The sequence below is a fragment of the Triturus cristatus genome, chromosome 5_2, assembly GCF_964204655.1.
Source record: "Triturus cristatus chromosome 5_2, aTriCri1.1, whole genome shotgun sequence".
In the NCBI taxonomy this organism is placed as follows: Eukaryota; Metazoa; Chordata; class Amphibia; order Caudata; family Salamandridae; genus Triturus; species Triturus cristatus.
The window spans coordinates 267,001,400-267,145,578 of record NC_140588.1 but is presented as its reverse complement, the minus strand read 5'-3'; the positions used below and the strand labels follow the sequence as shown (position 1 = coordinate 267,145,578).

General features: G+C 43.0%; 1 protein-coding gene across 1 annotated transcript; it reads right to left on the bottom strand.

The window, feature by feature from the left end:
• Positions 1-41,615: 41,615 nt before the first annotated feature.
• LOC146822856 (uncharacterized) lies at positions 41,616-132,411 on the bottom strand. The gene is made up of 5 exons (XM_085607028.1): positions 132,065-132,411; positions 86,442-86,621; positions 78,332-78,443; positions 62,268-62,404; positions 41,616-42,402 (listed from the first exon to the last, which is right to left on the bottom strand). Exons 1-5 carry the CDS (start codon positions 132,257-132,259, stop codon positions 42,055-42,057), a joined length of 972 nt encoding a protein of 323 aa, XP_085463154.1. The 5' UTR covers positions 132,260-132,411; the 3' UTR covers positions 41,616-42,054.
• Positions 132,412-144,179: the final 11,768 nt, after the last annotated feature.

Sequence of the window (144,179 nt, the reverse complement as noted above, 5' to 3'; positions counted from 1 at the left end):
GTCAGAGTCAGTTACCACCAGTACCAGTCAGCAAAATGTTGTGGGCACAGGATGACATTGCGACAAGGCCTCTTTCTGCACCTCTGTTGGTTCTTTGTGCATATCCCTTGCTTCTTTCTGCACCTTTCTTCGTCTTTCTGGACTTCTGTTGCCTCCTTCTGCATTTCTCTTGCTTCTTTCTGCGCTTTTCTTCCTCTTCCTGCACATGTCCTACCCCTGTAGGCATAGTTAGAAATTAGCATTAAAAAAACTTTGAAATTTACTGTAAAAAACCATAGGTTTCAGGGATGTTATAGTTAGGAATTAGCATTTAAAAAACCTTTGAAATTCACTGAAACACCATAGGTTTTAGGGACGTTATAGTTAGAAATTAGCATTTAAAAAACCTTTGAAACTCACTGAAAAAAACAATAGGTTTCGGGGATGTTAGGGTTAGAAATTAGAATTTAAAAAACCTTAGCAATTCACTGAAAAAACCATAGGTTTCAGGGACGTTATAGTTAGAAATTAGCATTTAAAAAACCATAGAAATTCTACTGAAAAAAACCACAGGTTTCAGGGACATTATAGTTAGTTGAACATTTCATTCGAACAAAACCAGAGAAATTTGGCCAGTATAGTTAGTTGAGCTAACTATAACTCCCGCTCCCACAATGCACTGCTCATGACGTCACATATCATATCATTCATGACATGGTCAGTGACATCACTGATGACATCACTGATGACATCACAAATGATATCACTGATGACATCACTGATGACGTCATCCATGTGATAATCTGATGCACCTCCTCAAATCCTAATATAACCTTTGATACACCCAATCTAAAATACAGACTACCATTTTCGAAACCATAGACACCAATACCAGTTACTACATACCCAGTCATTTATTCCTTGGTCTACACACAGGTCCACTCATTCACCCATACAGTCACTCATACATGCAGTCACTTATCAATACAGCACTATCATTTGCACTCATACACCTATACACACAGTCACACATTGCCACTCATCCAGAGTTACTTACACACCTAGTCAATCATGCAAAGAATCATTCACACTCCCATTTACTCACATATACAGTTATACACACACCACCTCACTTATTCATACAGATACTAACTCATACTTACTCCATATACAATCACTGATACAAGCACCCACTCATCCATACAGCCACTCTCACAATCACTCACTATCACATATAGTGATTTATAGACCCCAACACTCACATATACTGCCTTCCACATATGAAATACCCGTTTCAGGCTCTGCCCTTGTCCACTGGCTTGGCACGAAAACAATAGCACAAGTATCGCATTTGTGATTGGTTTATAAAGTCCAGCCCCAATGGGTGTGTGCGGGCTAAGCATCTTGGTCTTAGTAGTTTTAAGCCACTGCAGGTCCGTGCCTGTTAGGCGCAAGAGGAACGATGTGCCACTTGGGGTGAGACATGAACTGAGCAGGGTTTCAACATCAACTAGAAACAGTTATATCCACTTGGATTTTTATACAGTGTAAAGGGGATAATATGACGGCACCCGCAAGGATTAATATCTTTGGCTAAAAACTACTAAGACCAAGATGCTTAGCCCGCACACGCCCATTAGGGCTGGACTTTATAAACCAATCACAAATGCAATACTTGTGCTGTTGTTTTCCCACCAAACCAGTGAACAAGGGCAGAGCCTGAAACGAATATGGTACAAATTGGCAATTCATATTATGCTGTGAGGATGATGTTTCGAACCTTGCCGTCTGCCTTAATAAAAGGACAAATTCACGTTGTGTGCGGCTCCTTCGCTTTTCGAGCACCTTAATATGAAATATATATCACAACACTCTTCGTCGTACTTCGCCGATCCTCTTCCTGACGTCGCCAGTGCCAGCAGCGATGACGACAACCACGTTACTTATTTCCAAAATGCGTTACGCTTCCGGGACTCCGAAAAGATAACAGGCGACACACCAAAGGATAGCATAATCATACTTTATTGTGCCCACAACAACGCATTTCGGCGATGCCTTTTTCAACTTGAGAAGTTCAGAAAGAGGCAAGAGAATTGCAGAAAGAAGCAAGAGCAGTGCAGAAAGAACCAACAGAGGTACAAAAAGAGGCAAGAGGGTTGCAGAAAGAGATAGGAGAGGTGCACAAAGAGTCAAGAGGGGTACAGAAAGAGGTAGGAGGAAGGAAGAAAAGTGGAGAAAGAGGCAAGAGAATTGCTGAAAGTGGCAAGTCAAGCGCAGAAAGAAGCAAGAGCAGTGCTGAAAGAACCAACAAAGGTGCTGAAAGAGGCGAAAGGGTGCAGAAAGAGCAAGAAAAGTACAGAAAGAGGCAACAGAGGTACATAAAGAGGCAAGAGGTGTGCAAAAACAGGCAGTAAAGGTACAGAAACAGGGAACAGGGGTGCAGAAAGAGGCAAGAGAGGTACAGAAAGAAAATCATGGGTGCAGAAAGAGGCAGGAGATCTGCAGAAAAAAGCAATAGAGGTGATGAAAGAGGCAAGTGAGGTACAGAAAAAACCAAGAGAGGTGCACAAAGAAGCAATAGAAGTGCAGAAAGAAGCAACAGAGGTGCAGAAAGAGGCAAGAGGGTAGCAGAAAGAGGAGAGAGAAGTGCAGAAAGAAGCAAAGGAGAAGCGCAAAGAGGCAAGAGGGATGCAGAAAGAACCAAGAGAAGTGCAGAAAGAAGCAACAGAGGTGCAGAAGAAGGCATGAGGGGTACAGAAAGAAGAATGAGAAGTGCAGAAAGAAGCAACAGAGGTGCTGAAAGAGGCACGAAGGGTCCAGAAAGAGGCAAGAGAAGTACAGAAAGAAGCAACGGAGGTGCAAAAAGAGGCCAGAGGGGTGCAGAACAAGGTAGGAAGGGTGTAAACATAGGCAGGAGAGGTACAGAAAGAGGCAGGAGGGGTGCAGAAAGAAGGAAGAGAAGTGCAGAAAGAAGTAACAGGTGCTGAAAGAGGCGCAAAAAGTGCAGAAAGAGGCAGAGAAGTGCAGAAAGAGGCAACAGAGGTATAGAGAAGGCAAGAGAGGTTCAGAAATAGGCAGGAAAGGTTCAGAAAGAGGGAACAGGGGTACAGATAGAGGCAAGAGAGGTGCAAAAAGAAGAAAGAGGAGTGCAGAAAGAGGCAAGAGTTCTGTAGAAAAAAGCCACAGAGGTGCTGAAAGAGGCAAGTGAGGTGCAGAAAGGGGCAAGAGATCTGCAGAAAAAAGCAACAGAGGTGCTGAAAGAGGCAAGTGAGGTGCAAAAAAAGCAAGAGAGGTGCAGAAAAAAGCAACAGAGGTGTTCGAAGAGGCACAAAGGGTGCAGAAAGAGGCAATAGAAGTGCAGAAAGAAGCAACAGAGGTGCAGAAAGAGGTAAAAGGGGTGCAGAAAGAGGCAAGAAAAGTGCAGAAAGAGGCAACAGAGGTACAGAAAAAGGCAAGAGGGGTACAGAAACAGGCAGGAAAGATGCAGAAAGAGGGAACAGGGGTGCCAAAGATGGAACAGAGGGGCAGAAAGAAGGAAACAGAGGAGCAGAAAGAGAAAAGAGGGGTGCTGAAAGAGGCAAGTGATATGCAGAAAGAAGGAAGATAAGTGCAGAAAGAAGTGACAGAGGTGCAGAAAGAGGCAAAAAGGGTGCAGAAAGACATAAGACGGGTACAGAAAAAGGCAAGGGAGGTGCAGAAAGAGGGAAGAAGGGTGCAGAAAGAGGCAAGAGGGGTACAGAAAGAAGCAAATGAGGTGCAGAAAGATGCAACATATGAGCAGATAGAGGGAAGAGACATGCAGAACGTAGAAGAGATTTGCAGAAAGAGGCAAGAGAAGTGCAGAAAAAGAAAGAAATGTGCCAAAAGAAGCAACCAACAGAAATGAAGAAAGAGGCATGAGAAGCGCAGAAGGAAGCAAGGGTGGCTTGCACACCATTAGTACCGGTTTAACACCCACATTTAGCAATAACTAAAACGTGACAATTCTAGGTTTGAAAAGGGCCTTCCACCACGCTGTAACACTTGTCGCTGTTTTTTTGGTAAAGTTTGAGCCGTTCGAGCTAGAGACAAGGCTTTTTTTGTTCAAATCTGCAGATTACAATGCCAATAGCTCTAGCTCTCGCAAATGCAAAACCTATAACATTGAAAACACTTCTTTAACTAGTAGTCGCGTTTGCAGAGGGGTGGAGAAAGGGTGCTGGGCCTCCAACCAGTGCTCAGGAATCCCGCTGTGTAGGATTTACAGGAGGTACCAGAAGGGCTTCTTGACCCCCAAAGTTCCTTAGAAGTAAATTGGACTTAATCCCCTATCCCGTAGTCTGCCAGGAGGCGTGTTTGCAGAGTGGTGGAGAAAGACGTTTTAGCAATCTCACTGTGTGGGACTTACTGGAGTTAAGAAGAGAGTAGTTGGCCCCCAAGGACATCCTTGGGGGCCAACTACCCCTACTATTACCTCAAGTAAGTCCTACACAGCAGGATTGCTAAATTCTCTAATCAGGCCATGCCCACCACTCTGCAAACGCGCTCCCTCGTGCACTCTTGGATGGTGATTGAAGTCCTCTTCACTGCTGGGGGTCCTTTAGGGGCAAACTAGCCCACCTCTTACCTCCAGTAAGCCCCACTTAGTGGGATTGCTGAGAGGTGCTAACATGCAGCTCCCCTTGCCCAAAATCAATCTGCTTTACTTCGCAGAAGCGATAGAAGGTTTCCTGCTCTCGCTTCAATGATGCCAAGCAGAGTTTGCTATGGCAGGGCAGGAGCCGTGCTCCCGCCCTGTCATAGCAAACAGCAATGTCCCAGGGGTGGGCACCAAGGAGGGCTCCAGGAGAGGGGCAGCGCAGCCCCTCTCCCATCATTTCAAAGCCCCTGGGGTGGTGGTGGTCCCAGGGTCCTAAGGGTCTGCAACAGGCCCCCGCATTTAAATGAGTGTATGCCCCGCGGAGGTGGTGGTCCCTGGGGCTGTGGGGGGCTGCATGCCCCCTGCATTTAGTGTCAAAGCCCTGAGGAGGTGGCGGTCCCTGGGGCAGCATGGGGGAGGTAGGAGCCCCCCGCGCATTTAATTTATAAAAATAAGCCCCAGGGAGGTGGAGGTCCACGGGGCTGCGGGGGGGCTGTGTGCCCCATGTAAATCATGAATGAAGGCCGGGGGAGGTAGTGGTCCCCAGGGCTGTGGGGGCCCCCGCAGTCCCCCTCTACATAATTGGGTATTGCCCCCAGAACATGGCTTTTTATTTTCTCAGCCAGATTTGCACACCCAGCGCGAATTTGTCCGATTTTAAAAAAAACAAAATATGCTTTTTTTGGCCCTGGGGGTCCTTGTGGGACCCCCTGACAGTCCTAGGGGGTCAGGGTGTTTCTACCCTGCCCCCTTTTCTTTTTTTAATCTTTGTTTTTACCTTTTTATTGTGACTCGGTTACCGAGTCACAAGATGGCTGCCAACACATTCTGGTTTTGAGTATTCACAGCCAGAGTGAAGCTCATGCCCGGGAGGGTTCGCAAACACTCCTTAGAGCTCAGATATCGATATTTTTTTTTTAAAATTTCTCAGCAACTACTGAATGGATTTGCACCATTTAAAACAAAAGCACGCTTTCTAGACCAAGGCGTACCTTTTTGCTAAATTTGGTGTAATTCTGTTCAGCAGTTCGGGCCATAGCTTTGCCTAAAGTTTCCTATGTAAATTAACATGGAGCAAACGTGTTTTGAGACTCCCTCTTTTCTTGGCCCCCACTTGATGAGTCTCCCCAAAACTTTAAAGACAGGAGCTGACCGGAGCGCCTCATTAGTTTTGAAAATTTATATATATTCACTGAAAAAACCATAGGTTTCGGGGGCGTTATAGTTAGCTGGACTTTTCACTCGTACAAAACCATTGAAATTCCCCCGTTATAGTTAGTTCAGCTAACTATAACTCGCGCGCCCACAATGCACTGCTGATGACATCACATATTACATCACTCATGACATGGTCAGTGACATCACTCATGACATCACTGATGACATCTCAAATGACATCATCCAGTGAATGTGTGTTTTTCTGAAAATTACATGTTTTATATATGTATATCTCATGGTCGATGGAAGAATAAATGGGTATATAAGTGTCTAAATGGATGATTTGTTTTTGAAAAATTGATTGTATAACTGACTGATTAAGTGTATCTTAGTGAATACATGGCTTAGTGAGTAATGTTTAAATGTGTAAATATCTGTATCAGTCTCTCACTTTGTGTATAAGTGGCTGCATGGGTTGGTGAGTAGCTACATGAGTGTCTATATAGGTTATTAGTTGGTTTTTTGAGTATCAGTATGAGTGTCTGAGTGTCTGTATGGTTCGGTGGGGGGTATTACGTAGTGCATAGGTGCATGAATGAGTGACTCACTGTTTGTATGTGTTGAAGACAGCATGTGTGCAGGACTGTATGGGTGGATGAGTGTGTGCATGGGTGTGTTAGTGAGTGATAGACTGTCTCAATAGTGTCTTTATGAGTAACTACATATGTTTTAAACTAGTATATGTGACTATTGGTGTATATAAGTGAGTATATGTGAGAGTGAGAGATTGAAAGAGTTCCTGTATGAATAAGTATGTGTTTCTATAAGTGATTGTTTAAAAGATTAAGTATGTGTAAGTTTCTGTAGAAGTAAGTGTGGTGGTGTGTGTATAACTGTATATGCAAGTAAATGGATGTTTGATTCTTTATTAGCATGAGTGACTATGTGTGTGAGTAACTCTATGGATGAGTGGCGTTGTGTAACAGGATGTATAGGTGTATGAGTACATATGATGAATGAGTACATGTATGAGTGACTGTATAGGACTGTTGGTGAATGAGTGGATGTGTATGTGGATCTTATAATTACTGCATAGGTTGTTGTAACTGGTATTGGTATGTCCATTGTTTTGAACATTGTAGTTTCTATTTTTGAATGTGTGCATCAAAGGTTATATTAGGGGAAGAGGAGGTCTGCCACTCTATCACAAGGATGATGTCATCAGTGATGTCATTAGTGATGTCATTTGAGATGTCATCAGTGATGTCATGAGTGATGTCACTGACCATGTCATGAGTGATGTAATATGTGACGTCATCAGCAGTGCATTGCGGGCGCGTGAGTTATAGTTAGCTGAACTAACTATAACGGGGGAATTTCAATGGTTTTGTACGAGTGAAAAGTCCAGCTAACTATAATGCCCCTGAAACCTATGGTTTTTTCAGTGAATTTCTAAGGTTTTTTAAATGCTAATTCCTAACTATAACGTGCCTGAAACCTATGTTTTTTTCAGTGAATTTCAAAGGTTTTTTAAATTCTAATTTCTAACTATGCCTACAGAGATAGGACATGTGAAGAAAGAAGAAAAAACGCGCAGAAAGAAAAAAAAGAAATGCAGAAAGAAGCAACAGAAGTCCTCAAAGACGAAGAAAAGTGCAGGAAGAAGGATAACGTGCAGAAAGAACAAACAGAAGAGCAGAAAGAAGCCTTGCTGCAAAATCATCCTGTACCCTCAACTTTTTCAGACGGATACTGGTGGTAACTGAGTCTGACTAACCAGTCCTAGAGCCAGTGCTATGTTAAAAGACACTCAGAATACAGTGAAAACACCTACATACACTAGGGAACACTATGCATTGGGGTCCCCCTGTGATCAGCATGACCTCCTCTGTAAGCCCCTAGTATATAAAAGGGCAGGGGATTAAAACTACCTCTTAAAACGCACCACAGGGCGTGTTTGCACACGTCACCTCAGGCCCCATCCCCTCACTTCCCCACCGTGTAAACACACCTCGTGGCCTTTTTAAGTTGGGAGATTAAGTCCCCTTGAATCCTGAGGGTCCCTAGGGTCCAACTAGACCACTAGGTACCTCCAGTAAGCACCACAGAGCTGCGTTGCAGAGAGATGTAAAAAGGGGCACGGCCTAGACCACCTCTCTGCAACGCACCGGAGTGGTGCTTACTGGAAGCACCTGGTGGGCTAGTTAGCCCCCAGGGGCCCTCAGGATTGAAGGGGAATTATTTCCCCAATTTAAAACGTGCCACAGGGCTTATTTGCACACGTTAACTCAGGCCCCGTCCCCTCCCTTCACCACTGTGTAAACACGCCCTGTGGCCGTTTTTAGTTGGGAGATTAAGTTAATTTGAATCCTGAGGGTCCCTAGGGTCCAACTAGCCCACTAGGTACCTCCAGTATGCGCCACAGAGCTGCGTTGCAGAGAGGTGTAAAAAGTGGCACGGCCTGCACCACCTCTCTGCAACGCAGCTCAGTGGCACTTACTGGAAGCACCTGGTCGGCTAGTTAGCCCCCAGGGGCCCTCAGGATTGAAGGGGAATTATTTCCCCAACTTAAAACGCGCCATAGGGCGTGTTTGTACATGTCACCTCAGGCCCCGTCCCCTCCCTTCACCACTGTGTAAACGCGCCCTGTGGCCGTTTTAAGTTGAGAGATTAAGTCTCCTTGAATCCTAAGGGTCCCTAGGGTCAAACTAGCCCACTAGGTACCTCCAGTAAGTGCCACAGAGCTGCGTTGCATAGAGGTGTAAAAAGGGGCGTGGCCTCAGAACACCTGTCTGCAACGCAGCTCACTGGCGCACACTGGAGATACCTGGTGGGCTAGTATTGAAGGGGAATTAATTCCCCAACTTACAACTGGCCAGGGGGCGCGTTTGCAGAGTGCTGCAAGGAGTGGGCGTGGCCTCCAGCACGATGCCGGTCTTTTATTTATTTGATTTTTTTAAGAAGGAGGGCTGTGTGGCCCCCCTTCTTTTTCTAATTTACTGGCCCTGGGGACCCCATCCCCCAGGGCCTGCACCCTAATTTATTTTGTTGAAAAAAATACATTTGGCCCTCCCAAGGCCTTAATCGGCCCCGGGGACCCCAACCCCCGGGTCATGACCTTTTTTTAATTTAAATTCTTTAGGAGGGAGCTGCGTTGCCCCCCTCCTCAGGCCACTTATGGCTCCGGGGACCCCATCCCCCGGGGCCGGCCTTTGTTTTTTATTATTTTAAAAATATATATATTTATAGAAACACCTAGGACATGCTGGACAAACCGTTTGTACCTATCACCATGACGATTTGCGTGATATTCATTAAAAGGCGACTATGCATAGAATGAATCCACATGGAATGTATTTACACCGCTAGTGAAGCTCTGACGTGTATGACGCCCTACCGTGCCTAATCCCGGCACCCCCGCCGGTGGGTACTCTCCAAGTAGACACCCTTGTTGTTTATTTATACTAACATGGGTAGCTATTGACGGGCACATTTAATATATAAAGAAAAAACAATGGGAGAGAAAGGGTTTTTATTGTATTTCGGGTACTCCTATTCCCCTTGGACAAATGTTTTTAAACAATAGAAGGAGTACACCCTCTGAGGTCAGATGATACCTCAGAGATAATGAGAGGTGCACTGATAAGGAAAAAATCCTTTATTTGGTTGAAGACCCCTCACTCACCAACCTGGTTGGTGACATGCTTCATCATCGGGGCCCCACCTGGAGGCCGAGTGCCATCCAGGTGTGCTGCAACACCTGACTACAGTGGAGCTGGTTTTTTGTGTGTTAGTGCAAGTGTTTAGAAGTGGTTAAAAATTGGTCAGGTTTAACTCACTATGAAAAATTCTTTAATCTTGGAGCAACTGATCAATGTTAAAAGAAAAAATAGGGATACCATATGAGGTTAGATTGACCCGTGGTATCTACCAACGATGTGTGACGTGAGGAAAAAGTGAAGTTGGTCTACATGTTTCAACCTTAGTGGAAAAAATCTCCAGGTTTTCTTCAGGACCGATGGTGCTAACCAGGGAGGTATACACACGCTAAGGTGTACCCTGCCCTTGGTTAGGATAAAAGATTCCTACTGTAATTCCAGTGGGAATGTGCTGGCGATGCGGGGAGAAAAGTGCCTCGAGGATGCCGAGGACACGATCCGAGGATTCGCCTAAAATTTAGTGAGACGGTAAATCAGCTCGTTAGCCTACAACCGTGTCCCGCCGCCGCGTCCCGAGAGTTGCCCCAAAACTCTGGGCACATTTAATATACATGCACACCAAGCCATTCAAAGGGGATTCGACAAAAATTCGACCAAACTATGCAAGAAACCCCCCTCACGGTTAATAAAAAACACATCCACCGCCGGATGTGTAATACTTTTTATTTTACTCTCTGGAAAGGAGACGAACCTCACTTGAGAGTCACAGCGTGCTCCTGGCTGAGCCCAATGCTGTGTTACACCCACCAGTGCCCGCCGATTGTGTTGTATTCCACCAGCTAGTGCGTATGCTATGACACTCTCTAGCCAATGTGCACTGTAACACCACCCCGTGAATATGTCATGCCACACTTGCCTTCGCACGTGTTATATTGCCCCATCTAACGTGCCTTCCTCGATGCCTATGTTATAACGCACAGCGCTATGCAATACATATTACAATCCCAGCACATATTTTATGTTACACAACACTGCCCTGTGCATATTACACTCCAAGGCGCATATCGCATAGCATGCGCTAGTGCCTGTGCTATCTCGCGCTCGCCAATGAGTCTGTCATTGCGCACAATGTATTGCATATTATATTTCACGCCCCGGTTCATCTTATTTCACACTTTTTGGTGCATAGTTTATACCATATACTACATCTAGTTTTCATTTTCAATCGTGCTCTCAGGACTATGTTCTATATAACACTGCGTCCACCTACCCATTTCACGGGCATTACATTTTGCGATGGGGTGGAGGGTCAGGGGGTGTTTCTGCCAAGTGAGCCCGGAGTCACAGTCACAAACGTCCTCTTCTTCCTGAATAAAAGTGAGATTATGCTGCATACAGACACACATTTTAAAAACAATAAAGTTCCTAATACCCACCTTCTCTGAACAGCTAGCTTGCTGCCCCATCCACCTCCTCCCTATCCTCTGTTGTCTGAATCCATGGACTAGCCTCCTCCCTCCTGCCATGCATGGTCTGATGTGCTGCCACTGCCCTCCATTTAGCATGATGTACCAGTCCACTCCTCCTGCCCTCCATTGCCCAATTCTATGGCCCATCATTGACCTGCTTAGCCTCTGTGCTTAGCTTGCTGCCCCTATTCTCCTTCCCCCTGCCCTCCGATGTCTTTGTGCATGCCCCTGCTCCTCCTTTTTGCCCACTATGTTCCATGGACCTGCCACTCCTAACTACTCAGAGTGTTCTGTTGAGCTGCCACTCCCCTCCCACCTGCCTAGCATTGTCAGATGACTGTAACCTGTCCTTGCCACCTCCACCCTGCCTGTCCACATGCCATGCCCCTATCCCCTTCCTCCTGTCCTCCATGGTCCATTTTACTGCCACACCCTTCTGCCCTCCCTGATCTGTTGTGCTGCAACTGCTCCTCCTGCCTGCCCCACGTGGTCTGTTGTGAGGCCCCTTCCCCTGAACTCTCTTGTCTGTGCCTAGGTCCTGGCCCTCCCTTCTATCCTCCATGGTCCTTTTTGCATGCCCCTGCACCCTCCTTCCTGCCCATCATAGCCATTGTGCTGCCACTAACCGTCCCGCTTGCCATGCATGGTCTTCTGTGCTGCCATGGCCCCTCCCACCTTCCCTGTGTGGTCAGATAGCTGCCCCTGACCCCCTCCCACCTTCCCTCCATGGTCTGTGTGTATGCCACCATAGTCTCATTGTTTCTCTCCATGGTGTGTCTTGTTTCTAGTGCCCATCCTGCCTGACCTCCATGGTCATCTTGCTGCTCCTGCCCTGCCACCTTGCCCCCAGCCCTCTGTTTCCATGTGCAGACCCCCTATTCCCTCCCTCCTGGCTTGTCTGTTCCATTGTAATGCCCCTGATCCGTCCCTCCTGCCCTTTATGCTCTGTTATGCTGCAGCTTTCTCTCCTGTCTGTCCAGTATGGTCAGCTAGCTACCATTGCCTCTTTCCCATCTGTTCTCTGTTGTCCATGTGCATGGTCTTGTCCCCTCCCTATTGCTTTCTACGGATTGTTGTGCTGCACTCCCGTCCCGCATGCACTGTGTGGTGTATTTTGCTGCTGCAAACCCTGATGCCTGCCCTGTAGGGTCAGTTTGGTGCACCTCTCCATGTCCCTCCTGTCCTCTGTTATCCGAGTCCATGTCCCTACCCCAATTTCTCCTGCCTACCATGATTCAATGTACCATACTTGCGAACATTTTGAACTTGGTAAGAGGGAGATTTTGAAAAAAAACTGGGAATTGATTTTCCCCTTTGAGTTACATTGAAAAAGAGGAGATTGTAGACAGGAGACAGATCAAATAAAGCCCATTTGAGCTTAAAAACATTGGACGTTTCCTGGCTGAAACGGGTCTGTTGGCATGTATGGTTGTACTACCACTGCCTCTTCCTTCTGCCCACAATGGTCTATTATATTGCCACAGCCTCTCTTGCCAGTCCTGTTTTGTTGGTTTGTTGCCCCTGCCCCCCTTTCCACTGCCCTCCATAGTCTGTTGTTGCCTCTGCACTCTCCTACCTGCCTTCAATTTTCAGAGTCCGTGCCCCTGGCCTCTGCCTCTCAACAGTATCCCAATGAACAACTAGATTGCTAACATTCTATATTTATTACAAAAGTGTGGAACGCCTGACGTCATCTTGATGTAATCAAAACTGTAATACCTAGAGTATTTCCTTTAGAAATTACATATATGAGAGGGTCTTATTTGCATCAAAATTTTGTTAGTGCTCTAAAAAACTAAAATGAGGACATATTTTCTGAGTTTTCAAATAGCGACAAAGAACTTTTAAATTATTTGTAATCTTTATGTTTTTTTTATCCAGTTGACCTCTTGATTAAATGTTGCACCTTGGCCAGAGGATGTGGTGTTACTTACAGAGCTGCAGACTTTGCAACTGGGGAACCAGGTTGGAGTTTCTGCTTCAGCTCAACATTCTGTAAATGTGGTCAAATCACTTAATCTCCCCATGTTTACAACCAAAAGGAATTTGATCTTGTGTGATGCAACCAATGCTCATGTAAAGCATTCCAATACCTGACAAGTCTGCACTATATAAAACTGCAAATACACAAAGAATAAGTGTTTTGCACACTTCTGTCATTGGGCTACATGTGGGCTACATCTGCGTGATATTTGTGCTGCATTTAGGCTCTTTTGTGTCTGGTGGCCATCTTGGGAGATTTATTTGTTATGAAGTTTCCTAATTTCCTCATTTACTGCAGTCTCCTCAATAGGAAATGCTTTCAGTTTTTTTACTTTGATTCCATCAAGAAGGTATTCAGATATGTCACACATTTGCCATAAATTCTGAATGTTAGCATTCTAGTTGCTCATTAGATCACTGTAGTGAAGCTACTGCTCACCACGGAAGTCTGCTGCTGGTATTAAAAGTGCATGTTTCAGTCTGCATATCAGAATTTTTTAATGAAATAGAAGAGGATTTGAGAAGTCACTCAAAATGTGCCCTAAGTTTTCTTTCTGCAGAACTAATCATAATTTCTAAGGCAAAATGAACCCCCTCATTTTGTTCCTTTGTAAATTAAATCTTTTAAGTGTTACCACTTTATTCCAATCAAGATGGCTTCAGGTGTGCCATACTTTTGTCATAAGTAAGACTGTTAGCGCTCTAGTTGTTCGTTAGAACACTCTGGGACATTCTGTCATTGGGCTATACTTGGGCTACATCTGGGTGATATTTGGGCTACATTTGGTCTCTTTTGCCTCTGGTGGCCATCTTGGGAGATTTATTTGTTATGAAGTTTGCTAATTTCCTCATTTACTGCAGTCTCCTCAGTAGGAAATACTTTCAGTCTTTTACTTGGTTCCATCAAGAAGGCATTCAGATGTGTCACACATTTGCCATAAATTCTGAATGTTAGCATTTTAGTTGCTCATTAGATCACTGTAGTAAAGCTACTGCTCACCAGGGAAGTCTGCTGCTGGTATTCAAAGTGCATGCTTCAGTCTGCATGTCAGAATTTTTTTATGACATAGAAGAGGATTTGAGAAGTCAAAATGTGCCCTAATTTTTCTTTCTGCAGCACTAGTCATAATTTCTATGGCAAAATGAATCCCCTCATTGTGTTCCTTTGTAAATTAAATGTTTTAAGTGTTACCACTTTATTCCATTCAAGATGGCTTCAGGTGTGCCATACTTTTGTCATAAGTAAGACTGTTAGCGCTCTAGTTGTTCGTTAGAACACTCTGGGATATTCTGTCATTGGGCTATACTTGGGCTACATCTGTGTGATATTTGGGCTACATTTGGGCTCTTTTGTCTCTGGTGGCCATTTTGGGAGACTTATTTGTTATGATGTTTCCTAATTTCCTCATTTACTACAGTCTCCTCAGAAGGAAATACTTTCAGTTTTTTACTTTGATTCCATCAAGAAGGCATTCAGATGTGTCACAAATGTGCCATAAATTCAGAATGTTAGCACTCTAGTTGCTTATTAGATCACTGTAGTAAAGCTACTGCTCACCAGGGAAGTCTGCTGCCGGCATTGAAAGTGCATGTTTCAGTCTGCATGTCAGAATTTTTTAATGAAATAGAAGAAGATTTGAGAAGTCACTCAAAATGTGCCCTAATTTTTCTTTCTGCAGCGTTTGTCATAAGTAGGACTGTTAGAGCTCTAGTTGTTCTTTAGAACACTCTGGGAAGCTGCAGTAGAACACAAAGGAATCAACTGACAGTCTCTGCCCTTGTTGGATGTCCATGTTTTACTGAGAATGTCAGACTTCATTCTCACATGACTGAGAAAGATAATGTGAATTTACAGAAAATATGCTCTCTGTTAGCTTATAGATCACCTTCCAAACCTCTGTGGCAAAAGCATGAGAAAATAGTTTTCTCTCAAACATGATTCATGATATCACAGCAGAAGGCTTTTTCACATGGTAAAATCACCTTAGAACACACCACAATTCCTAAAATGAGTATGATTTATAATGTAACTAAAGTCTTAAAACCTTCTATTAACTGCAATGCTTTTTAATGAGGTGCTATCATGTATATTGGTCCCAAGATGGCTGCCAACACTTCTTGGATGAAGTGCTGACAGCCAATCAGATCTCACGATGAGATGTGTGGTTAGGCTCCGCCCAGATATATATGTGATTTTACTTTTGATTTTCTCAGGAACTACTGAACGGATTTACACCATTTAAGCAAAAGGCACATGCCTGACCTGAGGACTACCTCTTTGCTAAATTTCAAGTAATTCTGTTAAGCCGTTCGGGCTGTACCTTCGACTAAAGGTCCTATGGGAAAATGCATGGGGAAAACGCGTTTTGGGACCCCCCTTTTTTCTCAGCCCCCGCTTGACGAATCACCCCGAGACTTTCAGGGTAGGAGCTGAGCGGAGCGCCCCATTAGTTTCGAAAATTTCACGAAGAAAAGTCAACCAGCGCCAAAGTTATTCAAAATAGAATTTTCAGATTTCCTATGGGAACTCGGTCCTAACTATAACTTTCTACTGGCGACCGCCAGTAACTAATATATATATATATCTATATATATATATATATCTATATTCACTTAAAAAACCATAGGTTTCACACTTGTTATAGTTAGCTGGACATTTCACTCGTGAAAAACCATTGAAATTCCCCCGTTATAGTTAGTGCAGGCAACTATAACTCACGCGACCGCAATCCTCTGCTGATGACATCAGATATTACATCACTGTATTTAGACACTTATTTACCCATGTCTTCTTCCATTAATTTTTAACTATACATATATTACAAATATTTTTTTTTCAGTAAGACACATATGTCATCAATGATGTAATATCTGACGTCATCAGCAGAGGATTGCGGTCGCGTGAGTTTTTCACGAGTGAAATGTCCAGCTAACTATAACATATGTGAAACCTATGGTTTTTTAAGTGAATTTGCAAGGTTTTTTAAATGCTAATTCCTAACTATAACGTGTGTGAAACCTATGGTTTTTTCAGTGAATTTGTACGGTTTTTTAAATGCTAAGTTATGTATTTTTTTTTAAGGTTTTTCACCGTGCGTGTACCGTACGCGCACGGTGCGCTTTGCGCACCGTGCGTGCGCTGTGGGCTCACGGTGCGCCTCGCGCACCGTGCGCTCACGTTACGCAGTTCGCGCAATTTTTCCGTTTCTACCGTACGCGCACGCTACGCGTACTCCGCGATTTTTTGCAAAAAAATTAAAGGAAATTTTGGCCCTTGGGGGTCCTTCTGGGACCCCCTGACAAAGGCTAGGGTGTCAGGAACTGTCCACCCTGCCCCCTTTTCACGTTCTCCACCTTTGTTTTTCACCCCCTCACACTGCGAGAGACAAAATGGCGGCGACACTTCCTGGTTTCGACCGATTTGAATGTTTACTAAGATCTAACAACCAATCAGAATCGCGCTCGCGCACGGCAGCGTGCGCGTACGGTAAGTTTTACCGTACACGCACGGAGTGCGCCTATAGATATATATATGCTTTTAGATGCTATTTTCTCAGGAAATACTGAACAGATTTACACCAGCAAAAGGCACATCCCTGACCTGAGGACTACCTCTCTGCCAAATTTCAAGTAATTCTGTTCAGCCGTTCGGGCTGTAGCTTGGACTAAAGGTCCTATGGAAAAATGCATGGGGAAAACGCGTTTTGGGACCCCCCCTTTTTCTCAGCCCCCGCTTGACGAATCCTCCGAGACTTTCAGGGAAGGAGTGGAGCGGAGCGCCCCACCTATTTTGAAAATTTCGCGAGGGTTCGTCAATCGGCGCCAAAGTTATTCCAAATAGAATGTTGCGGATTTCCTATGGAAACACGATCCTAACTATAACTATCTACTGGCGACCGCCAGTAGATAATATATATATACATATATACATATATATATATATATATATATATATATATATATATATATATATATATATATATATATATATATATATATATATATGTCCACAGATTTGCACCAGCAAATTGAGGCCGCACACCACAGCAAGAAGGAGACATCCTTTATTTTCAAAAACAGACAGCTTCCGATTCCGTATTGTGATCCTGTGGCCTTACGCGTTTCAGAGTACATCACCTCTTTCCTCAGAGGCCATCACTGACGTCCGGAAATCACATGCCCCTGACTGCAAATCCCCTGCGCGTTTTAAACCTTTTGATTGGCTTCAGGTGTGCCTCCCATACTGTTTACAAAGCACGCTGGTCTTTGAAGTCCATTCTGCATGATTACACCCTCCAGTGGGTCCGAAAGTCGTGATTATTTTCAGGAAATATATTAAAAGCCCTCCATTGGGCCCCAAAATCAGATAATGTCTGTTAAATTAAGCTTGCTGTGTCATTTACGGGGAGAAGCTTCCCCCCGTCTGCATCCACACTGTTGCTTCGGATGGTGCGATCCCTCTACGGCCTGGAGCACGCCGTATCAAATGTCCACATATTTGCACCAGCAAATTGAGGCCGCACACCACAGCAAGAAGGAGACATCCTTTATTTTCAAAAACAGACAGCTTCCGATTCCGTATTGTGATCCTGTGGCCTTACGCGTTTCAGAGTACATCACCTCTTTCCTCAGAGGCCATCACTGACGTCCGGAAATCACATGCCCCTGACTGCAAATCCCCTGCGCGTTTTAAACCTTTTGATTGGCTTCAGGTGTGCCTCCCATACTGTTTACAAAGCACGCTGGTCTTTGAAGTCCATTCTGCATGATTACACCCTCCAGTGGGTCCGAAAGTCGTGATTAATTTCAGGAAATATATTAAAAGCCCTCCATTGGGCCCCAAAATCAGATAATGTCTGTTAAATTAAGCTTGCTGTGTCATTTACGGGGAGAAGCTTCCCCCGTCTGCATCCACACTGTTGCTTCGGATGGTGCGATCCCTCTACGGCCTGGAGCACGCCGTATCAAATGTCCACAGATTTGCACCAGCAAATTGAGGCCGCACACCACAGCAAGAAGGAGACATCCTTTATTTTCAAAAACAGACAGCTTCCGATTCCGTATTGTGATCCTGTGGCCTTACGCGTTTCAGAGTACATCACCTCTTTCCTCAGAGGCCATCACTGACGTCCGGAAATCACATGCCCCTGACTGCAAATCCCCTGCGCGTTTTAAACCTTTTGATTGGCTTCAGGTGTGCCTCCCATACTGTTTACAAAGCACGCTGGTCTTTGAAGTCCATTCTGCATGATTACACCCTCCAGTGGGTCCGAAAGTCGTGATTATTTTCAGGAAATATATTAAAAGCCCTCCATTGGGCCCCAAAATCAGATAATGTCTGTTAAATTAAGCTTGCTGTGTCATTTACGGGGAGAAGCTTCCCCCCGTCTGCATCCACACTGTTGCTTCGGATGGTGCGATCCCTCTACGGCCTGGAGCACGCCGTATCAAATGTCCACAGATTTGCACCAGCAAATTGAGGCCGCACACCACAGCAAGAAGGAGACATCCTTTATTTTCAAAAACAGACAGCTTCCGATTCCGTATTGTGATCCTGTGGCCTTACGCGTTTCAGAGTACATCACCTCTTTCCTCCGAAGCAACAGTGTGGATGCAGACGGGGGGAAGCTTCTCCCCGTAAATGACACAGCAAGCTTAATTTAACAGACATTATCTGATTTTGGGGCCCAATGGAGGGCTTTTAATATATTTCCTGAAAATAATCACGACTTTCGGACCCACTGGAGGGTGTAATCATGCAGAATGGACTTCAAAGACCAGCGTGCTTTGTAAACAGTATGGGAGGCACACCTGAAGCCAATCAAAAGGTTTAAAACGCGCAGGGGATTTGCAGTCAGGGGCATGTGATTTCCGGACGTCAGTGATGGCCTCTGAGGAAAGAGGTGATGTACTCTGAAACGCGTAAGGCCACAGGATCACAATACGGAATCGGAAGCTGTCTGTTTTTGAAAATAAAGGATGTCTCCTTCTTGCTGTGGTGTGCGGCCTCAATTTGCTGGTGCAAATCTGTGGACATATATATATATATATATATGTATATATATATAAATCCAACTTTGCCTTGATACGGGAAAGGACACAGCAGCTGACGGTTAAAAACCTTTAATCACTTGTAACCGGCAATACAGACTTCGGAAAAACAAGTACATCCTGACGCGTTTCGGAGCTGGCAATCGCTCCTTATTCATAGGATGGCAGTTCCGTAGTGTGCTGAAAAGGCTCGTCACAGCACCTTTACTGCATGCACTTGTTAAATAGTCCCAGTGGACTTGTCAGGTGAGTCAAAGTTCTTAGCATGCTGGTGCTTGTAGTTCTGTAGTTCTTGAGCCGATATTTCTCCCGAGTGGGATCTGCAAACAAACAGAGTCAATATTATGCCAACTGTTACCCCAGTGGGTCTCCAAGTGCAGATTGTCGGTAAATAAATGTTCAGCCTCGCCCCAAGGTTATGAAATTCACTGCCTCTGGCCCCAACCACGTGGTGGTCCGATCCCCACGGCCAGGCTGCCGTGTTCACATAAATCCAACTTTGCCTTGATACGGGAAAGGACACAGCAGCTGACGGTTAAAAACCTTTAATCTCTTGTAACCGGCAATACAGACTTCGGAAAAACAAGTAAATCCTGACGCGTTTCGGAGCTGGCAATCGCTCCTTATTCATAGGATGGCAGTTCCGTAGTGTGCTGAAAAGGCTCGTCACAGCACCTTTACTGCATGCACTTGTTAAATAGTCCCAGTGGACTTGTCAGGTGAGTCAAAGTTCTTAGCATGCTGGTGCTTGTAGTTCTGTAGTTCTCGAGCCGATATTTCTCCCGAGTGGGATCTGCAAACAAACAGAGTCAATATTATGCCAACTGTTACCCCAGTGGGTCTCCAAGTGCAGATTGTCGGTAAATAAATGTTCAGCTGCGCCCCAAGGTTATGAAATTCACTGCCTCTGGCCCCAACCACGTGGTGGTCCGATCCCCACGGCCAGGCTGCCGTGTTCACATAAATCCAACTTTGCCTTGATACGGGAAAGGACACAGCAGCTGACGGTTAAAAACCTTTAATCTCCTGTAACCGGCAATACAGACTTCGGAAAAACAAGTAAATCCTGACGCGTTTCGGAGCTGGCAATCGCTCCTTATTCATAGGATGGCAGTTCCGTAGTGTGCTGAAAAGGCTCGTCACAGCACCTTTACTGCATGCACTTGTTAAATAGTCCCAGTGGACTTGTCAGTTGAGTCAAAGTTCTTAGCATGCTGGTGCTTGTAGTTCTGTAGTTCTCGAGCCGATATTTCTCCCGAGTGGGATCTGCAAACAAACAGAGTCAATATTATGCCAACTGTTACCCCAGTGGGTCTCCAAGTGCAGATTGTCGGTAAATAAATTTTCAGCTGCGCCCCAAGGTTATGAAATTCACTGCCTCTGGCCCCAACCACGTGGTGGTCCGATCCCCACGGCCAGGCTGCCGTGTTCACATAAATCCAACTTTGCCTTGATACGGGAAAGGATACAGCAGCTGACGGTTAAAAACCTTTAATCTCTTGTAACCGGCAATACAGACTTCGGAAAAACAAGTAAATCCTGACGCGTTTCGGAGCTGGCAATCGCTCCTTATTCATAGGATGGCAGTTCCGTAGTGTGCTGAAAAGGCTCGTCACAGCACCTTTACTGCATGCACTTGTTAAATAGTCCCAGTGGACTTGTCAGGTGAGTCAAAGTTCTTAGCATGCTGGTGCTTGTAGTTCTGTAGTTCTCGAGCCGATATTTCTCCCGAGTGGGATCTGCAAACAAACAGAGTCAATATTATGCCAACGGTTACCCCAGTGGGTCTCCAAGTGCAGATTGTCGGTAAATAAATGTTCAGCTGCGCCCCAAGGTTATGAAATTCACTGCCTCTGGCCCCAAGCACGTGGTGGTCCGATCCCCACGGCCAGGCTGCCGTGTTCACATATATATATATATATATATTCTCAAAACAGATTCAGCTCCTCCTGGGATATCCGCCCATTGTCTGGTGGCGCGCAGGGCCGGTAGAGCCACAGCCGGCGTAAAGTTTTAACTCCAGTTTACAAAATGAAGCGCGCTCTCAGAAGTGTATATCAACCAGCGATCTTTATTCCGACGTTACGCGTTTCGAGAGTGAACTCTCTTGATCACACGTCGAACGCTTGTGACACAGTGCATTACATACAATTCAAAAAGCTCAACATAGAAAAGGGACTCCCATTGAGATAGTACCTCTGTGTCGAATATGACATGTTCTAATATGGCGGCCACCCACGTGGCCGCCATATTAGAACATGTCATATTCGATTCATATAACTATTTAAATGGTGAATACCAACAGATTTCTGTGATCCGATTTTGTAGGCAGATTGTACATACATATACAGAAAATATAACGCCTGGTGGCAAGGTCGATCTGCCAATCCTGTACTTGTTCACAGTCACTATATAATCACAGTGCTCTATATAATGTTGCAGACAAATGTCTCGAGTACTCGTTTATACATTTGTATGATGCGCCAAGTGGCATGCGAGCCTGATAGATTTGTGCGGCTACCTGTTTCTGCGCGCAGTGAAGGCATCTAACTATGTGTTATCTATTGCCAACGTAAAGTTCCCGTTAATCGCCTTATTAGATTTTCTACTAGCGCAGGCAAGTGTTTAGGATATTTGTATGTTTGTATACAAATCAGCGCCAAGTGGCGTGCAAACTTGACAGGTGTGTGTGGTTGCCTGCTTTGGTGCGCACTGACGGCATCTATCAGTATGTGATCTATTGCCAACCTGAAGTTCCCGTTAGTGGGATTACTTGAAGCGCTGCTAGCGCCCTAGTGGCACAGTAATCAGAGAGGCATGATACTATTAAGTGAGTAGCAGTCGACCTTATACAGTGAAGAACTATAGTGATATAATAATTTGTGAAAGTTCTTATCTAGTTTCTTCATCGGCGCTCTCCTTGAGATATTGAAGAAAAGGGTAGGTGGCCCGTGATTGTGCTCGTGTTGCTGTGATGGGCCCCTTCCTTTCTTCCTGCATGGAAAGAGAGAAATTCAATTAAAATAAATTAGAGCACACAGTGTTCTAAAGTCATAAAACCACAAAATCAAAATAATACTAGTAGGTACAGTCACTAAAGCATCATGAGTTAAGCACAAACAATCATCACAATCCACATTTTCGCAGTTACTCTTCTATCAGGTGAGTCGCCATCTCCTCATCCTGATTGTGTCCCTTGGGCTGCTTAGTTTCGAGGTCTAGGATCCATTTTGATTCCTTCCTTCTGAGGGCCAGTTCCCTATTACCCCCTCTATGTTTGGCAGGTATCTGTTCTATTACAAAATACCTCAACAGGCTGCTGTTGGATAGATGGAATTCCGCAAAGTGGCGTGCCACAGGGTATTGGGGATCTTTATTTGTAATGGCTCTGAGGTGTTCTAACACCCTCTTCTTTGCCGTCAGTGTGGTGCTCCCCACATATCTTTTGTTACAGGGACACTCCAGTATGTAAATGGCATACGATGTGGTGCTTGTAAGAAACTGCATTATTTTGGATTTTACATTTTTTTGTGGTGTACTAAATTCCTTAACCATTCCGCTGTTCCTGCATGCCTTGCAGTGGCCGCATGGATAGAACCCCTTCCGATTATGCTGGCTACTGGCTGTCTGTTCAGTTATGTCACCCTTCATGAGTATGTCTCTGAGACTTCTACTCTTGCGGTATGTGATTCTGGGTCGGTCACTGATCTGGTGACCTATATATATATACATATATTCACTGAAAAAACCAAAGGTTTCAGGTGCGTTATAGTTAGGAATTGGCATTTAAAAAACCTTAGAAATTCATTGAAAAAACCATAGGTTTCAGGGGCGTTATAGTTAGCTGGACATTTCCCTTATACAAAACCCTAGAAATTCCCCTGTTATAGTTAGTTCAGCTAACTATTACTCGTGCCCACGCAATGCACTGCTGATGACGTCACATATTACATCACTCATGACATGGTCAGTGACATCACTGATGACATCTCAAATGACATCACTGATGGCATCACTGATGACGTCATTCATATGATAAATTAGTGCATCTTCTCACATCCTAATATAACCGTTGATACACCCCCTCAAAATTTCAGACGGCCATTTTGAAAACCATAGATACTCCAATACCAATAACTACATACCCACTCATTGACTCTTAGGTCTACATACACATCCACTCACACACCTGTACAGTCACTCATACTTACAGTCACTCAGTACAGGACAATCATATGCATTTATACACCTATATAGACACTCACACACCGCCAATCATCCATTGAGGTACTGACACACCTAGTCAGTCGTGCAAATAATTAATTACAGTCCAATTTACTCACCTATACAGTTAAACACACTCAAGTTCACTTACTCATAAAAATACTAACAAATTCTGATGCTCTTATACAATTACTGATACAAGCCCCCCTCATCCATACAGCCACTCCCAAAATCACACACTCTCACATATAAATAGCTATATACTCACATATACACTGCGTTTCACATCTGTAGTTACTGACACATGTACAACTGAGAATATACATTAAATCACTAACACACCCTTACATACAGTCACCCAACCATACAGTCCATCACAGATGCACTCTTAAAACCATGCACCCACTGAATCACCCACTCACACATCTATGCACAGAGTCACACACACCCTACCCACACAAACACTCAGGCACCCATACAGATACTCAGACAACCAATCAATAACCCATATAGACACTCATATAGCTATTCACAAAAACATGCAGTCACTTATACACCAACACACAGACACATACAGACATTCACACAGTTTAGTCACTAGTCTGCAGTAAGATACATTTAATGACTCACTTATAGAGTCAGCTACGCACCTAGAAAATCACCCATTCACACACTTGTACACCCACTCATTCTTCCATAGGCCTATCACTATAAATATATAAAACATATTTAAACTTTTCAGAACAACACACATTCACTGGATGATGTCATCAGTGATGTCATTAGTGATGTCATTTGGGAGGTCATCAGTGATGTCATCAGTGATGTCACTGACCATGTCATGAGTGATGTAATATGTGACGTCATCAGCAGTGCATTGCGGGGGCGCGAGTTATAGTTAGCTGAACTAACTATAACAGGGGAATTTCTAGGGTTTTGTATGAGGGAAATGTCCAGCTAACTATAACGCCCCTGAAACCTATGGTTTTTTCAGTGAATTTCTAAGGTTTTGTAAATGCCAATTCCTAACTATAACGCCCCAGAAACCTTTGTTTTTTTCAGTGAATTTCAAAGGTTTTTTAAATGCAAATTCCTAACTATAACGTGCATGAAACCTATGTTTTTTTAGTGAATTTCAAAGGTTTTTTAAATGCTAATTCCTATCTATATCTTATCTCTGAAGATATCATGAAAAGCATTCTTTTTTAAAAGTAGGGTGCACATTAGTTTTGTGGAAAAGCATCTTTGTGATTGGTTAAGAAAAAACTGTTTCAATGTGGAGTACATATCATAGGGTAAAATTTCCTCAGCTCAACCACACCTGCTACTTGCATTTGGAAGGCACTGTTCGAACTTAAAACAATCGTCAACTTTTAACCTGCACGTGTTGTTAAATGTTCAAGAATATGTTACAAAAAAATATCGTAAAGTTTTAAAAAATTGATGAACTTTTAACCTGCACGTATTGTAGAGTGTTCTAGAAAGTGTGTTGATAGAATACGTTGCACTTCTGACTTCTATGTGTTGTTGAATATTTAAAAAAACTGTTCATATGGAAAATTAAAAATAAACCAATAGGGAAGTTTTGAAACCTAAAAGAATCACGGAACTATTCTAATTTATTCTTTACATGTATTTATGTGTGCAGCAACAAAATTATAGACACAACAGCACTAGGAAGAGGAAGAAGCAGGGAGTGGGGGGAGGGGGGAGATGGGCAGAATGGCACACATACACAATTAAGTACAACACACATACAGACTAACAATGGCCAAAATGAAACACACCAACAAGGAGCACAAGTCACACAACCTGCCAACATCACACCACTGAACGAGCATAGAAGTCAAAACCACGCTGCATTCATACAGGATGTGTACAAAGGCCAGTCGTTGGTGTTGTGGGATGTCTGCGACCGTGGTCACCATGGATGAGATGCCCAGCATGTGGCACATGGTCGAGTTCACTGTGTGTTATGTTGCCAAATGGCTGCTCCTCCCTCCCACGAGCCCTCACACTTTTGTACGGTGAGCTGTTGTATCTCGTGCACTCGTACAGCACGCCATTGTAATGCCTATTTGCGCATTTCCTGCTACATTCCAACTACAACATCACAGTGCCATTTGGAGGTGGTGCATGCCACTTTACAACATCCACTGCTGCGGCTCTTGTAACAGGCCACACCAGAACACAGAGACACACTTACCGCACTTCCTGTACACGGTCATGTCCGAGACACCCCGTTCCCCTTGCTGGATAGGCACACACCTGCACTGACCTGTGAACCCCAGACCAGCACACGCCAGTTGTGCATGCAGGAGGATGCGTAGGTAGCTACACATCCAGTCTCACTGCCAATGCTGAGGTGACAGCACACTGTGATGTTGCAGGGCTCGTGCCTATCATGCTAAGACAATGACCATAGGGACACACTTACTAAGATGTGGGTTTGGGGGGCATTGGCGGTCCTGGAGTTGTTGAGATGAGTCTTCTGGCCCTCATGGGTATCCCTGTATCATGCTCATTGAATCTATGGCACCTGTGGGTGTTCTGGTGTGGCTCTTGGCTGTGTTCCCTTTCATGGTGCAGGTAGTTGTCCTGCTTAACACCAGCAGAAAACAGGTGTAAAATCCCTGGTGCGAACATGTCTTATCGCCGGAATTTGTTTTGCATTGCAATTGGTGTGAAAGTTGTGATGTGATTTTTTTCTTGTGCACAACAATATACAAACTGAGCAGTGTATCTCGTCAAGATCCAGCACCTGACGCACTATTCCCAATCAATATAAATACAATGAGATTTCTTAATAGATTTTGTGTGTACACTGTAAGTGCAGCCAATACCTCAGTGCAATACAATACAGGATTTTACCATTTAGAATAAATCGCAAAGGCTACTCTCCATTTCATTATCAGCACTTTAACGGAAGTAAAGTTGAGATAAATCTAACACACTATTCAGAAGTTGGTGCAAACTGCAGATATCACCAGTATTCCAGCGATAAGTGCCCCAAAATTTAACACCATGGTGGACTCCATCAAATAACAGTAATAAGAACAAGAAAGAGTCACACAGCAGTTAAGAGAACAACCAAAAACATTATTAATTTTTTTTTCAAACTTTATTTTTTATAATAATAAATATATAAACGATAAACTATTTTCAAACTTTATTTTTTTATTAACATAAATATAAACAATAAACTAATAAACAAAATGTAACAACAATAATACAAAACAACAAGGCGGAACACTCCTGTGGGAACCACGGATGTCGACGACAGACCTGGAAAATCAGAAAGATTGTTAAAAAAACAACAACATGGTATTCTCAACAAAATACCACAAGAAACAAATGCCAGATATATAAAATGTATACATCTGACAAAAGTTTATAAGTTTAACTTACAAAAACTGTAAATGTTGCCGCTTTAAAATATTTACGGTATCTGAGGAAATTTTTTTGCAGAAGGCACCACGCCCACAACGTTTTTCTTCAGTGGTTAAGAAATGTTTTACTTTTTCCAAGGGGCAAACAAAGACCAATGCCACCTTCTTCACTCGCAAGATTTGCCAAAGAGTTCTGTTACGAGGGGATCCTAACAAAAAATACTCGTGCGGCACAGCAAGTATGATGAAAAACCTAAGGACCCTTCATCCAAACAACCTTGCACAAGAAGAGTGCAAACAGATGAGGAACACTCCTGTTCTGTATCTGTAAAAAAGAATCACAAATAAATGTATATTAATAACTTTCAAATTTATACTATTCCATTACTGTACAAACACATTTTATATAAAAACTGACTAAGAAACTATAGCCCTGAACCACAAGTGTGACGATCGTTAAAACACTACATGCATAGTGCATACTACTTTGAAGCAGTTCATGCCCTAAAGCCTACCTCACTAAAAGACTACATGCTAACTGACTAAATGATTACAGTACTATAAGGAGACACACTGAGTGAGTGACAGGGTGTTTGCTAGAAGAGTATGAATACTAACTAGGGAATTGAAGGTGTGAAACACAACTGTGTGGGTGATTAGAGGACTGCATCCATACTGCATAGGCATTTAAAGCAGTCCATGTGCTAAGGCCTGGCTCACTGCATGACTACTTGGGTACTGACTGAATGATTAGAGTACAGCAAGGAGAGTGCCTAGGTGAATTTATAAGTGCTAGGCTTTTCGCACAGGGAATGGATTAGTACTTGGTACTGAATGGGTCACTGGAGGAGTGCAAAGGCAGTCACAAGTGCTGGACTGTATGGATACTGACTAGGAAATTGGAAGTGTGAAAGACAAGTGTCTAGGTGGTTAGAAGACTGCATGCATAGTGCATAGGGGTTTGAAGCAGTCCATGTGCTAAGGCCTGGCTCAGTGTATGAATACTTAGGCACTGACTGAATGATTAGAGTACTGCAAAGATAGTATCTTGGTGAATTTATAAGTGTTTGGGTTTTAGCACAGTGAATGGATTACTACATGGTGCTGAATGGGTCACTAGAGGACTGCAAAGGGTGTGACAGGGTATTTCCTGGAAGTGTACGGATACTGACTAGGGAATTGAAGGTGAGAAAGACAATTGTGTAGGTGGTTAGAGGACTGCATGCATAGTGGATAAGGGTTTGAATCAGTCCATATACTAAGGCCTGGGTCACTGGATGAGTACTTGGGTACTGACTGAATGATTAGAGTACTGCAAGGAGAGTGCCTGGGTGAATTTATTAGGGTTTGGCGCAGTGAATGGATTAGTACATGATGATGAATGGGTCACTAGAGGAGTGCAAATGGAGTGACAGGGTGTTTGCTGGAAGTGAACGGATACTGACTGGGGAATTAAAGGTGTGAAATGCATGTAAAGATACGATTGAATGCAGTACTTTCACAAATTATGTACAAATGTTAAATGAAGAAATTGAACAGGAAGCTACAATTGCAGCTGAAGTAGCTAGAGACAGTTCTCAAGACAGCCAAAGTTCTCGAACGCTCAGTCAAGATCCCCTAGGACAACCAATCGTAGAAAATGAAGCTGCAATAGCAATGACTGAAGTGGAAACAGGTATGAATCAAGCTCAGGAAGATTTAATAGACTTACCAAATTTGGAACAGCAACTGAATGAAGAACAACAACAAATTTATGAAGAAGTCACAAAAAAATTTGATCATGGATTACTACATGAAAAGAAAGAGTGCTCATGCACATAATTTGAACCAATCAGGATGTATGTGAGTGGACAAGCTGGAACTGGAAAAAGTTTCTTAATTAAAGTCATCAGAAGCTACCTACAGCAAAAAACAGATTCAACTTTGTCTTGTGTTGTTACTGCTCCAACTGGGTTAGCAGCATATAACATAAAAGGTGTTACCTTACATCGCTTGCTAATGTTACCAGTGGAGCATGAGAACAAAATAGAATATCACAAGCTAACAGGAGAAGCATGCTTCGAAGTTTCAAGAGTGTTGAAGAAGATGCAAGTTCTCATTATTGATGAGGTAAGCATGGTATCAAACTTAATGCTTGCCTTTGTGCATTTAAGAATGCAGCAAATTCTAAAGAGAGACTATGACGTGTTATTTGGTGGAAAACATGTTATAGTTTTTGCAGCTCACTCCAGTTAAAGGACAACCAGTGTTTAATACTGTGACACATGAAGACACGAAGAAGTCATTAGGAAGTATTGGTAATGCGAATATTTGGTCATTCTTTGAGTACAAAGAGCTCACTACCAATATGAGGCAAGCAAATGATGAAGATTATGCAAGTATTCTGAAAGATATCAGAATTGGACTACTCACAGAAGTTGGCAGAAAAGCATTACAGAGTCGGTTGCTACATAATTTATTTCCAAGTGAAGAAATAGTTGCAGAGAAAATATACCAGAACATTGCAGAAAAAAATACTGTAATCTGCTTAATGCCAACACTACGTGAATGCTCGATATTCAATGAGGAACTTTTGAAATTGGAAAAGGAAGAGATTAAGAAAATGGAAGCAGTGGATAAAATTCAGCATGAAGGAATTACTATTACATTAACAGGCAAATTGAAAAATAAATTGGATTCTCTAGAGAAGAACATTTCAAAAACAGCTGGATTAGAAAAAAATCTTTATGTTTGTATGAACTGTCGAGTATTTTTAAGAAGAAATTTGGATGTAGAAAAAGGTTTAGTGAATGGAGCTATGGGTAAAGTTGTGGGTTTTGTGAAATACCAGAAAAAAGATGGGATTGAATTTTTAAAAATAAAATTTGATCAGATTGAAGAGGTTAAAGACATTAGTCGTTGTTCAGTCCGTTTTTTGCTTGTAAAAGACTTATATGTACGTAGGAAGCAGTTTCCGTTTTCTCTAGCATATGCTGTAACTATTCACAAATCTCAAGGATTAACTGTAGATAGTGCTTTTGTAAACATTGGTTCTACTGTGTTCAAAGAAGGTATGGCATATGTTGCTTTGTCACGAGTGAAAACATTATCTGGTTTATTCATGATAGACTTTGATGACTCAAAAGTTAGTGCTGATGCAAATTGTGTAAAGGAGTACAATAGATTAAGAAGAACCTATGCTCCTCATTTAGGTCAGTATCCTGTGTTTGAAAAACGTGTTGTTTCTCGGAAAAGGAGAATTGAGAATATCTGTAATGAGGATGTACAGAAGAGAAAACAAAAGGAGAGTGATGTGATTGCAAGCAAAAAGAAAAAGGACAATGTTCAAGAGGTTGTTGGTTGTCATTTTGAAAATAGCTCTGGTGTCAACTGCTACGCTAATGTAGTGCTGAATGTTGTATTTTATCTTGAAAGTTTGCAAGAGCAGATAATAGTAAATCATGAAAAAAGATTTTGTTCTCTGATGAGTTTTCTTTTTGAGAAGCTTAGTATTGATAAAACTAAAATAGAAAGTGCTTCTGATGTTAGAAAACTTTTAGATGTATGTTCAGGATGTACACAGTTTACTCAAAATGTCCAGCAAGATGCACAGGAATTCTTGATGTATATCCTTATGGTACTGGACGCAGAAGGGGAAGAAATAGAAAATATATTTGGTCTCTCTTAGAAATGGGAACATAGTTGTGAAAACTGTTTCAACACATGCAGCTCTAATGTTGATTCAGAAAGGTTTATATATTTAACATTACCAGAGACTAAATCAGTGACTTTTAGTAAATTAGTTAAAGATGCCAATCACAACATGGAATGTTGTAAATGTAAATCAGACATGTTTTCAACGTTATTTTTAAAGAAATATGGACAGTATGTAATTTTAATGATGCAACGTTGTAGAGCTGATGGTTCAAAATTGGACACTTTAATAAAGAAGTTTACAGGACATCAATTATCAATATCTGGAAAAACTTTTGTTGCAGTTGCAATAATTTTCCATGATGGACCTTCTATAACTTCTGGTCATTACACAGTTTATCTTAAATGTGAAAAAGGCTGGACACTGTGTAATGATTCTCAATTGATTTTCAAGCAACGTTTGCCTGCAGAATTACCAAATTTCTATTTAATTTTTCTGAAACCAAAATTTTAGATACAAATTGCAACATCTGAACAAATCATTTTTGCGATTTTATTGGATTACCATTGGATATTTCATCAAAAAAGAATAAAAAAATTACCATTTGGCCTCATGGAAAGGTAAAAATTTCTCTTGTGGACTTCTTTGACAGATATTATTTTGGTGTATGTGCTTAAGCAACAAGATTTACAGACGATATTTATTGCAAATAGTTATTGTTTTTAGGTGATGTTTTTATTAAATATGTTACATTTCTATAAAGGTATGTTTTACGGAGAAGAGATTCAGGGCTTTTTTTAAACAATCTTTCAGATTTTTAATTTTTTTGCCCGCTGTTAAGTGATGAATGCAATTGATTTCACGATTTACAGTGAAATTCAATATATTCTGACAACAGCAAAAAAAGGGCAAAATATTGTTTTTTTTAAATAGGAAAATATGTGTACTGTATTCTAAAATGTATTGTTAAATATTAATACTTTTTTTCTTTTTTTACAGATTGAGAAAGAAAATTTAGGAAAATTAATACTTTTCTCTAGCAATTAAAAGAAAACATTTATTGATAACTAAGTTATTTTGTTGGTCAGGTAAGTTTGAAATATCTGTATTTATCACACATTTACTTTCATACTCCCTTTTTTTCACTTCTCCTTACTCTGCTTTTCACATTTCCCTTGTGGTCCCTCAAGTACCTTGAAGGGTGAAATAAAGATTTTATTTTTTTGTTAAAAAAAATAAATGGGTGCGCGTACCGTGAATTAAAAAAGTGATTAAAAAAATTAAAAAAAATTGTGAGGTAAGGTGGCTCTTAAAAGAGCCCTTGTGTTAATACAGGGACAGAGGAAGGAAAGAATGGCAATAATATAAGGTACCGCACTGGCGCTGTTCTATCTTATTGTCTATTAGAGGAATACTAGACTCCCCATAAGCAATAAGAGAGTAGCAAGTATTGCACCTTATATGTACACTCTGAAACCGAGGTTAAATGTCCAGAGGAGCAGAAGAGGGTGACGCTCCCACCGCAGAGGAAGTGCTCAGCTGAGCTGCCGATGATGTACTCGGCTGAGCTTCTGCGGATGTGCTCGGCTGACTTACTGGAGGGGTTGCTTCAGTATGTCGAGCAAAAGTCTTGGGATGGACATCCCGAATGTGTCTGAACATATTGAAGATTCCAAAAGAGTACTTCTTCTTTGGATCTCCTCTAGACAAGACACGCCCACAAAGTTTGCAGGTGACTAATGGAGCATTGACTTTTTTCTGCCCCTCTGGAAATGTAAAATATTGCCAGACAAAAGAATCCTTCTGTTTCCTCTTTCTCTGTCTGATAATGCTGTCCTGCTCACTCCCAGAAGAGGACTGCTGCTCTGCCATTGTATCCCAAAGACACTTCAGCTCCTTCTCCTAGGGAATCACAAGCAATAATGAGGGGAATGGGTGTGGTGTTGGAAGTTTCTGGAAATGAAAGAAGTTTAAACCAATGAAAAGTGTTGTTTCTGGATCACATGACCTACCGTGCGCGTTCCGTACGCTTACCGTACGCGCACGGTAAAAGTACGCATGCGCGTACGTAAGACGCGCGCATGCACGCATGCGCATTAGAGGCACGCGCGCATGCGCGTATGGCGGTTCCGCGTAAGGTGCACGCGCACATGCGCAAAAAATTAAACGCGCGCATGCGCGTAGGAAGCAAGCGCATAAGCGTCGCAAATGAAGTACGGATGCGTACGTAAATCGCGTACGCATGCACACACGGAGCATAGATATTACGTACGCGCACCGTACCTATAGCGTACCGTGCGCGTACCGTAAGCTTACCGTACGCGCACGGTAAATATCCTAAAAAAATTCAATTAAAGGTTTGTAGAAGATATTAACTATATTGTTCAACTATATCTAAACATTTATTTAAAAAAGGTGAACCATTCCATATTGCAGGGTACAGTAAATCAATGATTATATACATAGGTAGCATATTGTTTAAAAAAAAAATCAAAAAAGAAATAATACAAAAAATTGGATTTAAAAAACCTTTGAAATTCACTGAAAAAACCATAGGTTTCACACACGTTATAGTTAGGAATTAGCATTTAAAAAACCTTGCAAATTCACTGAAAAAAACAGAGGTTTCACACACGTTATAGTTAGCTGGACATTTCACTCGTACAAAACCATTGAAATTCCCCCGTTATAGTTAGTTCATCTAACTATAACTCACGCGCCCGCAATCCACTGCTGATGACGTCACATATTACATCACACATGACATGGTCAGTGACATCACTGATAACATCACTGATGACATCCCAAATGACATGGATGGTTGAGAATGATAGCCGTTTAATACATTAATATGCTTGTGGATAATTTCACTTATCTAAAAAAAAAAAAGATTTTTTGAATGTTAGTTTTTTACTTTTAAAATGTTTTAGTTTTATTATTTTAAAACTTTTAAATTTCCATTTGTAATTTTGTTTTACATTTTTATTGTAATTCTTTTAAAAAAATTAAATTTTGATCAAATGTTTCCATTTTGCTAACATCTGGCATCCACCCAATGACTTCTATTGGTGCACTGCACATACAGCATGTCATTGTCTAAGGATTATTCCTTTTTCGCCTGCAACTCCCTGGGTGCCACTTCCCAACGTAATGCACATAAAGCAAACAAATACATCTGAATGGTATTGTTGAGACTCTTTCTGAACCTTCCTGAGTGTACTGTATACCATGAAGGTTTACATTGGTGTAGTTTTACGAACGGATAGTTAGACTGTATTGCTTATTATTTACAATAACTTAGTTAACCACGCTAAATTATATTGTTTGTTTGTTCTACTAATTAAACTGCAACAATGCCGCGTTTCACTGATGCTCTTCTTGCTTGTTTGCTTTTAGGTGCACAAGAGACATCGCCCACGGTACTGCCAGACAGAAGGCCTGTGCACAACGTGACGTGCGATTAACTACGCAATACTGGCATCTCTTCAGCTGGTGAAACTAAGTGCCGCTGCCAACTGACAGCTTCAATATGGGTCCAAAGAAAGGTGTTGCCAAGAAAGTGGCCAGCGGGGAGGAGAAGAAGCCGATTTCCATCACTGGCTTTATCGGCACACTAGTGCCTGATGCACCGGCCTCTGGCAATCAAGCTGAGAGCAGCACTCCTGCATCATCAGCACCACCCCCCAACCTAAGCCCAGGATCATGTCTGTCAGTGAGGCAGCCAGTGCAATCATGTTGACGCCGACAGGTAGTGATGTTGAATTGGATTTGCCCCTTTCGCAAAGTAGGACACAATCGTTTCAGGAAACAGAGTGAAGTGAACAGCAGCCACAGCCAGCAATAGCACATTTGTCTGATGCTGGAGCAGAACAGGAGGTTGAGCTTCCTTCTGAGCAAGAAGTTAAACCTCCTCTTTTAGAATCATTGGCTCACAGATATCCAGCAAGGAAAAGGAAGGGTACTACTGCATCATCTTCTCCAAGCGCACCACCACTGATGATGATGTTAGGGACATGGAGTGGACCGCGGTAGAGTCCAGGCGACAAGAGGAGAGGCAAGGCGAAAAAAAAGTTCCTGAAACACTTAGACTTATGGAAGGGGATGATGAGGAGGATGATGGCGATGAGGTAGTCATTGTGATAGATGACACAGAGGAGCCTGACAGCACTATTCAACCTACTCCGAGGGTGTGGCACTGGTAGCACCTCCACCAGCTCCCATATTCGCAAAGCCCTAGCTGAAACCTGCACAAACCCCTGACTCAGGAGAAGCAGAGAGGCAATCGACGATATGTCCATCTACCTCCAGGTCTTCTTCAGGCATTGGCAATGGCACAGTAAAAAGTACTCCTCCCCAGTTTGGGACTTTTATATGGTTGGCAAAGAGGGAGAGCATATTGCACTATGCACCATTTGCCACACAAATGTTCATTGAAGTAAGCTTGGTACACATTATGGTACTGGAGGCCAGATGATCCTTATGGAAAAACACCACACAATCAAGTGGAAGGAGCACCTTAAAGAAATTGCTGAACATGGTCGTGATGGTGAGGAGAGCCAGGAAACATCAGCAACAATTCCACTCATGGTGGAAGGTGATGATGAAGAAGAAGAGTGTAACATCTTCACACATGGCATCCCTGTCCCCAGCTGTGCTCCAGCATATTTACACACCTCTACGACTTCACAATCACACAAGATTCGGAGTGAGATGGAATCACCATGGCATACAGTGACTGCCCCACCACGACGCACATTGAGTCTACCACTACCATCTACTTTTCAAAAGACGCCTGTGTCAGTGCCCCAAGAAAAGAAGAAAATCCAGGCTATTATTATGGGCATGTTTACGCAGGAGGGTCCCTATGAGCAGAACCACCCAACCGCATGTTTGTGCAACATGTTGCCACGTCTGTTTGTGCAGTACAAACAGATCAATAACTATGTCATTCAAAGAGGAGGGGGTGCAGTTGGGAAAGCTATGACCATGGATGCAGACAAATGGGACCTAGTCAAATGACTGACACAGATGCTACTACCTTTTAAGGTTTTCACACGGGAAGTTAACAAGGAGGACAGTACGATGGGACACGCTATCCCTTTGTTGCATCTGCTATAGGACCAGGTAAAGAAGGTGTCTGAAAGGTTCACCCCCGCAGGTGTGAATGAAAGCACAGAAGTGCATGCCTTGGTTGAGACCTTAATCCTTTGCTTGGATTGTAATACAGGCTGCAACATGACATCATCAAGTCTAAAGAGTACATCTGTGCCACACTACTTGATCCACGGTACCAAAAAAGTCTGCCCACATTCATTCTTTTGTCTGAAGGGGATTTTTTTAAATACTTAGGTGTGGATTGTAGAGCAAGCCAGAGACATGGAAGAAGAATGGCTGGAACTGCAGTTCAGTTAGCACTTCAATATCTTCCAAATATCACTCTGGGCATTTGATTGTTTGGTCACAAAGTTAGACAAGCCAGGGATGGAATAATGGCCAATGAAAGACATATGGTGCTGGTTGGCAATGCAAAGGGGGTGGGACCTCATACTTTTTTTCTAGCCATGCTGCCCTGTCATGGGAAACTTCCGGTATATTGTAACTATAAATGAACGAGACATCAGCACACTAAATTGGGGGGTGGGGGGTCCATGATGACCATGGTCAGTCTCTTGTGAACTCAACTGTGTTAGAGATAGGCATGAGCAGGAAAAGGAAAGCCAGTCATAAACATTATTTCGGTCTTATGACCATAAAAGTAAGAATACAAACATTTCATTAAAACAAAGTTATTAGATACATGCTGAAAATGCAACAAAAATTAGTTAAAATTAGTGCTAAAAATACAAGTGGTACAAAGCAGTGAAGCATAAAAATACAGCGGGCCCATAACAAAAGAGTAATAAATAGCAAGGCCCATCGTAAAATGATTAATTCATTATTTATATAGAGCTAAAATGGTAAAGACTGTAAAGATATGACTTGCACATTAAAACAGGAAATAAATTTGTAAAAATGTGAGAACTGGTTAAAAGGTACATTAAAAGAGAATATCTTAGCAATATACAGAATTGTTATGTTATAGCTTCAGGACAGACCTTCTAATAGACCACATGGTGCCAAGGAACTTTGCTACAGCGCAGAAAACTACAAAGCTAGAGTCAGATTTTAAGATGCGCAGCACCTCTAGATGGAACAGAATACCAAAGCGTTTGCATGTGGGAGCTAACCATTTGGCTCTTAGCAGTTTGTACAGTGGGCAAGCAAAATTATATGACCTATTGATTACACAGCACTAGGACAGCCTGGACCATTATGTAAATCAGTGGAAAATGGGCGCCAGGAAGCTGTAAAAGCGTTCACTGGGAGCGAACCAAATCTAAATTGCATAAACAGCTTCCTGTCCTGAGAAATCGTAATAGTCAATTGAAGCAAGCTGTTTGAACTTCAGGAACTCAGTAGTTAGGCGGCCCCAGGATGAATATAAAAGGGAAGACTGGGCCACCCAATGCCAATAATATTTTTAAAGTAATTCCTTGGTAGTGTGCCCTGCGCAATCCCTTGATTCCCACAGTCCCTCTAGGCCAATAGCAGTGAGCAAGGATTTCACTTCCTGCAGCCAAGGGATCTTCTTGAATCAATCAAGTGCCTGGACTTCGTAAATGGCAGCCACATATGAAGACAACTCTGGAGTTGATTTTAAACTGATCCAAAATAACAAAGGGCGTAACTTGGCCTTTTCGACAATGGTAGCTCGTCCCATATCCAGCTTTAGCAGGTGTAAAGGGGAGCAAAAATAAGGCCCTCAGAAGCTTGTTCTCTGTGGTCAGCAAACCTTCCATCTTCTCAAATCCCCACAGTTCCGCTCCATACAATGCTGAACTTATTGCCTTGCAGTCCTATATATGGAGAGGAGCTGCTACCAGTTTACTATGAAAGGACCTATGCTCGTTAATCAAGGTCCCTGTTATCTATCTATTCTGCAGACTGCGTTTCAGTATCTGGGGCTTTCAGGACATGTCGTCGGAGAGAGTGATCCCTAGATAATCAATGGTGCTCACTCTCTCTAACGAGACTCCGCCTAGTGTTAACTTTCCTTTATATGACTTGTGTGGGTTCAACATAAGGAGCTTTGTCTTTGATGTATTGATCTCCAGGCCCCGAGAGTCACAAAAGGCCTTGAATTGGTCTAGAAGCAATTGCAGGCCTCTGAGAGTCTTAGAAACTAGCAGAGTGTTGTCTGCAAACAGCAAGGTAACCACTTTACCACCTCCTAGAGATGGGCCTCTTCTTGCCCTTGGGTGCTAATAAAAGAAACTAAAACTAAAAAAAAATAGATGAGTTATTCAGTTAATAATCTCCACAACATTTTTTATGACAAGCAAACACAGTTGCATTGTACTTCTCTAAAACAGATAGCTTCTAGTACTACTTGTCTTGACTCAAGTCTATCTACTGTCATTGAGTTGCTGATAAATCCCTATTCCAAATTTCATCAACAAAAACTACATTTGGAGCTAATGCATTCCAGTGAATGATCTTTGATTCTATTTCCATTCTCAACCCCCTTGATGGACCAACTGAGTCTCCCTTTTTTGCAATGCATAGATGCATACTACACATCGCTATGAGATAAAGACATTTGAGCTGTACAAGCTACATAAACAAGTCACAAAGAGAATACGCTAATCACTGATTCACTATAATGACAAGAGAACAGTCTGCAATGGCTTCTTAATTAATCAACCAAAGCGAGTGCCTATAAAGAGTACGATTAGGTAGCACTGATCACCTGCCTAGCAGAAACTAGAAACTGGATCACACAATAATATATCAGCATAAACTAAACATAACTTACCTCCGAGTGTGAGCAGCATGCTATTCAGAATTTATTTTAGCATTGTAGAACACAAACAAAACAAATAATAAATATACTCAATGAGTCCCAGAATCTCGACAGCCAGCCGGTTGAGCAGGTCCTGTTCGTGGTCCAGAATGTCCGCCCAGCAGTGCGTTAGCTGCTGGGGAGTGTGGTGAACCTGGCTGGTGCACCGTACACACTGGCGCACCGTCCCACAGCACCACCGATGCTCCCACAGGGGGTATCCACTATCAGGCCTCCCGTCTGCTGCCAGCATAGAGCAAAGGTGGTGTTGCACAAAAAGATATTGTGTTGCCACCTCCTCTCCAAAGATTGCCCCGGGTTGCACACTGTGCCACCCGCAAGGAAGTCCTCTGTCTGCCATGGCACTGGGTGGGGTAGAAAAAAAGGAAAAGGAAGGGAAAGGATAGGAAAGAAGAGAGAAATAAGGAAGTAAGGGGAAATAAAGTCAAAAAGTCACAAAAACACAATTTGTTTCCCAAAAACATAAAATACACAAACATAAAGACACAGACTATTATAAAAAAATAAGAATTTGGGGTAGATATGTAATAAAGGAGGAGGATTAGAAAGATTGAAGCGACATTAAGATTTAGGCCAGCACCATAAAAGAGAGCAGAAAAACAAGATGACCTTGCCCATGCGGACCACGTGGTGCAGTTTGTGCATGATTTAGTACGTGTGAACACACTCTGGTTTCCCATCGCAATGCGAATGAGTGCACTGGCAAACTCGACCCGGTAGTGGAACATTTTTTTACTGCACGGAGTTCTGCTAGATTCAACATTTTCTTTGAATAGGTTTCAACGTATATATAGCTTGCAATTTATTACAATTTTTATGTCTTTGCCTTCCAGCAGGTCCCATCTATACAAACTTTGTATGTTTGTTTGATACTCTGCTTGTTGCCACTCTGTAGCTTGGCTGGAGGCCTTTGCATGGAGGACTGCCTTGTGTTTTTAGAATTGCTGCATATAGTTGTTCTATATGCACCTGTTCTTTTGGACATGTCACTCATCTGCACACTTTGCTGTAACTTGACTTATTTTCTGTACTGGACCTGTGATGGAGTGCAAATAAGAAAAATTCAAATACAAACCATTAAAGAATACTTATATATTTGTGAACAAATTATTGTTGCAGCCCTCATGTGCTAGATGATCATATTCGGTACATGACATTTCTTTTAGCATGCATTACATTCAAACTCAAATGAGGAACTCCCACATATTATGGTATCGGTTGGTTGAAGGTGAGATAAAGTTATGAATGTTCATTCTTGTATCAATATCAATGCAAAATCACAGCTGGACTCCCATACTGTGTATTGGCTTGTGAGCACTGCACCTGAGAGTGTATATTGGCAGCACACATGCACATGCACTCAATACAAATTATTAGTATGGCTATCATTGTGACTAGTCTGTGAAACTTCCCTTGGGAACTGATTGCAATAAACCTGTAGCCTGCGTTGTCATACATGCAAGGAAAACATTAGTCATTACTATGTTTATTCCTACTTGTAAAATCCTACAAGTTTCAATCATGATCAAAGATGCTAACCACTTGGTTTTGTTTGTATACCTGACTTACAGCAACTGTGACATAAGAGCAAGGAGCATTATCAAACTGAGCATTCTGTTGCGGGACAACATGACATTGCTTTCGCGGTCCCACGTCACATGACCGCGAGGTGCTTAAACAGAAACGGACCAAAAAATCTAGTAATATACAGAGCTTAGAGACACAGAGTAAGTGAATTGCAGGTGGAAACCCTTCATTAAGTAAATTTTGGGGATGACTGGCTTTTGCTCTTGTATTTTAAGACATGAAATAACTGGTAACTGTAACTAATGCCCTCGCTATGCACTGCTAATTACCTCACATATTAATACACGCATGGCATGCTCTATGACATCATTGATAAAATCACTCCAACATTTGAAATCACATCATTGATGACAACACTGTGCATGGTGGGGGAATGAGTTATAGTTAGTTTAGATCCGGTGTTATAGTTACTTGAGATAACTATAACTGATGATTATAAGTGGTTTAGTTTGTTCAGAATGTTATGTTTGAACTGACATTTTCATCTAACAGTAACTACCTTTAACCTTTAGTTTTTTCAGTGAATTTCTTAGGTTGCTTTAATGTACAGTAGGATATTATTTCATTTCTTAACTATAATGTCCTTTTAACCTTAGTTGTTTCAGTTAACATGTATGTGAATACACTGAAAAACCAATGTTTAAAGAGGAGTTATGCGTATATGTAGGTCTTCCAATAATAAAAAAACTACCATTTTAAAACTGAAAAACTACTGAAATTCACTAATATGTAACTGATAAAAGTATAACTTGCACTGCCATAGATTTCAGATCTCATCAGTGATGTTATGTGAGGTCATAAGGAGTGCATCATAGTGTTGCAAGTTATATTCATAGCAGTTAGGTATAACTAATGAATTTCAGTGTTCATTTGGGTTTAAAACAGTAGTTTTTATTTTGTTAGACCTCTATATAACTCCAATAAAACTTTGGGAATTTTCTGTGAATGTCTAAGGTTTTCTTATGAATGTTTAAATCTTACTAACTTAACTTGAATGTCTTTGTTTTTTATAATGTAAAATAATGTCTTATTATGAGGTCTGCTGTCAACCCTCCGCCTTGCATTGGCCTTCGGCCTGTGGCCATGCACTGTGACCAAACCCTGTTGGTGGCCAACGCGCTGATCACAACTTTTTTCTTTATCTTGTGGCAGACAATCAAATTGCTCAGTCCCACAGGTGTCCCATGGTTCCAGCCAATCAAAATGCTGTGTTTGTTGTTTTTATTGTGGAAGAGTCCTACAACAACATATATTGCTATGTTTTAAACTTTGATATCTTAACAAGCTGAAAAAATAGGCATCAAATCACAAAACAAACAGATTCTGAGAAAATGTGGTGTAATTCTAATTAGCCATTTTCTATGTATCGATGTGTTTTTCCCTAAGGAAATTGCAAGTGGAAAAAAGTGTTTTGGAACGCCCCTTTGTCTCAGCCCCTGCTTCACAGATCACCCTAAAACTTTACACGAAGGCGAGGTGGTGGATGAACTTACCTATTTATTTTTACCTTGTAAATATTTTTGTCCTTCATATTTTGTCCCTAATAATTAGTGGTGGGCGGAATTTGCGTAATCGCGTTACGCAAATCTCCGCGAAACGGTAAAAAATCTCCGCGAACACGCAAAAATTCCGCGAACACGCGGAATTGCTTGTTCGCGATACTTTTTTCCTGTTCGCGATCGCTGTTTGCGTGCTCGGGGTGAAATATCTCGCGAACACGCATATTGAGAACGCGAACAAGCAAAAAATTTCGCGAAGTCGCGGAACGCAGATTTTTGGGCATTAAGACTAGGGTTCAAAGCTTTTGCTGTTTTTATTATATATATAATGTTTAATGCGTCTGTTTGTTTTCTTCCAGGTAACTTGCTATTGTGAAAAGTAATCTGCTTTGAGTTCTTCATCATGGTTGTTAGTATCCTTTCGATATTATGATTTCTGCATAAATGTAACTACACATCATATATTTTGTATAGTATGTTTTTTATTGTCTACTACTGTAATCTCTTATACTTTAAATTACATTTTAAAATTTTTACATCTTTATGTATTTTTACAGATCTTCACATAATTAAAACATTTAGCAACTACTTCAGGTTTACTTGGAAGATTTTACAGATCATGCATTCCTTTGGAAGACCAACACAGTAATTGCAACAAATTTAAGTGAGAAATAACGTTAACATATACCTCACATTAGCATTATTATAACTAAAGATCACATAACTTTGCATTACTTCAACCATTGCAAATATTTGTACCATGTCATAAGAGAATACAATTCTTGCTCAAAATAATAATTTTAAAATCTGTTTAAAAAATGCTCTACAGTTAAAATAGGGGAAACTTAACTGAAAAGTCACTAAAGGAACAAGTCTTCATCTGAACACAGTAGGGAATCATTTATTTGACAGAGTTTTCCATGAGAATCTTAAATTTCTCCACATCACATCCGCTCATGACAAAAGCTTTGTTAGGTCTTTTAAGTTCATCGATCAGATCCAGCACCATCATCCCTCTTGTAAATTTCCCATTGAGCTCCACTGTTACTACAGTTTCTATGGACGATGTTATTGTGCTCTTATCTATGGCAGCTGCCATTGCATATGCATCGCAGGACACAAATCCAGCACCAGACACCATTTCTTTTACTTCTTTTTCACTTCTGGATGTCTTCATGCTGAGAGCATATATTTTCTTAATAAAGGAAGCTTTTGCAGTGCCCGTGTTCACCCATTGGTCATACCATTCCTGAAAGCAAACAACAATGACTGTAAAAAATTACAGAAACAAGAGATATAGGGTGTCTATTTTTAAATAATTGTTAAGGCTTTTTGTAATTAGGAGCTGATGGATGATAGTCAACCACAAATTACATTCTATCACTTTTGTTTCTGCTGTTAATTTTCAAAATAGGTGCTTCCCTGGGTAACTGCAAAGACTTAGAAACCAGAAGTGGGTGGCAGGGATAAAGTTAGCACAAACTCCACCAAAAGTGTACCAGTGTTCATGTTAGACCTAAAAATTGAAAGCTCAAGGGAAGGGCTGCCACACTAATGCCCTCCAAACCCATGAAACATCTAAATTACAGTTGTTATCCTTGAATGCACACTGCAGAACACACATTATATTTGACCAGATTCTTCTTTTATTCTTCCATATAGTTCTTCTTCGTTCATTCCTTGCCAACACATTCTCAAATTTTGTATAATTAGTCGAAAGCAAATTAAGTACATTTCACGAACCCCTAGTTAAAATGTGGGTCAGGATAGTTGAGACACACATTTTTAATTAAGAAAATCTACTGTCAATAAGAAAGGCTATTGTAGTTTTATAGCATAAGGGCCTAATTCACAATGGGAAACTTACATGTTTGTGTAAGTGTAAGCTTTTTCATTATTCATAAAAGTGCATATTAATAGTAAGTCAATAGGGGCGGAGTACTCCGCACATAAGAAGATAGGCTTGTCCTATATTTTATGTGCGAAATTCTCTGAACCGACTGTAAAGTTTCACCACTCATAAAATTATTATTAAAATGCAGTTTTGTGAATATTGAAAAAGTGTAAACTTACAGAAGCATGTAAGCTTACCTTTGTGAATCAGGCCCTAAGTGTTTTATTGAACCGGGATCTAGTCGGCCTTCTTGTATTTCCTTAACTTCGGCACGGCGAGGCGTCTGAACTCTGTCCATGGGCACACTTCTTAGGAACTTCTCTATATCTCATCTGTGGTCCCTATGTGTTATTGTGTTTCTTAAGACACTTCACACACCAATTTTGTTACTTGCACACACTAGTCCATGTCAGAGTGCCACCTTGCCAGTATTTGGCACTCAGAGCTACATTAGGGACTCACTATGCCTCTATGGGAAACCATCAACCCAGATAGTATATTATGCGGTTAATTCATGTCAGGAGGCACAACATCCTAGAATCATTCCAACAGCATGTATTTAGCTCCTGTGAGGGACATTATGTTCAATGTTACGTTGAGACAACCATTTACAATGTTCCAGAATTTATTTAATTGATGGTAAAACCAAGTTGCGTGAAAGAAGATGTCCACCTGGCCACATAATCTAAGGCAGGTAACTGTGTCTGACCTAGAACACGTATGTTACATTATGTGCAACATTTTGATTTACTCCTCTTTAAAGTTGATTTACTTGACTATATCTAGAGAGTGTTAATGCCTTTTCCCATTCTATGCACTCATTTCTCCCGATGTGCTGCTGTCCAATTTGGATCTTTGACTACGTATGTGCCCGGGGTGTGTTAAAGCAGGGTTCTGTATGTTAGCGAGATATACTACCATGACACTGCCTCCAACAACGCTATGCTCCAGCAGGACACTGTCAGGGACGTGAGTGAAATGTTTTATTTGAACTCTTAACCACTGGCATGGTGAACCCTCTGCTCCATCAGCTCGAGCGGGGGGAGGGGAGGATGCTATTGGACCCACAGAGCACTTTACACTGAACCGAGAGGAGCTTGTCACTGACAGAAAGCTCCAGCTCAGTTTGCTTATTGCAGGGAGTGAGGTTTATGGGAGTCGTAGTTCACAGACACTTTCCTCTTCTTGGAGGCTTGCCAGTGTAGAACTACAACCCCCAGACAGTCTCTAAGTACCGGCTCGTCTCCCAGTAAAAACCAGGAACAGCCAACTCTCGAATGCATGCCGACGTTTTGCTTTGTTTTATTTAATAGCCGAGGTGCTGAAAAGTAAAAGTAGAGCAATTCTGTAACACGGCCAAAACAACCATGCTCGAGTTACGAAGGTGAATGAGCAATGATCAAGCCATGAAATGTTAGTTTTGTCCTGTCACGTTTACTGGTTGATGTTTATTCTTTGAACATGCAGCTTGATGGTTACTTTTCTTTGACTGCAAAGCGAGAGAGATTTTTGAAAAGTGAAGCATTTGGCAATCTTGCTGATGTGAAAGGCTGTAGGGTGTCATTTTTTTTGCAAACACACAGCAAAATGGAAATACCTATAAATAAACTGTACAAATGTCTACAATTTATTAGCAGTCATTAATGCACAAACTAGTCCATTTTTTCTTTAATTCCAAGTGTGATGGATCCAATGGTTTTTTTAGGATCAGAACAAATCAAATACTTGGTTGCGCAAATGAAAAATATGTGGTGAAACACAATTCCACCCATTATCATGAGGGCGCCATATAGTTTTATCAGTGAAATGGCTGCACAAATAAGCAGCCATTTTAATGGAAAATGTGCTGTGTATAAATTACAGCGTATTACCACACATTGCTTTAATAACATATGTGTCATAGTGTGATCCTAAACACACAACAAACTACATAGCAGACCCATACCACTTTCTAGAATAATAGACGTGGCTCATTTTTCTACACTTGGTTTTTGTGTGACACTTGAATTTTTGACAATCTGTACGAGTTGAGTGATGTAACATTGATGGCAGCACCCCCACTCTGAAAAAAAGGAAGAAATGAAAAAACAGGGCCCAATGGAGGAGTGTGATGGTGAGAAAGAGACAAATTCGAAAAGGCGTTACAGGGGAAGAGAGAGATGGAATAGAATGATGGATGAGAGATGAGGAGAGAGGCAAATGTGTGAGTGGAAGTGAGAGATTGGACAAGACGAGCAGGGGAGACGAGAGAAGAAGGGGTAGCAGTAAATCGAAGAGGGCAAGCAGGAGAGAAGTGAAAAGAAAGGGAGGGTAAGACAAGGAGGAGGGAAGGGGTATAAATGTAAGAGGGAAAAGAGAGAGAGAAGGGAGACATGGAAAGGGAGAGGAGAGATGAAAAGGGAGATTAGAGGAAGGGAGTGCTAGACAAAGGGAGTGAAAAGAGAAAAGGTAGAAAATATGAAAGAAAGAAACTGTCTCGCTCGTAGCCATTTTGGATGCGGGTCCAAGTGGGGGGTATTTATTTTTTCTGGCTACTTCCCTGCTCTTAACATGGGTTGGAAGCACTGACATTCTGAGTCTGCTTTATAAAACTTGGCTGCAAAATGGTCAAGGGGTTTTATTCCATTTAGATTCCACATGTTCCCAAACATGAAATCCCAATCATATCCCAGCTATGAACCAAACCCATGGACAATTGCACAACGGAATATCGAGCCTAGGAAAATTGTGATACACTAATATCGTACACAGAATATAGAGTGACAAAATATCAAAAGATAAGCCCATATAGAGGAAGTATAGATTTACTACTCTCAATTTCACATCTGTGCACCTCGAAAAGATATATATATATATATATATATATATTCACAGAAAAACCATAGGTTTCAGGGGTGTTATAGTTAGCTGCCCATTTCACTCATACAAAACCATAGAAATTCCTCCGTTATAGTTAGTTCTGCTAACTATAACTCACGCGCCCGCAACGCACTGCTGATGATGTCACATATTGCATCATTCATGACATGGTCAGTGACATCACTGATGACACCAGTGATGACATCTCAAATGACATCACTGATGACATCACTGATGACATCATCCACTGAATGTGGTTTAGTTTGAAATTTAAATATGTATTATATATATACCAATCTGTATTGAAGATTGAGTGGATATATAACTGTCTGGATGGAGGATTTAGTAGCTGTCTGACTGTCTTTTTAAGTGAGTAATTAAAAGTGTCTCACTTAATACATGGATTAGAAACTAAACTATGTGAATGTGTGCAGCACTGTCTCTGTTGTTGTATAACATGCTGCATCAGTTGGTCACTAACTACATGAGTGTGTATATTAGTTATTGATTAGTTGGGTGAGTATTTGTATGGGACACTGAGTTTGTGTGTGGTTGGATGGGGTGTGTGTAACTCTATGCATAGATGTGTGAATGGTTGATTGACTAGGTGTATGGGTTTAAGAGTGCATGTGGAAACAGTTGTTTAGGTGACTGAGGTTATTTATTTGTGTGTTGGTGAGCGAATATATGTTTTAGTAGTACATCTTCAACAAAGTACAAAAATAAAAGGCATTGTATGTGAGAGTTGGTGTATATAAATAAGTATGTGTAAGAGTCAGTGATTGTGAGAGTAACTATATGAATGAGTGTATAATAGTTATGGTGCTTTTTTAACATATTAACAATGAGTTACTATGTGTTTGAATAAATGAGGTGTTGTTGGATAATTGTGTAAGTGAGTAAATTTAAGTGCGATACATTTTTTTCATGAGTGAGTAGGATGACTGCATAACCGACTAAGATGACTGCTGATGTGTTAATGTCTATATATGTGTATAAGTGCATTTGATAGTGTTCTATTAATTAATGACTGCATGTAAAGATAATTCTGTTGTTGAATGGGAAGTTGTGTGTGTAGACTGAGGAATCAGTGAGTGGGTATGTAGTAACTGGTATTGGTGTGTCAATGGTTTCAAATATGGTACTCAGTATTTTACAGTGAGTGATGAAAGGTTATATTAGTGTATGATGAGGTGTATCAGATTGTCAAGTGGATGATGTCATCAGTGATGTCATTTGAGATGTCATCAGTGATGTCATCAGTGATGTCACTGACCATGTCATGAATGATGCAATATGTGACATCATCAGCAGTGCATTGCGGGCACGTGAGTTATAGTCAGCAGAACTAACTATAACGGAGGAATTTCTATGGTTTTGTATGAGTGAAATGGGCAGCTAACTATAACACCCCTGAAACTTATGTTTTTTTCTGTGAATTTCTAAGGTTTTTTAAATGCTAATTTCTAACTATAACGTCTACAGTTTTTTAACTGTTTATTTATAAATATTTTATTCATTAAATAACATTATATATTTTTCTGAAAATTGAAAAAAAAAGATTTTTTAAAATTAAAACTGAAATATTGATTAATTTTCTTTTTTTCATTTTTTATTTTAATATATTTATATTATTTTCTTTTTTTTTTTAAATCCAATTTTTTTCAGAGTCGCGCACTCAAAGTGTACACATCACGGTGGGTGCGCGCATTCGAGCCGCCATTTTAGAAAAGTCATGAAGGATCCGCGTATGGTGTGCGACGGCTGCGTGTTTTTCAGTTACATCATATACATTTAATATCACGTAATATGCGCAATTGGTATGCGACCAGTCTGCGACTCCTGCTCCCGCACATTTGCGACACATGCGCATTACGGTACAAGATGTTTGCGCGGTTGGGGGTCCCGCGTGACATCATATACGTGCTGAGGCGCGCTGGGTGCGCGACTCCCACAAAAAAAATGTATGTTCCAAAATGATATGTATGTGTCTTTAATATACATATTACGGCAAGAGATTATGTAAGATATTCATCAAAATAATATATTTGTACTTATAATAAACTTATATTATTTTTAAATATATTTTCGCGAAGTCGGGTGCGTGCATCGTGAGTGCAGAAAACCAGGTCAGCAGAGCTGCTGTAGAGCCAGAGAACCAGGTCAGCAGAGCTGCTCTAGAGCCTAAGAACTAGATCAGCAGAGCTGCTCTAGAGCCAGAGAACCAGGTCAGCAGAGCTGCTGTAGAGCCAGAGAAACCAGGTCAGCAGAGCTGCTTTAGAGGGATAGAACCAGGTCAGCAGAGCTGCTTTAGAGCCAGAGAACCAGGTCAGTAGAGCTGCTCTAGAGCCAGAGAACAAGGTCTGCAGAGCTGCTGCAGAGCCAGAGAAACCAGGTCAGTAGAGCTGCTTTAGAGGGAGAGAACCAAGTCAGCAGAGCTGCTCTAGAGCCAGAGAACCATGTCAGCAGAACTGCTTCAGAGCCATAGAACTGGGTCAGCTGAGCTGCTTTAGAGCCAGAGAACCAGGTCAGCAGAGCTGTTGTAGAGCCAGAGAACTAGATCAGCAGAGCTGCTCTGTAGCATAAGAACTAGTTCAGCACAGCTGCTGTAGAGCCAGAGAACCAGGTCAACAGACCTGCTGTAGAGCCAGAGAAACCAGGTCAGCAGAGCTGCTTTAGAGAGAGAGAACCAGGTCAGCAGAGCTGCTTTAGAGCCAGAGAACCAGGTCAGCAGAGCTGCTCTAGCTGACACTGACTGACTGACACTGACTGACTGACACTGACTGATTGACACTGACTGACACAGATTGACTGACACTGACACTGACTGACACTGATTGACTGACACTGACTGACTGACACTGACTGACTGACTGACACTGACTGACACTAATTGACACTGACTGACACTGATTGACTGACACTGACTGACTGACACTGACTGACACTGACTGACTGACTGACACTGACTGACTGACACTGACTGACTATTCTCTACTACTCTACTACTGACTCTCTACTACTCTCTACAACTCTCTCTCTACTACTCACTCTCTACTACTCACTCTCTACTACTCTCTACTACTCACTCTCTACTACTCTACTACTCTCGACTACTCACTCTCTACTACTCACTCTCAACTACTCACTCTCTACTACTCTACTACTCACTTGCTATTACTCTCTACTACTCACTCTCTACTACTCACTTTCTACTACTCACTCTCTACTACTCTCTACTATTCACTCTCTACTACTCACTCTCTACTACTCACTCTACTACTTTTACTACTCTCTACTACTCACTCTCTACTACTCTACTACTCTCTACTACTCACTCGCTACTACTCTCTACTACTCGCTCTCTACGACACTCTCTACTACTCTCTCTCTCTACTACTCTCTACTACTACTCTCTACTATTCACTCTCTACTACTCACTCTCTACTACTCTCTACTACTCACTATACTACTCTCTGCTGCTCTCTACCACTCACTCTCTACTACTCTACTACTCTCTCTCTACTACTCACTCTCTACTACTCTCTCTCTACTACTCTCTACTAAGTCTCTACTACTCACTCTACTACTCTCTACTACTCACTCTCTACTACTCTCTCTACTACTCACTCTCTACTATTCACTCTCTACTACTCACTCTCTACTACTCGCTCTCTACTACTCACTTTCCACTACTCACTCTCTACTATTCGCTCTCTACTACTCTCTACTACTCACTCTCTACTACTCACTCTCCACTACTCACTCTCTACTACTCTCTACTACTCTCTCTGCTACTCACTCTCTACTACTCACTCTCTACTACTCTACTACTCTCTACTACTCGCTCTACTACTCACTGTTTACTTTTCTCTACTACTCACTCTACTACTCTCTCCTACTCTCTACCACTCACTCTATACTACTCTACTACTCCCTCTCTACTACTCAATCTCTACTACTCACTCTCTACTACTCACTCTACTACTCTCAACTACTCACTCTCTACTACTCTCTACTACTCACTCTGTACTACTCACTCTGTACTACTCACTCTCTACTACTCACTCTCTACTGCTCACTCTCCACTACTCATTCTCTACTACTCGCTCTCATCTACTCTCTACTACTCACTCTACTACTCACTCTCTACCACTCTACTACTCTCTCTACTTCTCACTCTCTACTACTCTCTCTCTACTACTCACTCTCTACTACTCTCTACTACACACTCTCTACTACTTGCTCTCTGCTACTTGCTCTCTACTACTCTATAGTACTCACTCTACTACTCACTCTCTACTACTCTCTACTACTCACTCTCTACTACTCCACTACTCTCTACTACTTGCTCTCTACTACTCTACTACTCTCTACTACTAATACATATATGCATGGTATGTACATGAACGTTTGAAAAACTCTAATACAAGCAAAGCAAAGCTAAAAAGCCACCTAATTACAAACAGAATTGCTTTAACTTAAACGAGGGCGAGACCTATTGCATTTCCAATGCTTGTTTACTTTTGTTCCATCAAGAAGGCATTCAGATGTGACACATTTGCCATACATTCTGAATGGCAGCACTCTAGTTCCTCATTAGATCACTGTAGTAAAGCTACTGCTCACCAGGGAAGTCTTCTGCTGGTATTCAAAGTACATGTTTCAGTCTGCATGTCAGCACTTTTTAATGAAATAGAAGAGGATTTGAGAAGTCAAAATGTGCCCTATTTTTTCTTTCTGCAGCACTAATCATAATTTCTATGGCAAAATGAAACCCCTCATTTTGTTCCTTTGCAAATTAAATCTTTTAAGTGTTACCACTTTATTCCAATCAAGATGGCTTCAGGTGTGCCATACTTTTGTCATAAGTAAGACTGTTAGCGCTCTAGTTGTTCTTTAAAACACTCTGGGATTTCTGTAATTGGGCTATACTTGGGCTACATCTCGGTGATATTTGTGCTACATTTGGGCTCTTTTGTCTCTGGTGGCCATCTTGGGAGACTTGTTATGAAGTTTCCTAATTTCCTCATTTACTACAGTCTCCTCAGTAGGCATACTGTCAGTTTTTTACTTTGATTCAATGAAGAAGGCATTCAGATGTGTCACACATTTGCCATAAATTCAGAATGTTAGCACTCTAGTTGCTCATTAGATCACTGTAGTAAAGCTACTGCTCACCAGGGAAGTCTGCTGCTGGTATTGAAAGTGCATGTTTCAGTCTGCATGTCAGAATTCTTTAATGAAATAGAAGAGGATTTGAGAAGTCACTCAAAATGTGCCCTAATTTTTCTTTCTGCAGCACTAATCATACATTCTATGGCAAAATGAACCCCCTCATGTTGTTCCTTTTTAAATTAAATGTTTTAAGAGTTACCACTTTATTCCAATCAAGATGGCTTCAGGTGTGCCATACGTTTATCCTAAGTAGGAGTGTTAGCGCTCTAGTTGTTCTTTGGAACACTCTGGGAAGCTGCAGTAGAACACAAAGGAATCAACTGACAGTCTCTGCCCTTGTTGGATGTACATGTTTTACTGAGGATGTCAGACTTCATTCTCACATGACTAATAAAGATAATGTGAATTTACAGAAAATATGCTCTCAGTTTAGCTTATAGATCACCTTCCAAACCTCTGTGGGAAAAGCATGTGAAAATAGTTTTCTCTCAAACATGATTCATGATATCCCAGCAGAAGGCTTTTTCACATGGTAAAATCACCCTAGAACATACCACAATTCCTAAAATGAGTATGGTACCATCAACAAATGATTTATAATGTAACTAAAGTCTTAAAACCTTCTATTAACTGCATTGATTTTTAATGAGGTGCTATCATGTATATTGGTTCCAAAATGGCTGCCAACACTTCTTGGATGAAGTGCTGACAGCCAATCAGATCTCACGATGAGATGTGTGGTTAGGCTCCTCCCAGATATATATGTGATTTTACTTTTGATTTTCTCAGGAACTACTGAACGGATTTACACCATTTAAGCAAAAGGCACGACTCTGAACCAAGGTCTACCTTTCTGCCAAATTTGGTGTCATTCCGTTCAGCAGTTCGGGCTGTAGCTGCGTCAACAGGTCCTATGGGAAATTGCATGGGAAAACGCGTTTTGGGACCCCCTCTTTTCTCAGCCCCCGCTTGACGAATCACCACGAAACTTTCAGGATAGGAGCGGACGGGAGCTGGTCAAAAGTTTGGAAAATTTCGCGAAGATTCGTCAACCGGCGCCAGATTTATTGGGAATAGAATGTTGCGGATTTCCTGTGGAAAATAGGTCCTAACTATAACTACCTACTGGCGACCGCCAGTAGGTAATAATATATAAATATATATATATATATATATATATATATATATATATATATATATATATATATATATATATATATATATATTATCTACTGGCGGTCGCCAGTATATAGTTATAGTTAGGACCGTGTTTCCATAGGAAATCCGCAACATTCTATTTGGAATAACTTTGGCGCCGGTTGACAAATCCTCGCGAAATTTTCAAAATAGGTGGGGCGCTCCCCTCCGCTCCTACCCTGAAAGTCTTGGGCGGATATGTCAAGCGGGGGCTGAGAAAAAAGGGGGTCCCAAAACACATTTTCCCCATGCAATTTTCCATAGGAACCTTTAGTCCAAGGTACAGCCCGAACGGCTGAACAGAATTACTTGAAATTTGGCAGAGAGGTAGTCCTCAGGTCAGGGAAGTGCCTTTTGCAGGTCTGGTGTCAATCTGTTCAGTAGTTCCTGAGAAAATCAAAAGTAAAATCATATATATATGTGGGCGGAGCCTAACCACACATCTCATCCTGAGATCTGATTGGCTGTCAGCACTTCTTCCAAGAAGTGTTGGCAGCCATCTTGGGACCAATATACATGATAGCACCTCATTAAAAAGCATTGCAGTTAATAGAAGGTTTTAAGACTTTAGTTACATTATAAATCATTTGTTGATGGTACCATACTCATTTTAGGAATTGTGGTATGTTCTAAGGTGATTTCACCATGTGAAAAAACCTTCTGCTGGGATATCATGATTGAGAGAAAAATATTTTCTCATGCTTTTCCCACAGAGGTTTGGAAGGTGATCTATAAGCTAAACTGAGAGCTTATTTTCTGTAAATTCACATTATCTTTCTCAGTCATGTGAGAATGAAGTCTGACATTCTCAGTAAAACATGTACATCCAACAAGGGCAGAGACTATCAGTTGATTCCTTTGTGTTCTACTGCAGCTTCCCAGAGTGTTCCAAAGAACAACTAGAGCGCTAACAGTCCTACTTATGATAAATGTATGGCACACCTGAAGCCATCTTGCTTGGATTAAAGTGGTAAGTCTTAACACATTTAATTTAAAAAGGTACAAAATGAGGGGGTTCATTTTTCCATAAAAAGTATGATTAGTGCTGCAGAAAGAAAAATTAGGGCACATTTTGAGTGACTTCTCAAATCCTCTTCTATTTCATTAAAAAATTAAATTCTGACATGCAGACTGAAACATGCACTTTCAATACCAGCAGCAGTTTTCCCTGGTGAGCAGTAGCTTTACTACAGTGATTTAATGAGCAAAAAGAGTGCTAACATTCTGAATTTATGGCAAATGTGTGACACATCTGAATGCCTTCTTGGTGGAATCAAAGTAAAAAACTGAAAGTATTTCCTACTGAGGAGACTGCAGTAAATGAGGAAATTAGGAAACTTCATAACAAATAAGTCTCCCAAGATGGCCACCAGAGACAAAAGAGCCCAAATGTAGCCCAAATATCACCCAGATGTAGCCCAAGTATAGCCCAATGACAGAATGTCCCAGAGTGTTCTTAAAAACAACTAGAGCGCTTACTGTCTTCATTATGACAAAAGTATGGCACACCTGAAGCCATCTTGATTGGAATAAACTGGTAACACTTAAAACATTTAATTTAAAAAGGAACACAATGAGGGGGTTCATTTTGCCATAGAAATTATGATTAATGCTGAAGAAAGAAAATGAGGGCACATTTTGAGTGACTTCTCAAATCCTCTTCTATTTCATTAAAAAATTCTGACATGCAGACTGAAACATGCACTTTTAATACCAGGAGCAGACTTCCATGGTGAACAGTAGTTTTACTACAGTGATCTAATGAGCAACTAGAGTGCTAACTTTCAGAATTTATGGCAAATGTGTGACATATCTGAATACCTTCATGATGGAACCAAAGTAAAAAACTGAAAGCATTTCCTACTGAGGAGACTGCAGTACATGAGGAAATTAGGAAACTTCATAACAAATAAATCTCCCAAGATGGCCACAGGAGACAAAAGAGCCCAAATGTAGCCCAAAATCACCCAGATGTAGCCCAAATATAGCCCAATGACAGAAGTGTGCAAAACACTTATTATTTTGTGTTTTTGCAGTGTTATATAGTGCAGACTTGTCAGGTATTGGAGTGCTTTACATAAGCATTGGTTACATCACACAAGAACAAATTCATTTTGGTTGTAGACATGGGGATACTAAGTGATTTGACCAGAATCACAGAATGTCGAGCTGAAGCAGAAACTCCAACATGGTTCCCCAGTTGCAAAGTCTGCAGTTCTGGAAGTAACACCACATCCTCTCCCCTAAGTGCAACATTTAATCAAGTGGTCAACTGGATAAAAAAACATAAAGATAACAAATAATTTAAAAGTGCTTTGTCGCTATTTGAAAACTCAGAAAATATGTCCTTATTTTAGTCTTTTAGAGCACTAACCATAATTTTGATGCCAATAAGACCCTCTCATATATGTAATTTCTAAAGGAAATGCTCTAGGTATTACAGTTTTGATTACATCAAGATGACATCAGGCGTTCCACACTTTTGTAATAAAAATAGAATGTTAGCAATCTAGTTGTTCATTAGGATACTGTTGAGAGGCAGAGGCCAGGGGCACGGACTCTGAAAATTGAAGGCAGGTAGGAGGGTGCAAAGGCAACAATTTAACCACACTGAGCAGGCAGGAAGGGCCGTGGCAGCACAACAGACTATGGAGGGCAGTGGAAAGGGGGGCAGGGGCAACAAACCAACAATACAGGACTTGCAAGAGAGGCTGTGGCAATGTAATAGACCATTGTGGGCAGAAGGAAGAGGCAATGGTAGTACAACCATACATGCCAACAGACCCGATTCAGCCAGGAAACGTCCAATGTTTTTAAGCTCAAATGGGCTTTATTTGATCTGTCTCCTGTCTACAATCTCCTCTTTTTCAATGTAACTCAAAGGGGAAAATCAATACCCCAGTTTTTTTTCAAAATCTTACTCTTACCAAGTTCAAAATGTTCTCAAGTATGGTACATTGGATCATGGAAGGAAATGGGGTAGGGACATTGACTTGGATAACAGAGGACAGGAGGGACATGGAGAGGTGCACCAAACTGACCCTGCAGGGCAGGCATCAGGGTTTGCAGCAGCACAATACACCACACAGGGCATGCGGAGCGGGAGTGCAGCACAACAATCCATAGAAAGCAAGAGGGAGGGGACAGGACCATGCACATGGACAACAGAGAACAGAGGGGCAAGAGGCAATGGTAGCTAGCTGACCATAATGGACAGACAGGAGAGAAAGCTGCAGCATAACAGACCATAAAGGGCAGGAGGGACGGATCAGGGGCATTACAATGGAACAGACAAGCCAGGAGGGAGGGAGTAGGGGTCTGCACATGTAAACAGAGGGCTGGGGGCAAGGGGGCAGGGCAGGAGCAGCAAGATAGCCATGGAGGTCAGGCAGTATGGGCACTAGAAGCAAGACACACCGTGAAGAGCAACAGTGAGACTGTGATGGCATACACACAGACCATGGAGGGAAGGTGGGAGGGGGTCAGGGGCAGCTAACTGACCACACAGGGAAGGTGGGAGGGGCCATGGCACCACAGAAGACCATGCATGGCAAGTGGGAGGGTTAGTGGCAGCACAATGGCTATGATGGGCAAGAAGGAGGGTGCAGGGGCATGCACAAAGGACGATGGAGGATAGAAGGGAGGGTCTGGACCTGTGCACAGACAAGAAAGTTCAGGGGAAGGGGCCTCACAACAGACCGCACGGGGCAGGCAGGAGGAGCAGTTGCAGCACAACAGACCAGGGAGGGCAGAAGGGTTTGGCAGTACAATGGACCATGTAGGACAGGAGGAAGAGGATAGGGGCATGGTATGTGGATAGGCAGGGTGGAGGTGGCAGGGACAGGTTACAGTCATCTGACAATGCTAGGCAGGTGGGAGGGGAGTGGCAGCTCAACAGAACAATCAGAGTAGATAGGAGTGGCAGGTCCATGGAACATGGTGGGCAAAAAGGATGGAGCAGGGGCATGCACAAAGACATCGGAGGGCAGGGGGAAGGAGAATAGGGGCAGCAAGCTAAGCACAGAGTTTAAGCAGGAGGTCAATGATGGGGCATAGAATTGGGCAATGGAGGGCAGGAGGAGTGGACTGGTACATCATACTAAATTGAGGGCAGTGGCAGCACATCAGACCATGCATGGCAGGAGGGAGGAGGCTAGTCCATGGATTCACACAACAGAGGATAGGGAGGAGGGGGATGGGGCAGCAAGCTAACTGTTCAGAGAAGGCGGGTATTAGGAACTTTATAGGTTTTTAAAACGTGTGTCTGTGGGAACTACTTAAAATATGAACAAGTATGCAGCATAATCTCACTTTTATTTAGGAAGAAGAGGACGTTTGTGACTGTGACTCCGGGCTCACTTGGCAGAAACACCCCCTGACCCTCCACCCCCTATTGCAAAATGTAATGCCTGTGAAAAGGGTAGGTGAACACAGTGTTATATAGAACATAGTCCTGAGAGCACGATTGATAATGAAAACTAGATATAGTGTATGGTATAAACTATGCACCAAAAAGTGTGATATAAGATGAACCGGGCGTGAAATATAATATGCAATACATTGTGCGCAATGACAGATTCATTGGAGAGCGCGAGATAGCACAGGCACTAGCGCGTGCTATGCGATATGCGCCGTGGAGTGTAATATGCACAGGGCAGTGTTGTGTAACCTAACTAGTCTCTAAATTTGTAATATAAAATATGTGCTGGGGAGTGTAACGTTGCATATGCACTGTGACAAAGATATGGATCCCAGATTGTAATATGTATGGCATAGCACTGTGCGTTATAACATAGGCATCGAGGAAGGCACGTTAGATGGGGCAATATAACCCGTGCGAAGACAAGTGTGGCATGACATATTCACGGGGTGGTGTTACAGTGCACATGGGCTAGAGAGTGTCATAGCATATGCACTAGCTGGTGGAATACAACACAGAGGTGTGTGGCACTCGGCAGGCAATGGTGGGTGTAACACAGCATTGGGCTCTGCCAGGAGCGCGCTGTGACTCTCAAGTGATGTTCGTCCCCTTTCCAGAGAGTAAAATAAAAAGTATTACACATCCGGCAGTGGATGTGTGTTTTATTAACCGTGAGGGGGGTTTCTTGCATAGTTTTGGTCGAATTTTTGTCGAATCCCCTTTGAATGGCTTGGTGTGCATGTGTATTAAATGTGCCCGTCAATAGCTACCCATGTTTGTATAAATAAACGACAAGGGTGTCTACCGGGATTAGGCACGGTAGGACATCAGACATGTCAGAGCTTCACTAGTGGTGTAAATACATTCCACGTGGATTCATTGTATGCATAGTCGCCTTTTAATGAATATCACGCAAATCGTCATGGTGGTAGGTACGTACGGTTTGTCCAGCATGTCCTAGGTGTGTCTATAAATATATATTTTTTTAAAATAATAAAAAACAGTGGCCGGCCCTGGGGATTGGGGTCAAAAAAATATAATTAGGAGACAGGCCCTGGGGGATGGGGTCATCAGGGCCAATAAATTAGAATAAGAAGGGGAACCAGACAGCCCCCCTTCTTAAAAAATTAAAATAAATAAAAGACTGGCATTGTGCCGGAGGCCACGCCCCCTCCTTGCAGCATTCTGCAAACGCGCCCCCTGGCGAGTTGTAAGTTGGGGAATTAATTCCTCTTCAATACTGAGGGTCCCTGAGGGCCAACTAGCCCAACAGGCATCTCCAGTATGCGCCAGGGAGCTGCGCTGCAGACAGGTGTTCTGAGGCCAAGCCCCTTTTTACACCTCTCTGCAACGCAGCTCTGTGGCGCTTACTGGAGGTACCTAGTGGTCTAGTTTGACCCTAGGGACCCTTAGGATTCAAGGGGACTTAATCTCTCAACTTAGAACAGCCACAGGGCGCGTTTACACAGTGGTGAAGGGAGGGGACGGGGCCTGAGGTGACGTGTGCAAACACGCACTATGGCACGTTTTAAATTGGGGATATCATTTCCCTTCAATACTGAGGGCCCCTGGGGGCTAACTAGCCCACCAAGTGCTTCCAGTAAGCACCACTGAGCTGCATTGCAGAGAGGTGGTCCAGGCCGTGCCACTTTTTACACCTCTCTGCAATGCAGCTCTGTGGCACTTACTGGAGGTACCTAGTGGGCTAGTTGGACCCTAGGGATTCAAATGAACTTAATCTCCCAACTAAAAACTGACACAGGGCGTGTTTACACAGTGGTGAAGGGAGGGGACGGGGCCTGAATTAACGTGTGCAAAAACGCCCTGTGGCCTGTTTTAAGAGGTAGTTTTAATCCCCCTGCCCTATTATATACTAGGGGCTTACAGAGGAGGTCATGCTAATCACAGGTGGACCCCAACGCATAATGTTCCCTAGTGTATGTAGGTGTTTTCACTGTATTCTAAGTGTCATTTTACATAGCAATGGCTCTAGGACTGGTTAGTCAGACTCAGTTACCACCAGTATCCGTCTGAAAAAGTTGAGGGTACAGGATGTTTTTGCAACAAGGATTCTTTCAGCTCTTCTTTTTGTTCTTTCTGCACGTTATCCTTCTTCCTGCACTTTTCTTCGTCTTTGAGGACTTCTGTTGCTTCTTTCTGCACTTCTGTTTTTTTCTTTCTGTGCATTTTTTCTTCTTTCTTCACATGTCCTATCTCTGTAGGCATAGTTAGAAATTAGCATTTAAAAAACCTTTGAAATTCACAGAAAAAAACATCGGTTTCAGGCACGTTATAGTTAGGAATTAGCATTTAAAAAACCTCAGAAATTCACTGAAAAAACCATAGGTTTCAGGGGTGTTATAGTTAGCTGGACTTTTCACTTGTACAAAACCATTGAAATTCCCCCGTTATAGTTAGTTCAGCTAACTATAACTCGCGCGCCCGCAATGCACTGCTGATGACGTCACATATTACATCACTCATGACATGGTCAGTGACATCACTCATGACATCACTGATGACATCTCAAATGACATCACTGATGACATCACTGATGACATCATCCTTGTGATAGAGTGGCAGACCTCCTCTCACCCTAATATAACCTTTGATACACACATTCAAAAATAGAGACTAAAATTTTCAAAACAATGGACATACCAATACCAGTTACAACAACCTCTTCAGTAATTCTAAGATCCACATACACATCCACTCATTCACCAACAGTCCTATACAGTCACTCATACATGTACTCACTCATCATATGTACTCATACACCTATACATCCTGTTACACAATGCCACTCATCCATAGAGTTACTCACACACATAGTCACTCATGCTAATAAAGAATCAAACATACATTTACTTGCATATACAGTTATACACACACCACCACACTTACTTCTAGGGAAACTTACACATACTTAGTCTTTTAAACAATCACTTATAGAAACACATACTTATTCATACAGGAACTCTTTCAATCTCTCACTCTCACATATACTCACTTATATACACCAATAGTCACATATACTAGTTTAAAACATATGTAGTCACTCATAAAGATACTATTGAGACAGTCATTCACTCACTAACACACCCATACACACACTCATTCACCCATACAGTCCTGTACACATGCTGTCTTCAACACATACAAACAGTGAGTCACTCATTCATGCACCTATGCACTACGTAATACGCCCCACCGAACCATGCAGACACTCAGACTGATACTCAAAAAACCAACTAATAACCTATATAGACACCCATGTAGCTACTCACCAACCCATGCAGCCACTTATACACAAAGTGAGAGACTGATACAGATATTTACATATTTAAACATTACTCACTAAGCCATGTATTCACTATGATACACTTAATCAGTCAGTTACACAATCAATTTTTCAAAAACAAATCATCCATTTAGACACTTATATACCCATTTATTCTTCCATCGACCTTGAGATATACATATATAAAACATATTTAATTTTCAGAAAAACACACATTCACTGGATGATGTCATCAGTGATGTCATCAGTGATGTCATTTGAGATGTCATCAGTGATGTCATGAGTGATGTCACTGACCTTGTCATGAGTGATGTAATATGTGACGTCATCAGCAGTGGATTGCGGGCGCGCGAGTTATAGTTAGCTGAACTAACTATAACGGGGGAATTTCAATGGTTTTGTACAAGTGAAAAGTCCAGCTAACTATAACACCCCTGAAACCTATGTTTTTTTCAGTGAATATATATATATATATATATATATATAGTCACTTTACACATATGTGGAGTTACTTATAGAAAATGTATACTTACGTACCTTTCGATATTTTACCCATACTGAGTTTACGATATTTGGTGCCATTGAGACTCCTACCTCGATATTCATGGGCACATCCCTGTGGGCGGGTTTCTTCAATAGCCTCTCACACTGTGTGAACTCATATTAGGCAGTAGTGGGTCAGTATTTTGACCTCAGCAATCAACCCGAGCACATATTTTTAATGAAATGGATTGTTCAGTCAGTTTTGCCTGTTGAAAAATTCACACGTTCCTAAGGCACTAGCATTCGACCTTGAAAGCCTCACATCGTCAATGTACAGAGAAGGTAAATGATGAAGGCATGTTAAATACTGTCTGGATATTTTGGTGGGACATACATTGGTTTCGCACAGCGCAAGTACGTCCATTTTAGATTTACATTTTTAGATTTTTCAGATGAGAAAGTAAACAGCGGGCCTTGCTCAGCATTCAGTAGTAAATGTGCTTTTTGAGAAACAGATTACAAGAATTGCACTTTTCCATTTTGGCAAAAACTCATTTGATGAATGCAGACTTTAAAGTTGACTTGACAGGCGTGCAAGGATATGTAAAATAAACTCACAAATGCTCATGGGTAGTATATTTACTTGCTCATCTTTTAATGTCCAGAGAATCTATAAAACATGCAGACATATTTAGGGGCTTATGTACAAGAAACTGATGCTTCTGTATAGATGCGTCAGTTTCCCTGCACCTGCGTGCAAAACCGTTGCGCCATCATGGATGCACTGTATTTACAATACGTCGCACCATGGCGCATGGATTGATAGATGCGTCTGAAATTTTGACGCATATGTCAGCGCAAAAGTCACGCATTGCTGGAGTCATGTCGCAAGCACGACGCAACTCCAGCAATGCATGGGGAGGCCTATTCCTAATACACTGCCTCACTCCTTGCACCTGCTCCAAGCAGGCATAGGGTTTTGACACAGTGGCGTCCTGTAAGTGGCGCCCACGCTGCATACATTATACTTGACGCAGGCATAATGTGGTGCAGGGCTTTACAAGGTGACACATCTCTCTAGATGCATCACATTGTAAATGGGCCGCAACATGGCGCATTATTTACGCCGCCGATGCATCACAAGCAGTGACACAATGGCGGCGCAAATGTGTCGCAAGGGTCTTGTAAATCTGCCCCTTAGTTTTTGTGAAAAAGAGCACGTGAAATTGTATTGGAGAGAACATTTCTTATTTTAAGATAAACGAATCAGTGTTGTGATAGTCTTCACTTTGAATGAAAATTGCAGGTTGGATCAATTCTAAAACATGGAAATTGTGCTTGTTGCAAGAATTCGATATTGGCTGATTCCTTTTCCTAAGAAAAGTTTGGGGAAGAAGTTGTTCATCCGCACAATACACTAACAGTTGGCATTGTGGGTTGTGTTTACCATGTCTATTTAGCTCAGATGTACTTTGGCTTCCTGTCCGCTAAGTGATTATACCATGACTAAGCACTCTTTTTAAAAGTTCAGTTTATCATCGAACATTTTTTTAATTTGATCATCGCCCAATATAATCAACTGTGCATGTTTTATTTATTTGTCAGTGTCAAGTACCCATCTTTTGTTGGCTTAGGCTTTGCTAGTTTGGGCCCACCATGTTATCGTGAACCATTCAGGACCTTCAGTCTTCCTCAAGAAGATGCCTTCTCACCAGATGATTAGCAGTGGTAAGGAGAAGCTTGCCCTGGTTGAAATTGACCACACTGTGCAGTACTTACCCATGATAATTTGCTCCGGCATGTATGTTCCCATGTGGCAATATATGTAGGACAAGTGAAATCTCTCAGCACAATGTATGCTGCTTCTGGATCAGACACAAAGTTGAACTCTCCACATACAGTTGTGTTGCCTCTTGCTACAAAAATACAAAGGAAAAATTGCCATTTATAAATCAACATACCAAGAGCAGAGTTGAGCATGTGTTTTTAGACAAATCAGTCACTTTTCAACTAACACAAATTGCAAGTTTTTTTTACCACATTCCCGTTTTTTTGTCTATACTTTATGAAGAAAAAGATGTTTCAGTATATCAGTGGATGTGTTTATAATTATGTGTGAGACTTTCCTTAGATTCAGCAGAGCTCCATGCCTTCCTCCTGTCCGTTCACTTCAAAAGCACCACTGCTGCCACCATTTGTGGAAAAGCGTCTCTCTGTGTCCTCCAAAGGACGGGGTGAGTGCATGAAATGAAGACAGGATCCCACTGGAGTCAACCCAGACAAGATTTCAGAACAATAATGCATGAACTCCTGAGGCTCCTACCCAGAGGCAGGAAGCTGCAAAACGACAGGCTATTGCTAACCCATTCTGTACATCCCCTTCTGAGAGAGATTGCATGCAATGGGACCCTGGCACTGCCAGGCACCTGCTGAAGCCATTGAGAGAGAATGATCCTTGAGTTACTTTGCAGAGATGCAGAAGACAATACTATGTGGCCAATTTCCATTCCATGGATTTGTAGGATCTTGATATAAAGAAGCGTTTACCATCATTTTACAATATTTTCAATTATTCAGCGTTTTGCTAAATGTCATTGCTACTGTAATCTTTATTTTTGTAATTGTTACTATACATACTATGTGCAGTAAGATAGGATTTTAGTTTTAATAAATGTGGCAAATATATTCCTGGTTTCCAAGTTTTTTTTAGTGTGCCTATTCATTATGAAAGAGGGTTAGGTACCACCAGCCATCACTGTGAGATCTCACAGGATTGATTGTTACCTAGAACGCACCTTACTCAAGTATGCTCTGTGGCTTGTGGAGTGGTCCCATTCACTCGTTTTTCTGTCTCAGGTTGGCATATTGACTAAATTCTTATTGTCAGTGTGGCTGGAAAACTAATTTCCAGGCTGTGTTCTGGAAAGTAATCCAGAAAGCCTGTCAAGATGCCAGCCATTTATGAATTCCTTATCCTGGATCCAATGTCAGTCTTCTTCCAAATCGCCCACTGCACTGCAATAAACCAGCAGTTATTCAGTAAATTGTTCTTGCAGCCAGACTCTAACATAAAAAACTGTAAGAATGATTCTGCATTTATTTGTCCTCAGTCTGTACCACCCCCTTCATACCGAAGCTAGTACTGTTAGAGGGTTAAGTAAGGGATTGGCTATCGACCCTGAGATGACTGAGATATTGTTTTGTGGGCTGTTGGGCTATCAGGCTACTGTAGGTACAGGGTAAAAACAAAAGCTTTATTTTCCTATTAAGGAGATTTTTTTCAACTTGTCTTTCCTCAATATATCTAAAAGTGAAGATTTTATTTCCCAATCCCTAAGGAACATTTTAACATCACTTAGTTTAAACTTTATATTTTGAAAACATTTGGCTTTTGAACACATATTCATCCCTCATCTTGCAGTTTGCCCTTATGCTAGCAATCTGTCCTTTAAGGCTATGCCATTGCTCACTCAGAACTATTCCGTCCATCACTTCAGTATCCAATGGTTTTTGAACTCTGCACACCGAGGCACTGCTGTCCAGGCCTCAGTGTATGTGTTCTGACCCCCAAACCATGGGAAAATTGGCTAACTTCTAATTGGCCTAATTGACTTCTCAGTAGGGCCATAGTATATGGTGCAAGAAAAACACTAATGGCATGGAAAAGGTAAGCATCACATGTGGACTGCAGAACATGCAGTGTCATTCACTAGACTCACAAAGGAAACATAGCTACAGGCCTACCTGTGTAGCCTGAGTACTACAGCTTTTAAACCTGCATGCAAATCTGTCAAAATAACCATTTTTAACAGAAAGAACCCTACTAATAAATATTGAATAAGTCACCCTGTTATCTTTTGTATTCCTTTCAGGTATCCCCTTTTCGAATTACATGTTAGGTATTTGCAGTGGCGGCTCGCACAGGTAAGAGCCGAGGGGGCGGTGAGGTGGGGACTGGTGGCAGTCAGCAGATGACGGGATAAGTAATATTAAATAAATAAATAAAACTACTTACCTTGCGCTCGCCGCATCGCTGACTTGGGGATGATTATTTTTGTGCAGAAAGGAAAACCTTCCTGCACAAAAACAATCAACAGAGGCTTTTTCCTCTTTCTATGTATGTTGCAGATAATTCTCCTCATTGTGCCTCCCCAGGGGAGGCATTCGTTTTTGGACCTGCCTCAGAGTTACAATTTCTCGTATATCTGGGGCAGTGTCTAAAAGTTATGGATGTTGCTGGGAACGCCCCCAGCAACACCCATTTCACGCCCCTTTAATGCAGAAAATTGTGTTAAAGGGGACTATATTTACAAGGAAGCAGTAAGCCAAAAATAGTGGTTTAGTGCTGCCTGGTATATATGGAGCAGGCTCCTGCACCACCGGAGCATCACAAAAAGTGACGCACCGGCGGCACAAGGGGCTTTAAATAAGTCCCATAGTCTGTTACCAACAGAGCTACTTGCAGTTGTGATCCCACTTTGAAGGCCCATGTGATCTAATTTTTTGAAAGAAGATTTCTATTAATATGGCAGGAGAAAATGTACGACTGCATAGAGTGGAGTCCCAGATTTTGCCTAGTTGAAGCATCTATTAAACAGCTAACTCTTAAGGACACTGATGGTTATCAATCTATCATGAAGATAGGCGTTCATTACACAACGTGCTTAACAAACAAAGGGGCATATTATCAAGAACGGCGTTAAAATTATCGCCGCTTTAGCCGCAGGAAACTGCCACTAAAGTAGCGATAATGGGCTTGATAATATGCCCTTGAGAATTCCAATAGAAGCCCATGTTCTGGTGTGAACCTGGTCTTCTATTGGAATTCTCAAGGGCATATTATCAAGCCCATTATCGCTGCTTTAGCGGCAGTTTCCTGACGCTAAAGCGGCGATAATTTTAACGCCGTTCTTGATAATATGCCCCTAGGATTTTATTATTTTTAGTCAGATGGTCTTCGTCTGCTGAATTACTTAATGTGTAAGGTTGCAACTTATGGAATATAAAGTGATTTTGAAAAGACACATCGTTGGAGATGGATTTAGCCATAATTGCATGTTGTGGTCTTAGGGTGTCTGAAGAGAATAGGAAAAGGCATATCACAACCGTCAGATCTGCACTATAGCTGAATGACTATGAAGAAGTACATAAATATACTATCATGTAGTTGCATGAACAAATAAGCCAGGTTTACAAGTGGCGGCTTGGAGCATATGGCAAAGAGCGGTCATTGAAGTACATTGGCGTTACAAAGCTGCCATGATGGAAAGCTTTCAGAATGTAAAGCGTTTAGTATGCTAAAATGGGATATATTATTGTTGAAATTATGTCTCTAATTTGTTGAATTACACTTCATGTGAGGCATCGGTTTTGTGTATGGAAAATGGATTTGGAAGAATGGGTGTAGTTTGAGATTGTGGTTCAGTGGATGTTAACTGGATTTGGAAACCTATAATGCATATATCGTGTTTCCCAACACTAAGTTATTACTTATTTAAGATACATTTAGGTAACTGGCCTGAAACAAAATGATTATATTAAAATAATAAAGCTACACATTGAGCAGGTATAATATGAGTTGCATTGAATTAACTAAGTAGCTTGGAATAGAAATAATATTGATAATTGGGGAATAATACATTTAGTGAACAAAACTATGAGCAAAATACGGATATAATATGAAGAAATTCACATAAATTATCATCAAAGATTTAAATGAATTGCAGAATTGAAAACCACTGAATTGTTAGAACAATCGGAATGTGCTTATATGTTTGTTGATTTGATTTACATACTTCTGAACACTTAGAGCTGTTGACATTGTATGTGTTCTCGCCAGATTATCAGACTAATACCTTAACTGTGAATAAAAGGAACATTTACATGGAAAATTCTATGATGTGGTCCTTTAATGTATGTATATGATTGATAGACAAATTTGACATATACATCGATTGCAAATGAGGATTCATCTTATATTTAGGGATTTATTTAGATGCCATTTTTAAGAGGTTTTTGTCTTGTACTTGGAACTGTATGAAACAGAATGACTAGAAAAGCCTGTTCTGCCTTTATGGGGTGCAGATACAAATAAAGGGATGAAAAATATCTACTATGGATAAGAGGTTGTTATTATTTGGATGATCATGATATCTCTTTAACAACAATGAAGTTACCAATTTTTTTATGTTTGTGCTAGGTTTTAGAATTGAGAAAGCAACAAGTATTGCAAAACATGTTTTGGCAAGGGGTAATTATGATATTTGAATATAGACACAAAATGAAATATAAATAAAATAGATTGAATCATTCTTATACACATTTATGATATGGACATTTTTAAGAACATTTTTCCAAGAATGGAATTATAAGAAGTGAAGTATTTGGATTTTGTAACGCAAGGATGAACTTTAAATGTGCGACCGGCCCAATCAAGCTCCCTTCCCCTCTCCCACCTCCCAGCTCCCAGCTGTCCAGCCCTCCCCAACCCCTACTTAATGGCGGCCCCTGCGGGGACAGGCGAGCAAGACCACTGACTCATTGTCAGTGAAATTGCTCTCCCTCCCTCGCAGCTCCACCATTAAGTGAGGCCTTCCCCCGAGCCCCTGCACTCTCGAGTGTTGGTGTTCGAGGCCCTCCTCCACCTGCAGGTTTCACCTGCGCCTCATCCCTGGTGGTCCAGTGGACCTCTGTCTCCATTCTCTCGCTCTGCTTTTTCTCTCCTTTTTCACTCGTTTTTTTACCCTCACTTCTATCTCCCCATCACTCTCCTTCTGGGTCTTTCCTCCATTTTCTGTCATTTTAACCTGATTTCAAGCTCCCCCCTTCACTCTCCTTCAGTGTCTTTCCTTTGTTTTTCACTTGTTTTTACCCTCATCTCATTCTATCCCTTTCACTCTCCTTCTGTGTCCTCTGTGTCTTTCCTCCACTCTTTCTTGCACTTTTGCTGCTTTATTTGCACTTTTCACTCTCTTTTTGCCTTTTGCCTTTTTCAGCCCGTTTTTCCCCGCCGCTGCTGCCCCCGCAGCCCCTACCCCCCAGCACGACCAGTGCGACCTGCCCAATCCAGCTCCCCTCCCTGCTCCCGCCTCCCTGCTGTCCAGCCCTCCCTGACCCCTACTTAATGGCGGCCGCACCGCCGGTGCGCCAAAGGCAAGCCTGTCTGCGCCTGTTCGTGACCCAACTGCGACCAGCGCCTGGAACCCTGGATCTCTGCACCGTCAATGCTACGACCCAGCGGCACTCCACGCTCTCAACCCAGGCCGCAACAACAACTGCAAGCTAGCATCACCAGCTGACACCCACGGACCCTTCAGCTGTCACCGCTGCCGGCACACCTGCAACAACGCCAAGACCACGGACCCAGCGCAACCCACCCGCAAGAACACAACCAAACTGAAGACCCTAAAATGCATCCTCCTCAACGTCCGATCCCTCCCCAAACACTGAAATCTGGGACCTCCTTGACAGCACCACCCGGACGTAGCATTCTTTACCGAAACCTGGACCAACACCACCTCAGGACCGGACATCCCCATCGCCATTCCCCAAGGATACAAGATCTCCAGGAAGGACCGCCACAACCACCCGGGAGGAGGAATCGCCATCGTCCACAAATCCACCCTCCGCCTGAGCACACTCCATCACGGACATCATCTCCTCGCATGCCATCGCGTCCACCATCTACACCCTACTGGGAGACCTCAACTTCCACCTCGACAACCAACTGGACCCCAGCACCACATCCCTCCAGGACAACCTCCACAACATTGGACTCTGCCAGATTGTGACTGAACCCACGCACTCAACAGGACACACCCTCGACCCCCTCTTCACAACAGGAAACTCCATCACCTTCAGCCACACCACCGAACTCCCATGGATGACCATTGATGCGTACACTTCACCTTCAGAACACCCACCATCCACAGACACCAGCACCTGCTCCCACGAAGAAACTGGACCAGAATCACCGACAACCAGATAAACTCATCACTCAGCAACTCCACCCCAACCATCGCTGAAAACGATGACCCAACACCGCAGCCCGAACCCTGCACAGATGGATCTCCGACAGCGCCAACACCATAGCTCCCCTCAAGAAAAACAACAACACCCACGCCAAGAAAGCTAGATGGTTCACCACCAAACTTCGAGAGTCCAGACGCACTTGCCACCCCCTCGAAAAAGCCTGGAGGAACACCAAATCCACAGAAGCCAACAACAACTTCAGAGCTGCACACCAACGCCCACCACCAACTCATCAGAAAAACGAGGAAAAAAGCAATTAAAGACAGAATCTCCACTCATGCACACAACAGCAAAGAACTCTACAACATCATTAAGGAGTTCGCCAAACCCACCAGCGAGTCCACCGACATCCCTCCCTCACAAGACCTCTGAGACAAACTCAGCACCTTTTTCCACCACAAAATCAAGAGCATCTACGGCAACTTCGATGAAGGCAACCAACACATTGAACCCTCACCAACCACCCCCAACACCCTGAAGCCAGCGATCGACACCTGGACAGCCCTCACCACTGAAGATACACTGAAGACAATTAAGTCAATCCACTCCGAGGCCCCCACGGACCCCTGCCCACACCACATTTTCAACAGAGCCACCGACACCATCGCATCCATGCTCTGCCACACCATGAACCGCTCCCTGGCAACCGCCTCATTCCCTGATGACTGGAAACAAGCTGAGATCAACCCCCTTCTGAAGAAACCCTCGGCGGACCCCACCGACCTCAAAAACTACAGACCCATCTCCCTGCTCCCGTTCCCAGTGAAAGTCATTGAGAAAGCCATCAACAGCCAACTTGCCACATTCATCGAAGAGCACAACATCTTCGACTTCTCCCAATCCGGATTCAGACAAAATCACAGTACGGAAACCGCCCTCCTCGCCGCAACAGACAACATCCGTACCTTACTGGACAAAAAAGAAACAGCAGCCCTCATCCTCCTAGACCTCTCAGCGGCGTTCGACACAGTCTCTCACCGCGCCCTATTACGCAGACTCCATGACGCAGGGATCAATGACAAGGCCCTCGACTGGATCCACTCCTTCCTTTCCGGCAGAACGCAGCAGGACAGACTCCCCCTTTCCTCTCGGACCCTACACCTACCTCATGCGGAGTCCCCTAGCGGTCCTCCCTCAGCCCTACGCTCTTCAAAGTCTACATGGCTCTGCTCGCCCCCATCGCCAGAACCTACGGACTCAACATTGTGTCATACACAGACAACACCCAACTCATCCTCTCCCTATCCAATGAAGCCAACACCGCCGGACACAACTTTTGAGAAGGCATGGAAGCCATCGCCAAATGGATGAAAAACAGCTGCCTATAACTAAACACCAACAAAACGGAAGTACTCATCATGGGCCCAAACCCCGATGCCTGGAACGACACCTGGTGGCCTCGGAAGCCCACCCACCCCCATGGAACACGCAGGCAACCTGGGAATCATCCTGGACTCAGAGCTCAAAATGGACCACCAGATCAACTCCGTCTTGTCCTCCTGCTTTCACACCCTCCGCCTCCTGCGTAAGACCTTCAAATGGATCCCCGTCGAACACAGAAAGACCGTCACTCACGCCCTGGTCACCAGCAGGCTCAACTATGGCAACGCACTCTATGCCGGAATAAACAAAAACCTCACCCGCAAGCTACAGAACATTCAAAACGCCGCCGCAAGACTGGTCCTCAACCTACCAAGAAACTGCCACATCTCCCAGCACCTGCGCACACTCCTCTGGCTCCCCATCGAAGCTAGAGTCACCTTCAAGATGCTAACCCACGCTCAAAAGGCCCTCCACCACACGGGACCAGCATACCTGAATAGTCGACTCAAATTCCACGCACCCCAAAGGACCCTACGATCAGCCCAGCTCTCCTATACTGTGGTCCCCCACACCAGAAAGACAAGATCGGGAGGCCGCTCCTTCTCCTTCCACGTAGCCAGAGCCTGGAACGACCTTCCGCTCCACCTCAAACAGATAACATCGCTCCCCATCTTCGCAAGAAACCTCAAAACCTGGCTGATGGACTGACCTAACCTCCTTGATGGACTCAAACCTGCGACCCCCCCCACCCCCCAGGGCCTTGAGACCCTTATGGGTGAGTAGTCACGCTTAACAAACACCTGATTGATTGATTTGATTGATTGATAATAAAAGTTGAATTCAACTACAAGAGGAAACAGGTTATTAGGCTGTGGTCTATAACTAAGCGCCCTAGTACCCTATAGACTTTAGGTTTCCTACCAGTGTAGCTTCCAGCTATCATTTGAGTATGTGACACTTCTAGATGAATATCCAGGTTCCCGCACAAGATCAGAGGGACTGACCAGGACGCAAGTTCCAAGTTGAGGAAATCGAAAACTTGCTACTCATCGACATTTGAACCATATCCCGAGCAGAGTGTGAATTTTGTTATGCCGATACAACATTCTACAATCAACCACCCACCATAGCGGTCTGAAAGAACCCTGCCAGCAGTGCAAATTGAATGTCTATTAAGAATGGCTACACCTCGGGTCGAGATACTATGGGATGTGCAGGCTAGAAGGATGTATCACAATTCAGACAGAAACCTACTCTTCGCCCATGGGATGTGGGTTTCTTGTATACAGCCATTATCTGACAGGATTGTACCTAATTCTAGCCCTACTCTATGTCTATTTGCTCTGTCATTAAGCCCACATATATTGATGGAGCAAATGCGGATTCTATCCACAGACATCAATTAAAACATCAAGAAAACAAAGTCTGGTTCCTCCCTTCCTTAGAGTAACATGAACACACAAAGAAAAGAGTGCAATATCGGGAACTTTTTCAGAATTGCACAATAGTTCATCATTCTTTGGCTTGCTACTTGTCATGAAATGGCTTCTTTTACCCCCCAACAAAACACTCTGTGCCAACTCTCCAACCCCCCCAAACCCACACCACCCATTCCATCCGCCCGGAAACCCCAAGACTCCATCCTTCCTTCTTCCACTCTATGGAACCACCCACCCATGGAGACTACCGAACCACTTAGACTCGTTGTGATGGAAGTCACTCCACCCCCCAACCATTCACAAAATGTCATTAATTATATCCCAAAATCAACCCAAAAAAAATAAAAATCAGAAAAAGTGAAATAGATATAAACATTATTCCGTTCCGTTCCCCGTTTAGGATACTCCCACCAAGCATATTGCCTAGGACCCAAGGGTCTTCAGAAACTCTTTGGCTCTGATTTCAGAGAGGAAAAAAATGGGTTTCATCCCTAAAGACAATCTTGAGTTTAGCAGGATTTAATAGAAACATCTGGGCTGCATTATTCTGAAATGCTGAGATTAACTGTCTAAGTTGCCACTGTTTCTCTACAGTAACCTGAGAGTAGTCAGGTCCCACAAATAACTTGTGACCCTTCCCAGACCTTTTCCTGTCACGCCTTCCAAGGTCGTACAATGCCTGATGCACCAAAAAGTTATTCAAAGAAATTTATAGAGCCCTAGGTTTTACACTCTTTTGACCAGATCGAGCATGGTTTTTGAATGGGAAGCTATGAGCCCTCTGCACTTCATGACCCCAGACCCATTGAAATAGTTCAGGAAAGGCCTCCGAGAAAAGTTCTACCATGAACTTGCAGACATCTGGACCTGGACGCCCTCCGGAATCCCAAGTATCCTGAGATTATTTGATCGCTGGTGGTTCTCCAACTCAGCGAGCTACCACTCGGTGTCATCCTTCTGGGATTTAAGTGAGTCAGTCAGTGTTCTTTGGGCCGTCAGGTCATCTTCTAGTGTGGAAATATGGTTTCTGCCTCCCCAATCCGTTCAGTAAATGCAGAGCAAGATTTTGCGACACAGCAGATGGTGTTCTGCATTTTGCAACAGGCAGATTGGGTTCTCTGACTTTCTGATCTTGTCTCTTCATGGTGTTCCATAATACTTTGATATATAGCATTCAACGAGACTTCCTCTACCCTAACTTGAGCAGCTGAGTTAGACTGAGTCGACTTCAGGAGGCACTCTCCAGAAGCATCAAGAGCCGGGGAGAAGGAGTAATGCCATGATAGAGTACCTTCCTGCAGCTCCGTTGCATCTGATTGAGGTTTCTTGCAAAACGTGCGAAAAGCAGAGCCCACCGCTGGACTCTGTTCCTCCTCCAGATACAAGCTGCTTGAATCGCTCCAACCGCTCACAGGCGAATTACTCCCTAAACTTGGCTGGTGAGTGTGTGCGATTATTCGTCACCAGATGAATTGGAAGGGTCAGATAATAAGAAAAATGTATCACCTGAATCGACCTCATTTCCCCCTGTAGTGTCACCTGGTCCAACCTGGGCCTGTTGACTTTTCCCATGGTAGGTCGGTGCACCCTTAGGTCTTTCCTTATAGGTTGAGGACCCTGTACCTTGAGGGTCACCATGCCCTTATCAATACTGGCTGCTTTGTCAGGTAAGGTGGGTACCAGAAGTAGGGGACATTACCCTCCTTCAGCTGCCCTTGTGTGAGAACCGCCCTCAAGCCCAGTGGACCCATTGCCTTGGTCAGTAGTGTCTTCTTGTGAGGTATTCTCCTCTGTATATGACTCTGAAGGGATGCCGATAACTTCCACCTCTGGCAGAAAGGATGCTACAGGATTAGTTTCCAGTAAAGTTGATTTTTACTGATAGGTTTTTGTCCAAATATAGGTGCTGGATTCTGTTTCTTGGTGCCCCCATCAGAGAGCTTCTCAGAGCTACCCGTTGTTGGCTTGGTAGTATGTGTATATGCTGGGGGCCGCTCTCTGTTTGCAGCGCAGCTATGGATTTCCCGGGATCACTGAGCTGACAGAGCCGTGCGTCCGAGTCCCTCGTGCGGCTTTCGGAGGCATTGCGGCTTCTCGTCCTGGAGTCAGAGGCAAAGAACAGGGGACACGCCAGATAGATCGCTCCAGAGACAAATACCGAGACCGCCGTATAAACCGGGTAAGTAACAGGCTGTAAGGAGCCCAAATCATCTCACTCTGACCTGAGTCAGCTCCGGTGACGTTCCCAACGGGAGGAAATAGTTAGATTGGTCTGGGGTAGAGACTGTATTGGCCGACTACTCAGCAGACATCTTGCCTTCTACCTATAGATGTCTGGGCAAAACACAGGCACCCTGATCCTGGGTTCACTTTTTACTCTTTTCCGCATAATAAATTGTATAGATTGGATTACTTTTTTATGTCTTCTACCCATGTGGCTGGGGTCAAGATAAACTCCTTTCCGAGAGTCTTTTCAGAACATTATCCTCTGATACTTGATATTGTGCTGATGGGGTTTTTCAGACCTCGAGGTTATTTTAATTTTCATAGAAAGTTGTTACTTGAGACAACCTTTGTCAGCCACTTTAGAGAGTGGTTAACGCAGTTCTTACAATCTTATTACAATACAGCTGCCAGCCCGATTGTCTGGGATGCTTTAAAAGCTGGAATAAGGGGGGGGGGGTTCTCAGTTTTAGGCTGTTTCTGCAAAAGCAGAAAAAGAGAGCTATTCAGGAACTATTGGATGATCTAGCTTAGGCCGAACTGAGGCTCACTAAGGGATTAAAAAACAATCAGGATATTACTGAGGCACAGGAGTTGGTCATGGTTTGCAAGGCTAAAATCAGCCAGCATTGGAGTTCGGAGGTTGCTGGCAAATATTCACTATACAAAAGAGAATGCAATGAATACGTTTAGACCACTGGTACATTTTTGGCCAGACGGATCAGGAAAACAGAGGTGGGGAGAGTATTGCAGCTATTAAGGAACCATCTGTCAGACTAGTGGAAACACCACTGGAGATTCTTTCTTTATTTAACAATTTCTATAAGGAACTCTGTATAGAAGGATTGGTAAGTTCTAGAGAGGGCTATAAGGAACTGTTTGGTGATCTAGACAGCAGTAAGCTTACAGAGAAAGATCAAGCCCTTCTAGATGCCCCTATATCATAGGAGGAAATCTAGGAGGACATCTGTTCATTTGCACAGGGCAAGGCAGCTGGCCCTGATAAGCTTCCTCTCAAGTTTTATAAAACCTTCTTCTTGGAATTGCATAATGATATGCTGAGTACATTTCTAGCTGCTCAGCAGGGACTGGCTCCTCCTTCTTGGGATCAGGCATATATTGTTATTTTTAGAAAAAGGGACAAATCACTCACACTGCCAGGTTCATACAGACCTATATCTGTGCTGAATTTTGATGGCAAGATTTATGCAAAGATCTTGGCCACTCGCTTAGCCAAAGTTATTACCCCGCTAGTGTCACGCAGACAACATGTTTTTATTCCAAAAAGAGGCACGGTCAACCATATTAGACGGGAGGTGACACTTTTTTATTAGGCTAACATACAGCAAGCTCTAATGGATCTGATCCTACTGGATGCCAAGAAGGCGTTTCACAGTGTCTCCTGGGACTTCCTCTGGGCAGTGAAGCGCTGGCTAGGGTTTGGGAATAGGTTTATAACAGCCGTTAGGGCTATGTATAGAATGCCCACCGCCAAAATCTATGTAATGTGTCTTCAATCAGATTCATTGTCTATTTCTAGAGGTACAAGACAAGGGTGTCCCTGCTCCCCCCTCCTATTTGCTTTATACATTGACCCTTTCTTAAGGTTATTGGAACGCAATATGACTATCAAGTCTATTTTTCATAGGCAAGAGGTGTTTCGGGCATTTGCACATGCCGATGATATAGCTATTGTCACTCCAGAACCAGTAATGGCACTAGATTAAATTGAGAGGGTGGCCAAACAGTTTGGATTGGTATCAGGCTATAAACTAAACACAACTAAAACACAGATTGTCTGTACTGAACAAGCTTATATAGAGGATCTAAGGGTGGTCGATGAGGCAGTATACTTAGGGATTCAAATTAGATTGTGTCTCGACAAATTGGTAGAGATAAATTTGTCCCCTCTTCTTGGGAAGATTAAAAGGGAGCTCAATAATGGAATGTCTGCACCTATCACTGGTCGGAAGATGTAAAGTCCTAAAAATGAGTATTCTGCCAAAAGTCTTGCATTTCTTCAGAGCGGTCCCTTTAGAACTACAGGCAATCTGCTTCAGCTTTATTTAGAGTTGGAAAAAATCTCGAAGAGCCATGAAGTTCATGCCGGTCCACAAAAATCGGTGTGGATGAGCAATTCTCAGTTTTACACTCTAGTACTGGGCTTCTCTTTTACAGAATATGGGCATTGTGATAATGGGGGAGGACACTATAGACGAACCCGAGGCCCCATCCACATATCAAATGCTGCTGAGGACCGCAGCAAAGGGATACCTGTTTACGAATGTGGAGCCTAGTTACTAAAAAACAACTAGATTCAAGGTCCTGATAGCCGCCCACAAAGACTGGAAGCAAGTCAGACGATCTCTCCAGCTGGGGCTAATCTGCTAATATACACGAACGTCAGCCTCTTTGGTATTGCCCCCACATAATTTGGGATACAGTGATGGGGAGATGGAGGTCTAAGGGGAAAAGTAGATTACATGACTTTTTCACGGACTCCCAAATCAGCTCTTTCTGAGTTACAAAATAATTTTATCTCACAATCTGATTTTTTTAAGTTTCTACAAGTGCGTGATTTTTTGATCAGAAATAAAAACTCTCTGGGCATGATGATAAAGACTCCCCTAATCGAAGGAATTTGCATGTAAAACAGAATTGGGCAATTGTATGACAGGCATTTAGAGGTTCAATTAGATGATTTGGAGATTCAGAACCAAAAATGGAATTTAAGGCTTAATCGGGAGGGAATACTACAAGCAGATGGCAAATGTAAACGCTGTGGGTGTGAACAGGCGGGGATTCTCCATTTATTTTTTCTGTGCCCGTAATTCGGACCGTTAACCGAGGAGATAGAGTATTTTTTGACTGACACTATTGGTGCACCTGTTATTTTTTACACCCTCATTGATGTTGCTTGGTATTATAGATGAGATGTTGTCTAATCAATCATTATGGGAGGGACGGTATTTGCTATTCCTAGAAGCTGCTGTGGCCCGATTATGTATTGCATTTAATTGGGTTGATAGAGAGCCTCCGTCTGTTGAAATGTGAAGAGCCAGATTTTTGGCAATCTATATTTTGAAGTTTAGTCTCTATACCTGTAAGGGATATAGAAAACAACAACTAGGGAAAAAAATCTGGGGGAAACTGGCTGAACGTGTGAATCGGTAGGAAATGCGGCTGTCGTTATGAACTTGCCAGTGGTTTTATTGATGTGTGCTTGTATGTTAAGTCTAAGTCTCTCCAACAGTTAATGAAATACTGTTCGGTTTTCTATGAGCCCGATATTCTTTGCTATTATGCTTTGTATTTATCTCTTCACGCAGATCTTTGTTCCCCTACTTTCATCTGTTCTTCATTGTCAATTTTTGTGCGTCTTGCTCTGAATAACTTATGTATTATTGTTTTTTCTTTTTCATGGAATGGCAGAATAATATTTTTTTTATTTAAATTAAAAATAAATGTAACAGCTTTTTAATTCATTGCTAAAAGATATATGATTAAGATCAATTTGAAGGTTCTCCGATTGAAAGAATTATGAAGCACTTTTGAGAATGTATATGTGTGTGTGGTGAGGAATAGGATACAGTGGGCTATTGGGTTACATAAATGGATGTGCAGTATGCAATTTTGCAGTTTTTGTGTATGCATAATAAATAGTGGAAATTGTGACTGATGTTTGTGGGAGATAGGCATATTGTGTTAGCTTTGTTGTGGTACCTTAATGCCATTGTTATGAACTTACAGAGATAGTCACTGCCTTCTTCTATCCTTTTCTCAGAACACGTTGTGTAGTTAGGGAAGCTCTCCCATAGAGGGAGGAAATGCAGCTGGACTTTCTAGTTTATTCAAAGTAGTGTTGGGAGGAAAATGGCTCTGAGTTTTGATTGTTTACTGCTATTGTGAGCTGTTGGTAATTAGTGGTGTTAACTACTTTAGAGGCCAGTTAAAGTATGATATATTATGGAGATCCATGAAATTGAAAAGTTAGCCTGGAGAATGATGTCCCTTAAAAAGCTCAGAGTAGCCTGTAGGGTGGGAGGCCTCAAGACAACTGATGTTGCAACAACAAGTTCACTAGAGATAGCTCACACATACCATGTATAGCAGAATCCCCGGCTGGAGTATAGAGCTCTTTTTGATCAGAAACTTTATAGTATAATAAAGCTTTCTGCAGACACCTCTAGCTGTACATCAATTTCTTTTTCAACAGATCTAGCCACAAAGAAAATCAAACAGAACTGGATTTTGCTGATGTTAGCTTTATACCATCTGCATTGGTCTGTCGCCTACAATTTTCACGGACATTATAGTCTTGCTGATCATTTGTTGATTTCCAAAGAGCTAGTCATCTTCCATTCCCTACATTAGATGTTCTTAATGTCATATCTTTCTAACATATGTGTTCTGTAAAATTGTGTTTGATTTTAAGCACCGTTTATAAACCATACTTAGTCATGCATCTTTATTACTGTATCATCACTGTGGAAAGGGATCTTCCGCACTTTGAAGTCCTAAAGATATCATATTTACTATACAAATAATTCAAAACAATTCAAAACATAAAAAGAACTTTAAGGATGTTCTGAGAAGAAAAAAGAATTAACAGTACTGCTAACCAAGTACTCAGATTCTTGGACATTGCAGGAGACTTGGTCTTGTTGGCGTTAGTAGGCGTTATCTCTGATCACTTGCAATAGAGTTACGTAAAGTATCAATGGTACTTACATTACATTTGCTTGGAAAGGATGGATCCATTCTCACTGCCATCTGTCACTTCTGAACATTTAGAATAGAATTACTTAATGTATCAAAGGTACTTACATTCCATATTTCCTCCCATAATATATAAATCTTTAAGTTTGCTTGGAAAGGATGGATCCATTCTCACTGCCATAGCCAGATTAGTCAGTGGCCCAGTAGCAATCAGAGTCAGCTGGACAAAACAATAACAATCAGTCATTAATACTTTTGTGCATGGCTGTGGTATTTGCAACAAGGACAAATTACATATATTTTTAGAATGGTTTAATGTAGTTTAAAATAATTTCCAATGTACAATCAAATTCAATACAAAAGTGCCTAAGTTGCCATAATGCATAGGTCTGCTACACTTGTTATATAAGTAGTGCTAAATGGCACACTTTGCTCTTTACTTATTATTCAGCACTATTCTTGTTGATTATTGGAATTAGCAAACATCACAAATGTGCATACGTGTGATGGTTACTCGTATTTTTCAGCAGCAAGATCAGCAGCATCTCTGACAACTTCATGCCCCAACCTGACCCTTTCATCTTTGTAGTCCTCCTGCCCATCTCAACCAACACCCAGAGGATCACCCTGACCAAATGGTCATCCATCATCACACAAGAAACCAACATGACCATGCAGTCCATACACTCCAGGGAATCCTCAGACTACTGCTATCACCATGTCTTCCTCAAAGGACTGGACCCTATCAGTGTGGCCCTCACCCTGCTTGCAAAAGTTTTATAGCCGCCTACTCAGACACCTGGAAACACACCACAGTACTCCCCCAAGGGCATGTGTGTGCGCAACATGAAACTTTGAAAAATGCACTAAAGTTTTTGCAAATTACCATCAAGATTATCTTCATGGTAATTTGCGCCCCCAATTAGCGAAATCACTAGTCTAAAGTGGTTCTTGCATTGCATGTAAGGAATCGCAAATTGCGATTCCTTAAATGCAATCGCAATTTGAGAAATCGCAAACAATTGCGAATCTTCAAATTGCGTGTGCCTTGAACCTTGATGCATCGCAAATGCCTTTTTTGCGGGTGCAAACGGCCGATTTTTGCAAATCGCACTGTTTGCGCTCTCAAAAATGGTTGATGCATGTGCCTGATAGTGTCCAAGTAAATCAGATTCAGCATGACATGGTTTGAACATCTGCAAAAGTGCCAAATAGAAAAACTCTTCTCTCCAGAGTCTAGTAACTTAGTTTTCTGTGGTTAATTAGATTTCCTTTGTTGTGTCTCATCAAACAACCGTCACATCCAAGTACTGTATATCTTCCGACTTCTATGTTTTCTGTTACATTACTTCTATATGTATAGTGCTGAAGTACTTCATAGAGACACATGTTTTGAAGATGGGGACTCTTTCTTGGGTAGTATGTATCCAGCATGTTAGTTTTCAGAATTTCTGTACTTACGGGATCAAGTTCTGCAAGGTACTGTATTTCTGGGAAAGACTTTAACACTGTATTATGACTGCTTGCAAGGCTTACCCACACAATTCCTCTTGACTTGGAGGACAAACTAGCCAAGCTCAACCTGTCCGAACATTCATCAGATCCTATTTCTCTGTGGAAAGGCATTTTCAAACTAAATCTGTACAATTTCTTTGTAAGACTCTTTTCTGCAGAAATCTTGTCTCACATATCTTTCATCTCTGTCTTCTCTGATTTTGTTATATATGTAGTTACATAGTGAGCAACAGCAATGGAATTGTCTGCCACAAATTGTAGATCCATATTTGCATTCCACATCTTCCGAATCACTGGGTTATAGTCATTAATATACTTGGAAGTCTCTGTTCTTCTAAGGTTGTATGTATTTTTCAGTGATATCCGTGTACAGACAAAAAGCTGTTGACTCTTCCTTCTGAGATGACAGGCCATGTGAATCCAAAATGGCATCTTGTGTAAAATTTTACTTTGCATCTGTATTTTCATCGACAGTACTTCACACATCTATGAGTTTGAAACAGTAGAACTTGTTGCCTCAAGCTCCTGTCACCACCCTCTTTTAGAATGGCACATGTCACATACTGTTCTATGAAAAACAAGACAGAGTCATCACTGTCTGTTCCAAATTTTGGTGCATCTTTTATCCATAACTGCATGTGAATATGTGGAGCACCTCTAGCTTGGTACTCCTTATGCCAAAAGCAATCAGTTACTTGACCAAGAGGAGGATTACTTTTGTTGTAGATGAAAGACACCATGGTTTAAAACATGTGGTTGAAATATCTGCAAACATTTGCAGGATCCTATGAGCAATGTGCTCCTGCAGTCTTCAGATTGATGTCTTTTATGTTTGAGTTTGCTTCTCATAAGAAATCAAGGAGGTCATCCCATGCATACTCTACACAACTGACTGTTAGAAACCAAGGTCCTTATTTATGAAAAGTGATACATTGCTGGGCAAAACCAGCGATATGTCACTTTTCAGAGAGCCATCCTTACGACGCCACAGATAAGCCATATTTAGAATATGGCGCTCCATGGAGCAAGGATTTACAGATATGTCAGGAATTCTGACATATCCGGTGGTGCAAATACAATGCATTGCTGGAGTGTGTCAGAAAACTGACCCAACTCTATCATTATTTCATAACCCATGTACGAGTCCCATGTGAAAAGACCTGTGTCAACTGTTATGCCTGCTTGAAGCGGCATTAAGGATTTTGACACAGTCAAGTCTTAGAAGTGGTGTAGTTATATCTCATAAATTTCACTGTGCCACTCCTATGAGGCTTTTTTACAGGGGAACGCCCACCCTGCATACATTATTCCTGACGCAAGTATAATGTATTGCAGGCCTTTACAAAGTAATACATCTGCCTAGATGTGTTACTTTGTGAATAGGGCTCAGTGTGGTGCATTGATTACGCCGATACAGCATCACAAAAAGGTGACGCATTAGCGGTGCAAGCCCTTCATAAATAAGGGCCCAAGTAGGTGCTCTTAGGTTTCTCAACATGCATTTGAACTCGCCATGATGTTGATACCAATACTCATTAGTACCACATTGACACGCCTTCAAAATAATCAAGTTATATTCCAGGTTTTCATCTTTTCCTTGAACTTTGTCAAGAAATTCCCTTGCTGTGATATTTTGCAGATTCAGTCCTGTCTGGAGAATGTGGTTTACTGCAAAAGATAGTCCTGACAAGTCACTCTCAGATAAAAAGTGAAATATATAGGGAATACACTGGCGAAATCTAGGGTCCTCTGAATGTAGTCTAGTTCATCTGTACTCAGCTGCTGGTATCTATACAGGCCGGCCATCATGCCTACCGCCCACTCCTATGGGGAAGATATGATGAAAACACCGAACTTCTAAATTTTTCTCCCATACAGTCAAGGGAGCTCCTCTTTCATTTGAAAGAGATCAATAGCATCACCAACAATCTCTTTAGAATGCAGAGGGTGGATACTGTAGTGTTCATAAATTTCTTCTGATCTGGATCATTCCACCTTTTCAATCTAACATTTTGTTAGTAATGTGTCACCCTCCTTATGTGTTACATCTTGAATAGCATCTACATTTTTATTGTAAAAATAATTTTGTACCAGATATAATGCTGCTTTTTTTACTTTACTAACATCCACTAACTCTTGCCATATTTTTTTACTCTTGGTAGGGACATCATTGACTAGAATAATAAGTGCTTCTTTAAAATCTCTCTGCACCCCTACTGTTTCAATATTCTGCTTGAAATCTAATGGCAAGTACACTACTCTACCTTTAAGAACTTTCAGTAACTCTGTTGGAGGTAACTTCCCTGCCTTTGGCGCCTTACGGACTATAGAATGGAATGGATGTAAAGACTGTATAATAATTGATTCATACACATATAGAACTTGAAGTTCTTGTGGAATTGAAACTAGTTCTAAGTTGTTATGGACTGACCTAGCTGGCATTTGATTATCCTCCAACGTATCATAACAGTACTTACATAGTTTATTGTGTGTAGCAAGCAAAGAATTCCTCTACAAATAAATAATACTTGTGTCCTGTTCCACTGCACCTGTAGATAACCAGTCTTCATTTTCCCTACACTCCACTTCAGAAACAAAGAAATGAAACTGAACATCATCACAAACGTTTTCTACCTCTGCTACTGTACCATGCAAAAGAACTCTGTTCATTTCCCCGAAACATAGGGCAGGAGTTTTGACATAGTAAAGCCTTCTAACTGATGTTCGCATTTGCATGTAGTTTACAGCTAACATTCAGAAATGATGAGAGGTGCTTTGGCACACTTTCTTTGATAGACATGCTAGTGACTGCCTCCTGTAAATATGTAAACTTTCTAACCTTGCATGGATCTAATCCTTGCAAAGCCAGAATAGTCTGTTTTAGACTTCTGTTTGGTAACGTACGTAGAAAAGACCTCAATATATCGATAGATTTCTGCTGAACTCTTCAAATTCTGCTACAGTCCCATTTATATACAGGGGTCTGTCTACTCCTTCTCTGTACAACTATGACTTCCTCAACATTTCTAGTATATCACCTCTTTTGGAATAGGACCACCATCCTTCATCTCATAACATCATCCATATTCTTCAACTGCATGCATGCTTTCACGTCATCCAGGAATTCACCAAACCCCACAGCCAAGCCACAGACATCACCCCCTCCCAGGACCTCTGCGACAAGCTCGGATCCTTCTTCCACCTCAAGATCAAAAACCTCTACGACAATTTTGACACCCAGATGCCGGACTCCACAGCCACCCCGCCGTCTGGCTATGCCAGCCGGCCCACCATCTCCGCCTGGACACCAATCACGACAGAAGAGACCACCTCGACCATGAAAGGCATCCATGCAGGGGCCCCTACTGACCCCTGCCTAACACACATCTACCGCAGAGCCGTCACCGCCATCGCATCAGAATTACGACGCACCATCAACACCACTTTCAAGACCAGGACTTTCCCTGACGACTGGAAACACACAGAAGTCAGGCCCCTACTTAAGAAGCCCACAGCAGATCCAACAGCCCTCAAAAACTACCAGTCCATCTCACTCCTCTCCTTCGCGGTGAAAGTTGCAGAGAAGACCGTCAACGCAGAACTGACAAGGTTCATTGAACATTTGATACTGCCACATACATGAATAGTTTCGGACTATGTGAGTGAATTATAAGTTCCTCTGTCGCTGTCTGACTGGCTGGGAGAGACTATCTATGTCTTTGAAAATATGTATGTTCATTGCATTATGGGTGGTAAACTTTAAGTAGTAGTTGGCATAGGGGTCTGCAAGTAATGAGTAACTCACTGAAACTCAAAAGGATACCTCTAATCTTTTAAGCAAAAAGCACTGTGCTTTATGGCATACCTACAGCTTTACTCAGAGGTGAGTTATCTTTACTAAAATATGGGTTTAAGACTTTACGAAGGGGATTTACATGCCACTAATAGGCCTCACCCGTGTTTAAAGGACTATTTGTCTGGATGGATGACTAGGTTGTGTCACTACTCGGATACATATGTGAGTGAGTGTAGGAGTTCACCTGTAGCAGTGCCATGAGATGTTTAAGTAAATGTGTTGCATATATGTGTGTCTGTTTTAGTAACTCTATGACTCTCTAAATGTCTATGCAAGGGTCTAAACGAATACCTCAGTGCCTGTGTTAGGGAATAGAGGGGTTTGTAGGTGTGTATGCAAATGTCTTTGATACTCTGGCATACATAAGTAGTTTCCAAATAAATAAGTGAATGTATAAGTCCCTCTGTCACTATCTGACTATGTAAGAAGGAGTCTCTATGCTTTCATGAACATGTATATCAGTTGCACGATGGGTGGCATTTTCTATGTAGTAGTTGGCACAGGGGTCTGCAAGTGCACAAGCAACTTACTGCAATTCAAAAAGGACATCGCTCATCAATTTGCAGGAGGTGTCCACCTCAACATTGGGACACTCCATTGGACTTGGTGATTGTGTGTCCACTGAGGCAGGGCCAGTCAGGTGACAATCCTGTTTACCGGGAGATGGTTACCTCCTGCTGCAGCAGCTGCCATAAAAGAATGTTTGCAGGAGAGCAGAGAAGACCTGTAAGGGATAAGTGGGTGTCGAAAGACCAGAGTCCCAAGGACAATAATCATTTTTCTTTTGTTTTTTTCAAGTTCTTAAGCCCTGTGTTTGCTTTTGAGTTCAACACCACAGAAACAAAAACACAAAAAAATGTAAAAGCACAATTTTTTTCCCTTCGTAGTACCACTTTTTCTGGTAAAAAAAAGTCTCTTTAGAACCACCTTTTCAGGTTTAAAAAAAGAAAAACTCTTTTAAAAAATAAATACATTCTGTAGCGCTGTCGAGTACCAGCTAAATCAGCCTATATTACGGTATTTAGCTGGTACCACTGAAGTACTGTGCAACCAATTTATCATTTAAAAAATATATATATTGCCTCAAAAGGACTTATGAGAAATGATCAGGGCAAGGCATAGTGAGGATTTCAAACCTAAAGGAGCTTTAGTAAGCTTCAGGAAGCTTTACTGTCTAAAGAGACTGGCTTGCCCATAAGGGGTTATGTACAGAGCTAAATCTAAGCAGTGGCTTCCCATTCATGTCTGATTGATTGCCCACAAGAGATTGGCTACTCGCAATGTGTTCAGTGCAGCTCAAACGCTGACCAGAATAGGAGATAGATAGATGGATGGATGGATGGATGGATGGATGGATGGATGGATGGATGGATGGATGGATGGATGGATGGATAGATAGATGGATAGATGGATAGATGGATAGATGGATAGATAGATAGATAGATAGATAGATAGATAGATAGATAGATAGATAGATAGATAGATAGATAGATAGATAGATAGATAGATAGATAGATAGATAGATAGATAGATAGATAGATAGATAGATAGATAGATAGATAGATAGATAGATAGATAGATAGATAGATAGATAGATAGATAGATAGATAGATAGATAGATGGAGAGATAGATAGATAGATAGATAGATAGATAGATAGATAGATAGATAGATAGATAGATAGATAGATAGATAGATAGATAGATAGATAGATAGATAGATAGATAGATAGATAGATGGATGGATGGATGGATGGATGGATGGATGGATGGATGGATGGATGGATGGATGGATGGATGGATGGATGGATGGATGGATGGATGGATGGATAGATAGATAGATAGATAGATAGATAGATAGATAGATAGATAGATAGATAGATAGATAGATAGATAGATAGATAGATAGATAGATAGATAGATAGATAGATAGATAGATAGATAGATAGATAGATAGATAGATATCAATGGTTCAAAACATTGTACTGTTTCGTGTAAGGAGTAGGGAGGCATGATCATGTCTCATCAGCCCAATGGAACCTACATTATCCCATGATGCACCAAATGATCAGTTCAAGGATCTGTGTAGAACTGACAGAGCTTGGAACTAGAAAGGTCCTTCATTCCTCTGAAAAGTCATACTCTATGTCAGAAAAAATACACTTGCACAAAAGTGAGGTCCTCTTTCTAGAAGTGTCAGACTGTATGAGAAATTAAGCGCATGGCAAGGTCTTCCCCATAAATTTACTCACACTGTGGATCAACGAGCTGGTAATCGCTTAAGAATCATCATGGTTTAGAAGACTGTTAAAAACTGGCTTTTCAAAAAATGTACGTTTTTTGTCACACTGTAATGCCTTAATCCCCACTGCCAAGATGTCCCAGGGAAATTGTTCACTTGAGAAAAGGAAATCTAAAAATAAAAATTTCCATAACTAGTTCCATAACCTGTTTAAAACATGAGAATGTATGGGGTTGCTTGTACTGTAGTCTGCGGCTTCTAGTACAGGCTCCCAGCTGATGCTGTCCCACAACAGAAAACTGATGAAGGCTTTTGAGGGAGAGAGGCAGTAATATCACGTTAACAGTCATGCAATAATTGGTGTCAATTACTATCTTTATGTGCCATTACCTGGTCTTGGGACAACGAGTTAACTGAAAACTGATGTTTGCTTGATACTAATCATCTCTACAGTCCATAATGTTTAAACAGCAGCAGTTGAGTTATATAATGTTCAATTCCCATATACATACATTTGAAGAACCATTATACAGACAGCATGACTGATCAACTAACCAACTAACAGAATAGATTAAAAAAACTAAATATCAATGATTTCATATGTTACCTGTCCAGCATGTTTGGTGGCCAGTTTGACCATGATATCTACTGCATGCTCTTTCTGGATGTTTTCAATTCCAGGGGCATCTGGATCCGGAACATCACCCAGGCCATCCTTTCCATGGAAATAAGATGCATTGATTCGCTCTCCAAGTATTGGCCTGTCTAGTCCCCGATACACAGGAATCTGTAAAACACAGTTGCGGAAAGTCATTCATATTGATCCTAAATCTGTCTTTTGGAGATCATTACATTTTCCAGTTTATTTACACACCCACTCATTTTTATTTACAATTAGTAAAAAATTTATTTTCAACTATGTTATACTATTTAATATTTGTAAATAAAAAAATATGTCATTTTAACAGCTTGTTGATCCTGAAGTCTGTTGGAAGACCCAAGTTGGTCTCACGGTAACTGGTGAATTTTAGGATAATAGGCCTTGAGATGGGCTGTGTGTAATGGGAGGAGATTTAGGGGAAGAGATAATCTTTTCATGTTTCTAGAATTAGATGGCATGGAGGCAGAGGTGTATCCAAAGATCTGCAATCTTCTGGAGGATTTGTTGAGTACTGTGTGAGCATGGCTAGTACCTTTTATACAAAGCACTAAAAATTGAATTTTTCCCTTACTCTCTGTTGCTGACAAAAGCAGGTCCAGACTACAGACACTTGTTTAATGGTGTGTCTTTCATGTGTACACAGTTTTTTGTATGTTCTGGGGGAGGTTCTTATAATGGTGATCAGATGATGTACAATGTTGTAATGGGGCATTTTTTTAACTTTCATCCAGGAGAGCTTTAAGTGGGTGAGACACATTCTGAGGTTTACCCCTGTAAACACCTGCCCAAGCTATGTGATACATTTCTTGAGTGTTTCTAATCTTCAATTTAACTTGAGTGATGACAACACTCAAGTTAAATTGAAGATTAGAAACACTCAAAAATGTACTCCACAAATCCTCCAGAAGATTGCAGATCTTTGGATACACCTCTGCCTCCATGCAGTTTGGATTGGGAAACAGTGCCCAGAAGTAATCTTTAGCTTCTTCTCTAGTTTCAGCTGGCAAGGGTATATGTTGGAACTGGGTTCTGCCCATTTAATCCCTCTGGATTTTTCACTTCTGAAGTACCTGGGTTTAAACCTTTAATGTGTGTGAGACAAACCAAAAAATTCTCATTCACTGTCAATTCACTTCACTTTGATAGCTTTATTTCGGTCAATGACCATAAAAGCACAGATAAAATATATACATATTCATAAAATACATAAATAATTCAGCATTTAGGATAAAAAGTTATTAAACAGCAGTTATCAAAGTAGCAATAATAAACAATTAGATTCCATTAATATTAAAAGTAATTAGTTGATTAGTTTATCAAGGCAGACCTTCTTCTCCACATACCATATAGAAAACGGGAAACAGAGAACACAATTGGGGGGGAAGTGTCATAGCGTAAAATCCTGCAGGCTTGTGCACAATGCTTTAGTCCCAAATTTCTGCACAATGGCACAAGCCAGACTCTGCGTATTTCATTATAGGCGGTGCAGAAAAATAAAACATGAGCAAGGTCCTCTTTGGTTTTATTGCAGACAGGGCAAACCCCCGCATCTCTTCCCGTCTACTTGCAAGTCAATTCCCCAATTGGGAGACAACCATACCTTAGTTGGATATATAATTTCTTTGCTCTGGGAGGTTGAATCAGGTCTAGGAACTCCTCCCTGCTAGGGGTCAATTTTACTTGCAGGAATTCCGTGGTCAGCCTGCCCATGGATGATAAGCGGTATAGTTGATCCAGATTATACTGTCTAACTAGAGCTAGCAGCTCCGTTCTTTTTACCGCCATGCAGCCTTCCTCAGGAGTCTCCCATAATTGCGGAAGACCAATCTGATATAATGTGGCCTTTATATGGGATAGCCAAGGTATGTTTCTACTCTTCAGCTGATCCCAAACTGCTAGGAACTCAGCTCTATAATCATCGAGCTCTGGCGCTGTCCACAACCTTCTCCAGTACAGGAGAGGTCTGCTCGCCAGGAGTTCAGAAATGGGCTCTAGGTCTAGATCTAATCTCAGGGGTATCAGCGGGGTGCTCTGAGGGAGCCCTATCAAATTTCTAATAAATGTGTGTTCGACCTTGGAAAGGGCCAAAACACGGGTATGGCCCCAGAGTTCAGCACCGTACATTGCAGCGGGTCTAGCTTGAGCTTTATATATTTCAAGACCAGGGGAGACTGGTTTAAATAGCGTTTTCCTTTGGAATTTATTTATACCCCCCGCTATCTGTGCGAGCCTCAGGGCAGATTTAACCACCTGAGGGCCCCAGCCAAAATCTTCAGTCAGGGTGACACCCAGATAGACAAAAGTACCAACCCTTTCTAAAGAGATGCCATTTAGGACTGGGCAGGGGCGAGTGCGCTTCGGGGGGCCAAAGATCATGAACTTTGTCTTTTCTAAGTTGATCTCAAGCCCCCACGATGCGCAGAATATTACGAAGCCATCCAATACCCTCTGCATGCCTGTAGAGGTTCGAGACAGCAATAGAGTGTCATCTGCGAACATCAAAGCAGGCACCCGTCCAGATGCCAACCGAGGTACATCACTATTCTTAACCTTGTCTAACTCACCCACCAAACCGTTAATTTAGAGGCTAAAGAGAGTGGGGGCCAGGGCACAGCCCTGGCGTACTCCTCTAGTAACGGGGAAACGTTCTGAAAGCTCTCCATTTTTCCCACAGCGTACCTGGGCATAATTCTCTTTGTGGAAATGCTTCAAAACTTCTAGCAGGTAGGGCGGGAGGTTTAGATCTTCCAGGACCTTCCATAGACTTTCTCTGGGCACGAGGTCAAAAGCAGCCCGTAAGTCTACGAAGACCAGGTAAAGGCTACCCCCTCCCAGAATTACGGTCTTCCAAAACAAGACCTGCAATCTAAAGAGCTGGTCCAAGGTCGAGATCCCTGCTCTAAACCCTGCCTGGTAGGTGCTTAATATCTTGTTCTCCTCCGCCCACCCAAGTATTCTGTCTAATATAATCCGGCCCATAAATTTCTGTGTAGTATCCAGGAGACTTATAGGCCTGTAATTCGAGGGAACTAAAGGGCAACCTTTTTTGTAAATAGGAACAATTTCAGCCCCTGCCCAGGTGTCTGGTAGATTAACTCCTACCAAGACTGCATTAAATAATACAGCTAAATAGGGTCCCCAGATTTTAGGTTGTGAACGAAAGAGATCGCCTGGCACTTTATCGAGCCCTGGAGCTTTGTTGGGGGGCTGTCTGGCAATAGCAGATTCTACTTCTTTGATTGAGATTTTCTCAATACTTTCAGAAGTCGTCCGCTTCCTAGTTCTTAGGTGGCCAGGATGGTTTCCACAGTCTGACAACTCCTGCAGACAATACTCGTGTGTAGGATCTAAATCCGATGAAACACAGAGTTGATCATCTGATTGTATTGTCAGAGCCCTATTCGGTGGCTCCAAGGTAACCGAGGGGGTAGAATACAGTGTGGCAAAGTGCGTTTCCCATACTGAGGGAGCAATGTTTGGCAGAAAAGATTCCCCACTGCCTCCTATAGAAGAATTCACTAGCGCCCAAAAAAGTTTAGCGTCTTTTGTCACTAAGGCATCCCTCAGCGCTTCCCACCTCTCTTCTTCCCATTCCGATCTACTCCTAGACAGTTCCTTCTTATAAGCTTGTCTAGCATCTCGAATATTGGGTTTGTTTTTTAGTTTGATTGCTGTAAGAAGGTTCTTTTTTAGTTCCCTACACCTAGTGTTGAACCAAGGAAAAGCTTTGGGCACATACCTCTTTGCTCTAGCTATTGGATAGAAGACATCCCCCAATCCCATCACTAGCTGTTTGTGTATTTCCACTGCCTGCGTAAGCCCTGTTTCGGCAGCCATCCGGGTTATCAAGGGTATCGCAGTTTGATACATTTTTGCGAGTTGTGAAGGTGACGTTGCCAGACGAGGCCATTTCACCCTTCTGCGATTGTTAGATAATACAAGGGGAGGAATTGCCACATTTAATGTAGTCTCAGGGTTTTTTAACCCGAAAGACCCTGGCTTCAAAGTTAAAATCAGAGCGTTATGATCACTATCCTGCCTTTTTTCAACTTTGAAGTCCTTTAACTTACTCCAGTTTTTAGCTTCTATCATTACATAGTCAATGATGGAGACCCTATCTGTCCGGTTGAACGTCCCTATTGCTGGGCGGTCAGAGTCCATTCTCCCATTACACGCCCGCAGAGTCGTTGTAAGGGAGAGGGATTTTACTTGTAGTACCAAAGGTGTCCAAGCTCTGACTGGGGAAATATCAGGCTCTGGAATATGCCATATCGCATCTACCTCATCCTGCTCACCCTGGTCCACCCCACCCAGTGGTTCAAACTGGCAGTTGAAGTCCCCACCAAGGACAATAGAAATACAAGGATCTAGCCCTGAGATAAATGATGTCAGCTCATTCAGTGTGGTTGATTCTTTACCGCTTCTAATTGGTCTCGAATAAACATTAATTAATGCTACTGGGGGGTTATCTGGCGGTTTTAATAAAACACATTGGAAATCCAGCGATTTTGTTGGTATTTGTACAGCCTGGGTTCCCAAATGTGTGGCTACCCATATCGATAATCCCCCAGAGGGGCGGCCTTTACCTAATGATGTTGCAAAAATATTGTAGGTAGCAAAAGTCGGGCAACTGCTATCCTCCAATGCCCAAGTCTCCTGCATTAGACAGATATCGAATTTGGTCATAAATGCAGTCCAATCTGGGGTACCCAACTTGTTTTTTAGGCCAGCTATATTCCATGAAACCAATTTTATACAACTTTGTGTCAGATCATCAGAACTCTCAGCGGCCAAGCTATTTATATTGGTTTCCCTGCTCACGCTCATCTGGTCAGTTTGTGGGGTATTTGTGCAATCTACTAACGGTACTTCTTCCTCTGTGACCCTTGTCTGGCTAAAAGTTTTGCTGGTGGCTTGCTGATCTAATTTTCCGCCTAAGCTAAGTCAATCTACCTCTTCCAATACACTGAATCTATTCCAATGTGGTTGGATCGGGAAGAGGGGAGCACGGATAGGCCAGCCTTCTCTATGTGTTCCTCTACTTTCCGAATTACAGGGTAGAAGGTGATGCCCCCTGTTGTGGAGCCCGGCTCTAGACCAGTGTGATTCCCAGCTAGGGATAGGATAAAAATAAGAAAGATGTAGAGCAGATATTTGGGTGTTTTGTCTGTAAGTGTCACTACTACATATATATTGTACAGCAGTGGCATCCCTGAAATTTAGGATTATTACATCCCCTGCTACAGTCTTTGGATTCCTCCCGATCCAACCCACTCTTCTAGCCAACAAAATTTCTCCTGAAATATCTCTTGGTAGGGGTCTGTTTACTGTAAGCCACTGGATACACTTATTTTTTAGCTCACCCTCATTTTCTCTTTTACCCTCACTTAAGGGTGGGACACCCACCAGCGCAACGACAAAAGTTTGGGCTTCGGGGGGTAAGTTTATTGTTGGTAAGTGCCGGGCATTAGTTTCAGGTATCATGTTAACTTTCATGGGGATGCTAGTATTGTTACTCAGCTGCCCTGGCTTTGATTTAATCGGGACTTTATCAGGTTTACTTGCCAGAATTTTTGTAAATTGGCTATTCCTTTGCTGAGAACCAACACTACGAGTATCTCGGGGTAAAGAGGATATAAGTTTTTGGGTGTCCAAAGTCACTCCCGTATTTACAATCTGCGCCGGTTGGCTAGTGGTTCCAGGTACTGTAGTACAGGAAGCTTTATGTTGTTGGGCTTCCGTAACAAGAGGGGCAAAAGATCTTTGGGGATTAGCTGCCTCGGTTTTCCCCCCGCCTCTGGCATTCAACATAGAAATTAGTTTATCAAGTTTTGATACCAGTGGCTTGAGCTGGGTGAGAATTGTGCGTTCCAAGGAAGTTTGTAGGTCCGAGACCATATTGGCAACCCAACACGGTATTCCTGGCGTTAAATCACGTAGATTTTCAGATGGAGTCACCAGGTCATGATTAGTATGGGTATTTTTGTTTGGTTTAGTTGGGGCAATTTTATTTTTATTCCTTGGACACGGCTTACATGTATCCACCCTTTTCTTTACAACAAGGGGAGAAGTCAGTATAATAGATCTGTCTCGAAGATCTTTAGAATTTTCTGTTGGCACCTGGCTGGAAGGTAGATCTATATAAGATGATGTCATATAGGAACTAGCCTCCAGCGCTTCAGTCATAGTGACTGAAGTGTCTCTTTCCTGACTTGGAATGTACAATGATGGTGTGATGGAAAGCCGTCTCTCAGTATTCTCAATTGCGTTGGCCACAACCCCAATGGTCTGCTGCAACATCTTATCAATAGCAGTCAGCGTTGGTAATGGCTGAGTCCCTGCAGCTAAAGACTTAGTATGTGACCGTGTTGCAGGGGTTTTGGCATTAGTTTTCCTTCCCCGTTTCATCATTTCCCTAATTTTATCAGATAGAGCACATAAATACAATATAGGGATATTTCTGCCACTAGTAAACAGTGAAATGAAAATAACAATCCGAACTGTTGGTAATCTCTAGTCCGTAAATGGAGGATCTTGTACATCAACGGGTAGTTAGCTTATCCATATACCTGTGTCATAAGCTAATCAACTAGGAATCAATACCATAAAACACCGTAGTGACTCACAGTCTCAGGCTGAAGGGGATATGGCCCAGCCCGGCCTCTTCCGGCCCCGGACGGCCACAGACGGTCCCGCCCTTGTCCCGGGCTTCTCCCGGCGCCGCCCGCGCGCGTCCCGCGACGCGGGGGGCGAAATCTGTTAAGTAGCGCCTCCGGGCGCGCTGAGAACGTCTTTCCTGGTTCCGGTTCCCAGGGAATCCTGGGTAATGTAGTTCTTTCTGGCGCTCCCCCCACACGGCGGTCGCGGTGGCAGGCGACAGCGGGAGGGAGACGCTACAGCCGGTAAGGAATGAAAAGCACCAGGGGACTCAGGACCTCTCAAGATCGCCGCTATTTTCACCCAGCCTTCGTCGGGATTACAGTACTCAGCCCCCGCTCTGCCGGAGGCGAAATCCGTTAAGTAGCGCCTCCGGGCGCGCTGAGAACGTCTTTCCTGGTTCCGGTTCCCAGGGGATCCTGGGTAATGTAGTTCTTTCTGGCGCTCCCCCCACACGGCGGTCGCGGTGGCAGGCGACAGCGGGAGGGAGACGCTACAGCCGGTAAGGAATGAAAAGCACCAGGGGACTCAGGACCTCTCAAGATCGCCGCTATTTTCACCCAGCCTTCGTCGGGATTACAGTACTCAGCCCCCGCTCTGCCGGAGGCGAAATCCGTTAAGTAGCGCCTCCGGGCGTGCTGAGAACGTCTTTCCTGGTTCCGGTTCCCAGGGGATCCTGGGTAATGTAGTTCTTTCTGGCACTCCCCCCACACGGCGGTCGCGGTGGCAGGCGACAGCGGGAGGGAGACGCTACAGCCGGTAAGGAATGAAAAGCACCAGGGGACTCAGGACCTCTCAAGATCGCCGCTATTTTCACCCAGCCTTCGTCGGGATTACAGTACTCAGCCCCCGCTCTGCCGGAGGCGAAATCCGTTAAGTAGCGCCTCCGGGCGCGCTGAGAACGTCTTTCCTGGTTCCGGTTCCCAGGGGATCCTGGGTAATGTAGTTCTTTCTGGCGCTCTCCCCACATGGCGGTCGCGGTGGCAGGCGACAGCGGGAGGGAGACGCTACAGCCGGTAAGGAATGAAAAGCACCAGGGGACTCAGGACCTCTCAAGATCGCCGCTATTTTCACCCAGCCTTCGTCGGGATTACAGTACTCAGCCCCCGCTCTGCCGGAGGCGAAATCCGTTAAGTAGCGCCTCCGGGCGCGCTGAGAACGTCTTTCCTGGTTCCGGTTCCCAGGGGATCCTGGGTAATGTAGTTCTTTCTGGCGCTCCCCCCACACGGCGGTCGCGGTGGCAGGCGACAGCGGGAGGGAGACGCTACAGCCGGTAAGGAATGAAAAGCACCAGGGGACTCAGGACCTCTCAAGATCGCCGCTATTTTCACCCAGCCTTCTTCGGGATTACAGTACTCAGCCCCTCAATTCAGGGGAAATGGTCTGAGAGAACTAGTGTCTGCCTTTTAAAATAAGACGTCTGCTGCCCAGCTAGGGTAACAGGCTTTTGGCTGGTTACACACAAATACATGAGCACATGTGTATGCACACATGTGTGCTATGTAAGTGTGAGACTACCTTCTTGTGCAGCCCAGTATCTGTCCATAGATAACCTGTCACAAAAGGAACATTTCAAGAATTGGTGCTGAACTGAGTTAGTGCTTTTCATGTGAGTGGGCATTCATAGTGTAGGCATATGGGGGCATATGTATGAAACCAAATTTTAGTCGCAAGCGCTGCGAATCGCAAAAAACAGCGTTTGCGAATAAAATTTCACAATTTCATATGTATGACACACATTCCCAGTGCAAAATAAGAAATCGCTAAATTTGCGATTTCTTAGGCTGCGAAACCCCAAATTTGCGAATATCCTTGCGAATTCCTAAATTGCGATATTCTCAATTTGCGAAATTCACAAAAAGGATATCGCAAACTAAGAAATCGCAAGGACATGTATAAATAAATCGCTAATTGCGAAATTGCGAAATTCGCAAAATAAGAAATCGCAATTAACACCAAGTGCATGCAGGTGGTAAACAGGTGCAAGGTACTTAAACCACCCCACAATGAAACAGAACCTTCCACAATGGCAGCACTGTTTGCGATAGCCAGGAGGCTGCGCATTCGGGCTCTTGCACAGAGGAGAATGAGACAGGAACGTATATTCAGGCTGCGCATCACTCTGTTCCAGCAGACTGAAGAGGACATCCATGACAAGTACAGGCTGCACCCACAGACCATATTGGACCTGATTGAGGAGCTGAAACCCTATTTGGAACACCCTACACGCAGGACACAAACAATTCCCACACATGTGCAGGTCCTGTGCTCCCTGCACCTCCTGGCGTCAGGGAGTTTTCAAGGGGTCATAGCGGAGGTAGGCGGGGTGTCACAGAGTGCCCTTTTGCGCTTTTTCCGTGCCTTTCTAGATGCAATGCTACAGAGGCTATCACATCACATATACTTCCCCACCACCCAACAGGCATCACAGCAAACAAAACTTGACTTCTACCAGATTGCACGTTTCCCCCACGTCATTGGCTGCATCGATGGGACCCATGTGGCCATCACACCCCCATCAGCAACTGAATATGTCTACAGAAACCGTAAATGCTACCATTCCCTGAATATACAGATTGTGTGCAACGCAAAGTATATCATCAATGACATTGTACCCAAATACCCTGGCAGTACACATGACTCTTTCATCTTTAGACACAGTGGAATACACAGACGTCTGAGTGCTGGAGAGTTTGGGGAGGGATACATGCTAGGTAAATACATGGCACACATCCATACATCCACTACATGACTGGAGGGTGGGGACATTGACTTACCTATTGTGTCTATCCCTGCAGGTGACAGTGCCTATGCAGTGCGGGACTTCATCCTGACCCCGTATCTGGATCCAACCAATGCAACTGAGAGGAGATACAACAGGGCACACAGATCTACACGCTGCGTCATTGAGCGTACGTTTGGAATCCTTAAGAGCTGGTTCCGGTGCCTGCATAAAAGTGGAGGTTCACTGCAATACAGCCCTGAGACCTGCTGTAAAATCGTGGCAAGCTGTGCAATGCTCCATAACATGGCTATGAGGAAAGGCACCATAATTGATGTGACCGACACAGACACATCGGATGACGATTGCCCTGCTCCCCCTGGCAGACCAGCATCAGGAGTCGGGCAGCTGCTGGACGCGCGAGACTGACTGAGATCACACAAAACTACTTCTAGGTGAGTAATGATGACATGAGCCAAAAAATGATTCTAATGTGTGCTGTGTTTATTCACACTTCTCAAGCATTCATTGTTGCTGTACCCAGCACATGTTATGCACACAGTGCAGGTACGGCACAAGTAAGTGTTCAATATGCATTGTTGGGTTACATCACCCATTGATGCTAAATTGTCACTGAACAGTTCACCTCCTTCGGTGACACATTGGTGCTGTTTGGGTTCCAGGCTGAGTGCCCTCCGTGGTGTTCCTAGGTCTTGCACCCTGTCTGGAACGGCACCTTCTTGCGCCAGGCAATGTAGGTGTGATGCTACTCCTACTTGAGGTTTCCTCACTCTCGCTAGAGACCATGAGAGCTGTGCCACCTGAATTGGCCGTCTGCATTTGCTCCACTGCACTGGTGACCTGTTCTAGCCCTCTTGCAATGTCCTGACAGCAGTGCTACATTTCCAACTGCATGGTAATGCTGCGACGTGTCAGATTGCTGGTGGTGGTGCAGAGGCGGTTCACGGCCTTAGTGTAATTGTGCAGCTGTGCATTGGCACGTCAGGCAGCCCTGTCACTGGCGTCTTGGTTGTGCCTCAGGGTGTCACAGAGGTCACGTATGGCACCTGCCATGGCCATGATGCCCTCCCCCATGTTGCGCTGATTTTTGTTCAGAGTGCATAGCTGCCTATTGATTGAGCGCAATGATTTACATTGCAGGCGCTATACCTGCAGCATGCTGTGTTCCAGCCCTGAAAATATGGTGTTGTCCGCATCAGTGGCAGTGCTGCTCCTGGGCCTTGACCTGTGCCTTTCCAGTGCTGGAATGCTCAGCCTTGGTGTTTCCTGACTCGGCATGTGTGACACACCCTGACTTTCCTCTCTTCTGTCCTCCCCTGTGGCCTGTATGTCATCCTCCAATGGAGGCAGTGGGGGCACATGTGTGCACTTCCTGCGCATGATTGTTGTGTGCTCCGTATCATCACTGGAGTCCCCATCGTCATGCTGCTCCTCAGGATGTTCATGCTCATCTCCCTCTGCACTGTCATCACGTGCCCTGGATTGTGCTGTGGATGTAAAGGGGACTACATGGGTTTGTGTCATTGTCTGCAATTTGCACTCAATAACGTTTCTACAGTTTGTCTAGGCTAACTTCTGACACTGTATTATTCCCTGATCCCCGACCCACATGTTGCATTAGATTTCCTATGTCTCATGGACACACTGTCATACATATTACTACAAGTTCCATGATGCATTGCTGGGTGTGCTGTAAGACTTGGACTGGAATGACATTTGTTGTGTATATTTTGCGCATTTGGGGAAGTGTGCATGGGATGGGGATCAGTGCAGATTTATTTGGCATGCATCTTACCTTGGCTGCTGGATGCAGGGTTGGAGCTGTCAATGTCAGCCACACCACCGACGCTCTCAGGCAGGAGGGTGGATTCCACAAGCTCCTCGTAGGGTGTTGGCTCTGCTGCTGTGGATGGTCCTCCCCCGGTCTTGTTTGCATCCTTGAGTCTGAATGCCACCCTCTCCTTTGACCTTTGCCGCATGTCGTACCATCGCTTGCGCAATTCCTCGACAGTGCGATGTTTTACACCCACAACATTCACTTTCTGTTGTATCTCCAGTCAGATCTTTTGTTTTCTTGCTTCTGGGACTCGCAGTGCCTTTTTCCCAAAGAGGAGCTCATGGCTGCAAACCATCTCCTCTATGAGGACCTCCTGCTCCTTGTCAGAGAACTTGTGCTCCCTCTTTCTCTTCTCAGCCTCCTTGCCCTCATGTTGCTTCTGGGACTCCATTGGGGTTTGTTCTCTCCTGGGATGCCTCCTCACACTCTCCAAACAGCCTCTGGGTGTGGCTCAGGTAATCAGGTGCAGGAAATCACTCCCACTTCCTGGTTGTGATGTCATCAGTCTGCACCTGTATGGCAGATTCCCGTTTTTGCGATTTCTTAATTTGCGAATTTCGCAATTAAGGAATCGCAAATAATGTTTCTGAGAGTTTTTTGCGATTATTAAGAAATCGGTAAACATTTGCGATTTTTTTTTTTTACATCCCGATTTGCGAATCTCAAACTGCAAATCTCAAAATATCGCAATTTGAGATTCGCAAAACGGGAGTTTCATACATCTGCCCCATAGTACTTTCTGAAAGTCTGTGGTGCTAAATTGAATTATACATTATAGGCAAAATCTTCACCAAAGTACGGTTTCACTCCACTGAGGCCTACAGGGTCCAATGCGGTATCAATCTCAGGGTAAATATGAATCCCCAGTGAGGACACACAATCACTTTCCTTATATCGAGACTCCTTATAACACTTTATGAATTGTCATATTTTCCTGGCTCAGCCATAATCAGGTTTGAGGCCTTTGCCCTCTCTACTAGGAAAAATTAACTAGTCGGCTGGCCAGCAGGAGGATAGAAGGCCTGCCTCAATATAATGCCATTGCTTTCTGCAGTTTCTTGTAAAGGACAAGGTGGTCAGGAAATCTGAATCTATTAATTAACTTAACACCCTGCACCTGGGTTGGGAAAACACAAGCTCACAGAAACAAAGGAGGAAGACCAGACCTCTAGAGCCAAACACAGGAGAGGCACTCCTTTGAAATTTTAGTGGAAATGATCAGCCAGATGTTTCCGTTGAGAGCACAGCTGAGGCTCTGCCCTCATAGACCACTTGGAGGCACCATCTTATATTGCCAAGAATGGTGCACAGGATGGTTGGAGCAGGGATGGAGTAATTATGTGGTTGTCTGGGACTGGTCATGGATTACTGGCTTCTAGAAATTTTCACCGCTATTTATAAACTTCTGCAGGTTGTGAGAAGACATTGAACCTGGGGCTGTGATGCTGGAATAATGACCAGCTGGAAGGAAGAAGATCGCTGAACCTCTGCAAGGATGGACCTTCAGACTTTAAGTTCAACTGGCACCCAGGACTATGATGGTTTTCTCCAGGGCCAGTAGTGTTGCCCTCTTTATGCCACAAGAGGAACAGATAGGGTAGTGGACCTTCTGGGAGATCCTGGCTGGTTCCCAAGTCTGAGGACTGGACCTTCAATACATTGACACACAGATGCCTGTGGAGTGCAACATGGAGGGTGTTCACCTTGCTGTCTATGGAAAGGTAGTGGAAGCCATTTCCCTAAGTATGTTAGAGCACTAGAAGCTCAGACAGGTCTTGTGCTGGGAGCCTGAAAATCATACTCAAAGCGAAAATGACCCATTACAGGCCAGAAGGCTGAAGAAAGCACACAAGGAGCCCGATTCACAGATCTAACTTAAACAAAATCCTAAACTTACTACCATTTACTCATTTTGGTATTCACAGAAGGCACTTACTCATTTTGGTATTCACAGAAAACACTTACTCATTGATGAGTAAGTGCCTTCTGGACCCCTGCCCCCACCACATTTTCAACAGAGCCACCGACACCATCGCTCCCATGCTCCGCCACACCATCAACCGCTCCCTGGCAACTGCATTGTTCACCGATAACTGAAAATACTCCGAGATCAACCCCCTCCTCAAGAAACCGTCGGCGGACCTCACCGACCTCAAAAATTACAGATCCATCTCCCTGCACCCGTTCCCAGGGAAAGTCATTGAGAAAGCCATCAACAGCCAACTCGCCACATTAATCGAAGAGCACAACATCCTCGACTCCTCCCACTCCGGCTTCAGAAAAAAACACAGCACGGAAACCGCCCTCCTCTCCTCAACAGAAGACATCCGCACCCTACTGGGCAAAGGAGAAACAGCAGCCCTCATCCTCCACGACCTCTCAGCGGCGTTCGACACAGTCTCTCACCGCACCCTAATACGCAGACTCCACGACGCAGGGATTCAAGACAAGGCCCTCGACTGGATCCGCTCTTCCTCTCTGGCAGAACGCAGAGGGTCAGACTCCCCCCTTTCCTCTCGGACCCTACACCAACCACCTGCGGAGTCCCCCAGGGGTCATCCCTCAGCCCTATGCTCTTCAACGTTCAACACTCGCCCCCATCGTCAGAACCTACGGACTCAACATTGTGTCATACGCAGACAACACCCAACTCATCCTCTCCCTATCCAACAAACCCAACACTGCCAGGCACAATTTAGGAGAAGGCATGGAAGCTGTCACCAAATGTATGAAAAACCAAATGTATGAAAAACTGCTGCCTTCAACTAAACACCAACAAAACAGAAGTACTCTTCATTGGCCCACACCCCGATGCCTGGAACGACACCTGGTGGCCCCCCGACCTCAGAAGTCCGCCCACCGCCACGGACCACGCACGCAACCTGGGAATCATCCTGGACTCCGAACTCGAAATGGACCATCAGATCAATGCCGTCTCATCCTCTAGCTTCCACACCCTCCACCTCCTATGCAAGACCTTCAAATGGATCCCCCTCAAACACAGAAAGACCGTCACTCACACCCTGGTCACCAGCAGACTCGACTATGGCAACGCACTCTAGGCCGGAATAAACAAAAACCTCACACGCAAGCTACAGAACACCCAGAATGCTGCCGCAAGACTGGTCCTCAACCTGCCAAGACACTGCCACATCTCCCAGCACCTGCGCACACTCCACTGGCTTCCCATCGAAGCTCGAGTCACCTTCAAGATGCTCACCCACGATCACAAGGTCCTCCACCACACTGGACCAGCATACCTGAACAGTCGACTCAAATTCCACGCACCCCAAAGGACCCTACGATCAGCCCAGCTCTCCTACACTGTGGTCCCCCGCACCAGAAAGACCAGATCAGGTGGCCGCTCCTTCTCCTTCCTCGTGGCCAGAGCCTGGAACGCCCTCCCTCTCCACCTCAGACAGAGAACCTCTCTCCCCATCTTCACAAGAAACCTCAAAATCTTGCTCTTCAACAGACCCCCTACTTGATGGACTGGAACCTGCGAAACCCCCCTCCCCCAGCGCCTTGAGACCCTCACGGGTGAGTAGTAGCGCTTAACAAACGCGTGATTGATCGATTGAGTACCAAAATGAGTAAGTGCATTTACTCATTTTGGTATTCACAGAAGGCACTTACTCATCAATGAGTAAGTGCCTTCTGTGAATACCAAAATTAGTAAGTGCCTTCTGTGAATACCAAAATGGTAGTAAGTTTAGGATTTTGTCTTAAGTTAGTTTTGTGAATTGGGCCCATTGTGGCTAGGGCTACCCACCAGGAGCAATACAAGTCCCAAATTATCATCTATATGGGTCCGGAAATATCATAATTTAAAACTTAGTCTCTGTGTGTGACTAAGGGCAAAAAAGAATGAGCAGCGCTCAGCTACAAGAATGAAGAATGCCACCGGGTGGGCATGTCCCCAGTTGTAGAATCATCTCCCTTTATTTAATTTGCATAGGGAAGAACCATATGTGGGGCCCCTCTCCAAGATCATCTCTGTGACCTGACAAAAGGCACAATGTATTGTGACACAACAAGTGCTAAGCGGGCTGCCTGCCTATGTGGCAGATGGCGTGCGCTTGCACAATGCCTCCTGCCCGCAGGCATTGCAGGCTGGAGAGGATAAAGTTGTTCCCACCTCCAGCAAGGAGCTGAACACAGAGAGACCTTGAAGGCCATGCACGAGTTGGCACCCTGGAAGACCTCAACAGAGCACAGGTGCTGGGTGCCTCATTAAAGCCACAGGGACACCTGGCCTCAAAAAAATGAAACATGTGCCACAAATCTGTAATTGAAAACGTAAGGCAACGAAAAGAAAAAATGCCCACTGTGTGACGCTGCTTCTTTAATTTTCAAGGCCAAGGGCAACAGAGCACCTCATAAGCCCTTGCAAGGGCTGTAAAATCTGCATATATGTATTCATGTGGTGCCCTAGAATGGACATGGGCCACTAACAAAGGGTTGCAAATGCATTGGAGGACTGCAGAAAGTCTAAAGCATTTATCAGTGTCAAAACAGTTAATAAGTAAGGGATATGATACAATAGAAAACACCTTTAATTTGTAAAAAATTGTATATATTTGTATGTTTAAATAGACACCACAATGACAAATATCTGATGAAGGGATCCATAGTTGTGATTTTTGTCAGGTTTTCATAAATCACTGCAGAGATGCCAGTCTGTCTACCAATGCAAAGGAGCAGGCAAGCTAAGGTGTGATATATTTGCCTATCAGAGGCAGAAGCCGCTTTGAAGCTGGGGCAATCAGCGGCCACATCCTTCTCACCGTCCTGTAAGGAGGAGGTGCCTCCTCCCAAGGCCTTTTGTTTCCCTTTCCTGAGACCAATTACACATCCTGTCAGGAAGACAGTAGGCTGGCCTAGGAGACAACTACAATGGTGAATCAGAAACAGCTTCTTTTGGGGCAAGAAAGTGCTGGCTTTCCAAAGTCACCTTTGTATTAAATGTTACCTCAAATCCGACTTTATCATTAAGTTGAGTTCAATGTAACATTTAATCTGATCCCTTGGAGTACTGTAAGTGGTGGTCCTCAATGGAAGTTAGCACTTAGTGGTTGGGCCAGTGTAACCCCATATTAGTCAATAGAATTACCAGGCTTGCTTCCGTGATAACAACAGTTCCATGTTTCCACTGTCAGGACATGTAAAATATGAAAGAGACATGTCCTTCTTTTTCATTTTTAGCGTCCTACATTATGGGCTACTGAGGTCTTTCCCAAGGGTTACTTATGATTATTAAACAGGAAGGTATGAATTAAGGAAAAGGGTGTATTTTTACATGACATGTTGGCAAAAAGCTGCCTGACTAGACCTAGAGTCATGTTTTAACTTTGTCATTGCAGTGGTGGCACAATTACATGCTACAGTTAACTAGTAACATGTATCATACTAGACTTGGGTACACTTGGTACCGTATACTAAGGATTTATATCTAAGGTAAATATATAAATATGGGATTAGCAATTGCATATACAGTTTGAGGGCTCAGAGCACGTGCACTGGGGCCTGGTAAGCAGAGTACAATGCAATCCAGACTCAAACAAACTAGCAGGATTAGTCCAAAACTTTGGGGGTGATCATGTAAAAAGAGGCACCTTCTTACAGTATAGAATTCTGATACTATCCCCATTGATTTCAATGGTGTATTATAACACATTTTCTGCTTTTACTAATATAGTGATGCTCTGCCAAACCAACAGACCTGCTTTATTGATAATAACACCCCTCATATTGTGATATTGTATCTAGTATAGGTGGGAGCTTTGTGGGTATAGGGTTCAGGACCCACTAGAGATGTCAAGTGTCATGAGGGTGTCACTAAAAGTAATTTGTTCTACCTTACTCTACATATTGTAACTAATGTGTAGTGTTTAGTAGTTTGTGTGTTACAAAAGTACTTTTCATTTTTATAAGAAAAAGCACTGACTGGACAATAGTTATTCACTGTTGTTGCATACCAGCGAGTTGGGGATACTAGCCCACACCACTTCCCTAGAATGGGCATTGGATTGCTCTGCTTCACTACCCTGAGAGAGTTAGATGGTACAATGGAGTATTTAGTTCATAGTAAAGAGACATGTGTGGACCTATTACTTGTGAAGGGTCACATCCTTCACAACCAATAATCCAAAACCTGTGATAACCTGCAATTAACATGGTATGTTGCGGAAGGTACTCATTTTGTAGCTTGGGCCAAACCTCAGTAAGTACTGCATTTGGAGCATATATGTTTAAAGTATGCAATTTACACAAATCATCTTTCTGCATTCTGAATATAAGCCATCTGTCTTTGTCATCAACCTCTACTGATATACCTTTAAAGTTAGCTTTCTTTGCTACTGAGGTAATCAAACTGTGTCTCTTTCCTTTCGCTAGGGAGAAGGTCACCTTATTGAAACAGAGAAATAGTTTCACTGGTTCCTACTTTTGCCTCCAGTAGACATGCTATAACGCTATCCATTAAATGGCCATATTCCAAGATCATCCATCTATTTACAGGTGGTTCAATCCTTTAGTGTGCATTTAATTATATCTATAAAATCATTAAGTTATTTATCAGGTGTTCAGAGTGCAACTGTTTGAGTGAGCGTTTATGAAGCTTTCTAGGATAAATGATGTCTTATGAATGAGTTTGGACAGTACCTTTGGTCCACATAAATGGCTCTTATGTGTTGCAGAATGATCAGCCCCCATCTGAGAATAAATAACGGTAGAAATCCCAAAATAAAGAAAGTCAAGGGAGCTAATTAGAACAAAAATTGAAAAGAAAGACTCTTTCTACTCCCCATCCTATCTTTTCTCACTCCTGTTAATAGGGAACTGTAAGAAATGGGGATTTTGGTTGACTGGGGTGGGAGCCCTTTTAAAGAAGCACCCACAATCCTTGACTTAATTAGAGGCAATGTGTACATTTTTGAAAAACTCCAAACAGTACGCAGTAAAAATACACCCCAAAAGAACCACAGACCAGGTTTAGAAAAATAGAGTAATTTTTAATATCTAAAACAAGACCAAACGGACAAATATCCAATTGGCAGAACCAGAGCTATTCAATTCAATTTCAAAGACTTTAGTAAATTAAGCCAAAATCACAAAGAGCCAACTGTGGATATATTGTTGTGTCAGAGCAGGACAACGTCATAAGTTCAGGCCAAGCATGATAAAGTGCAGGCTGGCTACAGAGACCTAGTTAGGCCCATTGAACAAAGTACCTTAAATCTCAGCTGGATAGCCTTGCGAGGATTTGCGTCGAACATGTGTCACACAGCCGAAGTTGTGCGTTGGTTCCGAGATGCAACAAGTCTGCGGTACAAGGTCCCGACAGTCATTGAGGATCCCATCGATGAGGGCTTGTCATGCAAACTCTGGTGCCTAGGATGCGTTGCACAGTTGGATCGATGTGTCAATTCCGGAGAGCTGTGAGGCTGCCATGCTGAGACCTACACAGAGGATGCGTTGCACAGTCAGGGAGATGCATTACTCCCAAGGACTGTACCAATGATGCAGTTCTTTGCGATGGGTTCGATACATGCAGCAGCAGTGAAGTGTTGGTTCTGCGCAGGGATCCGCTGCACAGCAGATGAGATGCATCAGTCCTGAGATTCACAGAGAATGGAAAACACCTTAGGCCCACTTCCAAGTCCCCAGGTCAGGAGTGGCACCACTTAGAAGGGCAGAATCACAAATGGCAGAGTCTAGGTGCGGGTGGAAGGTTGTTGGAAGTCGGTTGTGTCCCTAAGGCTTCAGGATCAGGAGGCAAGCCAATTTGAAATCAATCTGGGGTTCTGGGTTCAAATAATGCAGACCCAGTCCTTCTCACCCAGGGAAGAGGTCAGCAGGTCAGCACAGCAGGGCAGCAGACCCTTCAGAGTAGTAGTCCAGCAGAGTGGCAATCCTTTCATCAGAACAGCAGTCCTTCTTCCTGGTAGAGTATCCTCAGGCCAAGAAGTGTACTGAAGAGTTGGTGTCTGTGGTCCAATATTTATACCCAGTTATGCCTTCTAGAGGTTTCCCTTTGAAGTCCCCTGGCACCCTGCCTCCTCCGTCCTCGCTTCAGACTAACTAGGTGGGGTATGTAGCCTTTTGTGTTATGGCAGGAGACAGCCTATTCAAGTGTAAGTTGGGCTGTGCCCAGCTCCTCCCTCCCTCCTGCCTGTGGTGGCCCATCCAGGCAAACCTAGGCTCTCTATCGAGTGTGGCTGTCGAGGAGGAATTAGCAAAGCTAAACTGTCAGCTAAACCCTGTCTTGTGTCCCAGGTACAGGCTACAGGCACTAAATGGCTAGGGCAGGAAAATGCCAACTTTCCAAAAAGTGTCATTTTATACAAATTGTGATAAAAAATCTGACTCAACAATAACTTAGGATTTCTCACCCCAATTCCAAAGACACCAAACATGAAGGGATTACCTGTTCTCATTTTGAACTTACACTTATAAAATATAATAACACAACTCCAATGTTATCCTATAGGAGGGGTTAGCCTTGTAGTGAAGAACAAATATAGGAGTTCTGCACTATTAGAACATGTAAAACTTAAAAGTCCATGTCCAACTTTTTAAATATAGTGCACCCTGCCTTCTGGTCCGACCAGGGCCTACCCTAGGGGTGACTTAAATATTTTAAAGCGGAAGGTCTGGGCCTGACAAAGGTTGGTTTGCCAGGTCAACATTAATGGCGGGCGTAGTGCTCCACTCCGCCCGCGGAGTGTACGTAGTGCTGCCTGCTTCGCGGTTCACGAAGTAGGCGTAGCAGGCAGCGCTACGCACACGCCACAGTATTTTAAAGTAAGAAAATGCCTTACCTGCGGTGCGGCGTCCTGGGGCTCCCTCTTCCAGGTTCAGCTGCAACTCGTGAGAAATGCGCATGCGCTGGCGTCCGCTCATGAGCATTTGTGAGAAGAAGTTGCCGCTGAACCAGGAAGACGGAGCCCCGGGACGCCGCACCGCAGGTAAGCCATTTTCTCTTACTTTAAAATACTTTAAATTATTTTAAAATGAGGGCGGGCGGGAGGCGGGCGGCGCGTAGTGGGGCTACGCGGAGTGCACGAGTGTGTGTATATTTGGCCACACTACGCGATGTTCCACGTAGCCCCACTACGCCCACTACGCCCAGGGTTAGTCAACATGGCAGTTTAAAACTGCATATCCTGGCTCTGCAATGGCAGGCCTGAGAGATGTTTAAATTGCTACTTAAGTAGGTAGCTCAATCAGTGATGGAGGTCCGCTAGTAGCATTTCAATTACACACCCTGGAGCCATGTAGTGCCACTTTAAAAGGCACTTACAAGTAAGTTAAATATGCCAGTTTGGTATAAGCCAATGTTGCCATGCTTTAAGGAGAGCAGAAGCGCTTTAGCACTGATTAGCAGTAGTTAAGTGCACAGAGTCCTAAGCCCAACAAAAACGAATTCAGCAAAAAAGAAATGGGAGGAGTGAAGACAAAAAGTATGGGGATGACCCTCCAGAAAGGGCCAAGACCAACACTGATGAATTTCGTTTTTGTTTTTTAAAACAATAGTTTTTATAATGCTTCTGTACCTAACTATAACATCACTTTCACCTTTGTTTTTTGTCTGAATTTCTAGAGTTTTTTTCATGTAAAATTAGATATTATTACTTGTGTAACTATAAAGTCACTTCAGCTTTTGTGCTTTTTCAGTGAATATAGAGATACATATACATGCATACCAATTTATATGCTTGCCTATGACTGTGTATTAATAGTATCTATATTTATATAGTTAGAAATATATAGACACAAACATTCAAAATTAAATTTAAACATTTTATGTAGAAATGGAGTCTCATGTATTCCCTCAAACAAGATAGCTAGGCATATTAATGTGTGTCTCAGCACGCAGTATCTGGTTTCTGTGCCAGAAGCAAAATGGGGTTGCCCATCTAACCCCACGTAACCTGGGAGGTAAATACGCACAATAGAAGAGTGGTGTACTGTAGGGATAGATGTAAAAAAAACATTCATGCTACAATTAAATAATTATTTTCATCCAGGAATTTGACCTTATCATAAATTACTTTCTTTAATATCTTTAATTCAAGAGCCTATCTGTGCATCAATCTACATTCCATATTAGTCTATAGCTCTCTGGTGTTAGAATTAAGACAAAAACAAATTAAATTATGCCAGACAAAAAGAACACTTAAACATTCAACATATTACAAGTTCCCGCAAAAAACGAGAGCGCTTATTGTCTGTTTTTTCCTTTTTGCTTCCTTATTAAAAAAAAAAGGATATTGCATAATGAGTCCAACTACCAACCCAACCGGAGGTGGTCACCAAGTCCCTTCGTTGATGCTTATGACTGTACTGATTAAACACCGCTATATTTTCTTAGACTCCTCCTGATAAAAGGTTGATGCATTTCGGCAATACTCGTTAAAGGCCTCCTCAGGACTAGGAAGACAAGAGAACCAGAGCCTGTGTGTTGACTACCCACACAAATATTGTGCTGCGGACCACCACTTATACAAGTCTCCATCGGAAAAAGGAGTAAATCCTCGTCACATCATTCATGTTTCTGAGTGGGGCCGGAGAGAGCATCTATACCTCCTTAGAGGGTGCACTCCATGACGCTCTCGACAGCAGAACTCCTAGGTGTGGACCAATACCGGCTAGACAATTAATCCTGATTGTATGTTTCAATATTGATTATTGGCGATAATTGGAATTTATTAACCTTGGAGTGGTAGGAGAGGTTACCATTTTCCTGTCCTCTGCCTCTTCCCCTTGGTTCCCCGTGGAAATTATTGCAACACAAGATGGCTGTCATAAATCGGGGCTCAGTCTAGAGCATAGAAGCGCAAGAGATAAGGGTAAATGTGCTCTTTCCACATCTTTATTGCTTATTGGTAAATGTGGGTGGATGGATTGTTGGCACCACTTTGCCTCATGATCCGGCAAATAAGATATCCTGGGCTTTTATTTTAAGATTCAATTCAAGATTAAGTGAGAATTTGGGACTCTATTTTATATTTGTGGAGTGAGTATCCCGAAGTAGTGAGATTAACGGTGCATTAGTAATTAACTCAGCTTTCGTTAACAAAGATATGTAAATGCAAAGTTACATTCGTAGCAGGTACAAAAGTCAATAACTTATGGCTACCATGCAATTCACTGGTATTACTGTGTCACACAGGTGGATTTCTGAATAACAAAATGAGTTTGACACTGTTACATTGAAAAGCGTCTACCACCAGGCCTTTTTTGTCAGCTCAGCATAGAGTTACAGGAGCAGTGTGACGAAACAGATACTCTGTAGACTTGTAGGAGATGGTATTATGTCACAAAGCCCTGAAGTACTGACAAAATGTTTCCAGCAAGTTTATTGGCTAATTATATTTAATCGAGTCGTGCCTTGTTATGTTTGGAAATGACATTTTAATCATATAGAGATGCATAATTGATTTTAAAGATGTCATTTTATTGATGAATTAATACTGACTGGATCTCATTGCACAATTGTTTTCAGTCCAATATTGTGACGAGCACCAGTGTGGTATTTATATCCTCACAACCTCGGCGTGTATTAGGATTAGGATTATAATTGAGGGATGGAATAAGTATGAAGGTATGTTGTTTGACATATCTATTGGTCCCACAGGCATTTGAGTAGCCTAGCCTTTCTTTATTTCTTACACTTTAGGTAGCTGTGCCAGAGCACATGTTGTCCTGAGAACACACAGAAATGAATGTGTGGGTCGGAATGTCAACATCGTTTCAGGGATTGTCCATGAATGAATCTAGACACGAGGAACAGAAACATATTGCACTGTGTATGCTGGAGAAATAGGGGCCATCCCCTTGCTTGTATATATACACATCATATGTTATTGTTCATACAACTGCTCCTGTGAGCACTGTGCCACCTGATCAATTGTATGTTGCACCATTAACCAAAAGGATTTAAATGAATACAATATTATTCTTCCTGAAAGGCTGGGCTTGTTTTCTATCCCTAATAGGGATATTAATCACATGTGTTCCTTGACTGGATTAGACCTGTTCTGCTGTATACATAAGACCCAGGGTTCATGTTCTGTGGTCTGTGGTGGCTGAAGCATACTTAAAAAAGATGACTGAAGTGCATAAACCGTGCACAGCGGACTCAACACCCTGTACTGCTGCACTTACAGAGACTCTCTTGAAATGAAGCACCAGATTTAGTACCACATTTTTTGTATGAACTGCAAATACTGAGGCAAGCAGTTTGTGGTTTTCATGGCCTGTACCCAAGTCACACAATCAATCATTCGATGTGCGACAGAATCAGGAGCACGTGCAAGATATGCTTTCGGCCTCTAGCATTGATGACTGAAAATATTCACCGATTATACACTGGTGAGCAAGGGGCTCGCAACCTCTGCAAATCTTCATCGAGATCTAAAAATGCTGTAAATGATAAATTCAGCGTTTTTACATTATCCGCTCATGCAGAATCGGAAACACTGCATAAGCTGATAATGTAAGGAAGAGATGAGGTCAATCTCATTAAATTGAATTATGGGTGTCAGCATGGATTTCATTACAAGACCAGAGGCTACCATTATGCATAATTCTTTTAATGTAACTCCAAGCAGCCATTTAAAGCATTACGTCACAAAGTGAAAAGGTTCCAGAACAGAACATAAAGAACATACAATAGCCGCAAGCACAGAACAGTCTGCCTCTTTTAAATGCGGCTCCAAGCAGATAAGTTCAATTTCTTATTACTCTCCATATTTAACTAACCTTGCTAAATTGTCATCAACTTTCTATAACAACTACTAATATCACCAATGACCTTCTAGAGGGACTACTCCTCTCTCCTTTTACTTTAAATTACTACTGATCTCCAATTTACGGAGATCAGTTTCCTTCACTTTACTTTGGTTTCTTTAACCAAGTAGGTTTCCTTCACTTTCCTTTGATTTCTCTAACTGAGCGATCCCTCCCCCCCACCACCTCTCCCCTCACCGGGGACTTCTTTCCTCTCTTGCTTCCATTGAGTTTTTTTCCTCTGTCAGTCAGTCAAAATCACTTTACTCGGTTATTTAAAACCATAAAAGCATATTAAAAGTATACATTAAGTAAAAACCGGATAGTACATGACCACTGAGCGAAAATCTGTCATAATTAATATACAATCTAGGTTAAAAATTTAACACACAATTAAAATAAAATAAAAAGAAATTCACTAAAAAATTCAGATTATATGATATAAATTACATTTGATGAGAGAGAAAACCATTTCACATCAAAACGTGATAAACATATAATTTATCAGATCATGTGGTCCCTCTTTTTTTTCTTTCTCTGACTGCTGCTACCAAGAAGCTGGCAACATTAAAGATTTCCCAGGGATTATTCAGCAGCTGCAAATATATCAGGGCTGGCCTAGCCTGAAAAAAACCTTTGTCCTTTAATATTGGAAAGATAAAACGTTTACGAATTTACAAATAATGCTCACAAAACAGGACAAAGTGCAAAGTGTCTTGGCTCGCAAAATTATCACAATTGCAGGATCCCAGATCCTCTATCTTTCTCTAACCCTGGGGTTCGGCCAATAAAAAGTGCATATAATTAAACCTCAGTCGTGTCAAAAGGAAACAATGTTGGGGCTTTGTAACTATGTCTTAATAAGGCTCCATAAAATAAGTGGTTTTTACAATTTGGTGAGCCCGCACAGTAGGTTTCAATAACTCTTTGGTCTTTCTTTCTGCAGATTCTAGACGTAAAAATTAGGTCTTGGCCAACACCAGATCTTTTTTACATAATGTTTCTGGGTTATCGAATACCTCTGGGCGGCCTATCAGCTTTGCTTTACTTTTCACGTAGCTAAGCCAAGGGATGCTACTTGCCCTGTCTAGTTTAAGGCAGTCTCGTATAATTTCCTGATCCATCACTAATTCTGAATTGGTCCAGATAGAGATCCATTTGAGAAGGGGGGGCCATTCTGATCACGTCTACCACAAAACCAACACTAACTTCTTGATGAATAATATAAGAAGGTATTGATTGCGGGACCGAGAGCAAGCTTCTCAAAAAAATATTTTCCACCGTTTGAAGCTCTACACAATCCTTGTATCCCCAGATTTTAGACCCATATTTTGAGATAGCAATACTCTTGGCTTCGTATATGTTTAACATTGCTTGCACAGGCTTGGTGCACAACCTACGAGCAAAATCAAGCACCGCAACCATCGATCTTGCCATAGTATTTCTCTTTGCCTTCCTTTGTGGGGCAATGAGCTCCTGTCTTCAAATAAGACGCCTAGATACGGGAATGTAGTAACCCTAGTTATTTTGTTTCCTTCGCACAAAAACTTTTTGGGTTTTCTTGGCTTCACTCCCATAATCATAGTGTGTGATTTAAAAAAATTTACATTCAGGTCCAATGAGCCCATAAAATCAGCAAAGGAGTTCAGAAGGCACTGTAGACCCACCGTTGTGCGTGCGAGTAAAGCAGCGTCATCGGCATATAGATGTGCCCGGGAACAATCGATCTCCACACGTGGGATATCCTTACTGGCTCCGCACAAGGCAGAGCCTAGGTTGTTAATATAAAGGGAAAACAGAAGGTGAGCCAAAATATAGCCCTGTCGGACTCCTCTCATAATACCGATCTCTTGCATAAAATTACCCTTTTGGTCAAACTTAACTGTGGCCAAAAGATCCCTGTGCAGGTCTGACACGAAGTACACAATGTTTTTGTCCATGCCCAATGAGAGTAGCAGCTCCCAGAGTTTGGATCTGTTCACCCGGTCAAAGGCCGAGGACAGATCCATAAAAGCAAGATGGAGTGTCCCTTTCTTTGCTATAGTATATTTACCTACCAAAAGATGTAGGTTAAGACACTGATCCAAGGTGCCCCTGCCTTTCCTAAAACCATATTGAAGGTTTGACAAGACATTGTGTTCGTTAATCCAATCTGTTAATTTACTAAGGACCACTCTGTCTAACACCTTAACCGCAGAGTCAATCAATGATATTGGCCTATAACATTTGGGATCTCCTCTCTGCCCTTTTTTAAAAACTGGAACAATAATTGACTTTGAACAGGATCTTGGCAAACTGTATTGACACGCCATGTTATATACATTTACCAATATTTTTGACCAAAATGTAATATCCACCCTGAAAAGATCAGCAGGGACCCCATCCAGACCAGGTGCTTTATTGCACGTCATTTGGGCAAAGGCCGCAGCCACTTCAATTTCAGAACAATCCATGCTATATGCTGCTGCCATACGTGTGGGGCCTATATCTTTCTGGTCTGGCTGATCACCGTAAATGTTTTTAAAATGGTTAAACCACAGCTCTTCCAATACATTACATTCAACTGTGGTGCCCCCAAGACCAGAAAAGAAAGGTTTATTTACAATGTCCCAGAATTTCGCACTGTTCTTAATGACATCTACGGACAGCAGTTCATTCCAGCCTTCATGTTTGATCTCTGATTTTCAAAGACGCAAAGCCTGCTTGTACTCTTTCCTCAGAGCAGCTATTAAGATTCTATCTTGAGGTTTTTGTTTTAAAACCGACACAAATTTCTGATGGGCAGTTGAACAATTATGATCAAACCACCTCTCGCCGTTATTGATACATTCCTTATTAGGATAAGAGAGGGCACTAGCTACCTGCTTACAAATCCTGTCAAACACTGTAATAATCTCAATTCCTCCTTGGCTACCCCCGTGACATATAACTATCTCATTCCCTACACTGTTTAATAAATAATTTAGGAACAGATCTTGTACAAACGTTGCCCATTTAAGCCTACTGCCTTGATCCCTGGTTTTTATGGTAGATGCTGAGACGATATTCTCCATTTTAGTCGTGTCCTTAAGGCACCCTCGTAAAGAGAAGTGAATGGGATTATGGTCACAATAATGTGACCATTGAGTGGCATAATTCAATACCAGGGGAATTAGGGTTGTATTGAGAAATATGTAATCGATTGTAGAAAACATATCCCTGCCCTTAAAGGAGGGAATACCAGCCTTGTCCTCAGACAGGTTTGGATATACCTATCCAAATTCAGCTAGAAAATCCTCTAAATACCCCCCCCCCCTTGTTGAGTGTGTTCAAAATGTTTCTCTAAATAAGAACCTGGGCCAAGGTCGTCCTAGACCTGACAATTTGTTTTTGCACAAGTGAATATTAAAATCTCCCAGAAAAATGATTGAAAACTGGGTGACTTGTTTCTTACTATATAACTCTAAAAAGTGATTTAAACTGCATAAGTGTTTATTTATACACGATGTTTCAAAAGAATTATAAAAACTAAGAACAAGTTCTTCGGGTGCATTCACGGGGATGATCTCATCCGCTAGACAGTTAATGGACCCAGAATCCAGTTTACTATGATTACCCCTGACATTTAGGGAGATCAATGTTAATAAACCACCCTTCGGATGGCCCGCTACAGAGGGTTGTGCAGCCTCCGAATAGGTTGTGTAACCGTCAAGCCAAAATGTGTTCTCGGTTTCCCAAGTTTCTTGAAGCCCCACTATATCATACTCCCTTACTAGACCAAGCCACCTAGGATTATCTCTCTTGTTCTTTAAACTCGCTGTATTCCAACTGAGTATTTTAGAGGTTTCTTTCGGTCTTCCTTCCTCCCTTGTTAGTGTACTCGGGATAGAAGTGCCCTGATTTAACTGATACAAACCAGGCGTAGAGGGATTTTTTGATAATCAGACGTTGGAATCTAACTGGCTCAGGGTGCAAAATGTGATTGCTAATTCTAAGGTATTCTCTACTGCTCTTTCACACATACCAACCTCTGGTGTTAACAAACTTAAGGTTTGATAATTCGGATTCAGAGGGAAAAAGGGGCTGTCCCTGTTATTACATCTATTGCCCAACCCTTTGTATGTTATCTCTGGAGGGTAACAAGACAGGGATGTAAGATTTCTAGCCTGATGTCTTACAACCGGGCGATAAAAGTGCCCAAGGGGGAGCACTTTAATACCCATGATTACTTCCCTCTTCAAAAAGGAAGCCAGCTATGTCAGCCATGTTGAAGTTTACAATGACACAGTCACCCTCATCCGTCTTCATACCCTGACCAACCCATCCCACCCGCCTAGCCATTATATTGTGGGATGATGCTTTTGCCTCGCCATCAGACTACTTGGCATACCAAAATTTGACTTTACGAATCAATTCATCAGGGGTCTCATTTATATTGTCTTTTAGGTGAGGTACCCCTACTAACACCGCAGTTAAAGGGGTGGCCTCTGGGGGTAAATGAAGCCTGCATGTATCCCCAGCCCCCTGCATGGAGGAGTTACTCCGCTCTCTATGAACAAGGGTTTCTCGCTCTTCAGGCAGTAAGTGGGACCTCAAGAGAATTTGTTGAGCAACCAGCTGCTGTGACTCTTTTTTATTATTCCCTATTTTATTGTGGTCAGGTTTTGGAACCCCAGAGTATTGGATGGTATGTTGAGCCCCCTCGATGATGCGGCCTGTAGCAAGCATCAGGCCATTTGAACACTGTGCACCACATTACTCAATGCATTGTTAACATCATTATCTTTTAACCCTAGTTTGCACTCCCTTATCTCACTTAGTTTCAGATCAATAGAGGCGAGTTTAGTCAGAATGTCGTCAAAAACACTTTTGATACAAGTAGTCAAGTTTACTTTTAGAGTGCCCAAAAAGGTTTCAAAGCGTGTTTGAATAAAGTCACCTACTACACATCTCCACCCAGGCTTCTCCCATTTGTAATTTCAGGGCCCTGAGTAGAAGTTGTGGGGCATTGTACGACCTGGGTTGAAACGCCCTCCTCCACATCAAAAACTGTCTCTCTGATAACAACAGGTATTTCATGTTGTGAGGCTTCCGTTGGGGTAGTAGTGGGTTACTGCCAACTCTGGATCCCCCCTTGTCCTAACTGCTTCTCAACATCAAGGATTTCCTCGTTTAATTCCCCAACAGCTGTCGTTAAATATCAGATGATTGAAGCACAGTTTTCCGGGATCCTGGATTTCACTTTACCCCCATCGCTATTAGAAGGCAATTTTTTGCTTACCCATGCCGATTTACAGATAGAACAGAGCTGGCCCAGCTCAGCCTCTGTCAGGCGCTGATGGGTGCAGACGGGCCTTCCCTTGGCCTGGGCATGCCCGCGTGCGGCCTGCGCTGCGGGAACCCGCCACGTGGGAGCCCGTGCTGGAATTTAAAGCACCTCCTTGCGCTATGGATGACGTTGGCGGCTTCTTGCCGCAGGGAGGCCTGGCTCTTGTGGTCCCGGTTGCAGCAGAGGCAGCAGTGGCAGAAAGGTAATTACGGGCGTCCCGGTCTGCGGGACCCCGCGCTGGTATTTAAAGCACCTCCTGGTGCTATGGATGACATTGATGGCTTCTTGCCGCAAGGAGGCCTGGCTCTTGTGGTCCCGGTTGCAGCAGAGACAGCAGTGGCAGAAAGGTAATTACGGACGTCCCGCTGGAATTTAAAGTGCCTCCTGGCGCTATGGATGATTTTGGCGGCTTCTCGCCGCAGGGAGGCCTGGCTCTTATGGTCCCGGTTGCAGCAGAGGCAGCCATGGCAGAAAGGTTATTACGGGCGTCCCGCGCTGCGGGAGTCCGCGCTAGAATTGAAGCGCCTCCTGGCGCTATGGATGACATTGGCGGCTTCTCACTACAGGGAGGCCTGGCTCTTGTGGTGATTGCGGTAATTACGGGCGTCCCTGTTTTTTTCCTCATTTCACTTGCGAGCGAGCGCGTCTTCCCACCGCCCACAACAGAGTCAAGCTGATTGGCAAGGATCCACTCTTGAGAGAGCTCGCCGGTTGCGGGCGGCTCGCTTCCCTTTACCCCTCAAGCACGACGTGGAATCGAGCTCCCTCTCCATTTTAGGAGTATCCGAAAGCCCGTTAGAGGAAAATACCTTGGCAACGTCGTCCCGTTGCCAAGGATCATTCCTCATAACAATGACTCCATGATCACTGTCTTATGAGGCTACGACCTAGTTTCCATAGTAACCGACAGCTGCAGGTGCAAAGACCTTTGTCTCCATAGTTACCGACAGCAGCTGATCGCACGAGCATGAGCATTTACAGTGACAGTTGCTCTGCTTCGTCGATCAGCTGCTGCCACATACGAGAGTACTCTAACAGTCATTACTATTGAAATGAATTATCAAACATTGCCTTTCTGATTTACCCCATTTAAGGAGATAAAGAGCCTATCCTGTTATTAAGTGTTTAACAAAGAGCTGAGACTAAGCAGATCTAAAGATCTGACTGCCCTATTACCTCCAATTTGATAACAAATCATAATTGGCCTTTCTCTTTCTCTTAAACAAATTACATTTATTTAAAATAGTTTTCTTAACATTCAGAGAACCCTTTTTCTAAATAAGCCATTTTATTACCTAATATCACTAAAAATGTCTGATATTGATTCTGATGATACGGTAGCCCCCATCCCTAATATGAATAATGAGGCTTTCAAGAAAATTATTCACAGAGAGATGAGATCTTGTACGCCATCCAAAAGATCCCTCCCTACAGAGGAGGATGACGTTACAGAAAGCTCAAGCCTACAAGTCATTGACAAGCTCACTGAAAGGGGGAAATAACTAAAGAGGAATAAACATTTTGAATACCCAAAACCCCTGAGCATGATGGGAGGTCTAGCACCTCAAACAATACGGGAGGTCCCAGCACCTCAACTATTAATGGAGTTCCTCGCACCTCAAACTGCTCAGGTGTCCTTAGAGGCACAAATTAGCCTGGTGTCCACAGCAGCACAAAACATATGGGTGTCCTTAGCGGCACAAACTATCAAAGAGCTCACACAACTTTACAGATAATAAATTAGAGATGACAAAACTACTAACATCTTTGATAAATATGTCCTCGATCTAGATGAAGATGATCACAAATTGAATAGCCAACCTACTGAAGACGAACTTCCGTAATCCTCCAAGGACAATATAGTTAACCTTTTGGGTGAAGAAATTTTCTTACCCTACAAAATTAAACACCCGAGAAGCTCGGAAATTGTGGCCACAAGATCATGTAGCCAAATTTATTAAGAAATGGCTCAGGAACCTACTTGAGAAAGATACTCAAAACATTCTCAGAGCTGAATGCTCAAGACCCTCTATTCAAGAAAAAATCTGTCAGACCCCCAACCTCGATCCAAAACTAATTAAATTCCTCTTCAAACTCGGGAACGACCCCAGGAAAGGGACGGAGAGGGCTTTTAAAGCCTGTCAAGACCATCTACTCGATGTCTTTGGTCCTTTGGCCCGGATTATTGATACTGCTGAAGAGAGCCATATTAATGGCACGCCCCTAGATACGGAGCTAATCCAGGGAAGGAGCCAGAGAGTAATGATCCTTCTGGGAAATGCTAATGCCAGTCTCAACGGCAAAAGAAGAAGGGTAGTCCTTAAAAAAATAAACCTCAAACCGAGTGATATGGCAGACAAGGAACCTTCCCAAAACCCTAAAGGTTTACTCTTCGGTGAAGACATGATCAAATCCCTTGGCAAATATGTGTCAACCTTCACGGCACTGGACAAAGCGCACCACAATATGAGACGTGTGTTCAACCCAAACCTTTTTGGAAGGCCTGGAGGAAAGGGACTCTCTTCCAGCCACTTCAACCCAAGGCCCTATTCGAGGTTCAGAGGTTTCGGAAGAGGTTTCCAATCAGTCAACCCTCCCCAATTCTACCCGCAGAGAGGGTGAGGTTCACGCAACAGAGGGTTCAGATCACATGGAGGTTCCAACAACTTTCAGAGTGAGTAGAGTACCCCCTCTAATTTCTTCTTCCCCCTCAAAAGGTGGGAGGCATACTCAAATTCTTCTATCAGAATTGGAAATTAATCACTCAGGACCCATGGGTATTAAACACTATCAAAGGTTTCATGATAGATTTTGTAGAAATACCTACACAAGCATCTCACCCGAAGGACATTCCACTGACAAAGGAACAACAAAAAATAGTAGAGGAGGAAATAACCTCAATGCTCCAGAAAGGGGCTTTAATACAAGTACCATGGGAGTCAATGAGATGTGTAAGTACACTCTTCCTCATTCAGAAAAATGACAAGGGATGGAGACCCATTATAAATCTCAGGGAACTAAACACATTTCTAGTTTAAAGGCACTTCCAGATGGAGGGCATCCACCTCCTGAGACACCTATTACTGGAAGGGGACTGGTTAGTCAAACTAGATTTAAAGGATGCATACTTTACAATCCTGATGGCTAAAGAACATCAACCCTTTCTTTAGTTTATCTGGAACAACAATCTGTTCCAATTTCAAGCCCTTCCTTTCGGGCTATCTTCTGCCCCCGGATGTTTCATCAAGGTTATGCGGACAATCGTCTCACTCCTAAGAAAAAGAGGTATTCGACTAATTGTATACCTGGACGACATCCTCATCATGTCCCAACACCACACACAAATAATTCAAGACCTGAAGCTCAGGATTCATTATAAACAAAGATAACTCAATACTGACTCCCTCCAGATCCCTGGAGTTCTTAGGGTTCACAGTAGACACAACAAAATACCTCCTTTTACTACCCTCAAAGAAAATAACCAACATCAGAATGGAAATAAGGTTTGTTTTGAAACATGAAAGCCTAACTCTAAGGGAATTAGCCAGACTCCTGGGCCTTCTTTCTTCATCTATTCAAGCCACCTTTCAGGGTCCTCTGAATTACCAAGCTCTTCAAAGGGTAAAAGCAAGAGCTCTAAGGTCTGGCCTTTGGTTCGGAGATCGGATAACCCTAGATCAGGATGCAAAATCAGAACTGACTTGGTGGCAAGAGAATTTTGATGCCTGTAATGGCAAAGCCATGTTTGGGTCAGCACCAGAATTCATCCTGGAATCAGATGCAAGCCTTCATGGTTGGGGAGCTTGTCTTCTTGATCAGAATACAGGTGGCATCTGGTCACAAGCAGAGTGTTCTCATCAAATAAACTACCTAGAACTGACTGCTGATTTATATGCACTGATGAGCTTCAAACATTCCCTCCAAGGGAGATCATTCATTCTGAAGATGGACAATATGTCAGCGGTGGCATATATAGATCATCTAGGGGGGACAAAATCAGCAGATCTCTCGAACTTAGCCAAGGAACTTTGGATGTGTTGCCTGGAGCACAAGATTGCTCTAAGAGTTGAATACCTCACAGGGAAGTTAAACGTATCTGCAGATTGGAACTCGAGATTCCTATTAGATCACAGCGATTGGAAACTCAACGTAATCGCCGTCAGGGCTCTCAACAAAATATGGGGCCCCTGAGAAATAGACCTGTTCACGAGCAGACTAACCTTCCAGTTAGAGAAATACTTCAGCTGGATGCCAGACCTGGGTGCTCTTGCAGTAAACACCTTTATCCAACCCTGGAAAGAATTCCCAGCATATGCATTTCCACCTTTTGCCATTCAGAGAGTTCTACAGAAGATAAGACAAGATCAATGCTCTCTAGTACTAATAACCCCCTTTTGGCCATCTCAGGCATGGTTCCCCACGACGCTGGAATTGGCTTGCAACATTCCCTTTTTAATTCCAGCCGAGGTTGAGCTCCTATCAGACGTAGATGGAAGAGAATACCCCTTAGTACAGATCGGGAGTTTGTTCCTTCTTGCCTGGAAAGTGTCAGGATTTCAGATGAAGTGTCTGGATATTTGTCGACAGCTGCAACTCTCCTCGGAGAATCATGGGCCCATGGCAGGCACTATAGGTATAACAACATTTGGAGAAAATGGGTACGTTGGTGCCTGGAGAGGAACATGGATTCCGTGGAGGCACCTATCGTACACATACTAAACTTCCTTGTAGAACAATTTGAAAGGGGTCACAGTTATAGAATTATTAATTGTTATAGATCAGCTATCTCTGCAGGTCATGCTCTAGTCAATGGTAGGTAAGAACGTCATAGTTTGCAGAGTCTTAAAAAGTATCAGACAAAGGAGACCTCCTAAACCCAAGTACGAGTCACTGTGGGACGTAAAACTAATTTTAGACCTTTTCACAAATTGGCCGCATAACACACATTTAGATAGGAAAAGTCTATCCCTTAAACTCGCAACCTTGTTGTGCTTAAACTCATGCCGAAGGGCTTCTGATGACAAAGCTCTTGAAGCTACAAATAGATCTTACAATATGTTTGGTGTTAAATTTGAGTTAGTTAATTAACTAAAACCATGTCAGATTCCATTTTTTATCCACGTTTTGACCTATGCAAAAAACTCTGTGTTGTAGACTGCATGAAAGAGTACGATTGCAGAATGAATGTTCTTCATGCTGACGGTGTAAACCAATTATTTATATCCTTCGTCAAACCAATAAAAAGCTATAACTTCTGCTTCTATAGCCAGATGGGTTAAATCTGCAATGAAATGAATTAGCAGGCATTGGCTTAAAGAAATTCCAAGCTCACTCCCTCAGAGGTGCTATGGCCAGTGAATCCTTCTGGACTGGAGGTAAGTTAGATGACATCCTTAAGGCGGCCGACTGGTCTAATGCAAACACAATTGCACAACATTACTGCAAACCAATTAAACACATGTCTGATGTAGTCTTGCAAAGCTACCAAAAGGCATAATGGTAGCCTCCAGTCTTGTTATTAAATTGTGATTCTCCTATTACCATGGCGAGCAAATTTGTATTTCACTAAAGACACGGAGGCTAACATTATCCCATCCATACCCTCCTATGGGTGGTTAAGTCTTATTCTGTTCACTAGATGGTATATATTTCATATCCAAGTGTCTTTAATTGGTTTATTTAAATAACATTTTGATGTATAGAGATGTATTGCTTGTCTTTGTCATCTTTTCTACCTCTCATTCCAATGGGGTACTTATACCTCTCTTCATTTCAGGTAACTCTTCATAATTAATTCACGATCCAATGTTTGAACTTCCTGGATCTTCCTTGTTTTTCGTTCTTACTGGTTTTAAAGAAGATGAGCAAAACATTAAAAAAATATAAAAAAGAGAAGAATATTTTTTTTTAACTATTTCCTATTTCTCCACATTTAAAAGTGGCAGACTGTTCTGTTTTCATGCCTATTGAATGTTCTTAATGTTCTGTTCTGGAACCTTTTCACTTTGTGATGTAATGCTTTCAAGTGGCTGCTTGGAGTTACATCAAAAGAATTATGCATAACGTTAGCCTCCGTGTCTTTATTGACATCTAGATGCTCTTGTTAGGGTAATAGGAGAATCACAATTTCAATTCACTAAAATATCTGGGGTTGCGGAAGGGACATCACTCACTTTGACATGCCCTTTATGAAATCACAGGAAGTCATCTCATGACAATTTTCATTGGTTAACTTTCCAGGAAGTGATATATTTGAACTTGAAAGCAATACAATAAAAGCAAGCTACCATAATAGTAGCAAATACACTAAAATAGATAATAAGATGTAAGTTTTCACAAATATCTAAAGGAGGATGCAGCATTGTATGCCCAAGATACAACAGTGCAATCATCTAATGCTGACGTGAATTCATCATATTTCCAGACACAGCCTCAAATGCCCAGCCGTAAAAAGTAATGTAAATTACATAATTATATGCCGAGCAGTGGGGGCTGCCACAAACAAAGGGTGGTGGGGCGGGTGGAGGGAGCGTGGGGGGTAACACAGAGCGGGGTGTTAGGAATAATATATCAAAAATAAAAAGAATTTATCTGAAGCCACCGGCTGCCACCCGAAGTCGTGTTGTGACTCGTCTCCTCTTTCTGGTCCCAGCAGTCCCTGGCACAGACTCCCTTCCAATCCCGGTCCTGTAGAGGAGTGTGGGGATTGGCCTGAACGAGCTGGAAAGATGCTCCGCTCAGGCCAGAGTGTCTGTGGGGGTTTTTCCAGCCCAGGCTGGAGAAACCTAAGTGCGCATGTGTGTTTTGGTTGGCCTGAGATGGCACACTTAGGGAGTCGCAGATAACACTCCTCATCCCATGCACCACCCCCCCCCCCTGCACAAGCTGGCTCAGAGTCAGCAGATGAAAAATAAAACAATGCTAGAACATCGTTTTATTTTTCATTTGCTGGCTCTGAGCCAAGCAGTGGGGCGATGCTCCTCTGCAATTGCGGAGGAGCCGCCGCTGATGCCCAGGCAAAACTTTTATAAGCTCAGCCAGAGTCCTCTGTTTCCCAAACACAAACTCTCTTTGACCAGGTATAACCTAACATGGCCTGCTACAGCCTCATAAAAGCATATGTGCAGACTCCTCTCTGTCTCACAATCAGTCTGCACACAGACTGCATGGATCCACACCATGGATACAATTATTGTCCTCTTTCTGATTATTTTTATGATGATGATTATTATTATTACTATTATTATTATTGTTGTTATTGGTTTTTATTATTAATATTGTTGTTATTATTACAATGAGTGTTATTAACCCCTTCAGAGCCACGCCCTTTCCCCCTCCTGTGCCGGGCGTTGCACTAGTGGGTGGGGTTCATGACGAGATAGTCTCGTCATGGGCACAGCGCAACCGTGCTCCATGACGAGACTATCTCGTCATGGGCACTGAAGAGGTTAATGTTAATAATAATAATAATAATAATAATAATAATAATAATAATAATAATAATGATACTAATAATAAAAATACCAAAGACCTGTTAATGCACTATAGATGTTTTCTGGATCCGTTTGGATTTTCAGAGATTTTTTAGACAATTGTAAGTAGAATATTCTGAAAGCATATTTTTGGTTCCAGGTATGAAGCACTGTATAAAAACAAGTTATTCATTTTATTATTATTACTTGTTTATATACAGTGCCACTAGCCACACTTCTGCAAATTCTAAGCAGTGTAAATTATCGATATTGGTATCATGAACTGATTGTAATAACACTTTTACTCAGTTAATCCTTAAAATGCTGAATATAGCTATGTTCTAGTGTTTTTTAAGGGTGGTCCAGGTGTCATAACAATGCTTATCTCTTCGTTTCAACACTAAATTGCGGAATTACCAATCTAAAGGCCCCTCCACAGCGGTTGCTCTATATTTCTTTTAACAATAAAGCATATAGTGCTTGACTGACCTGCTTGAGATCTGATCTGTCTTTTGCAGCAGCAATGCTTGTGTGGCACTGCCATGCAACTCTTAAAGCCATTTGGCATTGGTCAGTTGCACTCAACCCTTTTCAGCATACACACCACCATGGGCAGAGAGCAATGGGCAAATGAAATCCCATTTTTCCCAGGATACACACACATATACTCAGAGGCCCATCTCTATGGCGCCAGGCACTGAACCTGTGACCTGGCAGGTCATTACTTTTTGCAACCTTGTATTTAGACACTTAAAACTGGGTGAAAACAAAACTGAAAGCTGATGTAGTAAACGTGTCAGTAGCTGTAGCTTTGTTCATTGCTTTCAACACAAGCAGGTTGCGCTACAGCGGAATTCTTGTTTTTCTTTTTCAGAAATAAAACATCACACAGCGAGCCTTGTCTGGGGACTCAGGGACACTGCCAGGGGTTGCAAAGCGCAAGCCAGGAGTCACAGCTGCGACTCATGGTGACCCCTGATTGACGTACATGACGGTATCAGTAGTTATGGTAAGGGAAAGCGACTATCAGAAGAACATCAAAGAATCTGAGATTTGTCTCCCATACTCACTCTCAGGTAGTGCAGGAAATGAGGCAGTCATAACCCGGAAATGGGACATATTATTGAGCCGGATCTAGGATCCAGGCATCTGCAGTGAATGTCCTAAATATTTCCCAGTGCAAATTGCCAACAGAGGACACATTAGGCTGCATCATTTGTTGTCGTCTGCTCTGGTTTCTGTTTGAAGCTGCAACCTGCTGATGGCGAAGGTGGTTTCTTATTTTCACCTCCTGCTTGGCTCAATTCGAAGGCCTCACTTTAAAGTCACCCGCCCTCCCGTTGCTGGAGTCTCATCCTGGCTAAGAGCTATCTGGAGCCAATTGCCTGGATGCCAATGTCTTGGAGGGAAACACAGGCACTCAGCTTGTTATCTATTCACAAGTGATTAAGAGAGACTATATTTCATTTTTGACTTATTTCACAACTTATGGAATAGATATCCATGCTTGTAAGAATGCCAGATATAGCTACCTTAATATGTATTCCATTATTCCATACAATTAACGATTTGAATAGCACTTGCTAATGTATTTTTATTTAATTTCTTTTAAAGCACTACCCATTTCTATGTACAATGTCAGAGTGCTTTACCTCTCTCACGAACACACACACACGCGCACACACACACGCGCACACACACACTATACAGAGACAATGAATCTTTCAAAACTGTAAATCAATGTTCAGAAATGGTTGCGTAAGACAGTGTTACAAGGTTTAGGGGTTACTTTACATCAATATTGGTAAAAACACGAAGTCATAATTTAAAATGTAACACAGAGGTTGGGGTTGTATGGACCAACTTTAATTACTATCCAAAGGAACCACTTTTATATGTGTTAGAATAATTAAGTATTGAGAAAAATAACCTATGCCTAGCAGTTTGTGTGCAACTCCTTGATGTTGGTCCATACCTCACTGTGCTAGAGTAGGATTGTAACTTATGATGTACAAGTAACAAAAGGATCGCTGTGACAATAGCTGAAACCCACTTAACTATCTACACAAAATACAAATCTGTGATCTGCATGTTACACATTGTGCTTGCAGTAGGCACTCTATCCCTCTATGCTACTTGATGAGCCAAAAGGGTGATAAGATAAAATAAAGATCTCTCCATCAAGTACATTAACCACCAGTCATCTCTTCCTTATTATAATATTATGAACATTCTTGGGTAGATCTCTGCAGCAGGTGCCTTACTCCATAGGATATTTCACAAGCGTTGGCAAAGCCAATAGGTCGCGCCTGTACAAGAGTTATTGACTTTGGCAATGTGTTTTCCATGTTGTACACCAGTATGGCTGCTTTTCAGCATGGCTAAAAGTTAGTGGTGTGGAGTGTCCTAGAGTGGAGTGGGGAGAGTAGAGGGGTGTACACTGGATTTGTTAGCGTATAGTGTTGTAGATTGGAGTAATGGTAGTACAGTGTTATAGAGTTGAGTAGAGGACGTAGAGTTCAGTGGTTTAGTGTCATAGAGTGCAGTGTCATAAACTGCAGCAGCATCGAGTGGAGTGGTGTAGAGTGGAGTGCCATAGAATGGAGTGGAGTGGACTAGGGGGAGTGGGTTGGAGTGGATTGAGGTAGTGGGGTGGATTGTATTGTGGTAGATTGGGGTTCATTGGATTGGGGTAGAGTGGGTTGAATTGAGTTTAGTGGGCTGGATTGGAGTGGGTAGACTGGATGGAGTGGACTGCAGTGGGGTGGATTTAAATGGGATGAGGTGGATTTGCTGTGGCGAATTGGAGTAGGTAGATTAGATTGGTATGGGGCAGATTGGGTTGGGGTGCGTTGGATTAGAGTAGGGTGGTTTAGAGTGGGGTGAATTAAAGTGGAGTGGAAAGGGTAGATTAGACCGGACTGGAGGGGGTGGATTGGATTGGGGTGGATTGGAGTAGAATGAATTGGATTGGAGTGGGGTAGATTGGAGTGTGGTGAGGAAGATTGAATGGATTGAGTGTGATGGATTGACTGAACTTGGGTGTGGTGGATTGGATTGGGGTGGATTGGACTGCAGTGGAGTGGACTAGATGGGGTGGATTAGATTGGAGTGGGGTGGGGTGGATAGAAATGGGGTGGGTTGGGACAGAATGGATTAGGGTGGGGTGGATTGGACAATAGTTGGGTGGGGTGGAGTGCAGTGGGGTGAATTTGATTGACATGTGGTGGGGTGGATTGGAATGGAGTAGATTTGACTGCAGTGCAGTGGATTGTGTTGAAGTGAGGGGGATTTACATTGAGTGGAGTGGATTGAATCGGGGTGGATTGGTTTGGGGTGAGGTGAAATGGACTGGGGTAGAAGTGGAATGGGTGGATTGAATAGAGGTGGATTGCACTGGGATAGGGTGGATTGCAGTGGGTAGATTGGATTTGGCTGGATTGGTGTGTATTGGATTGGAGTGAGGTGGATTGGATTGAAGTGAGGTAGATTGCATTGGGGTGAGGTGAGGTGGATTGGATTGGAGTGGGGTGGATTGGAGTGGGGCAGGCTGTTTTGGACTGGAGTGGGGCAGAATGGAGTGGGGCCTATTGGAGTGAGGCATAGTGTTTTGGTTTGGAGTGGGGCACATTTTTTTGATTGGAGTGGGCTTGATTGTTTTGGATTGGGGTGGGTCAGATTGGAGTGAGGCAAATTGTTTTGGATTGAAGTGGGGCAAGTTGTTTTTGTTTGAGTGGGGCATATTGCTTTAGATTGGAGTGGGGCAGATTATTGTGGGGCAGTATAGAGTGGGGCAGATTGTGTTTGATTGGAGTAGGGTTAATTTTGGTGGGAGTGGGGTAGATTGGATTGGGGTTAGGTGGATTGGAGTGGGGTAGATTGGATTGGGAGGATTGGATTAGTGTGGTGTAGGTTGGATTGGATTGGAATGGCGTGAATTGTGATGGATTGGAGAGGGGTGTATTGGGATGGAGAAGATGGATTGGGGTAAGGTGGACTAGATTGGGGTCGAGTAGGGTGGATTGGAGTGGGGCACATTGGAGTGGGGCAGATTGCAGTTGTGCATGTTTTTTTGGATTAACGTGGGGCAGAATGGAGTGGAGCAGATTGTTTTGGATTGAGTGGGGCAGATTTTTTCTGATTGGAGTGGGCAAATTGTTTTGGATTGGAGTGCTGCATATTGAAGTGGGGCAAATTGTTTTAGATTGGAGTGGGTCTGAACTGTGGTGGTGAAGTGAGGTAAAGAACAATGATGGATTCAACCCAGATCTGTGTCGGGGGTGAGTGTCTGAAAAGTTTTAGCACTCCGTCCATCATCTCCTTGTCATTACTTTAGATTTGAGTGGCACAGACTGTTTTGGAATTGGAGGGGGGCAGATTGGAGTGGGGCATATTGAAGTGGGGGATATTGTTTTACATTTGTGTTGGGAAGATTGGAGTGGTGCATATTGTTTTAGATGGGAGTGGAGAATATTTGAGTAAGGTAGATTGTTTTGAATTGGAGTATGGAAGATTGGAGTGGGCAGATTGTTTTGGATTGGAGTGGGGCAGAATGCAGTGGAGCAGATTGTTTTGGAGTGCAGCAGATTGCTTAAGATTGGAGTATGGAAGATTTGAGTGGGCAGATTGTTTTGGATTAGAGTGGGATAGTTTTGGATTAGAGTGGAGCGATTTACAGTTAGGCAGATTGGAGTGGGAAGGCTTTGGAGGATTGGAGTGTGATGCATTTGAGTGGGTTGGACTGGGGTGAGTGGTTTGGATTGGAGTGGGCCGGATTGGATTGGTCTGGGTTGGATTGAATGGAGTGGGGCGGATTGGTGTGGGGTGAGGTGCGGTGCATTGGCATGGATTGGAGTGGGGCAGATTGGAGTGGGACAGATTGGAGTAGGGTGGATTGGAGTGGCCTGCATGATTATGTTTGAAAGCATCATTTCAGAAATTACATATAAGAAAGAAACACTGTCGCTTTGCAATAAAATAACCCTCATCTTTTGAGAACAGCGCCCACAAGGAAAAACAAAAGAAAACATGAGTGCGAAATGAGAAAAGAAGACTTGGAAAATTAAAAGAAACTTAACTATAGAAACTAAATCTTTCCAAATTTGTTTGCCCTGCTGGGCATGTTTTTGCCAGTCACACATCTTCTGTTTGCAGGGTAATAAAAGTTAAACAGAGCAAAATACTACCTCAATCATGTCAGGAGCAGCTGTTTAAGCTGAATCAATCAGTGCTTTGTCCCTGCTCCACAGAGGGGAATAAAAATGACGTTAGGCCTGCCATGACAAATTACAAGGCTGTAAAGAAGAGCGCCATGCAGGCCAACAAATGGTGAGTAGCGGCGTGCTCCAAGAACTTTTTTGCATAAAACATTGTTTCACAAGGTAGACGCATGTGCTAGCGCATGCTCTTACAGGCTTGAACCTAATAATCTGTTTTATTTTCACATTTTTCCTTATCACAAATTGATTTACAGACTTCACCAATCATGACTCAATCCCCTTTCTGTTGCCAGAACATGACCTTCAATTTATGTGACTTCAGTGTATTTTTTTTAATTTCAAGCAAAACCCTGGGGATTCGCCTCTCATGCCTCCATCCCAACTTGACTGTGATTGAAAGCAGCCTCTTGGCAGAGTTCTCACCTAGTGACATTTTGGGAGTCTGCCTTTGAAAATACATGGCTGAATGCACACTTGTTGTTGTGTTCCATATGGCATATCCTTTAGGATAGTGCACAGGGTTGAGCTAGAATTTGTGCTGCAGAAGCAATGTTACTGAGGTCCAGAGACCTGAGGGGCCCTCTGAACCCTGATTATTGCTTTATTTCACAGCTAAAACAGGTGGAAAGAGGCCCATTCCCTCCATAGCACCAGGGGCAGCTCCTCCATTTGAGCGGAGGAACGTCTCCCCACTTACAAATCCCCCCAAAGCCTGAGATAAAAAATAAAATGGTAATTCATTATCGTTTAATTTTTCATCCTCCCGTCCTAAACAGAGCTTCAGGATGGGGGCGGGACTGCTGCTGAATGACAGCAGACGGGAGGAGGGTGCGCTGTATGTGCACTTTTAAAAGTGCGTTAGTCCCTTTGGGCAGCTGTCTTGAGACGGCCAGCCAGACATGTGCACTTTGAAACGTCTAACCCAGCTATCCTTAGACAGCTGGGTTAATGCAAGTGCAGGCCTCCAGAGCACTGTGGGGCACCAAGTGATGCCACTCCCTCCAATAAGGCTGCTGCTCTCACAGCATAAGAGCAGCACCAGGATTGGTCTAGGGAGTTTCCTGGTGGCCGAGCTTCAGTTGCAATAGTTCCGGAACGGGAGGATCTGTCCTATGGTAAGTTTACTTTCAATATATTTTAAGCTTATTTGTGCACATGCACCTGTTTCTTTTTATGTTTTTTTTATTTTATTTGAGCACATGCGCCACCCTTCCTCCCTGTTGATGCCAGCCGCCACTGCCTAGCACTAAGGCCAATGACACACTGGCTATGTCACTGGTAGAGAAGTAATGTTTCCACAAATTAATCACACACTTGTCTCTCTTGTCTGAACTGGCTGGATGTAATGAAACTTGACACAGGGTACCGAATGCCCTCATATCATTGCATGGTTGTTTCTAAAACTATTAATTGGGCCAACCTATAATATCAATGTGGTGCTACCAAAAGAGGTGCATTTTCAATGCAATTGCTTGAGATCAGGGAGGTTAGTGGTCATGATGTTAACATTATATGTCCCGTTTGCTGTCACTTTTGTTGCACTGTTGCCATTAACTTTCCAGGGCAAGACTAGGGAAGCAAATGCAACCCTGGCACCAATGCTCAAACTTGACCTGCTCCCTTCGAACCCTCGTGCAATATCTTTCAATCCATCCATTCTCTCTCTCTTTCTCTCCTCTCTCTCTCTCTTCTCCCTGTCGACCGCTTTCTCTCTATCTTCCTAATCTTTCCTACTCTCTCTCTCTCTAGAACAGGGGTCTCTAACCTTTTCTGTAGTGAGAGCTACTTCTGATTAGTGAAAATCATCTTGAGCTACGGAAGGTAAACAACTAGAGCATTGTTACCAGACACCAGACACCCCCACGCCCAGCTTCATTTACTCTGAGCCTAATGTCCAAAGAGTCAGATACAATGGGTTAAAGTTTGACTTGGGGCACTATGACAGGGCTGCCATGTGTGTCAGTGAAATCGTGGTCTTTGGAGATGTATGAACATGTGTGCATATGAAAGGAATATATTTCTTTGGGTGACTGAAAGCCCGTGTCGTATGTCCTTGCAGCACAATACATACCTTTCACTATATGTAACATATATAACACAAACATACAATCATTTTTTAAATGGGAGAAATTTAAAATGCAGAAAAATGTTCTGCAAAAATATTCATACTGTGGAACATTTTTCTGCACTTTGAATTTATCTCATTTAAAAAAGTGGTTGCATTTTTCAGTAATACTTATGTTTACTGTCCACACGGTGCAAGAGGTCTGTTGTTTGTAATACTTTGAAATGGGAGAAAATTAAAATGAGGAGTTAACTTAACCATTAAGGTAACTTTCCATTTACATTTTCTCCTATTTAAAAGCATTACGAAACATAATTTTGTGCACAGCTCCAATAACAAGTTGACAAGTGCATTTATTAAGAGTTAAATACCTCAGTGCTCCAGTTGTTGATCTCTGTGCCCTTGGTTCATAAATCTGACTGAGCACAACTCCTTATCAGGCTCTGCTATCTGCAGCCTGATAATAATGTAAAATAAACACAGGCTTCCCTTAACATTAAAATAATGTATTAACTTGTGCCTATTTAAAAATGAACCCAAGGCTGTGAGCTACTCTGGGAGCTACTGGTAGCTCACGGTCACCTGGTTGGAGACACCTGCTCTACAAGCCTCTCCATGCCTGCCGTAATTAACCTTGTGGAGTTGGAATAAGAGTCAGAGGCAACAAGAACTCTCCTGGGCTTTCAAAACGGGGAACATCTTTTTCCACGCAACAATTACAACGCATAATGGATACATCATGGTTTTAACAACGCAAGTCATTACGTTGACTTGCACTGGAGGGCGCTCTAGACTGAGGAATAGTGTGAATTACTATTCCAACACCTTCCCTACTGTACGCAGACTGGAGATGGAATAGTAATTCACACTATTCGTAAATCCAGCGCCCCCTAACGCAAGTCGATGTTACGACAAAACCGCGATGTAAAATACCGCGTTGTGTTGGTATGCGTGGTATCATCATACATTCTTCAAAACTGGCCACCAAGGGCCCCATCCCACTCATCAGGGAAATGCAGGTGGAATGAAAGGTGGAATGAAAGGCCTCTCCAGCCGAGCATACTTCAATACTGTAACTCATTTTAGTCACTCCACATGATAAAAAGCTAAGCGGAGACTGATGATTTTTGAACCTGCAAATTGCACGTATAATTCTGCAATAGGTGCACTGACCTATTGTAAGCAGGGTAGAGTGCTGATAAGTGTGCCCAGGGCAACACGTTCTATGCTTGATGCTCTACACTTTACATTATTACATTAGTATGCATATAGCGCAGGTATGACAAATTACAATTTCTAATCTCCCAAAACATCAGTAGCTATATTACCGAGTTATTCGGCAGGATCGAAGGCTGAGCTGGCCCTACCAGCATGCCACGCGAAAACTATTTCAGTCGTACGGGATGGAAGGGGTGATACTGAAGTAAAAGAAAACAGCCCCACCTCACTGGCTAGAGGAAGCTCTGTACTCACGTCACATCTGTTGCAGACTTTCAGCACACGCAACACATTTTTACAGACGTTGTCCAGCTTGGTGTTGCCCTCGACACATGTAATGGCCAGCACCTTCACATGAGGAGCTGCCAGAGCCATCATGATTGCTTGGGCATCATCCGTCCCACTGTCCACGTCGATGAGGAACTTCTTCTTCTCCGCTGAGTGGGGCATGACGCAGGTGAGGGACGAGGAAGCTATTTAACAGAAAGATTGCAGGAAGAGACTAGATCAGAGTGAGGCAAGGGTCTGGGCTCGCAGGGTATTTATTGAGATGGGTGTTTCAATGCTGCAGCCTGGGCCCCAGAGAACACCACCCCTTATATGATGTTATTGAGACAGACACACAAGCCCACGCCTCAGCCTGGAGGCTAGAACGCAACAAATCCATTTCCAGGAAAGAACTCACAGAACCAGTTCTAAAGGAACACTCATAAAGCTTCCGACAACCCTTCTCGCCAGCCGCACCATTCACAGAAACTATGGAAAAGCCACGCAGTGCAGAGCAACAAGTCATTGCACTGCATGGCAGGGAAAGGGCAGAAATGCACTGCTGTTAAGGCATTACAGGGACATCTTCCTGCACAAAAACAATCCTGACTGGCATAATCCTCAATGTGTGCTGCAGAATTCAGCACCCATAGAAAGAGGAAGTAACAAAGAGAAATGATGACATTTGTCCTTGTTACACCTCTCCTGGGAAGGCGTATCTTTTTGGCACATTCCCAATTTTACCAGTGTTGGTAAATCTAGGTATGGTTCAAAAACCAGGGGAGTTGCATGGGAACACCCATGCAACACCGACTGAATGCTTTTCAGGGCAGAATAAGGCAACACAGTGATTTGCACTGCATTGCTTTGAGCCAAATTTATGGAGCCAATCAGGACCATGCAAAGTGGCCTTACGTGGCTTCATATATCTGACGTTTGCGTCGCTCTTGCACCACATTGTGTGGTGCAAGAATGACTCACACCAGCCTGTAAATAGGCTACTATGTATTTTCGGACATTTACAAAAGGTGCTCAATTTTCTCAGGTCCTAATACAGAAATGACAGACAGTGCTAGTGTGATCAGCACCCACACCTCTGCTTTGTTTCTATTTTAAGAGTATGTAGAATATATTTTTTACGAAGATGTTCCTGCCACAATCGAAATTTTGCATTTTGTACATTGATATTGGATAATTGTACACACATTTTTATCTGTATTGTAAAGTGTTATATTTGCTGAAAGTTAAGCTAATATAAGCGAATTCTGACATAACGATACTCGAAGCACAGAGACCGTCACTCTGCTTGAAGGAAGTTGGTGCTTGTGAGACCAAGCTGTGTGGTGTTTGTGTGTGGAAGCAGTTTTTAAAATATCTTTTACTTCACAGAGACAGTGCTTGGGGGCATGTCCCATCTTCCCTTATGGTTTCTGGGAAGGAATGCAGGCTATTTAAGCGACTTTGGACGAATGCCAGGAGATGGACATCTAAGAAACCAAAATCACTTCTTTCACGGGTAAAGGCTAAACAGTTTTTTTTGTATGTACCTTTCAGATGTTAAAGTAATGGGTTTTATGATGGGCAAGCTTTTAGTGCTTCTGCAGGTTTACATGCTCTTGTAAATCTGGAGAAGTGTCAAAATCAATGGGTACTGCATGGGAACGCCTACCGCAACTCCCATGAAACGCCTCCCGAGTGCAGAGTAAGGAGCGCAGCAATTTGCGCTGCCTTGCTTTATTCCAGAGGCCCTTCAAAGCCACACAGAGTGGCTTTGCGTGGCCTCGTGGATATGATTTCAAAGTTCGTGTCACCGGAGTGTCACAAAAGTGACGCTCTGGCAGCGTAAGGATTTCATAAATATGCCTCATAGCTATGCTTCAAAATTGAAATCCCAGCAGGCAATGTGCTGAGGTCTAAAAGGCAGGACCAGAAGAATGTATCACACATAAAACCAGGCCACTTGTTGGACAATCAATGTGTTTTTAGAAGGAGGGTGAAAGCCCACCTATTATATGAGATAAAATACCTTCTTGCTGTTCATTATATGGATATTTATCAAGTCACCTTGCAGCTCCGTCCAGCCTTGTGCTTATATATGGTCATGGAACTCCTCACTGACTCCCGATATACTTAGAATGTACAGCTTTTGGTATTTTATGCCATATATAGTAGGCGACTTGTGGTGCATTCAGTTGCCTATTATAAACATGAAACGTATCCCCTGCCGTAAAATATAGAGATATTGCAAGTCATCAAGAAGTTTTAAAACCATAGAGAGAAACGAGGCCAAAGGCTGAGTTCCTTGATAAGGTTATGGAACTCCAAGGTGACATGCAATATCCTTAACATGTACAGAAGGGGCTACTTTATCCCTCATTATACATGGTTACACCATCTAATTTCCTACAAACCACTTAAATCCATGTTTCGTAGCTCTTTCATATAAAAGAGAGAGCATATTTGCACACATGACTGAAAATGGAATCTCTAGTGAAAAATGAAATACATCAAAAAACTGTGGGGTAGTTGCAAAGATTTGTTAGAATCCGTTTAATATAAGCCTTTTTAAAAAAAAGTTCAGTAGCTCTAAATGTGTAGAAGTATGCAATACAATTCTAACAAAAAACTAAACATGTTGCATTAATATATCCTTTCTTATTGTCACTGTACAGCAGGAAAAACAGAGCCACATTTCATTTTGTTCCTTAAATATCTGCTTCAATGATGCTTTGCGACCTGACTTGCCTTTCCCCTTGGCTGCTGACTCTGGCAGCAGGCATGGTGCAGTGGCGTAACAATAGCCCTCGCAGCCCCCTTGTAGAGTGAGCGGGCCGAAGCTCTAGGGCGGCCCCTCTAGCACTTTGCCAGATGGGCCTGAGCACTCCTAACTGGGTCCGGAGCGTGGGGGGGCCCGCCATGCACTTTGAAAGGGGGCCCACTCAAGTTTTATTACGCCGCTGGCATGGTGAGGTCAGAACTCAACTACAATAGGCTGAGTTCTGATGTTTTGTCTTTATAATCAGCAACTGGATGTGTCATAGGTCACTGATTATAAAGAAATTACAGACAGATTTTATACAGGGATTGCAGAATCCCATGTATTTTTTAAAAGTCACATAGATACTGCACCATAATAACTCAATATAGGTGCGTTCTGCCATCAAAATACCTACTCTCTGCGCCAGCAACCCTGAGCAAAGGTGGATCAGGTGACGGAGCATAATTGAAGCAGCTTTAACTCTGTCACCGTTTGATGAATCTTCATGAAACTGTCCAAATGCAAATTCATCCACCTCAGCTACTTCTCAGAAAGGTGCAAGGTGATACATTTAGTGAGGGCAGATAAAAAGTGGGGCCCAAAACATGTTTTCCCAATGCTAATTAAAATAGGAACTTTCAAAAACTCTACAGCCAAAAAGGGTGAAATGAATTATTTCATTTTTCATTTCATATAGCTTTATTTCGGTTAAAAAACCATAAAAGCACAAATATATAATACAGAAACATATTGATAAAAATTCATAGAACATACTAAACCATAGTACATTGAATGAAATAGTTAAAAAATACTAAAAAAGAATCAAGCAATGGAACAATTAATGACCAAGAAAAGGAACAATAAAGCAATAAGTAAAATATCATAATACTACACATGATTTGCCTTAATTATTACATTTCTTGCATACCACATGGAGAGAAGAAATCTAAAAGTGGCAAAGACAAATACAGGGGTCGTATCATGTTTTAATAGTCTAAAAACTTCCCTATAATCCCTAAAACCTCTTGATTTACAAAATTATCCATTTAAATCGTGCCCTGGTATAAGAGGGACAAAAAAGCAAAACATGCAAATCGGTCTCCTCTACATGCTCGCAACCAGGGCAAGGGCACCACCTAGAAGAGGAGAGCATCCATTTATTTGTCAAAGCCCGCAATGGTAATGATCCGTGTCTGAATTGAAGATAGAGTTTTTTTGCTAGCGAGGGCTGGATGTCATCCAAAAACTTTTCAAAGGCATAATGATCCTTCATCTCCAAAAATTTAAGAGGCAGCCTGCCCAAGTTAGAATCCAGATCACGGAGATTCAGGTGATGCTGTTTGAGAATACCCCCCAGCGCCCTCTTGCTAATCAGAGGGCAAGATGTCTCTGGCGAGGTCCACAAATCCTCCCTATGTATATCGTAGCAAAGTTGTTTGACATGTTTGAGCCACAGAATATTACCCGATCCCCTAATAGACAATAGGTCGACTAGCTCCTCCTTATAACTAAACAACTCTGGAGTAGACCAAAGTCTCCTCCAGTAAAACAAAGGTCGATGAAAAATAGTCTCCTGGATAGGGAACAATCCCAAATCCAGTCTTAAGGGGATCAAAGGAGTACTCTTAGGGAGGTTTAGAAGACGTCTAATGAAATTGTTTTCAGTAACGGACATAGAGCTGGCGTTAACATGGCCCCAAAGCTCTACGCCGTATAATGCCGCTCCCCTAGCCTGTGCCCTGTAAATTTCCACTGGGGGACCCAAAGGTTTATAAGAACATTCATTAAAAACCTTTAGGATTCCACCTGATGATTGAATCAACTTGAGATTAGCCTTGACCATATGGGAGTCCCACTCCATCCTATCATTCAGGGTGACTCCCAGATAATCAAATGTAGAAACTTTCTCAAGAGAACATCCCTCCAGGTGTGGATGGGGGTAAGTTGATGGTTTGGAATTAAAAACCATATATTTGGTTTTAGAAAAAAATTTCTCCAAATTTCTAGAGGAGCAGAAAGAACAAAAGGCCTCCAAGGTTCGCTGGGCACCCATTGGGGATTTTGAAATTAGAAGGGTGTCATCAGCAAACATTAGGGCCGGTATTCTGCGTGCTGCTAGAGTCAGAGAATCAAGATCCTTGACCCCCAAAAGATTTGAAATCAAACCATTGATAAATAGGGTAAATAAGGTAGGGGCCAACACACACCCCTGCCTAACACCCCTGTCTACCGGGAAGGGCGCAGAGAGCTCACCATTCATACCATAGCGAACCCTTGCAAATGTTCCAGAGTGGAGACGCTTGAAGAGGTCACAGAGGTATGAGGGAGCGCCCATCTCAAGTAAGATTAACCAGAGCTTATCCCTCTGTACCAGATCAAAGGCGGATTTAAGATCCACAAAGATCAGGTAGAGAGAACCCTACCCCAGAAACACCGTTTTCCAGTGTACCAGCTGCAACCTAAACAGTTGGTCAATTGTGGAGACTCTAGGGCGAAAGCCTGCTTGAAAGGGCGATAGAATATGAAATTCTTCCATCCAACTTTCAAGGCTAGTTAATAGAAGTCGGGCAAACACCTTCTGGCGAACGTCAATGAGGCTGGTAGGCCGATAATTTGCTGGATCTAGAGGGGAATGCAAAAACAACAATTGATGGACAGAATGCAGAACAATGTCATACATTCACCCCAGTACAGAGATCTGGGCCTAAATCCATCGTTTGTTTGCTCACCATGCCATTCCAGTTTGAACCCAGCCATATGCAAATCAGTCTTGACCCTGTGCCCCATGGGAACAGTCCAGCCCGAACTGCCAAGCCAGGTCCTCCCTGGACTGGAAACAAGCAGCCTAGGACCGGTTTCGGGCTTTCAGCCCTCGTCAGCCAGGATAGCTTGATTCCAGTGGCATGGAGAGCACGGGACTCACGTCTGAGCATACCCTTCCCACTCGGGGTGACAAATGCAAAAACAACAATTGATGGACAGAATGCAGAACAATGTCATACATTCACCCCAGTACAGAGATCTGGGCCTAAATCCATCGTTTTTTTGCTCCCCATGCCATTCCAGTTTGAACCCAGCCATATGCAAATCAGTCTTGACCCTGTACCCCATGGGAACAGTCCAGCCCGAACTGCCAAGCCAGGTCCTCCCTGGACTGGAAACAAGCATCCTAGGACCGGTTTCGGGCTTTCAGCCCTCTTCCGCTAGGATAGCTTGATTCCAGTGGCATGGAGAGCACGGGACTCACGTCTGAGCATACCCTTCCCACTCGGGGTGACAAATGCAAAAACAACAATGGATGGACAGAATGCAGAACAATGTCATACATTCACCCCAGTACAGAGATCTGGGCCTAAATCCATCGTTTTTTTGCTCACCATGCCATTCCAGTTTGAACCCAGCCATATGTGGGATGGGTATTCCCAGACGTGGGACCCGTGCTCACTACGCCACTGGAGTCAAGCTATCCTGGCTGATGACGGCTGATAGCCAGAAACCGGTCCTAGGATGCTTGATTCCAGTCCAGGGAAGACATGGCTTGGCAGTTCGGGCTGGACTGTTCCCATGAGGCACAGGGTCAAGACTGATTTGCATATGGCCATGTCTAAACTGGGGTGGCGTAGTGGGCAAAAGAACGATGGATTTAACCCAGATCTCCTGACTGGGGGAGAATGTCTGCATTGTCAGCATTCCGTCCATCATTTGTTTGTTGTAACGCTTTTCGCCCTAAGTGGGATGGGTATTCCCAGACGTGGGACCCGTGCTCACTACGCCACTGGAGTCAAGCTATCCTGGCTGATGACGGCTGATAGCCAGAAACCGGTCCTAGGATGCTTGATTCCAGTCCAGGGAAGACATGGCTGGGCAGTTCGGGCTGGACTGTTCCCATGAGGCACAGGGTCAAGACTGATTTGCATATGGCCATGTCTAAACTGGGGTGGCGTAGTGGGCAAAAGAACGATGGATTTAACCCAGATCTCTTGACTGGGGGAGAATGTCTGCATTGTCAGCATTCCGTCCATCATTTGTTTGTTGTAACGCGGATCTAGAGGGGAGGCCTTTTTATGGATGGGGATGATTTCTGCACCCTTCCAAGTATAAGGGATAGCCATACCAGAAAAGATTGCATTATAATATATCAATAGGTATGGTACCCAAACCGATGGTTTGCTTTTGAATAGATCCCCAGGGATCCTATCTAGACCAGGGGCTTTACCAGAGGAGAGACTCAATAGGGCAGCCTGAATTTCAGAAGAGGTACAGAATAATGGATCGGTGACCCCTTCTTCAATAGGGACTTGGGGAGATATATTAGTTAATGATGGTAATGATTCAACCACAGTGTCACTTGTCGGAACACTAAAAAGAGGCTTAAAATGCCTCAACCAGACCTCCTCACTGAGGCCAGGTGTTATAGCTGGGGATCCCTCACTTCTACCACACCTGACTAAATTCCAGAAAGTCCTGGAATCATGGCTATCCAGGGCATCCTTTATATTAGCCCACCTAGCAACCTCCCAATCTTTTTTAGATTCAGATATAACAGATTTATACAAGGATCTTACTCCTCTGATACTGTGAGGAGTACCATTTTTCACCTCCCATAAGAGTGCCCGTTTAGCATCCCTACAGCTAGAATTGTACCAATTGGCTTGTTTCCTCACCCCATTTAGCTTAGGTTTTACCGTGATATAGAAAAAACTAGCGGCCATTGAAAAAAGTTTGGTGTGGATAATCTCTAGATCTTCAAAATATGATAAACCCTGTCTGGCCTCCATGAGAACCGATACTTCGGCAAGATGGGTGACCACATGTGACTATAAAGCCGCAATTTTGTTTGGGGTAGACAAAAACTTAGCCCACCTAATACGACGTCCGCCAGCCACCGCCATTAGGTTGGGTACTGCAGATTGGACCGAAGTCCCTGGGACTCGTGCTGGGTCCAAATGATGTAAAAATTCCAGACTGAGGAGATTATGATCACTATCGGCCCTGACCATTATGGTAAGAGATTTAAGATGGGACCAAAACTCCACGGTTACCAAGATGTAATCAATGGTTGAGCTTTTACCCAGTCTGTTATAAGTATGGTTCCCAGGGGCATCTGGAGCAAGTCTGCCATTACAGGCTCGCATAGAATGAGATACTACGAGCCTGTTAATCTCAATAGCCAGAGATGTAAGATGCAAAGCAGGGTATATAATACAATCCTGTACATTCCAGGATAAATCTACCTCAGAGGTAATGGAGGGTATGCCAACCAGGGGTTCGAAATGGCAATTAAAATCACCCCCAATGATCTTGTAAGGGAGTGTAGAAAACAAAGTCAAAAGGTCATTGTGGGCATTAAGAATGGTAAGTCCCAATTGTAGAGGGATGGGGCGTAGATAGATATTAATTACCAATATCGAAAAATCATCCCCGAACTTCAGAATAGTACAAAGAATATCCGGGGAATGGGAATCGATGACACTAACTATACACCCCAGGTGGGTGGCCACCCAAGTACATAGGCCCCCGAGGGTCGGCCCCTAGGGCCCTGCACCGCCGGGACGCTATAAGAAGCAAAACCAACCCTGACTGGAGAAGTCGTCATCCAAGTCTCTTGAAAGAGACAGAGATCGTAGTTATCTATCAGTGCCACCCAGTCGGGGTTGGAGAGTTTAAGACCCAACCCCGCTACATTCCATGACCCTATTAAAGAGCCAAAGTTTGCATCACCAGGAGAGCTAAAAGATACACTCTCTGGACTCACGGCATGACCTCGATGAGATACTAGAGACAAATCTACATCATCGTCAGATATACCAATATTAGAGCCAGGGGGAGTCGCAGGTGCTTTAAAAAATCTAACGGTAGAGAAACCGCCCTCTGTACTCTCCCCCTTCAACTTGGAGATGTTGGGCCGACCATATAATAAACCTGTGGCCCCCACACAAGGGACTAGTATGAATTATTTCAAATTTGGTAGAAAGCTAGATCTTTAGCCAGAAAGTGTGCATTTTGTAGTTTGGCGTAAATACTTTTTGTAGTTTTTGAGAAATTAAGGTTCACAATTTATGTATATCTGTTGCTGCAGGACTCCTGCAGGACCCGCAGATCAAAAGATAATGATATGATTGACTGCTGATAATATCAGCCAAGATGTTTGCCATCAATTTTAGGACTCAGGGACTCAGTCCCTGTGATATAGGAGGAAAAAAAGGTCCTAGAGGTTGGTGCATTTTTAAAATATTTGGGTACGGGGCATGCTTAGTGCAGTCATAACGGTCTGTTATTAGTGAGGAATCATGATTAACTTTCAGTGATGATACATTTAGAACAAAAACACAGCACACTAACATGCAAAACAATGGAATGTTATATCCATTTTGAATTCTACATGCATCCTAGTCATTTAGTACGTACTGCATTGTGTACACGGAGACACAGATCATGGCCATAATGAGGGTGTTGGCAGCCCACAGGGGGTTTGGTCCAAGAATTAGCTGAATGTCTGGACCTGCACCCAACGCCCTGCCTCGCACAGTCAAAGGCCATGTGCAGAGGGGGTTGATCAACCTTAGGGGGATTGTGTACAATGCCTGTCTGCAAACTAGGCTGTGTGCCCAACCTCATGCTGTACACACCTGCAGTGGGTTTGTTGCATGGCCGGACCACTCTCCAAGCCCTGTTCTTTTTTTTTTTCAGATAATATTTATTGACTTTTTAAAGAAAAACAGGAACATATAAGAACAAACTAAATATACAGGGCATGAGTTGAAATATAGTTACAGATGTGATTATAAATGATAATAACCAATGAATAAATAATGATTACATAAATAATAATAATAATAAATAATTAACTCAATGGAAAACAAAAAGGCAGAGGAATTGCAGGGAGGCAACATAATCAAATGGCATTTGGACACGCGATGAGGTTAATCGTGCACTGTTTTTGTTATCGACATTGATGTTTAGGGCGATCATGTATTGCATGTTAAACATATAATTGAAGACATATAAATTGCATAGGATGTGTTGCCAGAATATCAAATTAGAACAACCATAATCGAAATATAGAAGCTTCAGCATATCCATGTACAGTCTTAAATGTTAGAACATCAATAAACACGTAATTCTCGCCAATCTTCACCTAACGTCCGCATTATATCATGTTAGAGATATAGTGAGAGATATAGTGAGACAGGCTTGAGATCCGTTATGTGGAAAACAGTACCCAAGTATGGGGATATGCAATAGGATGTGATAGCAATCCAGATGTAGAGCGACTTATTTTTGTTCATTGAGGTCAGTAGATACATTAAAATGCAAGAAATGGTTCACACAGAGTCATTTGGTTCAAGGAGGATCAAACTTGAATGAAAAGGCATCCACTGGCTTCCTAAGGGAAGGGCGCCAGGGTGAAGAATGTAGTGAAATATTATCTGCACCTCTGAGAAAGGACAACCACTCTTGCCATTTCCTGAAGGAGACTTCTTTGAAAAAATTTGAATTCCAAGCCCTGTTCTTAACCGCAGGATGTGCACACCTGTGGGGAGTCAGTGCAGGGCCTGGCTACAGGCAAAGAGTTGTGCCAGACCCACACTGTGCACTCCTGCTGGGAATGGGTTGTGGCCAGACCCTGTGCCTAATACTAAGCTGTGAATGGATGAATGAATATTGCAGTTATTAAAGGCCAACTCCTAATCTATAGGTGCTCGCTTTTGTCTTGGCCCAATTACTCTGGAGTGGGCTATAAGGGGCTCCCTCCCTGAGCAAATAGTGGCCCTGGGTACCCCATCTCCCAGGGCCATAACATATATTTATAGAAGTGAGGGTATGCAGCCCACCTCCCCGAGACACTGAGAGCCCCCTGGGACACCATCCCCTGGGGCATATATGTTTCTTAGGGAGCCAAGAGTGGCATGGGGGACCCCATGCCTTGGGGCTTTAGATGGGTGCTCCAGTGCCCACCCGTGGCATCCACAAAGTATAATGGGGCATGCGGTGGGAGCTCCAATACCCCTACGGCCACACTTGTTCCTCTCTTATATGTATCAGGAGCCCGCTTTACTCCCCCCCTGAGGGAGCAGCTGTTTTTGCTTGTTCACTTCAGGCAGGAGCAATTTTAGCCTTTCTGCCTCCAAGAGCATGGGCAGGGAAAAACATTTCAGCTCCCACCAGGGTGGAGCATTTGTAAATCTGCTGTGTGGTGGGAGAATACATGCCTTCCCTCCACACACTCGTACAGCCAGGGAAATTGAAGGCTGCCCCCAGAGAATGGGGCCCCTGGGGCCTCCTGGAGAAGCAAGGCCACGGGCCCTCTCCCCTAATTATGGAAACACACCACTCCCTCCCCCAGCCCTGGCCTATCCAGTTGTTTTTTATCTTTGATGTGCTTTTTAAAAATATTGCAGCAGATTTGCGGATCCTATGCAATTTTGCAGCAAACTGTTAAAAAAACAGTTTTTGGTCACTTGGGAGGTCCCTCTGGGACTGGGGGACACGGTATCCCTAGCCTGACCCTTTATGTCTATTTTTCACATTTTGTTAGGACTCTGGACTGAGTTCTGAGTCCTAACATGGCTGTCTCCACCTTCTTGTTTATTTAATGACTGCCAATAAGATCTCCTCTAGAGATCTGTTGGCCAGTAGATCCCCTTGCATGAAATATGCAATTTGTTTAGCATTAAATGCTCATAAACTACTGAACTGATGTACATCAATTCACATCCAAATTTGGCATACTTTCGTTAAGCTGGTTTTACAGTATACATGTTATATTTTCCTATGGAAAAAGTAATGGGGAAAACGTGTTTTGGGAACCACTTTTTTCTGTCCCTCTGCTTGATGGATCACCCCAAATCCTTGTCCCTTCTCTAAGTCTCTTCTGGAGCTGAGGAAACCCATTTCCCTGGGCCAATATTTTAAAGAAAGAGGAGGAGGTATGTGGGCCCCATCCCCAAGCCTAGAAAGGCATCGGTGACCCCATGCCATGAGGTTACTATTTTCAAATGGAAGGGGGTGTGGGGCCACCCTCCTTGAGCTAACAAAGGGCCCTGGGACCCCATCTCCAGTCACTGGCTCACTTACTGTGCCCTGTGGAGCCCACTCTCAGGACACTGTTTCCCTGCCTACAAGAGAGCAGGCACAGAAGACTTGTGTGCACTCATCTGGTGGGAGCTTCAAAAGTTCTCCCTTCGGTGGGAGAACACATTTGTTTCCCTGTTTGTACTTTTGCTGGCGGGTAAACTCGGATTTCCCCCCGGTGGGAGCAGTGAAAAATACCTGCTCCCACTGGGTGGATGCAGTGCCGTCTCCTGCTGCACCCAGGATGGGTGCATGCGGGGAGCTGACAGG

Excerpts from the sequence above, each read along its gene's own strand:
- LOC146822856 (XM_085607028.1), bottom strand. The coding sequence starts at position 132,259 with ATGCCCCACTCAGCGGAGAAGAAGAAGTTCCTCATCGACGTGGACAGT. Across the intron at positions 86,622-132,064 it reads AAGTCTGCAACAGATGTGAC|ATTCCTGTGTATCGGGGACT; the intron begins GTGAGTACAGAG and ends TGTGTTTTACAG. Across the intron at positions 78,444-86,441 it reads CCACCAAACATGCTGGACAG|CTGACTCTGATTGCTACTGG; the intron begins GTAACATATGAA and ends TGTTTTGTCCAG.